At 39.3% G+C, this 144,179-nt stretch overlaps 6 protein-coding genes, 1 long non-coding RNA gene and 1 pseudogene across 19 annotated transcripts; 5 read left to right on the top strand and 3 right to left on the bottom strand.

Moving 5' to 3' along the window:
- The first annotated feature begins 10,938 nt into the window (after positions 1 to 10,938).
- Positions 10,939 to 24,654, top strand: POLD3 (DNA-directed DNA polymerase). 3 transcript variants are annotated; one of them, XM_010243818.2, is made up of 8 exons: positions 10,939 to 11,118; positions 14,702 to 14,757; positions 14,847 to 14,971; positions 21,375 to 21,534; positions 22,171 to 22,592; positions 22,834 to 23,346; positions 23,693 to 23,771; positions 24,188 to 24,654. In XM_010243818.2, exons 1-8 carry the CDS (start codon positions 11,050 to 11,052, stop codon positions 24,420 to 24,422), a joined length of 1,659 nt encoding a protein of 552 aa, XP_010242120.1. In that variant the 5' UTR covers positions 10,939 to 11,049; the 3' UTR covers positions 24,423 to 24,654. The 3 variants fall into 3 exon arrangements, with proteins under 3 accessions (XP_010242120.1, XP_088755683.1, XP_088755684.1); XM_088899557.1 differs by lacking the exons at positions 10,939 to 11,118; positions 14,702 to 14,757 and adding an exon at positions 17,606 to 17,688 and having other exon boundaries at positions 14,862 to 14,971; XM_088899558.1 differs by lacking the exons at positions 10,939 to 11,118; positions 14,702 to 14,757; positions 14,847 to 14,971 and adding exons at positions 15,742 to 17,169; positions 17,606 to 17,688.
- Positions 24,655 to 26,321: 1,667 nt separating this feature from the next.
- Positions 26,322 to 31,782, bottom strand: LOC148801737 (uncharacterized). Of its 2 annotated transcripts, none has more exons than XR_016083777.1 (3): positions 31,595 to 31,782; positions 26,987 to 27,067; positions 26,322 to 26,904 (listed from the first exon to the last, which is right to left on the bottom strand). It is a non-coding gene; the product is annotated as an uncharacterized LOC148801737 (long non-coding RNA). The 2 variants fall into 2 exon arrangements; XR_016083778.1 differs by lacking the exon at positions 31,595 to 31,782 and adding an exon at positions 31,455 to 31,588.
- A 10,090-nt stretch (positions 31,783 to 41,872) lies between these two features.
- LOC104586551 (Peroxisomal membrane 22 kDa (Mpv17/PMP22) family protein) lies at positions 41,873 to 51,708 on the top strand. Of its 2 annotated transcripts, XM_010243820.2 has the most exons (5): positions 41,873 to 42,374; positions 43,906 to 44,061; positions 44,175 to 44,307; positions 44,402 to 44,441; positions 51,377 to 51,708. In XM_010243820.2, the coding sequence occupies exons 1-5, from the start codon at positions 42,141 to 42,143 to the stop codon at positions 51,462 to 51,464; spliced, it is 651 nt and encodes a 216-aa protein (XP_010242122.1). In that variant the 5' UTR covers positions 41,873 to 42,140; the 3' UTR covers positions 51,465 to 51,708. The 2 variants fall into 2 exon arrangements, with proteins under 2 accessions (XP_010242122.1, XP_088755803.1); XM_088899677.1 differs by lacking the exon at positions 44,402 to 44,441 and having other exon boundaries at positions 51,377 to 51,514.
- A 5,034-nt stretch (positions 51,709 to 56,742) lies between these two features.
- Positions 56,743 to 60,261, top strand: LOC104586552 (uncharacterized). Of its 4 annotated transcripts, none has more exons than XM_019195872.2 (4): positions 56,743 to 57,144; positions 57,616 to 57,689; positions 57,768 to 58,421; positions 59,089 to 60,261. In XM_019195872.2, exons 1-3 carry the CDS (start codon positions 57,031 to 57,033, stop codon positions 58,366 to 58,368), a joined length of 789 nt encoding a protein of 262 aa, XP_019051417.1. In that variant the 5' UTR covers positions 56,743 to 57,030; the 3' UTR covers positions 58,369 to 58,421; positions 59,089 to 60,261. The 4 variants fall into 4 exon arrangements, with proteins under 4 accessions (XP_019051417.1, XP_010242123.2, XP_088757512.1 ...); XM_010243821.3 differs by having other exon boundaries at positions 57,613 to 57,689; XM_088901385.1 differs by having other exon boundaries at positions 57,006 to 57,144; positions 57,494 to 57,689.
- On the top strand, positions 59,231 to 77,284 carry EMB1895 (ARM repeat superfamily protein). 6 transcript variants are annotated; one of them, XM_010243825.3, is made up of 8 exons: positions 59,231 to 59,541; positions 61,587 to 62,029; positions 62,802 to 62,987; positions 64,467 to 64,574; positions 66,229 to 66,432; positions 66,516 to 68,401; positions 70,048 to 70,100; positions 70,219 to 77,284. In XM_010243825.3, exons 1-8 carry the CDS (start codon positions 59,466 to 59,468, stop codon positions 70,269 to 70,271), a joined length of 3,009 nt encoding a protein of 1,002 aa, XP_010242127.1. In that variant the 5' UTR covers positions 59,231 to 59,465; the 3' UTR covers positions 70,272 to 77,284. The 6 variants fall into 6 exon arrangements, with proteins under 6 accessions (XP_010242127.1, XP_088757509.1, XP_019051419.1 ...); XM_088901383.1 differs by adding an exon at positions 60,548 to 60,627 and having other exon boundaries at positions 59,240 to 59,541; positions 70,048 to 77,284; XM_019195874.2 differs by having other exon boundaries at positions 59,240 to 59,541; positions 60,548 to 62,029; positions 70,048 to 77,284.
- Positions 74,520 to 76,824, bottom strand: LOC104586555 (U-box domain-containing protein 17). The gene has a single exon (XM_010243827.3). It carries the CDS (start codon positions 76,822 to 76,824, stop codon positions 74,671 to 74,673), a length of 2,154 nt encoding a protein of 717 aa, XP_010242129.1. The 3' UTR covers positions 74,520 to 74,670.
- A 715-nt stretch (positions 77,285 to 77,999) lies between the features above and the next one.
- On the top strand, positions 78,000 to 79,577 carry LOC148801736 (protein translation factor SUI1 homolog 1 pseudogene; annotated as a pseudogene).
- Positions 79,578 to 97,052: 17,475 nt separating this feature from the next.
- LOC104586557 (protein STICHEL-like 4) lies at positions 97,053 to 123,984 on the bottom strand. Its single transcript, XM_010243829.3, has 8 exons — positions 123,708 to 123,984; positions 120,805 to 123,569; positions 118,286 to 118,505; positions 106,572 to 107,129; positions 105,360 to 106,017; positions 104,114 to 104,177; positions 101,860 to 101,945; positions 97,053 to 98,608 (listed from the first exon to the last, which is right to left on the bottom strand). Exons 2-8 carry the CDS (start codon positions 122,872 to 122,874, stop codon positions 98,602 to 98,604), a joined length of 3,663 nt encoding a protein of 1,220 aa, XP_010242131.1. The 5' UTR covers positions 122,875 to 123,569; positions 123,708 to 123,984; the 3' UTR covers positions 97,053 to 98,601.
- Positions 123,985 to 144,179: the final 20,195 nt, after the last annotated feature.

The raw sequence follows: 144,179 nt of genomic DNA, 5'->3' as shown, positions 1-144,179 counted from the left end.
GAGGGGGAGAGATCCCTTGAGTTGTTTTCTTCATCTCTTCCTTTGCTAACTCTAGTTGAGTTCTATGTCGAGTCCTCCACAATTACCCCTATTCCTATGGAGGGATCCTCTCCTTTTAAGTTTTCCATACCTTCTCCCCCCCTCTTCCTGCTAGTCCTCTAGTTTTTCCCACTCATCCTATTCTCCAGAGGTGGTACCAGTGGCAAAGGCAAAAGTAAACATAGGTTGGTCCCACACCTCTAGTTGAGTCTCAAGCACTTCTAATTATTGAAAAGATGACATATCCATCACCTCCTCCACCAGCACCCTCATTTCAAAACCTTGACCTATCCATTGCTTTGAGAAAAGGTAAGAGGAAATGCACAGTTCATTGTATTTCCAAACACCTTTCCTATGGCTTTTTGTTCCATCCTACTATGCCTTTCTAGCCTCCATTTCCTCCCAATCCATCCCAAAGTCTGTTTTAGAAGCCTTAACCACACTAGAATGGAGGGATGCTATGAGTACTGAAGTTGAAGCCCTTCATAAAAACAATACTTGGGATAATATTGACTTGTCAGTTGGAAAGGAACTTGTTGGATGCAAGTGGGTTTTCATTATCAAGTATCGTGCAGATGGGTTAATTGAGAGGTATAAGGCTCATGGTATATATAGCAAGGGTAGATTACACTGAGACCTTTTTTTCCAATTGCTAAGATGACTTCAATAAGAGTTCTTTTATCCTTAGTAGGGAGCTATGATTGGCCTTTGTATTAGTTTGATGTTAAGAATGCATTCCTGAATGGTAATCTCACAAAGAGGTATATATGCCCCTTCCTCCTGGTATATATAACAAGGAAATGCAAGGTAAGGTGTGTAGATTGAAAAAATCACTTTATGGCCTGAAACAATCTCCACGTGCTTCGTTTGATATGTTTAGAACTGCTCTTGTTCAATTCGGCTACACTCAAATTCAATCAAATCATACCTTCTTTGTAAAGAGGAAAGACACTTTAGTGGCATTCCTTATTGTTTATGTAGATGATACAGAAGAAGTTAGTGCTCTCAAGAAGTTCCTCGGTTCTAAATTTGAAATTAAAGATTTAAGGGAGTTGTGACTTTCTTTGGCATTGAGGTTGCTAGGTCCAAGGAAGGTATCTTTATTTCTCAGCAGAAGTATGTGCTAGACCTTCTTACTGAAACTAGAAAACTTGGTGCTAAACCCGTCTCTACCCCTATTGATGTGAATCATAAACTCTTAGCTAATGATAGAGAACTTTTAATTGGCAGGAGAGTGTTTTAGAGATTACTAGGGAAACTTCTTTATTTATGTATGACTCATCCTGACATTTCATATGTTGTGAGTGTCATCGGCTAGTTCATGTATGCTCCTAGAGATACACATATGATTGCCACACAAAGGGCGTTATGCTAAGTGTTGATTGGGCAGGAAATCTGGATATTGTGCTATGATAGTCGGAAATATGTTTCCTTGAGAAGCAAAAAGCAATTAGTAGTTGCTATATCTTCAGTTGAGGTAGAGTATAAAACTATGGCCCATGGGATTTCTAAGTTATTATGGCTTAGATCTCTCCTTGATGAGATGGGTGTTTCATGTGATGAGCCACTAATGTTGTATTGTGATAACCAAGCCACTTTTAACATTGCTCACAACTTGCTTCAGTGTGGTAAAACTAAGCACGTTGAGGTAGACAAACACTTTATATGGGAAAGAGTGGCTTCAGGGGAGATGTGCTTGCCTTTCATTGCATCAAAAGAGCATCTAATAGACTTTCTAACTAAGGGAGTCCCAAAGGCAAAGCTTCAACATTATGTAAGAAAACAAGGCATGATTGACATCTATGCTCAATTTGAGGGAGAGTGTAATGAGAATGGGCTGAATGGGCCTTAGTGCTCTTTATTTTATTTTAAGTAGTGTTTATGTTATGTTTGGTATTTATGAGCCCATTTTGCTTCTTTGATTAATTCTTTAGTGTTGGCCGCCCCATTATGGGCATATAAGTAATTGTACTCATTCTTAGAATTAAGATTAACAAAAGTGATGTGAGGGGGCTAGAGAGAGAGGTTCAAATTCTCCTTTTCTCTCTCCCTTCCTCTTCTTCTTCCACAACCTCTTACTGAAACTTCTTTCTTCTTCTTCTTCTTCTTTTCTTCCATTAGTTGAATTATTGCATGTGTAATTTTCAACTGCTTGACACAAACAATCATTTCTTATTAAATTTTACACTTCAGCAAGTCTTTTGACAGATGTCATCATTGATTTAATGAGGGTTTGATCACTTTAGACTCTTAATAGGTTTCAACTTCTCATTCTACCATTATGTTTGTCCATCATGGTTCTCAATTTTCATATTTTTGAATTATATGTTTTCATAAGAATGTAAACCCAATTTAGCTAGTCCTTTATTTGGCTTTGAACTTCTAAAGTTATTAGGTAATCTCCAAAACATGGTTACTTGATGTTGATTTGTGTTCATTATGAAAAAAACTACTAAATGGAAAAACCAGCAGTTACTTAGAGGAGTCATTTGCTTCATTGCATTGCTTGCTATGCAGAAATCTACCAAATGGAAAAAACTAGTATTGCTGGTGACTCAACATGAAATTCATGACCTAAAGATTATCTACCTATTTCTTGACTACTTAAGTCCGTTGGCCACTTTGCCTTTCTTCACTCTGGTACATGGAAGGTATTCAATAACTCTATACGAGAAGTTCTAAACAACAAAAAAATCAAAGCCATATGAAATTATTGAATGAGCATAATTCCCCTATTAATACTATTAATTTGTGTTTGGTGTGAAGAAAATAAGAGATAAATTGAAATTTGTTAAGAAGCTTCCCTCAACTTTCTGATTCATTCTTGTTTTCTATCAAATCAAACATACTATTATTGAGTCAAACATGAAATGTGCCAAATGAAATAGTATTGAAGTCTCAATAGCCAACGTTTGAGTTGAACAGGTACAAATGCCAACAGAATACCCAGTGTAATATCCTCCCAACCCAAAAGAAGATAAAAAGAAGAAACGTCGTGCTTTTAAAGATAAAGAGACAAATGGAGAGAGAGAGAGAGAGAGAGAGCTTGGCTATAGCCAAATTTCACTAAACTAAACACACTTCTTAATTTGGAATACAGTTACTTTTGTTTATAGACTTAACTCAGATCTCATTTTACAAGCTCTAAGGCTGCATTTGGCATTCCTTATTTTAAGGACTTGTCTCCTTTTTGCAGTTCAAATGCCCATATGAACACTTAATTTAATTGCAAAAAAAAGTGATAAGTACTTAAAATAAGGAATGCCAAATGAAGAGAGAGAGAGAGAGAGAGAAAAGAAGAGAAGAGAAGAGAAGAGAGATAGAGAGAACTTGGCTATAGCCAAATTTCACTAAACTAAACACACTTCTTAATTTGGAATAAAGTTACTTTTATTTATAGACTTAACTCAGATCTCATTTTACAATCTCTAAGGCTGCATTTGGCATTCCTTATTTTAAGGACTTGTCTCCCTTTTGCAGTTCAAATGCCCATATGAACACTGAATTTAATTGCAAAAAAGTGGTAAGTCCTTAAAATAAGGAATGCCAAATGAAGCCTAAATTCGACTACAAGTTGACCCAAAACAACCTCTAATTACTATAAAACCAAACCAAACCTATAGAAAACTCACAGAGACACCCAAACTCCTAAATGACTCTAGTAACTCCTCATTAATCCTATTATAACTAAGCAAATAAATGACTCCAAGATAGGCATTAACCAAATTGCAAAGAAATTTCAAGAAACCATTTCTCTTTCTATGTTTTCCCCTTTTTTCTACATTTGCATCAATTTATTATATCTGAAATGGCAGTTATCGGCTCATGGAATCTATCAACTGGAATCTCTGCTTTTGTTCCCTCTTCTTTTTTTGGTAAAACAGAAATTCATTAATTGAAACACAAGGATATAACAGCAGACAGCCTAGTCAAACCAACACATAACAGACTGATAACCAACTCAACACTAAGAGAACAACACAGACAAACTAACAGATATAACTAACAACAGAAAAAAGAAACAAACACAAACTATCTAGATACCACCAGAGGCCCCATTTGACTTCTTGAAAACAGAAATCTCGACACTGAGTGCAACCAAGATCCAATCCAACAAGCATCTTCAAACGGATTTTCTTTTATCTGTTATACTTTTTCCTGAACGTGCACTACACCGCAACATTGACACTTCCAAGAATCCAATTTTGAAGACAAACGATTTCTCTGCACAAATGATAGGGAAGCCATGCCCATCAACCATCAAGGTGCAGCTCTTTGAGTTGAGATCTGTTCTGATACTATCATTGGGAGATATTCCCAATACACGGCCGGTATTTGCTGTGGGACGTTGTGGAGCACAGATCTGAGGCTTCTCCTACTCTTTTCAAGTTGGCTCTGACCCAGGTATATATATATATATATATATATAAAAGTAGAACGAAAGTTCTTTTCTTCCAACTTTTTCTAGTTCATGTTTCGGGGTTAAGTAAGATAGGGGGTTAATAGAGACTCCCCCCCTAAATCTCTTTAATAGATGTCTGGCGGTGAGTTCAAAAACTAATACATTTCATACAATATACACCAATATACAATATTTTGAACTTCGCTTAGAACAAAGCGACTTGCGCAAAATATTAGAAAATATATCATTCAATGTACTGACTAGATGGGCTACATAATCAAATTGCCAATTGCAGGACTTTGATTCAGCCTTTTCAGGCCAAATCTATAGCCCTTGCAAAGTTAGCATTCTCTTTAACTCACCCTACAATATGGTCTAATGATTTACCAGGCTGTATCATGTGTATGAGGACCAGTTGATGGGCTTATAATTTATCTATGAGAAATGAAATTTTGGCTTATGCCTCGGAAAAAAAATGTAGTGACTCGATATTGGTTTGAGGTTTAATCAAATCCATGTTGCTTTATGAAAGAAAGAGAGTTTTTTTTTTTCTTTTTTCTTTTCTTTTGGTATTTGAAAGATTGTTTGATTTAAAGCATGAAGTTTTGAGCCTGGACCTCCTACAAGGTACATGTCAGATTTTGTGGGAAAGATGCTCCCAATGTGCGGCTGCTGGTGCACAGTTTTTACTTGCATGGAATACTGTCATCAAATTTTTAAGGTGATGTTTGGTTCATGGTTTATGGTTTAAAAACAACTTATCTTGAGTTACTTGTTAGGCTATGAACCCGTTTCTTTTAGTGCTTGGATTGTAGTCTTTGAGTCTCTTCCTATCATCACCCTCGTAGCTCATGCAGATATGTAGCTTATGCGCTTCAACTCAAGACATGCTGTCATCTCAGCCATTGTTGTCGAACAAATCCCAAAATGGGACTCGCATTCATGCAGTGAATTTTAAGTATCTCTTTGGTTTGTAGTTGGAATCGGAATCAGAATTGGAATCGAAATTCTCCGGAATCAGAACTGAAATAGTCCATTCTCATAATCTATTTGGTTCATATGGGAATGGGAATTAGAATCAGCAGGAATGAGATTTTATTCCAAGGAAAGGGGTAGGGAATGGACATTCCCTCAAATGGGGAAATGTCACTCCAACAAAAATGGAAATGGGATTCTAATTCCATCCAACCAAACAGTTGGAATTGGAATAGCCTGTTGGGTTGTCCTCCTCATGAGGTGGGAGTGAGACCCACAAATAAATAAAGGCAAACAAGAGTGTAAAAAGAAAAAAAAAAGAAGAAAACCAAAGAGAAAAGTGGTTTTTGTATTTGACTTGTCTCACAAGCCAATACGTCTCTTGACTTCCAACGAATATTGGTTCAACCCTCTACCTCTTTCTTTTGCTCTCCAAGGGATTTTTTGGAAGAAGAACAAGGTTTGGTAGAGAAGGGTTTTGAGAAAGGGACAAGAAGAAAATGCAAGGATTGTAGAAGAAATAAGAAATCCTACAATCTCTCTCTCTCTCTTGCTTTTTTATTGGTGAGATCTTTCTCATTTGATTATTCCATCTATTTAGATGATGATTGTTGTTGTTGGTAATTAAGAGTTTCTCTTTTAATGTATTCATCTAGTTGTAACTAGGTAAAACTTGTTGTCCATACTATTTGATTGATAGTGGAAGTTTGTGGATTTCGGTCCCATGGTTTTTACCCTCATATTGAGGGGTTTTTTATGTAAATCTTGGTGTCTTTGTTATTTCTTGTATTGTGTTTGTTAAATTGATTCTGTATATTGTTGCTTGCTATTTGATTGTTAATCTCTTTGATTTGCACAAGGAAATACAAATGGGTTTGTTTCCCGAACATAGCCCCTATTCCCACAAACCAAACAGAGCCTAAATTTGCAAGATGCCTTTGGCAAAAAACTTCTCCTCAATGCAGCTCAATCAAAGTTAAAACCCTCTCAAATGCATTCTTTGTTACTTTGGACCTTAAAAGCATAAATCCTAAAAGTACCAAACACAACATTGTTTAAACTAATTTACTTTTAAGTTTAATTATCAAAGTAGTGATATGGATTGAAAATCAAACATAACTACATAGAAAATAGTTGGTACCAGTAGAAAAGGTTATTTACCTGTATTATAGCAAACACCCCCTAATGAAAGATCGACACAGGACGTCTAGAAAAGCAAAAATCGCAACCCTACACGATATTCAACCACACATCGGGGAGCATTCCGATTAATCAATCACTAGCGGACGGGGCCCTGCGTTGCAAGGGCTCGCTCATAAACTATTAGGTTCAAACTTGATTCAAATTAGAGACTTGAGATCGATCTCGAATTCGAATTGAGTCAAAAGCTCGAAAGTTTGAGTTCGGCTACCTTTGATTATAGGTCTCTTAAGCAGTCGAGGTGTCGAGCCAAGGTCTCCCTCAATTTCCGAGGTAACAAATCGAGGTCTTCCTCAACTGCTAAAGTGTCAAGCTAAGATTTCCCTACTAGGTGAGGTGTCGAGCTAAGGTCTCCCTTAGTTGACAAGGTGTTGAGTTGAGGTTTCCCTCAGTTGTCGAGGTGCTGAGTCAAGATCTCCTTTAGTGACCGAGGTGTTGAGCCGAGGTCTCCCTCAATGGTCGAGGTATCGTCTAACTTGAGCTCGATTCGAATTAGAGACTTGAACTTGAGCTCAAAAGTTCGAGCTTGGCTCGACTCGAACTCAACTATCTTTGGTTGCAGGTCCCCTAATAGCCAAGATGCCGAGATGGGGTCTCCCTCAATTGGAGAGAGAGTGGCATTCTTGTAATTTATAAGGAGAGAGATGGCATTTTTGTAATTTGTAAGAAAGAAAGAGAGAGAGAGAGAGAGTAGTATTTTTGTAATTTAAAAGAAAAAAAAGGCAAAAGAGAGAGAGTTGTTAGAGAGTGGTATTCTTGTAATTTCAATCAAGAAAAAGGCAAAAAATACTGTTAGATTCCATTTTCCTAATCCTCAAGTTTTATTAAGTACACATTTCATCTTAATATATTTATATAGATAGATATAGATATAGAAATAGATATAGATTACATAGTTTCAGATTTGTGAATCATGTTATGTGCACCAATGGGTTCAATGACACATGAACCCACCAATCACAATGGTCGTGTGGGCCAATATTCATTACATTAGCCGGCGTTTGACTGTTAACATGGGATAACCTGTTCAATCGGACACAAAAAGACAAACTAAATAAATTGAAACTCAAATTTGCTTTCTTTGGGCTGATGCTGCAACGATAGTCCACACAGCAATACTACAGCAGGGTCTCTCTCTCCTACTTCAACTCCACCAATCGGTGGTTTGATTAATGGACGGACGACAAGAAAGCTTTGCACTCGCTTGACTCGTCTTCCTTCCTTGGCTTCCGAGCTTGCTCCCGCCGCTGCAGAAACTGGAGAGGCGGAGATTCCGGTTTTTCTTCTCCTCTTTCAGCAACTGTGGAATTTTCTCAGTTTCAAGATTTTTCGTCGTTTCACCTGTTCCTGGGAGCTTCGGGTTTCGTGAGGTGTCTAATTTGTTTTACTTACGTAGAAACTGAGTCAGTTTATTAGAGGTTTCGGAGCTTTGCTTGCCTGACTGACTACTTCAGTAGTTCATTCTTTTGTACTTTTTTAATAATGTGAAATTTCAATTGCGGTTGTTTTACGTGAACATTTTCAGTTAGAATTTTCTGTTCATGTATGTGTTAAGCATATTTTTCTTTTGGATTTTTCTGTTTGTCTGTATCTGAATATCATCTCGGATTTCTCTTGTTTATTTTCGTTCTGAGAATCCTCTCTTACCTTGATGCTTAACTGATTAAAATCACTGGTTGATCTAGTCAAAGTGGGCGGGTTTTGAGGACTTGAGGTTGTTATTGGATTTTTCAAATTTTTTTCACCCGGAACTCGTCCGAGTTTGTTTCATCCATTTCGTTTTTAGTGAAATCCAAAATATAAGGTTTGGATTTCACTTTGTTTTTAGTGAAATCCATTTCGTCCGAGTTTGTTTCATCCATTTTGTTTTTAGTGAAATCCATTTCGTTTTGATGTCAGCAGAAATTAGGGTAAAATTTCTTAAACTATCCTTATCGTTTAGTTAAGGCTCAAGGAGTATAAATGCAAATATGTACATTGTAAATACATACAAAATATAAGGTTTGCACTCTACATATTTGCATTTGTATTCCTTCAAAACTGAGCCTAATTGATTAAGTGTATTCTTACTGTTTAAAAATTGACTAACGCTATTCCTATTGTTTTTGACAATGAACTAATACTTCCCTTGTGGTTAGTGCCCATTAACAGAAAGACAAAAAAGACTTTTACCCTTTATTCTTCTTCAAATTTTAAAATAAAATAGAAAAAATTTTAAGACTGATCACTGATAAGAAAGCTTATCAGGGTATGTGATATAGATTCCACCATAAATAACATAACAAATGCCGAAACAACGAAACATGTATATCTATAGCTTAGGAAAAAAACTTAAAAAGAATTTCAAATATGAAAAAACACAGACCATTGAAGATTTTCTCTGTATTGTTTAGCAATTTCTATTTTTATTTTCATGACGCCATCATCACCAACATGTTCAAACCAGTGAGATTGAAGCTTTCTATGTCGCAAACTTCTCACAACACATCTTTGTTTTTTATTTTTTTGCCGCTGGATCCTTTTGGCTTTTAATCTGGTTCTGTTCTATAATTTCAATTTGATGCCAGTAAAGCCATGCCTATTCCATATAAATGTGTTATCAATGCCAAATGTCAAGCTTAGGAGGACCCCGGGTAATTAGGCTAAGAATCAGGGCCTGTCTCTAGAAATGAGGGAAGAAATTAATGAACAATATAGAGTCATGACGTACAATCGAGAGAATCATGGCTTCAGCCTTCAGAGACTTCAGAGAATACATGTCCGCCTAAGAACCATGCCTTCTGTAAATCCCTCGGAATTACTCTTCCTCAACCACCACTTCAATGTTCGTTCCAGTGAGTTGCGAATGACTTCTTCCACAGCATCCGCTTGGCTCTTTCAGCGATAGTTGTCAAAAAGATATCGTCCGAATTTTTTAACTTCTTTCGAAACTTCTCTTTCCGGACAACAACCTTTCATTTTTTGCTTAGAAGTAATGTTTAGGCTAAACGAAGAAGAAGAGGAACATGTGCATGAGGATGTGAAGAGCACAGTCCTGCTAGGGTGTGATTCGTTGGACGAAGTCATCCAGGTTATGAGAAATGATCAATAAGGAAGTGGAACTTGTATGCCGAGTTCTTGGAACAAGGCTATCCGAAGGGTTTAAACATCGGTTGATGTATCGATTACAGGAGAGAGGCCTCGACGCAGGTGATTAACACACCAAACAACCTTACTTTGTTTTTATTTTTCTTTTCCGGTGTTGAACCGGTGCTGATGTCGCTGTTGCTACACTGCTGTGGCTGTCAAAGAAGAGAAGGTTGAAGAGGGATGAGGGTAATATTGGATTTTAAAAAATATATACATCACATGTGTATGGATTTTGACGGAGGATGCTAACAACAGGGGTAGAGTTAGTCAATTGTTAAAAACAGTATGAATAGTGTTAGTCAATTTTCAGACAATAAAAATATACTTAATCAAATAATTAAACCATAAAAGTAATTTAAGAAATTTACCTTAAAAATTATTAATTTTAGAGAAAGTAAAGGATACAAGAACTTGAAAAATTGAGATGAATTATTCTGTTGAAAAGAGGAAACACAGAAAGCCCCTTTGTAAGAAGAAGAAGAAGAAGAGGCCAGAGAACGTATCACCCAATGTATGAGTAGGGTTCAGTGGAGGAAAAGCAATAAAATGCAAAATGGGAGGGAGGATTCGAACTGGCGTTTCTTATTTAGTTTTGGTCTTTTTGTATTTGATTGAACCGGCTATTCGAAGTTAACTGTCAAAGGCTCGTTAAGAATGTTGACTCCAGACACGTCGTCGATTGTAATTGATGGATTCACGTGTCCGGATGGACTGAACGCGGACTCCAGATTTTGTGACTTTTAATGGAGACGTTTTACTGCAGATAATGCATCATACGAATCCGAATCATTGCGTAGTCTAAGGTGGCTCCCACACAAAATGTTCTAGATTTGTGGCGTAAGATGTATTTCTATTTTCTACCCGATAAAAACAACACACACAATAATCTCAAACAAATCTAACTTTCACTTTATATATTTAAACGGTCGGATTCAAATCATGATTCCCCGAATATCATCGGATTCAGTATTCATAAAACCGTGCTCACACCGTTTTCACAGCCACTTGTAGCTGTGTATTAAGAATATCTCTCCATAAATGAAAACATGCAGATACTCCTAATAAACGATTATAAGTGATGAGTACGGAGTGAACACGCCTTGGGAGGACTGAATCGGATTTCTGTTTTTCTGCACGTGGCACAATCAGCACATGTTTTTGAACCGACCCGTATAAATAGCTGAAACGCAGAGAAAGGCGGGAAAAGAGAACCCTGAAGCGGGGCGAGAACTTCTTTTCCCGGGCGATTGTTTCCTAGGTTTGTCGCTTTCCGGGGAATATCCGGCAACTTCGTAGCCGGAAAAATGGTGGACGTCGTAAATATGGGTGTTCTGGACGAAATCCAATCTCTCGTTTCTGATAAGCTTCAAGTGGTAATCTCATCTACTTCTCCCTTCAATCTTCTTCTGATAAATCAGATTTTCTCATACTTATCCCTAAATTTCTTGTAATTACCATATGCGTATACTATTAAAAACTAGAAATAGTCCCCCCATAAGTGTTCGGTTCCTGATCTTATCGTTTTCATTTGCCCTTTCCCAGTATTGTTGCTTCCCGCTGGTACAAAGGGTTCTGTCTTCTGTTAATATTTCTTCTATCATTTTATTCACTGTTATTCGTTATTCGGTCAAGTCTGTTTGGGTTGATACAGGAATATCTGAACCGGTTTTCCATCCAGAAAACCTATTGCCTACCTAACCGGAATTTCCCATTTTTGTTATCTATTTTTGGTATTCAAGGTAAATTCATGGGAGAAGAAATCGAACGAGAATTAGAGGGTCAGTAGCTACTATTACTTCGGATCATGTTTTTCTTCTGATTTACTGGTGATGTGAACTGCAAATTTGTGATAATGCTGTATAAGACATCTTAAGAAGCCTGGATAGTCTATCGAGTAGACAATGGATGTTGTACATGTTGATGTAGCTAGGTTCAACAGTTTGGAACATCCTCTGCTTTATATCCAATAGCCGATCCTGTTTTCCTGTACTGGAGTTGTTGCTGGTGAATATCCTTTGGGCTAATCTTTATGTAGTTCTTTTTTTTTATTTTTTTAGTAGAAATGAAGATATCAGAGATATTTGTTCGTAAATATGGGTTATTTAGTCTCAGTTAGAGTAAAAATACAAATATGTACTTATGGAGAGTGCAAAACCTCGTATTCTGTATGTATTTGTACTGTACATATTTGTATTTGTACTCTTTCCAAACTGAGCCTCAAGTATTTTTCATATGAATAAATTGATCCGAATGTCATTTCCCTCACTCTCTCTCTCTCTCTCTCTCTCTCTCTCTCCCTTTCTCAACAAGTCTGGGTTATTCAAGTGCTTTTCATATTGATAAATTGATTTAAGGAGTAAGGGGCCATTTCTTTGTTCTTTGTGTGATTGATAGCAGATTATATATGACAAGGATAGTCCAGTATGGATCAGCTCAAGCTTAGATTGAGTTGCTTCACAATAGCAACTAGGGAATAGCAGTTGGAACTTGGTTGCTTTTGTCAATAAGAAATAATGATGGTGGCATAAAAGAAATACCCTTTACCGATAAAGAAAAGCATGGTGGGCTGGTTCAAGTCTTAAAAAAAAATATTTTACTGAAAAGAAGACTGAAAAGAACACTTTTGTCTTATATAGAATGTTTTAAAGGGAAAACACAGGGTGATGGTTCAAAGCTTAAAAAGGAAGCTTGAGATGAGAGCCATTTAAGTGGTTGAATGACCTCCATTTTGGCTATCCGTTTTTTCACCAAAAATTTTAGTTTTCTGTGCCTTGAAATTCATGAAAACTAAAAGGCTGTAATAGGATAGCTCTCTCAAAAGGGTATTCATTTGATCCTTGTCATTTAGCTGGTCCAAACTCCAACCAAACTCTGGTTAACTTTCCTTCACAAGGCTTCAATTTGATCCTTGAAACAAATCAAGAATGAATTTTCTTTCTTTGGTTTCATCAGTTTACCTCTTTCGAGTAAAACATGTCTATTATATTTTGGGACTTAAATGCAGGGATTTGGCTTTTACTCTCAGTCTCCTAGGAGTGGTTCAATATACAATATACCTTTTGGGTTTTGGTCTGTTTCTATTCTTTGGTCCTTCATGCAGGCTTTTATGCACCTTCAGGCATCAACAGAGGTGTATCGGTACTTTAACTGATACACCTTTTAGTTTTTTTTAGCTTTTTTTCTCAAATTTTAGTTTTAAGTATAATTATATATATTATTTTAATACAAAAAGGATTTTGTAAAACACCTGTAAATAGGTGTACCGGGATCCAGAGATACGATATGATACACCTGATGCAGGGTGTATCATGTTGATACTTTGAACCTTGCCTTCAGGTCATCCACTTGGTATCTGTATAATAAGTTGATGCTCTCTTATCTGTACATCTAGTGCTATTGTTTGGCTGTTATGCTGTGACTTCAATTTTCAGCCTTTCCTTGAAGTCAGGGAACTTAGAAGTGGCATCTTAGTCTTTTTTCAGTCATACATATTAACTTGGGATTTTTAAACCTTTTCCATCATATTTTAACATGTCTGCTCTATGAATCTAGTTTTCAGTTTTTTTATATTACTTATTAGTAATGGTAAGCTGGTCCAATGACCACGGTGAGCCCCTTTAGCCCATTACCATACATCTCAGATCTCTCTTGGAATGTTTACCCCTTTGAAAACTGTTTTTCATGGTGAACATCTCGGTCTTGCCATGATCTTTTCACTAGCTTAACATTTCCCATTAGTATTTATCCATATATTGTTTAATTATCTTCCTCTTCACTCCCCTAACATGCAAAAATGCCTAAAGTTGTTGATTTTATATACAACAACTAAAATATCTTTAATTAAGTAGCGTCATTGTAATTTGAACAAAAATGATTCAGGGAAGTTTCATCACTTACAATTAATAAGGTACTCCTACCCAAATAATCAAATAATGTAATCTGACAAATATAAAATATGAAAGAATAATGGGTTTGATTGAAATGCATCAAATCATATGGGAAATAGTGCACAACGCCTTATCAAATTTCTGGAGTGCCCTGTTTATGTGACAATAAAAAAAGAGGGAGAATATTATTGGAAGGCAGCTAGGGCAGCAATAGTTTGGACAATTTGGAAAGAAAGAAATGAAAGAACCTTTAAGGAAAGGTGCAGATCCATGGAAGACATTGTGGAAGGAATAAAGTTAAAGTCTGCTCTTTGGGAAAAAAAAGCTATGGAACTTTCCAAGTGGTTGCAATAGATGATATTTTAAGAGCTTGGAAAGAAGTAGCAAATTCCTACTCGGTGAAAGAAAACATAGTGATGGAATGGAAGCATCCTCCAATTAACAGGGTGAAGCTAAACTTTGATGGAAGCTCCATGGGTAGCCAAGGTTTGTCAGGGACTGGAGGTGTCTTTAGGAATGCAGAGGGGAAGGTGGTGACATTCTTCTTGGGTCCAATTGGAATGAGGGACTCTAAGAGCCAAAGTATTGGCCCTACTTCAAGGTATGTAGATTGCAAAACAGCGGGGATATCAACATTTGGAGGTAGAGGGGGATTCAAAGCTGGTAATAACATGGATGAATGACAATAACCTGCGTATGTGGATCCACAGGCATATTATAGGAGAGATTAAGAGTATAGCGAAGGATTTGGGGGCAACATTCATATGGATAAAGAGAACAACAAATGGGATGAATGACACACTGGATAAACAAGGGGTTTATAGGGAACAACTCTTTTGGGCAGATTTGTAATTGGGGTTCCTATCAAATTGCAAGGGGGCTGAACTCACTTCAAACAGCAATCTATGTATTTATGCCTCTGTTGAAATTAATGAAATGAACTCCTGTATTGATAAAAAAATGCAGTTTGGCTCTTCACTTTTTAAGACTACAACTTATTTACTGATTACTTTGTTGGATGTTGCTACCATTTTTGCTACTCTTGGAGTAAAATGACTTCACTTCTCAGGTGTCTTACAAGTGGCTTAGTCGCAACTTCTCAGTGTCTTCAAATGATGCAAAGAGGTACACATTCCTATATTGAATTTTCTTGTAATTTTAAGTTTTTAACCTTTTTCCCTTCACTATAATTTAGTTGCTTGTCATCATATCAGGTTGCTTCTGGAATTCATTGAAAAGCATGGAAGTGGTTTGGAAATAATATATACATTGTCTGGGTGGTTAAAGAAAAATCCTTCGGTTTACAATATAAGGCTTGTTCCTGGACTAAAACTTGCAGGTTAGATGATCTTATCTTTTAATATTAATTACTTATAAGAAAGAGGTAGTATCTCATGTTTCCGGCTCATAATTTTTCTATTTACAATTTTTAGCTGAAAAAATACAAAGAACATTCAACCAAGAATTGCTCAATCACTTTGCCTTTTTTGGGACTATGTATTATTGGGGTTTAATTTATGTATTTTCCTAATGATTTTACCTTTCAAATAATGTTAATTTATATTAGATTAACATTTCAATGGAGGCAATTGTTCTCACAAGTTTTTTTTTTTTTTTTGAAAGACGAAAATAGCATTGTATTACTGTATATAGGGAAGGGGAGAGCTATGCCCAAAAATGCAAATGGTATTGTATTACTGAGTCGGAAATAGTATTGTTGTCACAAGTCGTCAACTATTTAAGAGCTTATATCTCATTTCTTCTAGTTGTCAAGGTTCGATCCGTATTATATTTTCTTAAGCTGACTTAACTCTTGGCTTGCAATGGCATGGGGTAGGCAAGTCTATCTTCAAAGTGGAACTTGTGGCCTTGGCCCAAACTCATTCCTGGGTTAGTATTGCTGAACTTAAATTGGTTTCAATGGGTTGACAAGGTTAGTTTCCAAGATTGCCAAACCTATCAACGTTAAGCTAGTAAAACATGAATGACATGGACATTGACCTTACCTGTAACGATCTACATTATTCACATACTTGTTTAATGGAATTTGGTTCTTAAATTTTAGTTTACAGAAGTTAAAGAAAGATACTAAAAAATTATATTGTATTTGTAACCCCATAAAGTAAACGAGACATGTGCCTAACCAATTCTTTATTTGACGTCTCTTTAATCATCAACTATCAGTCCTTTGCAAATGTGACTACAAGTTTCATGTTTGACATAATAATTTGTTAGCAAGATATGATTTGTGGCAAATTAAGAAAGATATGATTTGCTACAAATTTAGAAAGATTTGATTTGATTGATTACAGATTTAAAAAAATTTAGGAAAGATTATATTTGAATAAAATTAGGAAAGTCATATCCTAGGATTAAGGGAAAGATTTAATCAATCCCTAATTGAGAAAGATTCTAGGAGTAATTGAGAGAGATCCTAGGAGTTTGTCTCTCCTATCTTTTCCTATTTAAGTTGTATGCTCAACATGTTTTTTCAACACATTATCAATACAGAAGTATTTTTTTCTCTCCCTCTTCATTTCTTCTTTTCTTCCTCTTTATTTTGCCACATGGTATCAGAGCTTTAGGGTCTGATCATGAATTCTAAGGCTGCCATGGTTGGCTTTGGTTCAGCCTCTTTGGATGCTACCAGTGGTGTGACATCTTTGGAGGGAGGTATTCAATCATCGGCCATCTCTCTTTTTGAGAATTCTCTTCAAATTACCATTCACAAATTGAATGGAAAGAATTATCTTGAGTGGTCTCAGTCCGTGCGGTTGGTGATCGACGACAAAGGGAAACTCGACTATTTGAATGGCGAAGTGAAACTGCCAGCCATTGATGATCCAAAATACAAGCAGTGATGTTCTGAAAATTCAATGGTTACTGCCTGGTTGATCAACTCTATGGATCCTGTGATTGGAAAACCATTCATGTTCCTACCAACTGCTCGTGATGTGTGGGAAGCTGTTAGGGAAACCTATTCAGATCTGGACAATCATTCACAACTGTTTGAACTGAATACCCGAATGTGGAAGATGCAACAAGGTAAGCATGAAGTAACTGCTTATTATAATGAGATGATGGCTGTTTGGCAAGAACTGGATCTATTTGAAGAAGAATGGGAAAGTCCGAGTGACAGTGCTCGGTACAAAAAGAAGATATAAAGAGGCTGGGTCTTTGTCTTCTTGGCTGGTTTGAATAAAGAACTCGATGAGGCTCGGGGACGTATCTTAGGGCAAAAGCCTTTGCCTACTATAAGAGAAGTTTTTTCAGAAGTGCGTAGAGAAGCATGGCGGCAAGTGATATTGAAGAATGTTAATGAAACAAAAAACTGAGAATGAAGGGTCTGCTCTTGTGTTCCGAGGAGCAGATGTAGATGGAGATAAACGAGGAGGAAAGCAAAGGCCTTGGTGTGATCATTGTAAAAAGCCATGGCATACTCGAGAAACCTGCTGGAAGCTGCACGGGAAACCAACAGGTTGGAAGAAAAAATCAGACAGTGACAACAAGTCAGGGGGAGATGTCTGCGCGCTTCAAGTAAGTAATTCGGATCCAGGGCAGCAATCATCTTCAGAGTCTCTTCCTTTCACAAAGGAACAAATAGAGCACTTATATAAAATGTTTCAAATCTTCAGAGTCTCTAGCCCAGTCAGGTAATTTTTTCACTACAGCCATTGCTTGTACCAAATCTAATGGTTCTTGGATATTAGATTCAAGTGCCACTGATCATATGACCGACACTTCACAATTCTTCACTTCATATACACCCTGTGCAGGGAATCAAAAGGTTAAAATTGCAGATGATTCCTTTGCTACTGTTGTTGGGAAAGGAACTGTGTCTATTTCTCATTCTTTAAACCTTAAAGATGTTCTACATGTTCCTAACCTATCATACAATCTCTTATCTGTCAGCAAACTAACCCTTGATCATAATTGTTGGGTTAATTTTTTGTCTTCTTGTTGTGAATTTCAGGATTTAACCTCGAGGAAGATGATTGGGGGTGCTAAACTGGATGGTGACCTCTACCTCTTTAATAAAGGATCAACCTTTGAAAGGCAAGACCGATAGACCTGTTTTAGCTCTATCTCTGTTTCTAGTGACAGTGAAGTTTTGTTATGGCATTATCGATTAGGACATCCTAGCTTTCAATATTTAAAGCATCTATTTCCCAAGTTATTCATGAATAAAAATCATTCGTGTTTTAAGTGTGAATCTTGTGAATTAGCAAAACATCATCGTGTCGTTTTTCCGTCCCAACCATATAAAGAATCAAAACCATTTACCATGATTCACAGTGATGTTTGGGGTCCTTCTAGAGTAACAACTCTTTCCGGAAAGCATTGGTTCATTACTTTTATTGATGATCATACTAGGGTCATTTGGGTTTTCCTTTTAAAAGAGAAATCAGATGCTGAAACTGTGTTTAAAACTTTTTATAACATGGTTCAAACACAATTTCAGACTCAAATTAAAATTTTTCGAAGTGATAATGGAAAGGAATTTTTTAACAATGTGTTAGGGAATTTTTTTGTTGAGAAAGGAATTGTATACCAAAGTTTGCGTAATAATACACCTCAACAAAATGGGGTGGTTGAAAGGAAAAACAAACATCTCCTTGAAGTTGCTAGAGCCCTAAATTTTCAAACTAAGGTTCCTAAGTATCTTTAGGGAGAAGCCGTTTTAACAGTCACTTATTTGATTAACAAACTGCCTACACGAATTTTGGATTTTAAAACACTCATACAAGTTTTCATTGACTATTTTCCAAACTCTCGGCTAGTGACAAACATTCCCTTAAAAATTTTTGGAAGTGTGGCTTTTGTTCATAGCCATGATCCTAAACGTTCAAAACTTGATCCAAAAGCACATAAATGTATTTTTGTAGGCTATCCCACTAATCAAAGAGGTTACAAATGCTTTGATCCAGTTTTGAAAAGGATGTTTGTGACTATGGATGTCACATTCTTTGAAGGAACCTCATACTACAGACACTCCCATCTTCAGGGAGAGAGCAACACTAGTGAAGATGGTCTTTTAGATGGTTATGATTTAATGTTTGAATTTGTCCATAATGATGTTCCTCACAACCTGTCACTGAAAGAAAGTGAGGCAGAAAATACAAAATCAGTGAAAACAAATGAATTAAATATTGAAAATGAACAACCTTCGGTGATGCCATCTCAAAATGAAAAAGCTAAAACAACAGAGATGCGTGCGAAACAATATAAAGGCCTTGTATATTGAAGGGAACATCTAGCACTGAAAAGGAGAGGCATTATTCTGCAGCATCAACAAGAATCTGATCTGAGGGTGGATCATGAAATTCATGATAATTCCTCCAGGTAATTCTAATTCTTCCAGTCAGTTTGATCTTCCCATTGGTCTTAGGAAAGGTGATAGGACTTGTACAAAACTTCCTCTGTCAACTTTTGTATCTTACAAAAATATTTCACCTTCATATTGTGCCTTTATTTCAAAAGTGTCTAGTGTATCCATTTCTAACAGTAGCCAGGAGGCTCTAAATGTTCTTGAGTGGAAAGAAGCTATTTTTGAGGAAATGAGAGCTTTGGAAAAGAATGTTACTTGGGAGAAAGTGGATCTGCCGGATGGAAAGACAGTTGTTGGTTGTAAATGGGTGTTCACTCTGAAGTACAACTCAGATGGATCCTTGGAGAGATACAAGGCTCGCCTTGTAGCTAAAGGCTTTACTCAGACATATGGAGTGGACTACTCTGAGACCTTTTCTCCAGTGGCGAAACTAAATACAGTTCGAGTACTCTTATCTGTTGCAGCTAATCTTGACTGGCCACTGAATCAGTTGGATGTGAAGAATGCCTTCTTGAATGGAGACTTGGAAGAAGAAGTATATATGGAGCTTCCACCTGGTTTCACTGAGAAGTTTGGAACTAAGGTATGCAAGCTAAAAAAGTCTCTATATGGACTTAAACAATCTCCCAGAGCCTGGTTTGAAAGATTCACAAGGTTCGTTAAAAGTCAAGGATATAATCAAGGACAATTTGATCATATTCTTTTCACAAAAAGATCCACCAAAGACAAGGTATCGGTTCTGATTGTCTATGTTGATGTCATAATCTTGAGTAGAGATGATATTGAAGAGATGAACAGACTAAAGCAAAGCTTAGCCAAGGAATTCGAGATTAAAGACTTAGGCCAGCTAAGGTACTTTCTTGGAATGGAAGTGGTTAGATCAAAGAAGGGCATTGTGGTTTCACAACGAAAATATATTCTAGACCTCTTGAAAGAAACTGGAATGAGTGGATGCAAACCTTCAGACACTCCGATAGAAGTTAAGGCTAAGCTCGGAGAAGTTAAAGATGGGGTTCTAGTAGATGCAGGTAGATACCAAAGGCGGGTAGGAAGATTGATTTACTTGTCACATACACGTCCTGACATTGCCTTCGCTGTGAGCATGGTGAGTCAATTTATGCACTCCCCGTACGAAGAACATCTTGAAGCCGTGTATCGAATTCTTAAGTATCTAAAAGGCACACCAGGAAAAGGACTCTTCTTCAAGAAAAATGAGAAGAGAGGGGTTAAAGTGTATATAGATGCGGATTGGGTGGGCTTGATCACTGATAGAAGGTCAACTTCGGGGTACTGCACATTTCTTTGGGGCAATTTAGTTACTTGGAGAAACAAGAAGCAAAGTGTAGCTGCTAGAAGTAGTGTTGAGGCTGAATTCAGATCAATGGCTCAAGGAGTGTTTGAGGCTCTTTGGCTAAAGAGGGTGCTAGTAGATCTTAAGATACCAGTGAGTTTTCCTATGAAACTGTATTGTGATAACAAAGCAGCTATCAACATTGCTCGTAATCCGGTCTACATGACAGGACTAAACATGTTGAGATTGACAAACACTTTATAAAGGAGAAGCTTGAAGAAGGAATAATTTGCACTCCGTTTGTACCAACCACGCAGCAAGTTGCAGATGTTTTGACTAAGGGCTTGTTGAGACAGCCATTTGAACTTCAAGTTAGCAAGTTGGGCATGATAGATATCTTTGCACCAACTTGAGGGGGAGTGTCGGCAAGATATGATTTGTGGCAGATTAAGAAGGATATGATTTGCTGCAAATTTAGAAAGATTTGATTTGATTGATTACAGATTTGAATAAATTTAGGAAAGATTAGATTTGAATAAAATTAGGAAAGTCATATCCTAGGATTAAGGGAAAGATTTAATCAATCCCTAATTGAGAGAGATTCTAGGAGTAATTGAGAGAGATCCCAGGAGTTTGTCTCTCCTATCTTTTCCTATTTAAGTTGTATGCTCAACATGTTTTTTCAACACATTATCAATATAGAAGTATTTCTTCTTCTCTTCATCTTTATTTTGCCACATAATTTAAGAATAGGTACTAAAAAGGATCAAAATTTTGCAACGTATCAACCAGTGATCAATACATTGTTTTTAAGGATTTTTTTTAAGAAATGTTTGTTTTGAATGTTAAACATTATTATTCTTACCCCTCTCCAGAATTTTGAAAAAAAAAAAAACTAAAAAAAAGGTTAGTGTTAGGTTCAAAGTACCAATACACCCCATCTGTTGTATCAGGTGTATCAATATTTTAATTTTGGGTACTAAGGCAGTAATGCTATAAGTAAATTAATGGTTGCCTAAAATATTTTTTCTTTTCCCTCCAATTATTTATCTTTGGATGTCAGCAGTCAGTTGTTTCAAGTGAAAAATGCCAACTCCAATTTTTCTCTTGGTTCCTGTGCAGAAATCAAACAAGAATTTGAGGAAAACTGCTCAGTTCAGGTCTACAGTGTCCAAGCTTGCATCCCAAAGGACCCAGCAGTGCTTTGGAATGCTGAATTTGTACAAGCAGAAGAGCTCTTTAATCAGCCTTCAGCTGTGAATAATTGCTTGAGGGACAACAGGTGTGATTCCTTGTTTTCCTTTTTTTTTATCTTAAGAAATTGCAAGAGTCAAGACATTTTTAAACTCTATTTTCTTTTGGGAAACTGTATTCATGGAACACTATTTATTCTTACTTTTGTCAGTGTATTTCATGGATATATTAAGTTGAAAGGATCATGGTATCAGTTGAGTTTATGAAGTAACTAAAATCCTTTAATTTCTCCTAGAATACTGTACAAACTGGTTTTACAATGAATTTATTTATTTTTTAAATTTTCTAGCAAGAATATCCTGCCAAATGTCATGATATCTGGATTCCAGAGAATCTGGAACTTGTAATTAAGTTTTCTTGTTTTTTTCTTACAGTCTATTTGCATGTGATAATCACAAGTGTTGAAGGATAAAAAGATTTAGGCAAAGAATATCTTTGTTTTCAATTGTGCAGGAACTCAAAGCAAAATTTTTGTTGCTTTTTCTGTTCTTTTTTCTTTCTTTCTTTTCAGTGTGCATTATTCATGTATTTCTGTTTATTTGTTTGCATTCAGATTTTAGATGCTGATGATGCTGTTGCCTAGTTATATACATAATATGTAAAGCATGTATTACATCTATTTCCTTCTCTCTGACATTTACAGCTTTCCCTTTTCCTTTTCCAGGTTCTGTGGGGTTTCAAATTCCTTTGTCAAGCGCAATGCCCATGAAACACCTGCCATTGTTGTGCCTCCACAACCTAGAAATGTGGGAGTCACAGGGCTATCAAAGAGCAATTCTACAAATCAAACTCTTCCTGCTCCATTTGTACAAGGAAAAGTACAGCATGAGAGCCCAAAAATTGGAGTGCAGTCTTCTACTGCAGCTACAAAGGATGTCAAGAGTGAAAGTAGTTCCAAGCCTGTTCAGGCCAGTGAACCTAATATAGATAAAGAAAAAATTACTACATTTCCTGCTAACAAAAGGAAAGGCCAAAATGACAAGCGGACTGGAGGATCACTGGCCACATTTTGGGGGCGTGCATCTGCAAAGTTAAAACCAAACTGCCCACCAGCTGAAACTAATAGTGCTGCTCCAAACCCCGTTGGTAGGTGGTGGTAAAATGAAGTTTCCCTATTACATATTTTCTTTTGTTATTAATTATTAATCAATGCTTGGCATTTCCTCCATTAAGCTGGCACAAAACAGGGAAATGCTAGTCATACCGACTCTAAATACACTGGCATGATTAATTAAAATATTAATGCATTTTATGGCTCATGAGCATCATTCTTGAGTGGCTTTTGTAGCTGACTTTTTTATTTAAAAAAAAATTACATTCTATGTAGTTACCGCAGAAGCTCAAATATGTGCTCGTGAAGCAGTAGATAATTTTAGCAGTGACGAGGATGAGCAAGATGTCAAGCCTAGGAGAATCTCGAATGGTGAAGGCAGTAGAAAGAGGAGGGTTGTTTTTGATTTCTCAGATGAAGAGGATGATTATGAAAATGCAGTCAGTCTAGCCTCACCTGATCCTCCTCCACAAAGGCAATCAAGCATAGATGATAAACACAATAACAAAACCTTGGTTCTTGAGAAAAACAATATGAATTTTGAAGAGAAAGAAGAAAAATCAAAGATTAAGCAGGAGAAAGCAACCAAAAAAGATTTTATCCTACCACAGAAAGAAGATACAGGAGTTCCTAACAATGGAAAGAAAGGTGGAATTTTGTTGTCAGAGAAGATCCACAATGGTTTCCCTGAGAGTGATGGAGATAAGAAAGATACAACTAATGCTGCTCCTATGTCACCCAAAAGGAGGAAAGTGCTCAAGACACGGATTGATGAGCGTGGGAGAGAAGGTATGTCCACATTTGGTTTATTGTTTTGATCCAATCTCAACCTAGAGTCCTGCTTATCATTAGCTTGGCTTTTCTCAGCAATATCCTTTTCTATTCAGATTTTGGTACCTATCCCCATTGAAACTAACTTGATTATTGTATTAGTTGGGTTTCTCTTCTTAGTTGTGCTATGTTTCAGCCAAATCATTTTGCCTTCACTCTTTGATATTTCCTTACATCTGTATGTTTATTCCCGTGTTTCCCATGACTATTTATTTCCTAGAAGCAGCATATGTAAGGGGATTGACACGTAATGCACAAACTAGCAAATCTATGTTAGCCTTAACTTTGCTTATACTTGTTCCAGTTACAGAGGTTGTTTGGGAGGGTGAAGAGACAGAGACCAAGAATGCTGACAAGGATGCAACCAAGAATTCTGTGAACAGGTCAAATTTATAATTGTCACTTCTTATTTACAATTTTTTTCTTTTACCGAAATTAAAATGTAGATTCTTGGAAAACTGGAAAATGCTTATACTTGGCACATACACAATGTTGATAATCATCATTGGAATAGGGCCAAGAGGACCCATCACTGGAAGGTCAAACATAGGTTAGATGGTTGCCATAATCCATTCAGATTGACTTTGAGTATCTGGTTTGGCTGGTTGAACTTTAACACCCCTATATTGCAGTGGTATCCTTGCATTTTGCTTGTAGCCAGTGGGTTTTCCACAAATCAACAGGCCTATTTAGGCATTTGCCAACATGTTTTCTTCCATTATTTATATTATTTTCTCAAACAAATGGAACTGCAAATTATTCTTGTTCATTTTGCTAAATGTTGGGTTCACTACCACAGGGCTCCTGCAGTGAAGTCTCCAGCATTGGGTGGCACTGCTCCATCTAAACCAGTGGACAAGACTTCAGCATCAGGTGCCATTGCTCCATCTAATTCAGTGGCTAAGTCAGCATCAGGTGGCAGTGTCACTGCTCCATCTAATCCAGCTAGCAAAGCTGGAAACAAGAAAACAGGAAAAGCTGGTGTTAAGGATGCTAAGCAAGGCAACATTCTGTCATTCTTCAAGAGGGTTTAAACTTTGAAGAGTTCCAGAGAATGAGAGCTAGGGCACACGAGGGAGAGCAATATTGTGATTGATTGAACTGGTTCAGTGTTTATAACTTGATCAAAAGAGGAAACTGTTCATCTAATCGAATCACAGTACATATATTCCTGTTCAACTAGAAGCATTAGTGAGTGGACAAAATTGCAAGAATGTATTTTATCTATTTATTCTTCATATTAAGTATGCTTTTGGATATATTTAATCCTTGCTTTGAAAAGACATACCATGCCAATTGCCAAGTCACTTATTGGGTATGAGTCCGGATCTTCAACCATCTACCAACAGTATCAGGTGGAGACACGTGTCCAAAACACATTTACAAGCTTCTCATGTGTGAGCCAATGGGACGGATTCGTTAGTCGTTAGTCTCAAACATAATATCTTGGCTCTCATTTTAATATTTCCACTGAACAGACTAACCATTGCCCAAAGGCCCCAAACCCTATCGTCTGGATCTCTCCTCTCATCTTTGCTCCACCGGCGATCATTCTCACCGATGACGGCCACTCTAGCAACCTGTGCCGATTCTCTCTTCTTCACCTCCTTTATTTCTTTCATAAAGCAATCAGGGGCAATCAAACTTTATTCAAACACTAACCAACAGCGGTGATCATTATCTCCGGCAACGATCTCTCTAGCAACCGGCAGTGATCATTCTCACCAGCAACAATCACTGTAGCAACCGGTGGCAATCAAACTTTATTTATCATTGTTTCCAGCGATCAATTGATCACTTGCTTAAAATGTCTTCATCAGAGCTTGATTTCATTCATAACAGTGGGTCGGTCTGATCACCTGATTTCTTTTCATTAAGGTCCCTAACCGGAGAAGAAAAGAAATAGACGAGAACGTAAAATAAAATAGAAAAGAAAACCAAAAAATGTTCCAACTTATTGCAACCTGTCCTCATATTTCTTTCCCATTCGTTTCTTTTGAAAACAGCCTGTAGCTGGTGAGCTGTTACATCTCCAATGAATGACTCCCAACGGTAAGTCGGTAACTCCCTTTCATTCCTTGTTCTGTTTATTTTAGTCCCAACGATCCAATTCAGTTGAACTGAATTCAAGTCATCTGTAGTAATCCATTAAGTTATGTCCAACCGAAGAGCAAGAAACCATCGAAACAAACAGACCCATCTTTGATTTCTTCTCTATTACCTTGCATTTTCATCGCCGGTGAAATGATTGCCGCCGTGGAGCAAAAGTGAGAGAGGCCAAGCGCAAGGGGTTTTGGCAATAATTATTGTTCAGGCGAGAAGATTAAGTGTGGTTGAGACACCACACAATAGCAGAATGGGCGTTCTGTACTGTGGCCACAATTTGGTGGCATCAACCACACCACACGTTTTGCCTATATAGGTGTGGTGTGGTTCAGGCTACGGTCTGTATTTTGATTCCATGTATCTCATATATACAATGTGAGGTGATCTACCCCATTGATTAAGATTAATATTTTTTTGTGTTTTTATGCAAAATGCAAATCAATAATATGAATTAATTTAACATGTGATAAAAAACTAATGGTAATAATGTAATATAAATTAAAAATTTAAAAATTTAAAAGTTAAAAAATTAATATTGATCAAAAAATTAAAAAACACTAATAATAATAAACAAATAAAATAATAATTAAAAATTAATAATACTAATAATAAATTTAAAAAACTAATATTAATAAAAAATAAATGTAATATAAAAATATAAAATAGATACATAAGAGAACTAAAAATAATAACTAATAATAAAATAAAAATGATTAACTATAATTTAAAATATTAAAAATAACTACCTTCAAACATGATCTGCCATCCCTATATCAATGTAATAGTATAACACTAAATATTGACTTAAATCATGCATAAAATAAGGAATAATAGTGCATAATATTATAATACCACAATAATGTCTAATGTATAAACAACCATGGTGTCCAATTTAAAAACAAACATCAAAGGCATAGAAGTGTCTAAATAAAAGTTAACCGTGCTACAACATTAATTCAAACATCAAACTCAAAAGACTGGTACTGCTCCCGCATCTGATCTGTACATTATCCCTAATATTGGTTGTTGATGTGTCCATATGCCCATCCTCATCATCATCGGTACTATTATCACTCATCATATCTCCCTTGACCATCTCTCAATGTATTGATCATGAATAGCTTCTCTCTTAATAAAGTTATAGGTGATAAAACATGCCATTACGATGTAACAATACATACGCATCTCAAATGATGGCATGTTCACCAAGATGGGAAATTTCCTTTTAAATATACCAAAACACCTCTCTATGATATTTCTTAATTAATGACGAGTGTTTGTAATTGAACAGCTCCTTTGATCGAAACTTACGATGTTCTCTAAAGTCATTCAAGTGGTATCGTTCACCAACATAAAGGGTTATGTATGTAGGCCCATTTGGGAATCCACTATCCACAACAAAATATTTTCCTACACAACATGTAAGACAATCATCACCCATAAATTCATTTAAAATTGATTTTAACTAAATAAACAAACTACATAATATTACCTAAAGGATTGGGGAATTCTAGGTGGGGATGGGACATAGCTTCTACAAACACCCTAAAGTCGTGTGTAGATCCTTCCCACCCTACGTAAACAGAAGTGAACCACATATCAAATGAGTACACTACTAATACGTTTGTGGTGCATCATGACTTTCTTCCCCCTATATAATATTTGCTCTTCAAGTGGAACTCTTGCACTTATATAGGTGTCATCTATTGCACCAATATAATCCTATTCAAATGTACATAATGTCAACGCATGATATATTATACATTGAAACAACAAAACATGTAAGAAGAAACTAGTTACATATTGAATATGTCATTGGGAAAATTGCTGCCAACATGGTCTTGTGTCACAGGGATGTGGTCAATCTCATCATCCAAAGGGATCTCAACATTACCCACACCTATTGATGTAAAACCGATAGCACTAGTCCCTGAATATATGAGCTCCAACTCCTCTAGATATGGACAACCCTTCTTCCTTACTTGCTTTGCACATTTATATCCACATGAAGTGTACTTATAGTTAGTATCTTAGTAAATTAAAAAATCATCTCAATAATTGTATTACCGAAATAATATAACCCTACACATTTTCATTGGCACTCAATTTCTTTGTAACTGGATCTATGGTGACCCTTGTGTGATTCATAATTTTCTGATAATCATTAATTTTTTTCTTGAAAAAATGGAACATGTTCTTAAATTGGTCGTGTGTGTATGACTTGTTGTGCCTCTTGTTGAAATTCTCCATGATGTTCCTCTATCCTTCAGTATTAAAAGTTGAGGTTGGTTTTTTATGTGCCTTCATCTACTCAACCATCAACTCTATAAATGTCCTCTCTTCGGCCTCGCTCCAAGTGGCCAATTCATTTAATACATCCTCTTGTAAAGGGCTTGCCTAAGTGTCCATGTGTGTCTGTATGATAGGAGCGAGTGGAGCAAGCCACTTTTAGAAAAAATCACACATTCAAAACAAAAAAGAACTAAAGCAAAACAAAATAAGAAAGTTTTTTATATGTTATTTACAAAACATATTTCACTATGATATTCCTCTCCATTGCTCTCTCTGTCCCTCCACTGTTCTATTTTTCTCTCTGCATCTCTCTCTCTCTCTACCTATCTATACTTTATCTCTTTCTATCTATTTATATCTATTATTTGCAAAACAAATCATTATGATATTCATCTATATGATAGGTTAACATAATAGTGAGTACAATGTAGATATAATACATATTTTTCCTCATACAAAAATTGCATTGTAATTTGTCACTGAAAGCAAATGCCTTATTTCCTATGTGGATAGTTAGTCATGTGAAGATGTTTATTACTGGTTCCTATTTGAACCCAATCCTAGTTTTGTGAACAGGATGCGCCTAACAGTTTGTTGAAGCACATCACCCTTGAAAACAATGAGAACAAACCCATCACTAATAGGACTAGCATCTATCTCTTATACTATTAGACTATATGACACATATATTCCTAGTTTCTGTTGACTTGCAAAAATTGTTTGTGCAACATGGCTTGTAGTTCCAAAATAAGAACAAATGAACCATTTTTATCCTAGTCTATTTGATGCATCACCATTGTATATGCTTTGTATATGAAATTTGGGAGCATAAAGTAATGCCTATGTGACACCTTGTTTCTGAAATTTCTGAAATTTGGTCATGTCACAACAGTTTCCAATATATCATATTTTGTAAAATATAGACATGCATGGTGTTACAAAGCATGTGTTGTATGAGACACATTTTCACATATGTGCTACATAGCTAAAAGGCAAAGACTTTTCAAAGCAAATTTGTTCTTGAACTCTACCCAAAAGATTCCTGAAATGCTTGCAACAACTGGGTAATTGAAACATTTTGGGAGGGAAGACAACACTCTTGGTTATGAATTTTCTTAACTTGAGACCATAGTAACGGTTTAGTATAATCTTTGTAAAAGGGAATACGAAAAAATGAAATCCATTGACCTAGGATGAATATAATTTTTTTTCCATTTTAACACTATAGAAAACTATAACCTGAAATTTAAGTGATCCATATTTCATACTAGAAGAATTTGAATTGCTTTTGGAACTTCTAAAAAGTAATGTTTTGTTGTATAGCAGTAAATTGGATTGTTGATTTTCTATGGACCATGGTAGCATCACAATGGTACAAAAGAATTAGAGTTAGTTTATAATATAAAATAGTTTAGAAGCTAGTAGAGATAAGTTTGGCTTGATTTTGTTTTCAAGCTTACATCTCAAGCTTAAGGCCTAAAGTTTTTCTCTAGGATCTAGTGGGTGGAGCATAGACCTGTTCATGGGCCGGGTGGCCCGATGGGCCGGCCGGCCGGCCGGCCCCCGGACGGGCTTGAACAGGTATATAGGCCCGCGGGCTTAACCTCGGTCCAAAAAGCCTGGCCTGCAATAAATTCGAGCCGGGCTCGGGATTTGCCAAAATAGCCCAGCTCGAGCCCGGCCCGACCCGACCTATAACTAAACCTAAAAACCCTAGTTGAATACCCCTCTTTTTTTCACCTCTTTCCCTTCTTTTTCCAACCGAATTCTTCTTCTCCACATCCTCTTTCCCTTTTTTATATTATTTTTTTAATATAAATAAATTTTGAATTTATACTTTTTTTAATGTAAATAAATTCATATTTATATTGATTATTGAATAGGGAAAATTTCTAATTTTTTTTATTAGGTCGGGCTTCGGGCTCGGGCTCAAGCTTCGGGCTTTCTATTAGGGCCGGGCTCGGGCTCGAGCCTAACATATTTTTGTTAATGAAGAGTAAAAGCCCGGCCCGAGCCCGGCCCGGCCCAGCCCATGAACAGGTCTAGTGGAGCACATTTGATTATTGTGGTAGTTGAAGATGATTCTTTCCCTAAACAACCTTCCCTATAAGTTCTTTAATTATACTATTAATTTTCCCTCTATTACTTACTATGTGCACCTTAGAAAGTTTAGGTTTATTCAAATATTGTACCTTGTATTTTTCTCCTTGCAATTTTGCTCTATGGGTAATGAGTTTTCTATGACTCCAGATTTCACATATGGTCTCCTTAATTGTAGGTATGGGTTGGGAAGCCTAATATTGCTGCTACTGACAACAAGGCTAAAGATGGTGGAAATGGAAAACCAAGAGAAATCCATAGACGTTACTTCATCTCTGTTCAAGGAGTCTCCTACCATTCAGGCTAATGGTGAATGGAAAAGGTCATATGTGAATGGGAATGTTGGAGGAATTGGCGATGCCCCAGAAGGTGCTAAACCAATTTTAGGCACAGAAATAGAGAGGGATAGTATGATACTAACCTTGCACATAAAAGATATGATTATATTTCTACCTTTGTCAATGCATCCTTGTAGTAAGCTATAAAGAAAATTATAGATAAGAGAAATGGGTAGCATAAATACTCTCCTTTCTACTACTAAAACAAGAAAATTATTTACAGTAAATTCAATTAAAGAAGTGTAAGACCAATCATATTGACCTTAAACTTTGAAACAACGTGATCTTATATTCTCACATATGCATAGATTTTATTCCTTCCAAATGGCCATCACAAGGCAAAAGGAATGATGTTTAAAAATTTGCTACATTACACACCCAATGCAAACAGCAATTGAGTGGGATATGTTAGGGAAATCCAACTAAAACCAAATACATCCACCAAATAAAGCTAAACCTTTCAAGGAAATTGATAAAGCCTGACAACGGTGTAACTTTATCAATTAAAATAAAGTAAATCATGTAATAGGTTGCTATATGCTCATGACGATACATCATCAACATTTGAGTAAGATATGTAACACTTTAACTTTTTTTATCAATAGTAAATCATGTAACAGGTTGCTATATGTTCATGCCAATACATCAACAACCATGTATTTGACTTCCTAACTTGAATAAGTTTTACACACTTTCTGAACTGTAGGGATATAATGCTGTTAAAGATTACTTTCCAACCATGCAAATGAAACCAAACCCTTAGTGTTCAAATGCAGTTTGTTCAGAACAACAGGTAATGTGCCTATGTTGTCTACAAAAATGGTGAGATTTAGCTTTATTTCCTACTCTGCTTGTCATTTGTCTCTTGTCTGATGAGAGATAAAAATTTATTGGACGTAAGGAATACATTCTTGCAAAGCTAGCTAGGGAAGTTGCTGCTAAAGCAATGTAAATAAAGCTAAACCTCACCTTGTCTGCAAACAACTTGAGCCAGTCGGTCATTGAATAGAACTGATCCATTCGGTCATTGGATAGAACTGGTTGCTAGAACTAACAGTATTTTAGGACTAAACAAAATTTCTTTGCTTTTCTACTATGTGTAATTGAAAGGTATAGTTCTATAAACAATGTTTTAAAATTAGCATTCTTGCCATTTCATTTAGGGAACTCATGCTATTTCATTGGATTAATACAGGTGAGAATGATAAATGAACTGAAATGAGACCTCACCTTCCTATTTTCAATTGACCTAAGGACGGCAATGAATCACAAGCAGCATAAACCGGCAATAGTTTAAAAGCAAAGTAAGGGTTTTACAGAAAAAAAAAAAAAAGAGATAGCAACGAGTAGGGGTTTCAAAAAACACAAACCTGTTAAGCACCATAACAAAAGATGGGGCTATAATACCCATGGTGTGGTTGAGACCACGAAAAAACCTTCTATCGATATTTTGGGTGTGGCAGGGAACACACCACGATATAGTGGAATTCGAACCACGCCACACCACAACCGAACGGTTGAATGAGGTGTGGAGTGGTTTGAAACCCAATAGATCGTGGCTTCACCATGCTTCCGAACACTACCTAAGAGAGCCAAGATATTTATATTTGAGGGCAAATGGAGGACTAAACTCGTCCCTTCCATTGGCTCACAAATGAAAAGCTTGTAATTGTGTCTTGGACATGTGTCTCCACCTGATACTATTGGTAGAGGGTTGGTAGAAGATCCGGACTCATTAGGTATCGTCTCAGAAATTCGTTTCTTTTATCAGAAAAAAAAAAAAAAAAAAACAATTCCCACTTCCAATCCTTGATTTTGCGGATCGGTCCCCAAAATCACAAATATGCAACTTATAAAACTGGATTTTTATTGTAATTTATGAACACCAATCTAATTCTCACTATTGACTTTGGCCCTTTATTTTAGGAATTTATCTACTTCTCACCTAGAGCGCCTCACACTGACCTGACAGCCACATCCCACTCGGGAATATGTCCTCATAAATAATAAATACAAGTATGAAAGATGTTCTCGATATGTGGCCAAAATAGAATGTAAAGTCAGTGTGAGGTGCTCTCTCAGGAGCAGATCTAGACTCTAATTTTAGAGATAGAAAACATAATTAAAACCACTATTAAGTACATTCCTCCCTATTGTTAATTCATATATTTAAGTTGTTAAATTCATTCTTTGACAGTGTAATGCTTATGATTGAAGCTTTGGCATTAAGACTGCATTTGGCATTCCTTGTTTTAAGGATTTACTCCTTTTTACAATTAAAATGCTCTTGTTAACACTTGATGTGGGTTAGCTTGGCCCATCCCACATAGGGCTAGAAGGCCCATCCCACTAATGCCTACTAATGTCAGCCACAGTAGGCGAGAGCCCTGTTGCCTTTGTACGGAGCTAATCATATAACTATTTGGTGTACCACCAGGGCCTAAAGTCTAACCTTGTACTCTCTCTAGGAGCACTTTTGCACTCTCCCCTACTTCACACCACTTACTAACTTGAGCATCGGAGCCTCCGCCTCGGGTATCCACCCCGAGGTCTCTGACGCCTCCTATCTTGCAACATCTCTCATCACCGGGGACCCTGCCTCGACTAGCAATCCTCGGCTACCATAGTCCTTGGACGGAGTACACCACTTCGGCTTGCCGCTCTTGGCTTCGGTCAACCTCCTCCGAGGCCTCGAGATCCTCGACTAACGCTCGGAACTTGAAGGGTGAATTTACCTTGTTTCCCTCGGCCAACTTGCACGGCAACAATTGGCGTTATTTGTGGGAATTGGTTGCTAACACTCTAGATCCAAAACCCCTTTAAGCTCGGAAGCCATGGTGAGGAGAGCCAGGAACAGTTTTAGGCCGTCCTCGATCGCTTGGACCGCCTCACCCAACAAATGGAAGAAGTTTTCCCTCGAGCAGGAGGTCCCTCTCAAGGTGACCACCCCGCAGGGGTATCCGAGGATTAGGGTCGACGCGAGAACATCGAGGTACCAGCCCTTGGCCACGGTAATCCGTTGGTTGAACTGTCAGAATTGGGCAATAATCGCCTCCCCGACTCACCTCGAAGGAATGCTTGTCCTCCTAGCCGAAGGGAGAGTGTGCCCGCTCAATCCGAAGATAGTCATCAATCTTCGGATCAGCACCACCGCCGGCATAGGGAGGTCCCCCAGGACGATGGTGGGCAGTTCGGCCGCCCTGGAGTTCTTTCCCGAGGCGAGAGCCAATGCCATCCCAATCCACCTCCTGTCTAAGACCTCAGGGACGTTCTGAATGACCATCGCACCCGCAGAAGAGTGTGCGACCCTGTCTCGGAGTATTCAGGAGTTTGAGCCGACATCCATCAGGTCCACCAAGACAAGAGCAGGGCCCATGCCTGTGCTGACCCAGGGATTGCTGAGTTGCGAGCCGAGATTGGAGCCGTCAAGGACGAGCTCCACCAAGTCAAGGAGAGCCGACGCCTTAACCAATCACGGCAACTCCGCCAGTCGCATGGACTTGTTCACCCCAGAAATCATCTTGGAGCCTCTCCCCCCACACTTCAAGGCTCCCACACTGGAGACATACGACGGAAGCACTGACCCCGATGACCACCTGGAGGGCTTCAGAGTGCTCATGATACTATACGACTATTCCAACGCCTTGACGTGCCGGACCTTCTAGGCTACCTTCAAGGGGGCCGCTCGCTGCTGGTTCTCCATCCTTCCTCCTCGATCAATCAGCTCGTGGAAGCAATTTACAACTCTGTTCCTCGCCCGCTTCATCAGCAGCAAACGATGCTAGAAGAGCATAGTCTCTCTGATGTCGATCAAATAGGAGTCGGGTGAAAGCCTGCGGTCTTACATCGACCGCTTCAAGAAAGAAGAGCTTGAAGTGTGAGACCTCGACCCTATGGTCTCCATGCACGTGGTCATCAATGGACTCTACCCTGGCTCGTCTCTCAAGTGCTCGATTGCCAAGACCCCACCGAAGACTAAACTCGAATTCCTTAAAAAGGCCCAAAAATACATTGCGGCCAAAGAGGCTTCGGTCAGGGACGACCAAGAAAGGGCAACCGAGCGCCATGACGGGCTCCCGGAGAAGAAGAGGAAAGGTGGAGACCAACGCCACCCTGGAAACAATGGCGGCAAAAACAACAAGAAGCCTGCCACCCTGGCCTACAAGGGCTACACGCCACTCAATTCCACCCGCACCCAAATACTGATGCAGATAGGGGAAGAGAAATTCGTGAAGTGGCCAACAAATCTGAAGTGGAACCCCAGGAGGGGGAACCCTACGAAGTATTACAAGTACCACCGCAGCACCGTGCACGACATCGAGGACTATTACGACCTAAAGAATGAAATAGAGTCCCTTATTCGCCGAGGACACCTCAAGCAGTTTGTCGGAGGAGAAGCCGGCTCCTCGTCATCCCAACAGCAGCACCAACAAGTGGCAAGCATCATCAACGTCATCACTGGGGGCATGGCCTCGGGTGGAGCCTCGGCCTCGGCTCGAAAAGCCTACGCTAGGCAGCTCAACATCCAGGAGCCTGCCCCGAAGAAGCAGAAATATCTGGACACTCCGTAGAGGCCGAGATGTCCACATGCCCTCGTCTTCACCCACAAGGACTTAGAGGGGGTTACTGTCCCCCACGATGATGCCCTTGTGATCGCAGCCATCATTTCCAATTTTATGGTGAAAAAGATCTTGGTGGATAGTGGCTCGTCAACCGATATCATTTTCTACGACACCTATGAGAGAATGAAGCTCACGCCAAAGAAACTCCAGCCAGTTGATGCTCCCCTCGTCAGCTTCTTTGGCAGCGTCATCAGGCCAGAAGGAAATATTACCCTGCCCATCACGGTAGGGATAGCGCCACACCAGGTGACTTGGATGCATGAATTCCTAATGGTGAGGGTTGCCTCTCCCTACAACGCGATAATGGGAAGACCAACCCTTCATGCACTAGGGGCAGCCATGTCCTCTTATCACCTGGCCCTTAAGTTTACCACCGAGCATGGTGTCAGAGTCATTTGTAGGAACCAACAGATCGCCTATCAATGCTACATGGCGACGCTAAAAGGAAAGAATAAGGAAGCCTTATCACTAGAAGGCCTCGACCCCTAGGAAGAACTAGCGAACCGAGGCCAACCAGCCAGGGACCTCGTCTCGGTTCTCTTGTATGAGTCAGCCCTAAAAAGGACAATTCGCGTCCGGTTCAACCTCCCCCCTGAACGCCTATCTGAACTGGTAAGTTTCCTCAGAACTAATGTCGGCGTCTTTGCTTGGTCCACCGCTGACATGCCTAGAATTGAACTTTCGGTCATTACTCACAAGCTGAGCGTGGACCCGAGCTTTAAGCCAGTTTGGCAAAAGAAGAGCAACTTTTCACTGGAACGATGGAAGGCTATAGGAGAGGAAGTTGATAAGCTACTCGATGTCGGCTTCCTCTGTGAGGTACATTACCCCAACTCTAATGTGGTTTTGGTAAGGAAAGCTAATGGGAAATGGCGGATCTATATTGACTTCACAGACCTCAACCGAACCTGCCTGAAGGACAGTTTTCCTTTGCCAAGGATAGACCACCTCGTCGATGCCACTATAGGGTATGAACTACTTAGCTTCATGGATGCCTTCTCCGGGTACAACCAGATTCAGATGCACCCCGACGACGAGGAGAAGACATCTTTCATCACCGAGCATGACACATATTGCTACAAGGTAATGACGTTCGGCCTTAAGAATGTAGGGACCACTTACCAACGCCTCATCAACAAGATTTTTCAGAATCAGATGGGGAGGAACGTCGAAGCCTACGTGGAAAACATGGTGGTGAAGAGCTTGAAGGCCGAAGCGCACACCTCAAACTTGGCCAAGACCTTTGATACTCTACGTAAATTCAACATGAAGCTCAATCCGAGCAAGTGTGCCTTCGGGGTTACCTCGGGGGAATTCTTAGGCTTTGTCGTCACTCAAAGGGGCATTGAAGCCAACCCAAGCAAAGCACAGGCCATACTAGACATGGCACCCCCTCGGTCAGTGAAGGAGACTCAGAGGCTCAACCGCTTCATGTCGAATTTGGCAAACTGTTGCCTTCCCTTCTTCCCTGCCATCAAGAAGCTGAAAGATTTCCAATTGATGGAGGAGTGTCAGCGTGCCTTCGACGAGTTTAAGTTGTACCTCATCTCACTCCTGCTCCTCGCTTAGCCGGTGTTAGGGGAAACCCTATATTTGTACCTATCAGTCGGAGACAAGGCCGTCAGCTCGGTCCTGGTGAAATATGACAGAGTTCAGAGACCTGTATACTATGTCAACAAGGTCCTCAGCGACGCTGAGACCCAGTACCCCGAAGTGGAAAAGCTATCTTATGCCATCATCACCTCGGCCAGAAAGCTCAGGCCGTATTTCCAAGCCCACTCCATAGTGGTCTTGACAAATCAGCCCCTTAGGGCCGTCCTCGCCAAGCCAAAGACTTCAAGACGCTTGATTAAGTGGGCAATAAAACTGTTAGAGTTTGACATACAATACCAGCTGAGGCCCACAATCAAAGCACAAGCCTTGGCTAACTTTGTAGCAGAAAGCACTTTCAGTAGGCCCCTCGACCGACCTCACAAAGATGAGACAGAAGAAGCACAACCGGCCGAGGAGGTCCCCCACCCCATGTGGAGACTTTTCGTCGATGGTTCATCCAACGCCAAAGGGAGTGGAGCGGGCCTCATTCTCCTCACCCCCGACAATTCCGTCAAAGAGTATGCGCTGAGATTCCAATTCTCTGCATCCAACAACGAAGCCCTCTTGACGGGGTTGCAGCTCGCTCAAGACCTCGGCTCCAAGCATGTTGAAGTCCTCAGCGACTCGCAACTGGTGGTGAAACAAGTCAACGGTAAGTACGAGGCTAGAGAGTAAAGCATAGCTAAGTACCTTGCTAAAATTCAAGAGTTAGCCTGTCACTTCCAACACTTCTCTCTGTAGCAAGTCCCATGAGCTGAGAACTCCCAAGTTGACACTCTCTCCAAATTGGCGAGCACCTCGGATGCTGCCCTTGGCCACACTGTGCGCGTGGAAAGACTAGCCCGGACATCCATAGAGGACATCCAAATCCTACCCGTGGAGGCCGAACCATCTTGGATGGATCCTATCATCGACTTCCTACTGACAGAGCGGCTACCCGATGATAGGAACGAAGCCCGAAAACTCCGACGACAGGTAGCGCACTACACTTTGCTAAAAGGAAAGTTGTATTAGAGGTCATTCACCTTGCCTTACCTCTGATGCTTCCGCAGGGAGGAGGGCGAGTATGTGCTCCGGGAAATTCATGAATGCATCTGCGGCAATCACCTTGGTGGCCAGACCCTAGCCCAGAAAACATTAAGGCAGGGGTACTTCTAGCCGACACTTCACAAGGATGCGGTCGAGCTGGTGCGGAAATGTAATCAGTGTCAGAGACATGCCAACCTCTGCCATCAACCAGCCACCACCCTCTTGGCCCTCAGCAGCCCCTGGTCCTTTGCCAAGTGGTGGATGGACCTCCTCGGCCCCTTCCCTCAGGCAACGGGAGGCAGGAAGTACATCGTCGTTGTTGTGGATTACTTCACTAAATGGGTGAAAGCTAAACCCTTAGCCACTATCACTGCGTGGGCAATTTAGAACTTCTTTTGGAAGAACATCATTTGCCACTTCAGCCTCCCCCACATGCTGGTCATGGACAATGGAAAGCAGTTCAATGATGCAAAATTCTGAGAATGGTGCACCTCCCTCGGCATCAGGTAATAGTACATCTCAGTGGGGTACCCCCAAACGAACGGCCTGGCCGAGGTCACGAACAGAACCATCCTACACGGACTGAAGACTAGGTTGGATAGAGCTAAAGGCCTATGGGCCGATGAACTACACAATGTCCTCTAGGCATACTGAACCACACCTCGGACAACGATAGGAGAAACCCCCTTCGGCCTAACCTACGGCATGGAACCAGTGATCCCAGCTGAGATTGGCCAACCAACGCTTTGGATCCAAGGGTATACCGAGGACATGAATAACGAGGCACTCAGAGCAAACCTAGACCTACTGAAAGAAACCCGAGAACAAGCACAAATTAGGATGACTGCCTATTAGCAGCAAGTGGCCCACTATTACAACTCCAAAGTGAAAGAAAAGCACTACAAAGAGGGAGACCTCATCCTCAGGAAGGTCATGGTTCTCGAACCTAGAGTAGGGAAACTGAGCCCCAACTGGGAAGGCCCCGACCGGATTAAGAAAGCTCTCGGCCCCAACACATTTCAGCTAGAAAACTTAGATGGAAGACCCGTCCCTCGGACATGGAACTCGGAGAACCTCCAGATGTACTACAGATGAATGTAATTTTTTGATGAAAGTAATGAATGAATGAAGCAAATTTCCTCTTCACTTCACCTCGTCACCTTGTCACCTCGGAGTGTGGTGACCCCCTCGGCTATCTGCACTTAGCACAAAGAAAATAATGAGACAGAGCCCTCTGCTTTGCCGATGGGACGCCTCGGCCTCCCCGGAGAAAACAATTGGTAAGAACGAGTCAGGGGAGTTGCACCCCGATGGTGCTGCTCTATTGTGGCTCTTCATCCACCCAAGTACCTCGACGGTATACTTCGGCCCTAGACCTCGGCCAGGGTGCTAGGTCTCTTTGGCCTCGCCTAAGATAGCATTGGACTTGGAAGCCAGGTGAGCCTTGCCTCGAGCGTATGACTCCACCTCGGCTCCCAATATCCCGACAAGCCGAGATGAGCGTGCAAATAAATGAATGCTACGGCTGAATCATGTGTGCCTTGTGTATCATGGTTTCAACCTTCCGGAGGGGCAAGGACCTCTCACATAAAAAAAGAGAAAAAGAGAAAACAAAGGAGAGGAAAATAGACAACATACACAAAACACATTGTACACAAAAAATGGCTTCATTCACTTCATTCACTATTCAATTTTGATCTTGTATAGCCTTTACAAAATTTTGTATTGTGTTCGAAAAAAAAAAACAACAAAACAGATGGCAACTATTACAGCAACAGAACAAAATAAGAAGGGGAGGAAGTCTACTCCTGTGCCTCATCATGGGGCCAGAGGGGGAATGGCGTCTTCAACTGGGGGAGCCTCGGCAGAAGCGTCGGGGATCACTTGCAGTCCCTCGATATCAAAATCTGACGGCACCAGTAGGAGTGCCTTCTTAGTATCTTCTATGCCGTCGAGGTAAGATGACGAAGCGTACTCCGCCAATGCATTTAGGTAGTTGGAAGACTTTTTGTACGTCTCCACTGCCTCGGCCGTTGCCTTCTTTGACTCCTCTGCCGAAGCAACTCTCTTCTCGGTCTCAACATCTCGTCTCTCCGCTTTTGTGACGATACTCTCTAGCCGCACCCGCTCCACTTGCTCTTTGGAGAGCCCTTGTTGCGCCTCCTACAGCTGAACTTCGAGGCGGTCCCGAAGCGATTGTTCGTCCAAAAGCATCTTGTAGAACTTCTGGTGCTTATCCTCGACACCGGCAGTTACCTTTTAGAGCTTCTCCTCCACAGCCTTCTTCTCCTTCTCAGCCTTGTCGGCGCAACCCATGGCCAGCCTTGTTTGGTTCCCCAAGCCAACGAAGTGTAGACAAGCCTGCCACAAAACCGATTAGTGAAAACAAAAAATAAAAAGAAACATAGACATGGTGAAATACTGAAGAATGTCTTACCTCGGCCAAGTGGTACAGGCCCTCGTCGTAAATAGACTTGGGGTCGCTTTGCAGAAGGCGGTAGCGATCCCTCGACAGGATGGATCCTTTAACCCCCTCGTCGCGGATTGAGTCCACCTCTCGAAGCTGCCATTGGGGGTGGAAAGTCTTGACATCCCCTTCAGTCCTCTCCAAGGCGCCTAATACTGATGGCACTCGGGACCAGAGTCTAAAAACGACATGATTAAGATTACCTAAAAGAGGGTAGAATGTCCCAAAGAAGGAAGGAAGTAAAAAAGTTCTGGAGACTTGGGAGTTGGGGAGTGTTCACTCGAGAGCAAGGGCATCTAAGTTCAAATGGAGAAGAAAAGCACTGCCAGGGTCCTTATTTAAAGGAAAATGAACGACTAGTATTTCTCTAAGTCCAATAGCTGAAACCAATCCACTCCCACCATCCTACTGCGATGTACCACCTAGAGCAAGCCCTGGAAAGACGAAACAATGCCCAAAGCAACGGTTCAGATCGGCGCAGATCCAGCGGACGCGGGAGCCCCCTAGAGCAAGCCCTCGGAAGACGAAACGATGCTCAAAGCAACGGTTCAGATTGGCGTAGATCCAACGGACACGGAAGCCCCCCGTTCCTACGAACTAGTTTCACTGCACCTTCTAGCGCATGCCCTCGGGAGGCGAAATGACGTCGGGTGAACTGCAAAGACTGCCCACGGCAACCCGCCGAGCGAGCCGGAAGGCCCGCTCACCACGAACCACAGGACAAACCGTGCAACCCGGCAAACACAGGACTCCTGGGACGGCCGTCCCCTGCATGGTAGCCCTGTTAACATGACCTGCCCATGTGGGATATGAGACACCCCTGCCGGGTTGAGGCATCCACATCGCTCATGCTTCTGAACCGAAGAGTGACGGCACGAACAACGAAGACAACGCCACTGCAGGGCATCCCTCGGCTGACGATTCCAAAGGCATAACGACCACTACTCCCAATGACCGAAGCCGAAGCCTCACTTCGATTACCACCCTCATTACGAGCAAAAGCCGAGGCCTCACCTCAGTCTTGGGAGTGGGGGGCAAGTGATGTGGGTTAGCTTGGCCTAGCCCACATAGGGCTAGAAGGCCCATCCCACTAACGCCTGCTAACGTCAGCTGCAGTAGGCGAGAGCCCTGCTGCCTTCATACGGAGCTAATCACATAACTATCTGGCGTACCGCTAGGGCTTGCAGTCTGACCTCATACAGCTCTCATCTTAGGCGTTCATCTTCACTTACCACTTGCACACTCAAGTATAAATAAGAAGTAACTACCCCTTAAAAGGGGCTGGAACGGAGTAACTCCAACATCACTCACTCATTTACTTCCTGCACCTACACTATCTACCTAGCATAATTCAAGGAGATCTGGTGCATCCGAGAAGAGCACTTTTGCACTCTCCCTTACTTCACACCTCTTAGTAGCTTCGCTTAAGCTTGCTGCCCTCAGCTTCGGTCAACCTCTTCTAAGGCCTCGAGATCCTCGGTTAACGCTCGGAACTTGAATGACGAATTTTCCTTGTTGCCCTCGACCAACCCGCGCGGCAACCACACTAAATTTTTCAGCCCGAAAAAAAGACAAGTCCTTAAAATAACGAATGTCAAATGCGGCCTAAGAGAAGGTGAGAAGGTTCTAATGTGCTATTTTCGATATGAACTTTTTTCGATTCTTCAAAGCAGCTGAGAGTCCTCCAAACGGGCCCTTCCTGCCAACCGGGAATACTTGTTCTACTACTGACTTCCTCACCATGATTCAATCCGAACCGTCTATAGGGGTGACTATTACTCTATTAGGGTCGTCCACCTTCACATCAAAAGTCCCTTGGGCCTTGATCGAATTATCTATCTTTAATTCTTATCGAAAGGTCAAAAGGGAGAGCAGTGTGACTAGTGGATTAGTTCCACTTGGTTAAGAAAAGAGCCAAGTCACTACAACCAGTCTCCAACCACAACCAGCTCAGTGCTCACTCCAATTTAAAACTTCCTAAATCGCCGCGAATTCTTCTGTAACTGTAGTCCGTAGGGTATCCTGATAGTATGATAATCTAGTTTTCCTACCTGGGTTTTGGCCATTTGAGATTGGGAAATCTTCTCTCAGTGTTTCAGCGTTCCAATTCGAAGACTCCTCGAGAAGAAAAGATGGGCTGCGGGGCCTTTTGCTAAAACTTGGGGAAGACGGAGAAGGATCTCAGAATCAAAGCTTGCAGCTCGAATGGATGCTTTAGGAGGTTTTTGGTGGAACAGCCCTCTTAAAGGTCGCAAATTTCGTTCTAAGAGGGAATCTAAGAAACCATCCGAGTCGGTAGACGGAGGAGGAGGAAAAGGTTTTGATTTCCCGGTGAAGCAGGCGATGACGGCAGCTTCTCTCGCTCTGACTGGTGATACTATTGCCCAAGCCAGTGCCCGATGGAGGGCACTTGATCGAACGGCCAAATCGACCAAAAAGGTCGGTATAGTGTTATGTTACCTACATCAAAAGAGCTATAGATAAATTCCTATATATGACGATGACTGTAACGCTCCTCTTATCATTACATTGTGTTTTACTCAGGTGCTTAACCACATGTTGCAGTAATGCTCTTTAATCAGACTTATTAGAAACTGTTTACTTTGTTATTAAGCTAAACTATTCACATTCTGATTGTACTGAATGTGATGGCAACCAACTTCTTATCACTTTGTTCTTACAGTCAAGGATTTAAATTTTGCTGAAATTTATGCATTCAAGGGTCATTGATGCAAAATGATTTTGGAACATAAAATTCCTATTATTCTACATGGAATCGTGAATAAATAGGATTGAAGGAAATGAGTAATGATAAGATTTAAATGGCTGTTCATTTCGTTTTTTCTTCCCTTTTCTTTTCAGTCACAAATGTTCATTTTGTTTCCTTGCACTTTTGACCAATCACAAAATTCCACAGAAATCTTGGTAAAATATTTCATTTCAGACCATATGGAATTTGTTCCCACTGATCATTTGGATAATCTGTGGAGAGATAAATGCTTGTATTTTTGTCAACAAAGTCTGTCCCATGGATGAGCTACAAAGGAAACTCTGGGGTACCCTCCATTCATGGTTGGAAATCTACAACAGGGTCAGGGGAATTCACCACAGCTCTACTTCAATTCTGAAAGTCATTTTGCAGTTACATAATAAAAAATGCCATTACCCAATGTTAGTCCTAGTTATATGGGGTCTTGGGAGGGATAAAATGGGTGCAGTCCTAAGTCCTAACCTTTGATCCTAACTTTTGGCTATTTCTGTGACACAAAGTGATCACCTCAGACTGGAAACCATGCTCTCACTCTCTATAAAGTTGTCCAATTGATCCCCTTCTGAGGTTATAGAGGGTGAATAAGTTCCAACTAGAAATTTGCTTCTAGACCTTTTCTAGTTCATTACCTCTAACCATGCAGCCACCAAGTTAAGGAATACTTCACTTTTCCACTTAGTATCTTTTTTCCCCTTGTCTCTGTGTGGGTATAAAGCTACCTATGGCAAAGTCACTATATTTTATGTGCTCTAAGGAGAAATGATTCATCCATTCCCCTCTTTATCTTGACATATGTACAATGTGCATGAAAGAAGAACAATCCTCCATTGCACAATAAGTAGGTGTGTGTAATTTTTTTGGACACACACACAATTGCTCAATCCAGGCCCAACCAAATTGCTCACCTACTTCTGAAGACCTCATAAGGAACATTTTGGAAATTCTCTATTAGGTTGGCTTGCAGTTGGTTATTTCATGATCAATACTCAATAGCTCTGCTTTTTGGTGGGTAAGCTGGCATGAAGACAAGGATCTTTGTCCCTATATGTTAACTAATTTAGCTACTATCTCAGGCCATTTTTGCAACCATTGACATACATCCATGGCATTCCATGATGCTTATGCTGCTAAATTATCAACTTGACTTGTTATTTATTTAATGGAAAAATTCTTTATCTTTGCTTGAATACTTTGATTTAGGATGTCATTTCGTCCATCTTTTCAAGTCATGATTGGCTCCGGGCTCTTCGCATGGCTTCATATGGCTTTCTTCTATATGGTCCTGGCTCTTATGCATGGTATCAGTTTCTTGATCATTCATTGCCTAAGCAAACAGTGGAGAACTTATTATTGAAGGTATACTTATTTGAGCCTTCAACTAAACTTCTCAAACTACAAGTGTGTTGAGAATGGGGATTAGATTCTTTGAACAATTTCAAATATTTATATTTTAGCCTTTTTTTTTGCAGGTCTTGTTGAACCAAATTGTACTTGGTCCATGTGTGATTGCTGTTGTTTTTGCATGGAATAACTTGTGGCAAAATAAACTTTCAGAGCTTCCTAGAAAATACCAGAAGGATGCCCTTCCTACTTTGTTCTATGGTGAATGCCTCTAACATCAAAACCTTTATTGGACAGAGAAATTTTGCCTATGTCTCATTACCATTTGGATTGTTCCCTTTTGCTTCTTATGCAGGATTTAGGTTTTGGATTCCTGCTAGCATACTAAATTTTTGGTACATGCTTTTTCCCTTTCCTTTTTGAAGTTATGATGTTCAGTATTTCGATTGAAAATTATTATTGTAGCTTGATAAGTCTTAAAGTAATAATCTATCATTTGTTCGTCACATAAAGCCCTATTACTGCTAGAGTCACACCTGGGGTGAGAAAGGGAGGGTTCTCAAGTACCAACTGTCATATATAATATTTTAAAAAGCCTTCTAAATCCAGAATATTGCCTGGATTTTTGAAAGGCATGCAATTTGTTCTTCAAAATTAATAGCCAGTATAGTGGAATTGATAAATCTAGGCTGCAAGAGATGAGGAAAAACAGAAACTGGATTTCTTTTTTTTTTCCCCTTATTTTTGGTAGAGAAGAGACCAATTTGAAGAATTAAATGTAGATTGCCTTGTGGTTGTGACCACAGGACATGTAGATAGATGTAGTCTACCATAGCTTACTATGTAATTTCTAAAGAATTGGCACCAACAATTCAATGAGTCTTCTGCCTATTGAGAGAACTGGTTCAATTAAAGTTTGTTAGACGTGAACTTACCATAGTTGGAAACACTTTCTGCATTAGGGATAATGGCAATTACCTGTATTAATGTTATGCATATTACAAAGATCTCTTTGTGGGTCAATTAGTGAACAATTCTAAATGATCGAAAATCTTCCGCAAATTAGGCCCCATAACTTTCTGTTGCTTTCCTCTATCTACAGGTAAATTTTGAGGTTAATTAAAACCCGTTTTGCAACGTGGGAAAATTTAGTGTTTCCTTGTCTTGTCCTTTGAGAACCATTTAACTCGGATTGTCAATCCTTTAGAGTCATTTAATCACCTGAATTCACCTCAAACCATTGACCATCTTCTCAAGTTATAAGGTAAAGGAATATATATCTACCAAAAGAAAGTTATGAGGGATATACAATATAGTTTTAGGGATGAGTCTCAAAGTTGAGCCACAGGATATTGATTTGAGGTGAAGAAAGATGAGCCTCAAGGATTAAGCCTTATAAGCTTCTTCTTTTTTTTCATAAGTAATGAAGAAATTTAATTAAATTCTATCAAAAGCAACTGATACAATAAGTTTCCCATACAGAGGCGCTAGTTGCAGCCATTACAGTTTAGCCCAGAAAAAGGTGATTCCCATGCACCCCTTGCTTAGCTAGGCAGTCAGCTAACCCATTTGTTGATCTTCTTTCCCATTGAATCCTTACTGTCATGTTAGAAGTCAGCCAATTAAACCTCTTTACAGCTTCCCTATAGGCCCATACAACAGATTCCGAATTCCGTAGCCAACTAAATACCAACTTCAAGTCTCCATCAATGGGTAATCTACCAACATTCATCTCCTTAGCCAATTGTACCCCCTACTAAACAACTTGATTCTCAGCTCTGCTTGAGTCTCCCACACCTAGCAGACCCGAAAATATACCAATTATACTGCCACTTGCATCTCGGAAAACACCTATTCCTAAAGGCCCTGGGTTCCCCAAACTGCTACCATCAAAGTTGAGTTTAATGAAGCCATCTTCACAAGGAGCCCAATCTATCAATGGCTTAACCTTTATATATCGGGCTCATTGCTACTACTCCCTAATTCCTCCATAGATCATCAAAGGAGACCAGAGAGAAGATGTCTAGTGTTCTAGCCTATAGAATGGCCCTACAAACAATGCATTCCCAAATAGCCTCCTCATTCATTTCCTTATCATTAAAGATTCTAGCATTCCTTATCATCAAACAACCTTTCCCACAAGTTTGCAACAATAGGGCACGAGACTAAAAGGTGGTAACAACTCTTATTATTGACTTTACACAAGAAATACCAGCTCAGGGAAAGATAAAGGTATGGTTTTTTCTTTGTGAGTTGTCCAGGGTGTTTAATTTTCCATGAAAGGCTTCCTAGTAGAGAGCTCCAACCTTAGTAGGGATAGGCTTAACCCACACTTCTTTTGTAGGGAAAATTGGGCCAGAAGAGTCCACACACAAAGAGGAGAAAAAGGAAGCACAAGAGAAGAGGCCTTTAGGGCTTGGGGACCACACCCGATTATCAAAGGAGGAAGGAAGCAAAACATTGTATAGGTTCATGTTTAAGGACAAAGGGGGAAAATACAAAGAGGGAAAAAGGTCCTGAAGAGTAGAATTGTCAACCCATTCTTCCCAGAACAAGAGCTTGTCCCTAGTACACGCATCATACCTTATAAGTCTTAAAAATTTGTGGGAGAATACCATGTATGGCTTTCCTAGGGGAAGCCAAAGTTGCCTGTTGATAAACACCTGCATCTCAACCATTGCCTACATGGCTATGAATACTTTCAATCACCTCATGCTAGAGTCTCTCCCCCTCTCCAAAGGCCACTTCAACAACCATTTACCTAGTAGAGCTAAATTCTTCTTCCCTAGGTTCCCTAGTCCTAACCCCTTGTAGTTACCGTGGACACTTGGCGGTAGGTCGAGTCTCCGAAGGTCCCAAGAGGATGGCCGTAAAGAGAGAAGAAGGGAGAGAAGGATGGTTGCTGAGGATGGTGGGAGAAGAGCTTAGGAGAGAGACAGAGTAAGAGAGCCCCTCTAAGAAGCCCTAGGTCAAGGTTATATGATATTGTCTGACGTGGGAGAGAGTTATTCCCCTTTTTATAGAGAGGACCCCAAGGCTATAAGGAGAAGGATCTAAAAGGAGACCTTTCTTATTAGGAAAGGGGATCTTTATCTCATCTACTAAGGGAGCACCATTGGGATTTCACCACGTGTCTAGTGAGATCCTTTAAAGACAAAGTTTCCTTTCTCTTAAGGATTCTCATGTGGCATGTGTAGGCTACGTCCCCTTACATGTTTCCTAGTGGCCACGTGTTAAAGGACAAGATCTGACTGGCAATGTTATCGCAAGTCTTAGGCGACACCCATTGTTCACCATGGGTCCCAAGAGGTGTTTTATGCTCATTTCAAGTCTTGGATGACCTTCTGTGCTTATCGTTGATCCTGGGTAGCTTTTAAGCTCATCGCAATTTCTGCGATGGATATTAAGCTCATTGCAAGTCTGCGATGGTTATTATTAAGCCCATCGCAGGTTCTGGGAGATTCCATGTGTTGTTAGATTTGCGCTCGTGACCTTATTTTGATATCTACAATGTAATTGAGGTGATAAAGAACTACATGTACTTACAATTCGCCCCCTGCTTATTGATAAGAGTGTTCTTGCCGATAAGCATAAGTTATCTTTTCTTCTTAGTGAGCTTTGAGCTGCAATGGATGAATCTAGTGATTCTACAATTTTTTACTCTTAGTGCTTAATGAATCGGTTTTTCTACGATTTCTTGCTCTTGGTGCTTAGTGGAGATGGATCTAGTGGTCTTGAAATTTCTACTCTTAGTTCTTAGTCCCCTTACTTCTTGATAGAAGTCATTCTGTCAAGAAGCAAGAAAGAAATTAGATCGAGTTGCCAGCCCCACTGTTTCTTGATGGAAGGCATTCTGTCAAGAAACATTCGAGAGAGGAAAAGATCGGGCCAAGTCTGAGATCCTTGCAGATTTGGAAGGGGTTCAAAGAGCAAGGGAACTAAATATCAATTGGCTGATTTTGGAAGGTGATTCAAAGGTGGTGATTAGCTGGTTGAAGAAAGAGGACAGTGGCTTGTGGAGTTACAATAATGAAAAGAAAAAATTTTTATGGCTATGTAAGGGCATTGAGATACAATATAGCTGGGTGAAAAGGACTGCTAATTCTTTTGCAGATGGGTTGACCAAGCAAGGGGTGAATAGGGAGGCTATTTTTTGGGCTAATGTTTAATCTTCTTTCATTGTAATTTACTGATGGGGAGATAAGGCTCTTTATCTCCCCCTTATTGTACCTAAAGCTTCATAAATCTTAATAAAGTTTCTGTAATTGATAAAAAAAAAAGATCGGGCCAAGTCTGCAACCCCCCATTTGAATTCTTTTGGGGTTAGGTTAAGCATGTTTTGTCGAGAAGTGTATATAGGACCTTAGGCATATAGATATGTGTTAAATATTGTTGGAACGTCCAAATGATCGCACAACGCTGTAACAAAACATATGTTGTGATCAATGTGTTGTTGATAGAGTTGCTGGTGGGTTTCTGAAAAAATAGGAAAGGTTCAAAGACAGTTTTAAAGTACATTTTGGTAAGTGAAGTATCAGGTACGGGGAAAAATATGGCTCAAAGCCTCAAAGGTGATAGGAAGCCTCCATTTAGTGTGCAAGATTTTGGAACATGCTTGTGGTCTCTTAGACAGGCTCTAAGAGAGATTATAAGCTTAGCAAGAGAGATTGGGGTGCACTTTAATTGGGTAAGGTCAGCAAATGGAATGGCTGACACTTTAGCTAAGCAAGGAGTTACTAAGGCGGCTTTGTTTTGGGCCTGTTTGTAAGTTTTTGATTTTCTTTTTCCATCCATTTTGTGGGTGGTAAGCCTGTAATCTTTTCAATTATCTAATGAAAGTTACTGTTTCCTATAAAAAAAAAGATTTTGGAACATGCTAACGCTCTTGCGATGTGATTTGAGCATTTGTTGCGATTGCTTTGTTGCAACATACTCATTTGACCAAGTGATCCTTCCTACCCTCCCCAGGCTCCCACAAGAAGTCCCTTATGATTTTTCTATCTTCAAAACCTCCCTTTGTGGCATCCTAAAGGTTGACATATAGTATACTGGTAGGTTGGCTAAAGTAGACTTAATTAATTTAACTCTTCCCCCTAAAGAGATATAGTTTCTCTTCCATACAACCAGCCTCTTAGCACAACTCTCTATAACTGGGATGCAAAACCTACTTTCCCTTGGATTGTCTCCTAGAGGCAAACCTAAGTACTCCAAAGGCCAATCTAGAATTGGGCACCCTAGAGAATCTCCTCACTTAAATTAATTCCAGCCACTTCACTCTTCTCAAAACTGATTTTCAATTTGCAAAGAGACTCAAACAACTTCACCACCCACTTCAAGTTTCTTGCCAAATGGGGATCCCAACTCTCACAAAAAATGATGATATCATGTAGATGAGTAACCACTAATCCTGAACTTCCTATCCTCCACCCTTAAAAAAATCCATCGTATCAATCCTTGTTAGAAGCCTACTAAACACATCCACAACCAAGGTAAGCAAAAAAAGGTGAGAGTGGGTCCCCTTGTCTTAGTCCTCTACTGCCTGAGCAAAAATCCTTGACTACTCCGTTAATCACTTGGCAAGTCTTCAAGCAACCTTCAATTCATCTACACCATCTTTCCCCAAACTCATAACACCTCAAAATCTCAAGAAGGAAAGACTACTCCACCAGGTCATAAGCTTTTTCAAGATCCAGCTTACATACAAAACCTTTCTTCCTCCTTTTTAAGTCTTCCACACACTCATTGGCGATTAAAATTTGGTCGATGATTTGTTTGCCTTGAATAAGAGCCCCTTGGAACTGGCTAACCAATTAAGCCTTATAAGCTTTTTAAGACACTTCTATAGGGATGATATAGGCTGGGTGAGTGAAAAGCTGGCTAATCCAGAGGGTACCCTATCCAAAGTAGGCTTTGGATCAAGTACAAGATTCCTTCATGTGGCAAAAACATGTAGGTTGTCTAGAAAGACACCCTATTAGGAATCCCTTTTCCTATTAAAAATATTAGAATTAAAATTTTATATTATTTAATTATGTTGGTTGATAAAATATCATCATCATCAATGCCTTATACCAACTATATGGGGTTGGCTACACGAATCCTGTTTTGCCATTCCATTCTGTTTAATGCCATATCCAATGGTAAATTATTGGTGCTTAAATCATTCCTTACTACTACTCGTGTCCTTTTTGGTCTACCTCTAGACCATCTATCTCCTTCAACTTGCAACAAATCACTTCTTCTTATGGGTTCTGTTGATGGCCTTCTATGCATGTGACAAAACAATCATAGCCTTCTCTCATTTTATCACATGTTGAAGTTGCTTGTAGGTTCCTATGATTGACTTCATTTCTGATCCTATCCTTTCTAGATTTTCCACCCATCCATTTCAGCATACACATTTATGCCACCTCAGTTTTTGGAGTGTTCATTCTTGACTACCCAACACTTTGCTCCATACAGCATAGCTGGCCTTACAACTATTTAAAGAATTTTCCTTTTAATCTAAGTGGTATTCGCCTATCACATAAAACTCTTGATGCAGCCCTCCATTTTGCCCATGTTGCTATAAATCTATGGGTGACATCCTCCTCATCTCTCCCTTGTTATGAATTATCGAACCAAGGTACTGGAAAAGGTCACATTGAGTTTTCTCTTGGTCTCCTTTCCTAAGCGTACCTTGATTTGCACTATTATTGTTATTATTATTATTATTATTATTATTATTATTAAACTTACAAGTCATATATTCTGTTTTAGTCCTACTTATTTGGTTGATAAAATATCTATTTCAAAAATTTGTTCTCATAGGCAAGGGTCTCTAGCAGTTCAAGGCTTTCTTCTTTTATCTTTTGGGATGGATGAGGGTGGAAAATATGTAGAACAATTAAGCAGATCTTCATTTTCCTAAACATTTAAGTATAATACTTGTTTCTTGTGTGGGCAATGATGTACTAGCTATGTTTTATTTCCCACTGAACTTCAATAGATATATTATAGTTCTAGTTGCCTATGCACCAGACTTGCCACAACGACTGCCAGCGATGCAGATTATAAAACCCACTAAATACAGAACTGCAATGCACCTGGGAACTGCAAAGCTTCACTTGTGCTGCAACTTTTCAATAAATATTTTTTATTAGTATTCTTATCCTGGATAATGACATGGTATTTGCTGGAAATATTTGCTTATGTTGCTTCTTTTTATATTTACCTGAGCAATAGTGATATTTCACATATGTCTAACTTAGTGTCGGATGTTAATTAATCATCAGTCATTAGACCAACATTTTGAAAACATAGTTAACACTTAGATGTGGAATATCTGCAGGGTGATCCCACTTCAGGCTCGTGTTGCCTTCATGTCCACTTGCTCCATATTCTGGAACTTCTACTTGTCTTCGACCATGAGCAAGTAATGCAACGAGTTCTGTGGCAATAATATGAGACTGTTGTATGGACTTTCATTTGAATCATGGGTTTGAATGCAAGTTTTGTGTCAAGTCAATATCAAAATGGAGGAAGCAGAGGCAGTTGTATGGATTTTTCATAACAGCATTGTTTGCAAAGCATTCTTTCGCTATAATCACTGAGAGAGCTTTCATGAAACTAATGTTAACTTATAATTAGAAGCTAAATCATTTTTGCAAATTCATTGAAAAATAACTGGTATTATTTTGTCCATTTGGATCTTGAGAATGGGCTTTTACATTATGCTGAACCTACCTTCTTTTGATGCCAAAAAAATACGGAAAAGTACGAACAGGCCCAATGCAGGTTTCTGAATTCCACTGCAGATCTATAAACGTTCAAAATGTCAAAAGCCCCCATTCTATACATCAATGCCCGCCCGTGAATTGACATCAATTCCGAGCCGGCACCTACCCCAACTGTACCAGTCATTCTCCCAAAAAAATAAAATAAAATATGACATTTGTCTAATTCACGAGATGAGCTTCACGGCAAAGATTTGCCATTATATATTAAGGCAACTTAAACTTTCATTTTTCTTGTTTCCTGTTTATCCAGTTATACTCTTTCTTTTGCATGTTTCATTAATTTTATTTCATTTTATTTATTTTTAAAACTATTTAGTTGGTGCATTCTTTCGCTTATATTTTTTATTACCTTAGGGATGTTCATAACATTTGGCATATATGTACGTGTCAGTGCATATTAGGTCTAACAAGAGGATCAAAGAGGTCAAAATCCTACTTAAATGATATAAGTAGAGGCATTTATCAGGATTTTGCTTGATCATGCACGAAGTATTGTTTTCTGCCATCCAAAATAGAACTAAATAGTAATCCATAACTATTTATCTATCTATTTATATCTGTACCTATATTACTATAAAAGGTGTGAATAGCTCCTATGGTTTTTAAAATTTACTTGGACTAAAATACCCTTCATTTTGAATTCTCTATTGTAAGGACAGAAATTATAATTTGGATATTACTTTTTAGTTCATTTCATTTTCTTGTTAAGGCGCATATTAAGGCATTAACTCTCATTTTCTCTCGTTGAATCCTATATGTAAGGTATTTTTATCTATATCGTTAAATTTCACTAATTAAACCCATGAATTCTGATATTAATAATATAAAATCTATATTTTTAAAATCAAGTAAAACCTAAATCGGTTTTTCTAAGTGGAAGTAGGGGTGCCAATTGGACTGGATTTGGTCCAATATGATCCAGTCCAATGTGAGTCCATTATAAATGGACTAGGTCCAATCCAATCCAATGAATGTTTTGGACCAATTTGGATTGGTCCAATTCAATGTCTGGACCATCCGATCTGTTCAAATTCATTTTGATTTAGATTGGTTTCAACCCAAACCCGGTCCATTGACACATATATTCTTATCTTATATCAATGGACCAAATATTGGCTTAATCCAGCCCAATCCAATATAAATTTGTTACAGATGGACCAAGTCCAATCCAATCTAATAAATATTTTGGACCGGATTGATCCAATCCAATATACCTTGGGTTGTTGGTTCATCCAATCTGTCCAAATTAATTTTGGATTGGATAGGGTCCAATCCAAAACCAGTCCATTGACACCCTTAAGTGGAAGTAAGTAGGTCTATGGTTTGGGTTACATAATTGAATCAATGATGCCATAATTAAATACTAAAAATTTATAAATAGAAAAAAATACATAAATAGACAAATTTGAAAATTTTAGGCACATTTGTAATATTATATATATATATATGTCATGTTAAACAAAAAATAGGTATGATAAATAAAAAATATTTTTATTAATGATGAAAATGGGATACAAAATTTAAAACCAATCCATAAATGAAACCATTTCTCTCCATGAGTGGTATGCAAATGGTTCAACTATTTAGATCACTTGATTAACCCATGATGTCATAGTTAAATAATATTTTTTTAAATAGAAAAATATAAAAGATATAAAAATTACATTCGAATACATCTTTGAATTTTTTTTATACACATCTTTAATATTGTATATTATTTCATAATTCATATTAAAAATTATGTGTGATAAACATGAATTATTTTTATCAATGATGTAATGAAATACAAATTTTAAAACCAAATGGGTCAAACCATGTTGTTATAATTGAATAATAAAAATACAAAATACAAAAAATACAAAAAAAGTTGAAAATTTAGTAGGAAATTTGGCACATCTCTATATTATATAGTCATCATATTAAAGAAAATAAGTATATTGAATAAGAATTAATTTTATTGATGGTGGGAATGGAATAAAAATTTAAAATTGTTTTAAAAAGGAAAAATGTTTTTCATTCAAGGAATGGTTCAATAATTCAATAATCTAGGTTAACTCATAATGTCACGAAATAATAACAATGAAAAATAGATAGAAATACTAAAATCTATAAAAAAACATACAAAGTTTAAAAAATTAAGAGACATTCATGCACATTTACTAGTATACATTGTGCAATGCACATGCACATGCACATTTTACTAGATATATAAGGGGCAAACATGGCAAATGAATAGTGCTTCAACCAATTTGAAAGGAAGCTCATTAGCCCTCTTTGTTCTATTTTTAAGAGAACATTTGTTACTGCTCTAAAAACACCATTTTCATCATTTGGGGGTATTTGTAGGGACAAAGAGGAAGAGAGAAAGAAGAAGAATTTGGTCTTAGAGAGTGAGAGAGAGAGAATTTGGACTTGAGTTTTATCTGTTAGATTTCAAGTTTGAAAGCTCAACAAGGTATATGTAAGTAATTTTTGGAACTACAAGCATATATAAATGATTTCCTCAAACCTCGGGGTACAAGAAATTATCCCAAAATAATTATAATAAACCTCTAGGGAGGTTTAAGTAATTTGCGCAAAAAAGAAACCTTCAAAGACAGGCAATGAATAAATATGCTAACTCCCTCATAAGGACATTTGATGGATAAAAGAGGGAGTTATGGCTCAAAGACCACTAGCACTCTAAAAGTAGTTGGATCCACCAATGGCATAGCCCATGCCCCAAATCTTTAACCCTAGCTAATGTAGGTGCGATTCAATTCCAAATTCTCTGCTACAACCAGCAAGAGACCTTACTAATTAGTTAACTGGTACCATGTTGACATGTTGAAAAACACATGCAATGTATAACATATCTCTACTGTTATCAAATGTACCCTCAACTGATCTATTTACTCTTGATTTACTTTTCTGTTGTGAACATCTTCTTTGTCTCTGGTTCACTAAAGTTTGATTATTATTATTATTATTTTGTGGAATGATGTGGTTGCTTAATACAGTATTAGAGCATCTTCCATGGACTCAATCAAAAAATCAACATGAAAGCATCTCCAATTGTTGAATTGCATGTGGTTGATCGGAGTGGACCATTCAAAAAGATTAGATTGATCCTTGTTTTTAAAGAGAATTTCACCCCCTACCCTATTTGTCATGTATTTTATAATAAAATTTAGGGAAAAAATATTTAAACCTCCCTGAGATTACTGACAAATACTAAAATAAAACTTTAATAAAAGACATGATATTCCAAAAGCTTATGACCAATCTATCTAGTAATGCCAACCACAAGGTGTTTTCTTTAAACTTTTTTATGAGTTTATGTCTTCATTATTTATTAGTTGAGGGGATACAAGTTGTTTGGCTTTTGAATTAGGAGTGAATACTGATGAATGGTACACCAGGTACAAAAAACAGAAAGCAAAAAAGATTCCATATATGTGATGTATAATGTACTTTCTACCCGGTACAAAAAACAGAAAGCAAAAAGAAAAATTGTACTCCAAGCATTCCTAGCTCTTTCTTTTTTTCTTGTTAATGGAAGAAAAGGTGATGTAATTTTTGACTTTTGAGGGGATGGAATCATGGAACATAAACAATGACATTCTTCTGTAATCTCTGTTTGGCGCTTTCTTTTCTAATCTATTTACTAATCTATTTACTAATCTTTTAGTCATTAGAAATAAATAAACAAACTGGCTAAAGAAAAATGAAAGAAAATGCCCTAAAGAAAAAGAAAAAGAAAAAAAAATGAAGGATATTGACAAGAAAATATAATGCCCCTAATTTATACATCCAAACGATGAGAAATATTTAAATTTTAAAATTAATGCTACAATTTCTGTGAAGATGGAACACAGGTTTTATAATTAAGGCCTCATTCATTTTCTCTGCCTTTCTCAAACAAGCCCATGCACAAATTTTGGAGAACAAATAATTAATATCCCATGAACACCACCCTAGACTATGTCGTTTCTCTTCTAAGTTCCACCAAAACCTCCATCGACACTTGTCAAATATGCTTCATATAAATATATGCTCAAAATGAACATGTTAGACAACACTAAAAGAAAGACTATAGTCACTTAATTAAGGACATAGCTGATTGCCCAGTTGTTGAACTTGTCAAGCTTTAAAGATAAATAAGAATTGAAAATAATAAAATATGTAAATAACCACATTATTAATTAACAAAATATATATATATATATATACTAACAAGACTTATATAATTTTGAAGACCAGAATGGGAACTATATTTGATAAAAAGTACAATAGTTAAATGGAAAAGTAACTCTATGTTGTTGACAAGAGAATCAATTATTCGGCAAGGTTATGTTATAAATCACAAACATCTTGGACATGGATTTGATGAAGGGGAGCGCTCAAACCTTCCTTTCTTAATGTGCATATTTCCACTTTAAAAGTTCTTTTTCTTAATGATATTCTCTAATTAGAAGATACAGCCTACCCACATGCTGGGCTGTGGGCTGTGAGCTGTTTCTGGGAGCCTGATGTAAAATAGTATTTACACCCAATACTTTTTTTGATTGAAAAGACAAATGAGGACCCAAATTAGCTATTATGGTGTCATGCCGAGAGGTTCCCAAAACAGCTTGGGCTGTTTTTTTTTCCAACTAGGGCTGGGTATTGGCAATATTTGACAGCTTCTTTCAATGATGATGAGGTGGTCAAAGGTCATATTCAAGTGGGGATGAATTGATACCAAATCACGGTAAAATTCAGAATTGTGCAGTGAGATGCATAGTGTTTTTTTCTTAAACCAGCTATCTCACACTAACACTAGTAATTGAAGAGAGGGCCGTGTGTTTCCGCCGTAAAGGTCATATTCAAGGAAGGTCATACTGTAGCTCATCATGGAAAGCCTGCTTCATTCGCTTGACAACTAGTATTAAAAAGGAACACTAGATCTCTTTCTTGCAAGTACACCCCTCCCTTTTATTCCATTCATGTTTTCTTTCATTATCATGGCAAACAAGAATACATTCCCTTTAGATACTTACTGGAAACAGAGAAAAAGAAGTTGGTATTGAGCCACGTCCATCAATATCACCCAAATGCAGAACAAAGTTTGGCTATAATTAACAGACCAGAGCCCCACCCATCTCCATCCCTCAAAACTTCTCGAGGTGTTAAGGAATATTGAAATTCGATCTTCAATCATCTGATCGGAGGAGGAGGAGACATCATGAACAGCAGGCATCTGGGAAGTGATTATGGCAACTATTCTCCTTTTGATCATCACTGGTTCTGGACAAGCTCAATTCGCCGAACCATTGAATTCAACGTCGCTAGCGCTGCAGTAAGTATTATTTTGCCGGCTCCCATTCATGCCGCATGACCTACTTGAAGGTTTAATTAGCATTATTATTCTTGTTGTCAACTTTTTCATCAATCTGTGACACCATTGTGTTGACATACAATTAATTAACCACTTGTGCTTAGTTTCATCCAGTTACGTCATTAATGCCCTACCTTGATGAAAGATTTAAACATTTACAATGCTAGCTTGGGGTTAGGGATGAACCAATAAGCGATCTTTGAATTAATTACAAGATACACATTGAATTATATTGTATGGTAATGGTAGGAAATATATATCAAACATCTGGTATCCATCAAGGCAGCTGGTTAAATATAATATAATGCAGATTAAAAGGAACAATATTGTATACAACAAAGAATGAATAATCAGAAACCCAGCGATGAGGGCGTCTGGAAAGGAAGGATTCTTACTTATTTTGAGGTGTACATCTTATTATCTGGCCAGCAGGAAGAAAGTAGAGGAGAACTGGGTCAGTGGCCGTCTGATCAGGAGAGGTTGAGAATCAGACATCGTTTTATAGGGTAATAACTTTGCTTCATCATCTCATCCATTATTTGGTTTAACCATTTGATGATCGATCTTTGGCTTTTGCATGTCAGATATCATCCGAGGCAATCCCTTTCCCCGATACCAATTGATCTTCTTCTCAGTAATGAGATGGCGCAAGGGGTGAACGCTCAGCTCGTTCCACAGTCCCAGCGGATGAGGATCATGGACGAGCGGAGCCTGCAAACCCCTCCACAAGAGTACTCCAGACTGACCCAAGAAGAGAAAAAGAAGGTTGTAGAGAAGCTGAGAAAGGAGGTTTACAATCCACCCAGGAAAACAAAACCACAGCTTTACTACAGAAACAAGAGTAGCATCAGCACCGAGCTCGAGGAAGAAGACGGCGAAGCCAAGGGTTGTTCAATTTGCTTAGAAGACTTTGTTCTCCATGAGCAAGTCCTGATCACTCCATGCAATCACATGTTCCATGGAGACTGCATCCTTCCATGGGTGAAGAGCCAAGGTCAGTGTCCTGTGTGTAGATTCATGCTCTATGAACCAAGGAGGAGTACTGCATTGCCCATTATAAACAGCAGAAATATTGAAATTCCGGCGCCGGCCACCAATGATCCCATTGGAGCTAATCAATTGTTTGCACTGATAAGGACCATGGAAGAGGCCTTGGACTGGCCACTGGGTGGGCACCCTCACTGATATAAACATGCAGATCACTGAAGGAGACGATGATATTCCCTGAACATATTCAGGTAACGTAGACTGCACTGCACCAGGCGGTCCAGGCCTGGGCTACTTCTTTTGGTTCATGCGGTAAACCTGGATTTACCGTGGCCCATCTCAATCCCAGCCTATGTGTAAGGGTTTCAATGGACCGGTTTTGGATTGGACCCCGTCTAGTCCAAAATCAATTTGGATGGATTAATTGGATGGACCAATAAGACATAATGGATTGGACCAATCCGGTCCAAAATATTTATTAGATTGGTTTGGACCTGGTCCGTCCGTAATAAATTTATATTGAATAGGGTGGAATTAAGCCAAGATCTGATCCATTGATATAAGATAAGAATATATGTGTCAATGGATCAGATTTGGGTCGAAACCAATCTAAATCAAAATAAATTTGAACAGATTGGACAGTTCAAACATTAAATTGGACTGGTCCAAATTGGTTCAAAACATTCATTGGATTGGATTGAACCTGGTCCATTTATAATGGACTCACATTGGACTGGATCGGATTGAACCAAATCCAGTCCATTTATAATGGCCCAGTTTGTTTGCAATTTGCAAAGCACATTCATTTGCATTGATGCAAAAAAATAGGAGTACAAATGGGTGGTATGCAAATTCTAATTTATTTTTTTGCAGTATAAATGAAGTAAAATAAAGGGTTCTTTTTTTCACTTTTTGCAGTATAAAAGTTCTGAGGGGAGCAAGCCATAAATTTCCCTAAAATAAAAACCCAACCAAGTTTAAGTAAATCGGAATTTACATTCTTAATTTGTACTGATGCAAATGAAATTGCATTGCAAACAAATTGTTTGTCCTTTAAAAACATGTTCGTTCGGGTCATTTGGAGGGAGTTCCCACTCGAGTTTCCATGAGTTGAGTGAGTTGGAGACTGATTTACAAGTTCCATAACTAGAAACTGTATCAGGTACCTTCTGGCTCTGCCATCTGCCTCTCCAACCAGTTGGCTGTTGGGGGGAGGAGTCTCATAACAGAGAAAAACCAGAACTAGGGTTCAGAAAGCACAACCAAGAGATAAGGACTTGCTCCCTGGGGGAGTAATGGAAAAGGTCTCTGCGGCTTGCGCCATGGAATGGAGTATTGAGCTCGAGAAAGGGCTCCGGTCGAATAAACCCGGTCAGCAATCTCATAATCTCTCGTTCTTCATGCTTTGTTGCGATTGTTGCTTTTATTTCAATAAATCACTGTCAATATCAATTTCAAAATTTAGTTTCGATTTATTTGTAACTTTGCGCATATTACTTATACATTTCTGCTTGGAATGATCCTCTGAGAAGTGCTTCGGTAGGATTAAATTGGTTTGCTTATGGGGTTGATTGTCTTGGCTCTTCTGGTTTTGTATGTGGTTTGGACCTTAATTCATGAACGGCGTTTGGCCTCCCATTTTTCCAAGGTTGTTAACTAGTGACTTTTTTGCTTATTATTAAGAGACTAAAATTTCCCCTGGTCGAATCTCAGTGAAAATTCTCACAATGCACATTCGCAGTCTTACATCATAAAAAACTATGATATTGGCTGGACCCAGATGTTAAAATGGAAGTTAATGTGGGAATTTCAAATAGACTACCTCCCTTAAGGATTTCAAAAAGGCAATTCCTTTCTCTAAGGGTATCAAATCCACTAAAATATGTGGAATTCATCCCTCTATAATCTACACATTTCTGGATTCTGCACCTCATTAACAAGCATAGAAATGGAAATGAATTTTATCAGAGTTAAATGGATCAAAATATCAATACACCCGAATACCCAACATATCATATCACCGATACTCGATATTTTTATCTTTTTACTTTTTTTTTATTTTATAAGCATTAAAGGGATATCAATCATCATCCCAAAGTTTTAAAACTTGTAATGCTTATTTATATTAGTATATCCATGCGTATCTGGGTGTATCGTATCGATATTTTGATCCTTGGGTTTAATTTCGTTTCAACCCTCAAATTCTTTCTGATCCAAATGCAGAATATGAATTTAGAACAGCATAAATTTTGTGAGTTGTTAGTAAGTGAGGTGAATTTCAGGGCCCGCACCTCACCTAGGCCTAGGCACTGCCCCTTTAAAAAGGTGTGTGCCTGGTGCACCTGAATTAAGTTTTGTGCTTTTTGTGTTTTTTCAGGCATGGTGGATGGGCTGAGGCTCTGCCCTCAGACCCCCGACCAAGTCCCTTGAGGCAAGCCCAAACAAATCCATGTTAAGGTCTTAAATTCTTAACCCATACACAAAAATGCTTTTATAATTTTAATTATAGTTACTTATCTCTTAAAAATTGATTTATATTAAGAAGAATAAGGCAACAATATTAGCAAAAGGGGGGTTCTACTTGTTTCTAGCTTGCCTTATGGGGCTCAGTACAAAGTGCTCATGGAATTGGAGGAATGCAATTAGGAAAAATAAATAAATAAAGATATTGAAAGTTTTGCATGCTTAGCTGCTTACATTGTTGAGTTCTTGAATATGTTTTATGTGTTATGTTTAATTTTTTACATTTTCACTTTGAATATGTTTTACATGTTATGTTTATGTATTTTAAGGAAATAGGCAGTTTAAAAGGTTTAGCTTTAAATTTAAGTGTGCATTTTTAACTATTTTTTCAATTTTCTGATTTTTATTTTATTTTATTTTATTTTTTGAAAATTTTGAAAAAAAATTGTGCCTCGAGTACAAAAAGGCCCTTACGCTTTTAATACACTGTATTGTGCCTTCTGGGATCTTCAAAATGATCAAACTGCACCTAGGATATTCCTCCTCTGAACTCACATTCTATTAGAACTTAGAAGGGCCTGAACATCTGATATGTGGACCTTTCTCTAGAATATGTATTGAAGTCTTTTCCTTTGTCAACTAAATAATAAGTTGATCTTATTGATAACTCTATGTTTCATCTCTTTCATGGGAAACATTTTAATGAAGCTTCTTGTTTCTGTGTATGTTCATGAGCCAAATTTTAATCAGCATTTTTCTCTGCTGGTGTCATGGTTATCCATTGATACAAATTCCAGCTTCATTTTCTTCTCTTCGTTAGAGTTTCCTCTGATTATTTATGCCAAGTATCTACAGTTTGTTTTTCTAACATTATGCTTTATGTTTGGTAAATGTGAACTTTGACCATTTGATCTTGCCAATTGTTTTTTCCCTCTTTCTTCATGGCATTCCAGGTCAGCCTATTGAATTTATATTACAGATTGGGCCTAGACTTTCAAGATGGAGTAGGGAGCCTGAACCATCTGGGGTGGTACTAAACATGCTTGGTTTAGTTCCAGGGGAGGATAGGCTATTCTTGAACACTATTCTCCTTCGCCTTGCAGAGACATTTAGGTCTGGAGACAAGCATACTAGGCTCTCTGTTCTAAAGGTCTTTCTCTTAGAGATGAGGCACCGTAAAAAGAAAGGTAGACAATATAACGGGATTCTGGCAAGGCACAGAGTACATAACCACACAGAACTGCTTAAAAGAGTAAAGATAGTTTTTGATACTGGTGATGTTGAATCAAGAGCATTGGCATTATATCTCCTTGGTTGTTGGGCCGACCTTGGGAAGGATAGTGCTGAAATACGCTATATGATACTGTCAAGCATGGGGTCATGCCATGATTTGGAGGTGAAATTTCTTTCTACCATTAATTATGTGCTCTTACATATATTCTGAGGATATGTAAATTGTGAAGTAATCATTGAGTATATATACCAACAAATCACCCAAAGTGGTTGATTGTGTTAAATGATCAGAAGGAATGGTGTGGAATTCAACAGAAGCAAATGTTTTACATTTTATCAGGTTAAGCAAGACAATTGGAATTCTTTCTTTTGTACTCTTATCCTCTTTTGACTTATTAAAATTTCTCAGGTAAGTTACCAATCAAAAATGAATGGGTAATCCACAAGATTGTTTTTATTGCATGGAGGGTTAGCATTGACCTTAATTGTCAAAGTTAAACAGAATTCCAATTGTCTTGCTTAACCCCCCCCCCCCCACAAAATAAAAATAAAAATAAAAAAAGGAAAGATAAAAAGAAAAGCAACACCCAACACTTTCTTGTGTTGTTATGCTTTTGGTAGCCTACCTTATATATATCATCTAACAAATAGTTTATCCTGTTGCATGTATGTCATGAATCTACAGCTATGGTTTTGTTTAGATCACCATGCCTTACTGGTTACCCAATGAATTAATTTATATTTTTTCATCTATATCATGAATTTTGCAATTTGAAAATTACACTCTCCTATAATCAACTTACCTTTTCTTTTTTTTTTTTTTTCTTTTTTATCTCCGTGTTTCTTTTCCTCCTTTCTCCTCATCATCAAAGTGGATGTTATGTAGACTAAGATGACTTAGAGCTGCACTAGAATCTTTTGTCGGAATTTTGCAGGTAAAAGCATCATTATTTGCTGCAGGTTGCTTCTCTGAGTTATCAGAAGACTTTGCAACTGTTGTTTTGGAGATACTGATTAATATGGTGTCCTTATCGAAAACATCCTCTGATCTAAGGCTTAGAGGGGCACGTGCCTTTGCTAAAATGGGATACTCTTCTTTACTTGCCTGTAGAGCTTATAAGGTACTGCATTCCTTCTGCTTCCATGTCATATCTAATTAATATATGACCACTTATGTATCTATTATGTGTGCTATTTCACCAAGTTGTTATGACAAGATAAAGGAAAGTGCATATGTGAAAGACAATAGAGCAATGCTTGCGTCATGTGCCTCGTCCTTCATTGAGACCTCAAATCATAATAGAACAAGTTGTAAACGAGGGTTTGTGAAATACAGGAGTTATTGGGAGGTTATGTCTTGCCCTTTTTTGATTTGAGAGACCCATGACAGACAAGTCCATGAAGTTGGCAACCACCAATACAATATTTTTTGTATTGGAGGTGAAGCAGTGGGATTATGCTAACTAGTGAAAGTTTCAGATCAAGTTGAAAAGCTACCTCCCAAGTGATCCTTCTTTTTTTCTTATCTTTTTGTCCATACAAATGTGTTTTCTACTTCGAAGACTGAATGAAACAGAAATTTAGCAAATTTCCAATAAAAAGGATTGAGCTAGCTAATGGAATTTTCACATTAAGTAGCCAGACCATCTGCCCAGTTTTTTTAATTTTCTTTTCCCCAGAGCTTTGTTTACTTCTGATTTGAGATCAAAGATCAAATTTTTGATGATTTTATGCCCCTCTACCAGTAGACCTTATGACCATAACCAATATTTGTTAAATCCCTGTGTTCTAAATCCAGACAGAGTGAGGCTGCACCTTGTGCCTCATATTGGGATGCTTGTAACGAACTATTTATCATTTGCTTCTAATGAAATCAATTGAATTTTATCTATCAAAAAAAAAAATCCAGACAGATTTGTCCTTGTAGATACATCCTATCACAAACAGCTGTAGCCTCCAGAACTCTGGAATTGAATTTGAGGTCACAGTATAGCAATTTAAATGACAAATTTATATTTAAAATATGTTTTCCAATACCGGTATTCTATTACTTGCATTTGAAGCAGATATGTTGTTGGAGGAAATTAGTTTTAAACAGCTGACCTCCTCCTACTGCCAATACCCACTTTGATCAGAACTTTTTCTTTTTTTATGAACAAGTAGTTGCTGTAATATGATTCTAAGAGCTGCTGCAGAGGGAGGTTTTCCTTCCACGGTGACAAATTTAGACATTGTTCATTCAACCTAAGGTGGCATTCATAACTGCTGAAATAGGCACTGAAAGCAGAATGTCGAAAAGCTTTCAAATTTAAAATTGCCCCATTCAACATTTCATTAACTTGTTACCCACTTACTGTTGAATGATGAAGCGTGGACATTGGGGTGATTATTTACCCCTAAAAATATTACCATATTACCAATAATACACTGGATTTAAGCTATTCTTGAGTTTGGAATCTTTCCCACATTCTGCTTTTGGCATCGATTTCAACAGTATTCAAACACCACTTGATTTTGGAAAGAGTTGTCACCCTTCATTATTTTTCCATGCTATATTTGTTTGTGTGTATGTGTGTGTGGTTCATGATATGATGTTGCAGACAGGTCGAAAGATGGTGCTGGACTCTTCAGATGAAGATTTCATAGTTGTGATGCTAATGTCACTCTCAAAGCTTGCTTCTTACTCAGGAGTGTTGATTTCTGAGCAGGTAGTCATTTTGGTTGTTGAGATCAAATTGCTATTTTTGGCTAATGAATAGCATTAAATTTTCATTAATAGAGTAATGGACAAAAAGAAGATTTACAGTGTGTATAAAGATAAAAAAGGGAGGAATTACAAAAAGAAACCAACAAGTAATCTTTACAATCTGGTGAAAAATCAGCTCTGGTGTCTTATTCCTTTGGCATCCATCTAAGAGAAGCTTGAACCTCTCTAACCAAAAACGAAATTCTTATTTCCCTGATTCAGAAGGCCATTTTCCATGTGCTCGAAGCTTCACCATGTTCTGTTTAATGCTGTTGCTCAAGACACCAAAACCATTTGCCTTGGGTTCTAGACTCCAGACAGAAGACCATGGTTCTGTCTCATTGCTGTTCACCTTTTCCATCTGTCCATAGAAACCAAACTCACAGACCCTTTCTGCCAAATCAGCATCCTTATTTATAAACATTATGAAGAAAATGCAAATAGTACAAAAAATATAGGGGAGTAGAAGACGTGTAGTCAAGGCACTGGGTGTTGTCTATGCAATTAAACCCTTTATACCAAATTGGTTCCCAGATGATTAGGTGAGTTAAACATCATAATTTTCAAGGCGTCTAGGCGATACAAATTTTATAACATAAAAAACTAACTTTTGGCTAGTTTCCTACATTTATATACCATTCAGCATGTATATTAATTGAAAAAATAGAAATTCTTTGTTAAGAACATTAAATTTCCTCTAAAAATGTGGCAAATCATCACATCTAAAAGATAAAAATCTTTTACATATATTAATTTCATTATTTTCAAAAATAATACTACTGTAATGAATTTAATAAAGCAATTTCATATCAATTAGCAGCTAAAGAAGGTTATTAACTTTATATGATAAATATTCAAGATGGAAAGTAAAATAGAAAAAAAAACAATGGTGGAGTTTCTGTTGTATTTAAATAGAGAGAGAGAAAGAGTAGAAAAAAAAGAACTTTATTATTCTATTCTTTCTTTCCTCTTTCTTTTCTTTCTTTCTTTTTTTCTTTTTCTCTCCTTAAAACCCTTTGATCTTTTAAATTTCAATAGTAAAACATTAAAACAAAGTATAATCAATATATATATATATATATATATATATATATATATTATATAATAAAATGTATTAACACATACATTAATAAGAAACAGCAATATAAATGATAATATGAAAGGCACCCGCCTTGTCATTTTTGTTGCCTAGGCGGGCGCCTAGTTGCTAAAAGTCAAGGCGTTTGGATCTGTTTCTTAAATCATCGTGGTGCATCCACAATTAATATTCACATTTTTTTTTTTTATTTTGGATCTGTTTTTGAGATTTTAAATATAATTTGTATGATATTTAACTTCTGGTGTCTGGAGTTCCATTTTTAATTCCATCTGATTGTTCTTTTAACTCTGCTGTCTTATTTATTCCTTTTATTTCTGATTTATGACTTTGGGATAACACCTAATTATTACATGCGTTATTTAGTGTTCCACCTCATCTCCTTTTTTTGGAACAAATATATGGTTTCATCTCCTAGGTTGCTTAAATGTGCCCATGACCGCCTTGTCTACACTATTTGTAACAATGCTTGTTCAGACTTTATTCTGATATATTTTTTTCGTGTTGCTTCTGAGTATAGGTGGACTTGCTTGTGTCATTTCTTGCCCAGAAATCTTGTTTGAATGTGCAAGTCATGGCACTGAGATGTCTTTGTTTTCTCTGCATGAGTGGGGTTTGTCGGCTTCCAATCAGTGGAAGTCTACTCGAAGCTTTGTTCCATTTAGTAGATAAGCCTGACATTCCCCTTGATCTGCAATGTAAAGTCCTACGGATATTACATAAGGTCATTTTTGTGCAACCAATTACTCTAATCTCTGATTAGTTTTAATTAAACAGCTATTCACTGAATTATTGGGGAACCTGCAGATCTTCTGTTCCCTGCCGAATCTGTCTTTTGTGGGCATGGTGGAACTTGGGAAGCTTCTACAGATTGTTGAGAATGCAGCTAAATCTCCAGCCAAATCAAAGATATTCTTGTCCCTCTATCTTCTTGTTGATATATCATCCAAACTTAGGGGGAGAATTGAAATAGCATCTGATGATGATTATTCCACATATTTTCCATCCCAGGTTATCTCATTAGTTATTGATCAGATTACCTTACTTCTGAAGAAGCATTGTTGGGCTGAAAATGAATTGTGGAAAGAATGCCAACACCTACTCTATTTAACTCTTTCTCTTGTTAAAGAGTATTCAACATTGGGAGCTTTTGTTCTGGACAAGATAAGAGTCTCAGTGGAGTCTCTGTTGAACATGCAAGAAGGGTGCATACACCCAAGGAGACCAAATTCTTCTGCCAATGAGTCTTTTGAGTTTGAAGGCAAAAAACGTATGTCCAATGTATCAAAGCTTGTCATATGCCTCTACAGGTTTGCAGAGGGTTGTGTTGAAACACTTAATCAAACCAGTGCTGTCACTACCCAGGTACTTCACAATGTGAAGCTTCTGGTTATATGCATACAACAAAGCAGTTTATTTGATCCCAATACATTCTCAGTTCATTCACTTTGTTTGCATTATCAAATCATGCAAAGTTGCTTGACAAATGAGGCCAGTGGGACCTCCAACTTTTACAAAGACTTGTATACATGTCAAGATGATTATTGGGTTGAACATGAAAAGCTGACTCTTGAGTTTGCAAAGAAGATGATGGAAATGAATTATACCTGGTCTGCCTACAAACTTGGACAATATGCAGCATGTCAAGGAGTATGGTTTGCTGCTACATTTATATTTAATAAACTAACAAATAAGGTTCAAACAGATTCCAATTTTTACTGGTTGAAATCTTTGGTTTTATTTTCCAGTGCTGAAAGCAACATACTTTTGTTTCTTTTTCCAAAACAAGGTCAAGAATTAGTAAATGGATTTGAGATACATGAATTTGGGGTTGGTGAAGTTGGTGAAGGTATTACCAGCAGCTTGCAGGACTATGGTGATAACCTATCTAAGGCTTGTAGTAATATTTGCTTTTCAGAGGAACTTTTGTCTGGTAATGTCATACTGGGTCGAGCCTTCTATTTTCAAAGATGGTTTTTGTCTCTAAGAGCTAAGGTTCTTCAAACCATTGTAGATTTGTTCAGACTCTTGAGTGCTAATGCTAGCCAGGGACACATTGGCAGTAATCAGCAGGCTGAGGGAAGTACTGAGATTATTTCCCCAGGACACGCAGAGCATATCCACTCATTCATGTACTTTGTCACTAGTATTTCTTTCCGTTTGAAGAAGTTAGCACAAGAATTTGATCTTCTTGCCATATCATTCATGGACTTGGATGCTGATAGTTTTAGAACTATTTCTGTGCTTGCACTTAACTGTTCGCTATTGGCCTTTTGTACTGGCTTTATTCCAGCTTTGCCTGGTTATCAGAATTCTACTACTTATGTCTCAAACTCAGAGAAGTTTTCACATTCTTTTCTAATACAAGATTTAGCTGAGCGATTGTGGCATATTGACAATGAGACCATTTCAAACCTGAAGCTGCTTCTGAAAATTACAGGAGAGCCTGAAAAATGTTCCCACTTGCAGTCTAGAACCCAGTTATTGAGGGTTGGCCATCATGAAAGAAATACTCTAAGGGTTTGTAGGTCTGCTGTTTCAGCTGCTCTCCAGCTTGAAGAAAGAACTAAGAGAATGGATAATGAAGGTGGTCTTTTCCAACTTTCGAGAGGCTATTTGAAATTTCTGTCTAACATACTCAAGGAATGGATATGCATTCCTTTTTGGATTCCCAGATTCTTTTTTCAAGTAAGGTACGATGTTGCCGATGTGCATAAAATTAAGCTTCTTGCATTACAATTATTCTTGTAGTTTCACAATTAGACGTTATTGATCTGGAAGTGTTAAACAGAATTAGGTTATTAGATGCCTGGTAAGGTTTATCGGTGCAGTTAAAATGTAAAAGGGCTAAGAACTCATACAGTATAATGTTTATTATAATGGTTTTTGAGGGGATTTATAAATTCCTCTTTGAGGTGATTTGCTGGATTTTGTTGTGACAAATTCACATCTTTTTTTTTTTTTTTTTTATCTTTTCTCCTTCAGAGGGAGGGTGGGGATGGGGGATGTTGGGGAGAAGAAACTAACCAGATTCTTGATCAAACCTTGGTGGGATTAGTCAACGCAAACCACAGAAAGCTAAACAGGCTTGGTTTGTTCTTTCTCTAAGCCTGTCGATGGGTTGGTCAAGTCTGGGCTGGATTAGTGTAGACCTGGTCCTGAACCGTAATAAAAGAGACTACTCCTGATCCTGACACCGTGGGGTCTGTAAGTAACAGACCCAGAAATTATTATTAATGAAGATTATCAGGTCTGACCTAATAAGACCTTATTATAACTGACTGACATCTTGCCTGGTAATCTGACAATATATCTGTTATTCTTTTGTTCTCTCTTCTCAAAATTCTATAAAATTACAATTTTAGACATCTTATATGAAGCTTTTAAAGGTAAACCATATAATATGCTTTGGGTCTTAGGGTATGTTTGGTACCATGGTGTGTTTAGTGTCAAGTTTTGTACTTGAAATATTCCATTGGAAATTGGGAAAGTAAAATATTTTGGCACACTATACAATGTATAATAATTTATTGTGATTTTAGACATACAGGTGCCACTAGACACCATGTAAAACACTAAAGTAGAAACACCCCCTGTTGGAGGAAACACCCCAGGCACATAACCCTATGCAACAAATGGTATAAATGTTGGAACTTAAATATACCCAACAAAATACAAATTTTGTACCATAAAGGCAAAATACCTATATGATAGAAACTGGTAGAAACTGTTGAGACTCAACACACTACAGCACCATAAACAACTTTAATCAGGTAGAAACTGGTAAAGTGTAACCTAATCTATTAATAATCAGGACTGAAAATGCAGACTCAGATTCTGTGTAGTAGGGTATGATCAATTTGGGTCTTGCAGGTCAACCCATACCATTTGACAGACTTATTTTGGTGGTATTATGCATAGATTTTAAATAAGGTTGGAGCTAGCCAACTGCAAACCAGAAGAAAACTACTGTATTTGGGACAAGGGTCAGTGGCTTGGTGTTACTAGTCTAACTCGTTAACCATGTTTAGTAACTTGTAATTTCAGGGCATGCCCCTTATTTTGACATATTTATAGAACATCTTACTCAACTATTTGGGGTTGGCTACATGAATCCTGCCATACCATTGTCTTCTAACAAGAGCCATGGTAGGTAACCCTTTTTAAAGATGGTGGAATTAGACTGAAAAATGACTGTTGTGTACTTGTATTTTCCTCCCACTCAAGATCAGGCATGATTGTTCTATTATTCTCAAGGTTCTAAGCATTCTTATTTCCATTGTAGTGTAACAGAATTTCATGAAAAGCATTCTGATGTTTTGAAATCTATGCTCTTCAGGCCTTGCATTGGAGCAGAGCTCTTTGCTTCCCGTGCCAATAACAGAAACCCAGGTGGATTATCCATCTTTCAGGGTTTCCATCTCTCACTAAACCTCTGTCTCCAGTTGAAAGATGCACACCATGTCCCTTCTTTCCAGCTTTCTAAGTTGTACTGCATTCTTTCCTGTAGGATATCTGATTTCGTACCTATACAAGGTGAAGTCAAGGGACAAACTCAGTTGAGTTTTCGAGCTTGGGAAACAGAAGAAATGGTGAGTTTGAATGAACAGCTCCTGCAATATGTCAGGGAAGATATGAATAGGACAGGCAGAAGGCATGAGAGGGAAAGCAAAAATTGTGATGGGTCTGTTAGTGCTTGTGTTTGTTTAGAATTCAATGAGAGAGGGCAAGGGTTCTCAACCTGCATGCTTAATGTTTCTGCTTTTCCAGTGGGTTCTTACAAGATCAAGTGGCATGGGTGCTGTATTGACAGTCATGGTTCGTACTGGAGTTTACTCCCTTTGAATACTGGTCCTATGTTTACCGTGAATAAGCCTTCTCTTACTGGTTGATCATTTGCTGAAACTATATGGAGTGTTTAATTACATGGACAGGTGGAGATTAATTAGAAACTTTTACTCTTGAACAATAACAGTAATGTGGCCTTGCAAGTCATATTCAAGAAACCTAATTTTTGAAGTAAAGCATTCCATTGTGTGAAAAGAAGGAAATTTGCACTTGTTGGGATTGTTAAGATTAGAACGGGCAGTTTCAAGTTGTGGATATGTTTTTCAATGGAAGTCGCTTAGGCTTATATTGACAGGGTTGCTGTTTTCAGAAGTTCACATCCATGCTGTCATCTAGGAAGTGCGGGAGGAAAGAAACAGATGTAATTTTTTATGGAGAAAAGCTGGCTACTTTGAAGCCTTGATAGGCAGGTTCTCCTTGTAAAATCGTAGCCTAAAAAACTGTTGCATTCCAAGAAGCTTCAATCCTATCTTGGTTGACTTCCTATTGAAAGTCTTCCTCATTCACTGAGAGGATGAAGTTATAATTTAATTGAAATTCTATTCTGGTCCATCCGGTATTGGTGAAGCTTCAATTGGGGTGTAGGCATCTTCTGGGCTTTTAGTGAACCAGTCAGGCATTCAAATTCTACCAAGGCAGAGGTGGTGGCTTTGCTTACACTTTCAAGATTATTAGCCTTGAGATTTTGGCCCTGCCTCTTCAGCAATTGAAATATGTTTAGAAAATGCCATTTGATGGACTGGAAGGATCTATTAGGATCTTAGAGGCTACCAAGCTGTTGTAATGAATTTAGGTAATCTTTCTATCTTTCATTGTTCATATTTTCTGGATGAAAACACAAAACGGTATTCTCATGTACCAGTGAGGTTAGGGTGCTGGTTGGGTATGGGAGCACTTTGCCTGCCGGTGTTCTTAATTGGGGTAGTGCTGCATTGTGAGTTTTGCATAGGATTCACATGACTCATTACTCTTTATAATCTATTTTTTTAGCATTCTCCAAAAAAAAAGAATATAGTTGAGATGTAATTAATAAAATTAATCTTAATTAAATCAGCTTAATCTCCCAGTTTGGGCAACTCTTCTGCTTCTCCTCCATTAAATACGTCAGGCATTTTAAAAAACCTTGGTTTATGTTTCTTGTATTGTTTTACTTTTGATGCTTTTATTGATATGTTGGATATTTACAAGTTTTTATCATAATTTCAATTTAGAGCTGTAAATTAGGAAATGTTGTTTTTCTTATTTTTCTATTGGTAACTAATTTGTTCAAATGCGGGCAAGGAGAACAATTACAAAACCCTCTCAGAGATGAAATGGGCAAGGTGAAGGGAGTATACAGTAACACAAAAAAAAAAGAGTACATAACAGAGAAAAGTTATCAAATATAATTCAATTTATCTTACTGCATAGAGTAATATGCCTAGTCTCTGTCTCCCTGGGAAAAGTTCCCCTCCTATTCACTGTCTCTCTCACTCCCCATCCCGGGATCTTCTCGGCTCAGAACCTCAGACAATTTGCAGCAACCCTCTGGCCAAATCATGGACCAACATGGTGGTTATGAGACATAGATGCCTCCTACGGTTCAATGTCCAAGTCCAGCTGGCATTTTTTTGGGGGGAGGTTGGTGGGGTTGTTCCTCAAGCCTGATGATGATGTCTTTGGGCCTTCAGTAGTTCCATTAGAGAAAGACAAGGACTCATTGGAACCCGAGGTCAGAACCCCCTCATTGTTAGACAGACCCAAATCTCTTAGCTGGTGAAAGGACTCAGCTAACGTCATAAAATGAAGCCAGAATGGGGGTAATAGATACCCTGGCAGCAAAGCGATATGGTTAATTGTCTTGCTAAATCTGGGACAGATGGGACCTTTTTTTTACAGAGGCAGCTCTTTGCTTGGATGGATTTTTCCTAGAGGAGAGCTGCTCTTAATGGGCTCTAGTGCATTAATGTATATATTTTCATGTACAAGAGGAATGCTAGCAAACGACGACTGCCCTACTCCCTACTGAGAAGATAGGACCACTGATGAAAAGACATGTCCAACTTTGGCTTGTAGTGTATATTTTTATGGCGTTGTGGATTCGATTGGCCCATGAAGTCCATTAAACTCATTGTTTAATAGCATTCTTCACGGTATAAAGAAAACTTCTCTCTAAAACTTTCTATGGGCCAATGGAATCCGCAATCCCCTCTGCAGGAATTGCCCTGAGATTGATATAAGAAAGCCATGGATAAGTAGAATGAGCAAACTTACAGGCTACAGCCTACCCAATAGACACCAGTTCTGAAATCAGAGCAGAAACGATTAGGGAAAAACTGAGAAGTTACTTTAGCAAGATGTACAGTATAGATTTTGTACCAAGTGAAGCATATAAAAATCCATCCTATAATAATAAATGGTGGTAAGATTATATTTATTTTGGCCATCTACAGGCCTTTAATCAACCCTTAGTTGAGGACCCTTAGTGTGTTGGCGTTACCAACCATGTTGGACCACCATCAAAATCATTTATATTATCACGAGACTCAAACTCTTGATGAGGAAAAGAAACAGAAGTTCAACAGCTATATGACTTTAACAGCTAACAACCGACACTATAGTAGGGCGGGCTTCACCTCTGTCTCTTAGCAGCTTGCAAAGGTACTGTGTTGGTTTCTTCCATCCCTTATAAATCATGATGTTCCATGGCAGAAAGTTGTTAGTAGTTACCCTGTCAATGCTCAAATAATTTCTAGAGCTTCAACCAGATCTTACCAACAAAAGTAAAGACTTCTCTATACCTCCTTGGACAAATTTCAACTAGGGTTGTAAACCAACCTACCTAACCCTACAAAACCATCAGAACAAAGTAACAAACTAATGAAACTAGCAAAACTGGTTGCATTTTTTTAATCTTTTTTCTGTGGAAAAAAAGAAGGGCCAGAGACTGATAGGTTTTCCAACATTTCAATGGAGTGATGCATGATGTGACCCAGAAGTCCAAAACTGCTCCAGAAACCGTTTGCATTTCGGATTATCAAAGATGGTTATCGCAATTCACAAGACTTTCCAAAACTCTCTTGTTAGCCCACATGTTTGCTGCATCAACCTCCCCTCCCATCTAACCACCCAAACCCAAATCCAGCTAAATAAAAGTAAGCTCCGGTCAGGGGTATTGTTGTCAATAACCAAGGAAATGAAAATATAACAATAGGGGAATTTGGTCAATAATTCGATTCCTGAATCCTGACAGCATTTCCATTATTAATGGAGCAAAGTGGAATTGATTTGATCAGAACTTTTATTTTTCTTTTTCTACGTGAGACTAAAGACCTCCCATCACGCTTGTATTATTCATCCAAAAACATTCCCTTCTGGGAGCGTGTCTCATGCACTGCTCGGTGGTCTCAACGTAACATCCTGCTCCTGCCTGTAGTTTCGGTGCAATTCACACGGTTTCCAACTAAGCAAATTGTTATTGTTTGTCAATCCTCGTTGTGGGTCAGAACTTGGGCTGCTACCAGATTTTAAGCCTTCATTTCTGCGTTTGTGTATTTGTAAATTCCGGAGGCATCTATTTCTTCAAAAGAGAGTCTAAAATTTCAACCGACTCTACTTGAAGAGAATCAATCCCTTTTGTAGATGGCTTTGAATTATTTGGTCAAAGAAACGTGTACCATATGTCTGAAAGAGTGATTCCAAACGCAAAGAATAAACCATACAGAATCTGGGACATTGCTCTTCTTCTTCCAAACCCCTTTCAAGACCAGGCTGAATCAAGTGTAAACTGAATGAAAAGAATCCATCAGAAAGTGTAAACTGTAAAGAGATTACTCTATACAATAAAGAAAAGAATAGAAAAAAAAATGCAGAAGAAGAAAGAAAGAAAGAAAGAAAGAAAGAAAGAAAGAAAGAAAGAAAAAGAAAGGATGTAATCATATGGTGGTAAATAGTCAATAGTCAACCCATAACACAGTATTGCTATTTGCTAGATATATCATGTATTGTTGTATCCTTTATAATTTTTCCTCTCCCACCTGACCATATCAATGAAAGAATTATGTAAATATTACCAACACAATGAAGAATAGAAGATAAAAAAATAGTTGGGCATCACAGTGGAGTGTGTATGCCGTTACAAAACAGGCACAGATATTGAAACTGGAACAGACACATCCCCAGCAAAACTTGAACTCCGATCTGAAGCTGAGTTGCCGGCGAATGGGTATCCAACTCCAACTCCCCATCCTCCCATGGGCATTGCCGCAGTAGCCTCACACCTCTGGCAAACTCTGGCAAGGGATGCTGCTTTCCGTCTTGCCCTCTTTGTGCCCGTAAACAGCAGTGTCTGAAGAAGGCTTGCCAATGCGGGTGCCCTGGCCACCCTCTGGGTTGTGGCTATGCCACCGCTCCGGCACAACTCGAGCAGTGCCGCCACTGCATTCTCTTTTCCCTTTGGAGTTCCCCTCCGCATCATCCCAATCAATCCTGTCACAGCCAGCTCCTCATTTCCAACTGCTGCAGCCCCAATTGGCTGCCTAACGATCAAGGCCAATGCTCCTGCTGCCTCCTCCGCCACTCCTTCAGTTCCCAAAGCCCCCACCAGGGCTGTTACTGCCCCTGATTCTATCATTCTCTCACAATTCTCTGAGTGGGTGGACAGGTTAAACAGTGCTGTTACTGCATCCTTCTTTCCTCTCAGACTTCCCTCCCTGAGAAGTCCTGCCAGGGCCTCAACTGCTCCTTCCTCGCTTGTGATTCTCTTCTTGTAGTCATGAACTGCGGAGAGGCTGAAGAGTGTTGCTGCAGCATTTTCCCTTGCCTCTGTAGTGTGCCCAAATCTTAGAACCTCGACTATAGATGTCAAGCATCCTTCTTCCTCCATAATTCGGCTCTTGTTCTTGTCGTAAATGGATAGATTCAGAATTGCGGTTACTGAATTCTCTTGTGCAACTGGGTCTGGTGAAGAGAGTAGCCGACGAAGAAGGGGGATTGCTCCTGCTTCTGCAATGCAGGCACGGTTCTCCTTTCCAGTTTTTGCAAGCAACCTCAGCTCACGGGCAGCAACTGTTTTTGCCCCCTGTGACCCATTTGATAGCTGTTGGATGAGAAGCTCGGCTGTTGCTCTGTTAGCTGCAATTGCAGCCTTGGTAGATGGTGGCGTTGAAACAGCTTCTGCAGGCGTATCAATGTTTTCAGGTGGATCAAAGCGGATTCCATGAGCTGTGCACCATTGGGAAATAAGGTTTCGGAGAGCTCTATTCGGAACAAGACGCGTATGAGAAAGCATCTGCCCTGTCTTTGGGCAGGTACAGTGGCCTTCTTCCATCCACCGAGAAATCGACGATCGATCATATGTCTGCCCAGTGGAAATTATCACTGGATCTCTCATCAAATCCAATGAGATTGGGCAGCAGAAATCCTTCGGAATTGTAACGAAGGTCTCCCCAATTTCCTGATAAATAAGACCCTTCCGTGCCTTCTTTTGATTCCCAGAACCCATTTCTTCTTCTTCCTCAAATCCGAAAAGCAAGAATCTGCAATATCTAGTGAGCGCGAGAAAGCCATTGAGTACTGATACAGTTGGCTCAACGTCCCCTTCGTTATTGTAAATGTGCTCCTCTAGAAACTCAATCTCGGCTCTACAAATTTTTGCCTCTCGAATCCCCAATTTTTCGATAAAGAATGTCCGAAGCTCCGCAGCATCAGGTATTCGTCCCCGCTCGAATTCATCAAGGAAGGAGTAGAGGCGGAGTCTGAGATTTTCATCATGTTGATCGACGAATAACTTGGCTCTTCGTGCTTGCTTCCGCATAAGCTCTAAATGCTCTCTAACGTCGGGAGTTAGACCAAGCTCTTTCAACGGCAAAACATCAAGAAGCGTGGAGATTTCCTGGTTGAGGTCATGGAAGTGGCCAGAAATCGAGGAATTCAGTAGGAGAAGCCACAATCGGCTCGACTGGGAGCAGTAATCTAGAAGAATCTTTGAACGATAAATGAGCAGATAAAGCTCCTTCAGACAAAGAACAGCAGTAGACGGAAGAGTAGAGCCAGAATCCCTGAGAAAATCAAAGAGGACGACAAAGACCTCTATCTTCTGAATCAGCGACCTAGAATTCTTCCGCTGGAAGGGGAGCGCTCGATGCGAAAAGGACGAGATCAACTCATTAGCAACGACAGAGAGCGTCTGAACCAGCGCGACGTCGCTGAGCTGGACCGGAGCCAAGAAAGCCTCCGAGGACGGTGTTCTTCTTCTTCGCAAAGAGGAGAAAATAGCAGCCGATGCCATAGAACTTAAGTTAAGGATTCAAAACCCTCTTCCTCTTTCTCTCCTCCTTCTGACGAAATGAGAAATCAACCTCAACCAAACCTTTTCCCAACCTTCACCTTTACAGACCTCTGATCCCTCGATCAGATTTCCCACACGAAAGAACAAAAAGAATAATTTTTTTATTCACGACCCGGAAATTTGAAGAAGAAAGCAATCTACTCTCCTCCAAAATCAAGATCTAAATCACCTCCAATATATTAGAATTCCTAAAGAAAGAACAAATATATATAAAAAAAAAAGAAGAAAGAAGTAAAATCCTTCCTTTCTATTCTGCTCTGCTGATCTGCGAAGCGAAGCAAAGAGAACCCAAAAGAAACGAAACCCTTTTAAAGTAAGTACCGATGATGAAGATCTCTAATCTCTAACACTTACGGTAAGGCTTCTTTGTTGCAAGTTGTTTGAATCTTCAAACCGTTGCGGCTGAGTTCGAAATGGAATCCCTTTTAAAGTAACGATTCGATGCTTTCGACCATTTCCGCGTTTTAGAAATACGATCGATCGTTTTTCTTCCTCTGTTGTTCTTCTCTCCCTGGAAGTTTCATGGCTGCTGCCTTGCTGAAAACGACTACTTCCATTGTCCACACGAACCGCTCTCTCCGCTACAAATAATACTCTCTCTCTCTCTCTCTCTCTCTCTCTCTCTCTCTCTCTTCGGAGCAGGTTAGATTACATGATTTAATGGCGATAATGACCGAATCGTTTTTCGGAATTACCAAAACTGTCCCGACTTTATCAAGACGTGACGTCACCGTAGAATCTTTATAGCTTCCGGAAACGCTTTGTTTTGCCTTCCAATAAAGCAAGGGAATGAGATAATGTTGAGTCTGACTTCAATCAGAATGCACACTTCCCATTAATCAGAATGGCCGTTTAAGCCGTTATTAACGGCGTTATAACTGTAATAAACCCTTAACGGTAGCAATGTTTTTTACCTGTCATTGAGCTAGATGGTCGAACCTGATCACTCGGCCTTTATTTTAGGTCTGATTTTTATATAACTTATGTTTTCACAAAAAAAAAAAACCATTAACTTGGTTAAAACTTATTTAATGAATTTAAATTGATGCCCCATAGACACATCTCAACGTACATTGAAAATATTTCCTGTACTTGTTATTAGGAGATGTTTCCGGTGCACACTTGAGATGAATTTAAATTGATTTTACAAAAAAAAAACTATTAACTTGGTTAAAACCTATTTAATGAATTTAAATTGATGCCTCATAGACACATCTCAACGTACATTAAAAACATTTCCGGTACTTGTTATTGAGAGATGTTCCCGATTGAGATCTATTGTAGGCCTGTGGGGTATGCTCTGTGGAGTGCTGATGCAAATTTTTATTTGATCGGGTCATCAAATTTAATCAAAATACAAACTTTCATAGTCCATTTGGAGTGATATTTATATCCATTTTGGACATTTTTCAGATTTAAATGTAACGCTTTGATGCTTTGTCTCAATATTTTTGTAAAAAATCTTTTTTGACAGCAAATCTAAAGTTTTAATATTTTTATAATTAAAAATAAAATAATATATAATATAATTATATATAATTTTATTAACGGTCTGATTTGTAAATTGAATGCAAACTCCGAATCCGTTTTCAAACATCATAGATACTAGTGTTTATGCTACACTTAATTCTTAGATTTTATTGTAACGAACGTGATAACGGTTTTAACGGCGAATAACCGTCAAAGGGTGCTTCTCTTTCTACTGTATGCTTGAATCCGAGAAAAGGAAAGAAAAAAAGGTAAAATACAAAAACTTTCCCTTCAATTTTTGACAATCATAAAAACCTCTACTATAATTTCACATTAGCAAAAATCACCCCTTGATTTTTAAAGAATTCGACAAAAAGCTCTCTTCTGTTAATAACCAGGACGAAAAACATTAAATTGATTAATCATTTTTATAAATACCAATTTTACCTTTGCCAGCATGTTATCCCCTTTTCCTCAACTGTCAACCTCTTTCTTCTTCAACTGGCCATACCTTTGAAACTCCACTTTCAACATCCAAGGTTCATGTTTGAACTAGACATCCAGATTCCTACAGCCTTCCATACCTTTACAAAGGCAAATGCTAAGGACTTGGGTACTGGGGCAAGAGTATGTGCATGTGCGTATACAATAGAGAAATGGTTGGAAAATCCTAACAGTGTAGGGTTTGAAGAAGGAATTCAATTGCTTTAAAATACTCAAGGGTCTAAAGAAGGAATTTTGCTACAATGGTACTATTGTCTAGGACCCAAAACTAGGCCAAGTTATTCAACTTCAAGGTGATGATCCAGTAGAAGAATGTGTCGACATTCCTTGTTCAGGCTGGAATTGTGAAGAAGGAAAGTATCAAGGTTCATGGTTTTTGAGCAGCAATAGACCAGTCCCTACATTATCATACTTTACATATGTCAGCAGAGAACTCCACTATCCCAAGAAGAGGGACACAACATTGATTTCACCAATCCAAACCCATTATTTATCTCTCTCTTTTCTTCTCCTCCCTCATTAGTGTCCCTATACAACATCGAATCGCCCCCACACAACCCGAATCTCCACCGCAAATACAGCACCACCATCGGAACCACGGTGGTTGTCATTCCCAACCAAGCGTCATCTAAAGAAGAAGACAGGTCGTCAAGTTTGCACTCAGATCAATGGTGATGACCGTTGGTCATATTCAAACGCCAAACAGAGAGAGAGAAAGAGAGAGGTCATGTTATGTTATGAGTTATTATCATTCTTCAATCTTCATTGCAGTTTGCAAGATAACTGACAGTTAACCTACAACCTCCACTTTTCCAATATAATAGTGTATGGTCCCTCAAATCTCAATTAAAGATTCATCAGATTCCATGTTCTATTCAGTTGGAATACGGCTGGATTGATTTCATGTTCTTATGGTTAAAAGACAGAGCTAGATTAATTTGATGCGTTGGAATACAACACCGAACCGCACCCACAGGGAGGTGGTTCCAATGGTAGTTGGGTGTATTGTAGAGAGACGGTGAGGAGGGAGGAGAAGAAAAGAGAGCTGAATAATGGGTTTGAATTGGTGAAATCAATGTTGTGTTCCTATTCTTCAGACGGTGGAGTTTAGGGGTAAAGAGGTCGACGAGAAGGGAAAGAGTATAACATGTCAGCAAGGATATTATTTTAGTAAAAATAGATGCAAATTAATTTACAAAAGGATAAAATAGGTATTAAAAAAAATGTTTTTTTGGTTTAGTGCTTTCCGTCTTAGACATTGATAGAAGGGAAGTTTTTGTTGATTTTTTTTTTTAAAATCTAGGAGAGGATTTTGTTAAAGTAAAACTATAAGGGAGGTTTTTATGATTGCCAAAAACTTTTGGAGAGGTTTTTGTATTTTACCTAAAAAAGGAAATCTCTCGTAGCTTTTAATTAAGGAGATGAGAGAGATGATGCCTCGAGATGCTTGTCAACGCTAATGTGTTTTTTTTACTGAAATTAGATAAAGTTCATGTGTTTTCTCACCCGTTAGGCTTAGCCTAGGCTAAAGCCGCTAACCAAGGAAATTAGTCAATGCCCCAAATTAATGAGCATGTGCAGTTGGTGCATCTACAACCAATGCTTTATATGGATTTATATGGGATAATGACGGTTCAGCCTAGGGTCAGAATTTTTGGGCCCAAGTGGGTGCCAACTCGGAATTGATGCTAATTTATAAGCGGGCATTGATGTATAGAGTGTGGGGTTTTTGATCCGTTAGATTTAAGGTTAAAATTCCCACGTCCTTGTCTCCAACTTGGTCAAACCAGGATTCAACCCATTTAGGCATTTCATCCTCAAGTAGGGATGGCAAATTTTCCCATTTTTCTTATTCTCTTGGGATCCATTCCAAATAGATAAGGATGAGGATAATTTTTTGAGCACAGAGAGAATTTTTTATCCTGTTGGTGGGGATGGGGAGAGTAATCCCTACCTTATTGGGTTGGGATTTTTGTAGAGCGGGAATGGGAGTGGCTCCCCGTCTCTTCCCCGCCGTATTGCCATTCCTAGTCATAAGTAGGGCCATTAATAGATTGGATTCAACAAAATCCTAACCTAATTCACTTTAATTTTTTAAATAAAAAATAAAAAGTTAATTATTTTTCAACTTTTATATATAATAAATTAATGTAAATATAACATAGTGAATTTATTACATATAAATTCATATATAATATAATATATAAAAAACATATTATTTGTAATTCCAAATATAACAAATAAAATTTATATATTAAAATCAATAAATATTATAATATAATCAAATTCAAATTTTAATTGGATTTGGATGGAGTAAAATTCTAATCCGATCTAATTATTAATTAGATGTAGATTGCAAAATCCGAATCCAATCCAATTACATAAATACATCATCTAAATCTAAGATAATTGGAACGAATGAAAATTTTGCAAGGATCAGCCATTTCATGGTCACAAGGATCAATTGGAACAAACGAATCCGATCTAATTGATGGCTTTAATTCAGTCATTTCATGGTCACAAGGATCAAAATTTTGCAATGTATCACTCAATAGTATCATATATATAACTTTTTTGGGATGACCTATTTCTAGGGTAAGAAGGCCTTTAGACCGACCCGTTTGATCAATTTTTGAAAAGAAAAAGGAAGGCGGTATTAAAAGTAGGAATTTTACTTTTTTATGCTTTTACTAATTTTAATATTTCTAGATTATTTTTTTATTAATTATTTATCATTAACATTAGTTTTCTTATGTATGTGTTTTATATTTTTATATTATTTTTAATTTTTTGAATCCATCCACTAATTTTTTATTAATTCATATTAATTATGGTTAAATTGATGATCACATGTTAAATAAATTTATATTATTAATTTTTAATTTTCTTTAAAAAGCAAAAAAAAAATATTATTCTAAATCGATATCGTAAATTGTCTCACATTGTGTATCTGAGATACATGGAATCAAAACACAGGATGTGGAATAGTGTCCTGTAATTGAGAATACACTACCAATCTCTCATTTATATTACAGAACATCCCTAAATAAAACTAAGAGATGTAATAGAAGCACCTAAAATGCCACATCTGGGTATCAGGATGTATCAATGCCTTGAAGCCTTGATGATTTTTTTTTTTTTCCTTCAATTTCTTTCTTACATCGGAAGCCATATGAGTCTTGTACGTAATAATCTTCTGAAAAATATCATTAAAACATAATCTTATATGTGATGTGCTTACATGTATCTCTCGCCAATTTGTGTTGACCAACCCACAACGTTTTAGGTATAAACATCAATGCTACTTGTTGCCAAATACAAACACAAGCGAAGTATGATATATTAAAGGGACTAATGCCCCTTTAACAAGGAAGATAGGATTGAAGTCGTCTTCATCATCAGTTTTGGATAATGGAGTTGGTCCTGGTCTTGCCTACCCCACCTAATTTAATCCCATCAGCTAACATCCCCACTTAAGAATATATACAATGAGTTAATAAGAATTTTTATATAAAATGAGTGAATAATTTACTAGGTTTTGGTTAAGGTTCAAAGTATTGATGCGTATCGGGTCATATCAGCTGATACGTATTGTACTAGGAGCTTTCTGATATGTCCCTATAAGGGGTGTTTTAGGGTTCTGACCAGTTCAGAGGATGGATGGATCTTAAACCAATTCCTCTGAATCAGATTCGAAAAAACTAAAAGAATAATAAAAAAAAAGCTACAGATATTGTCCGATACACCACTACCAATGTATAAGACGTATTGATATTTTGAACCTTGGTTTTAATTTCTTAGATTTTAAAATATTGCTTCCGATCTATCTTTCTATTTTCCTTCAAATTAAATAGTTTTATACTGATGATGCACAATCCGGCCGATCTTAGCTGTCAACGATCTTGCCTCTGAACTGAGTGGCAGGGACCTGAAACGGAGGGAGAAGAGAAGCTCCGGGGAGAACCCGGCGTAAGGGCTCCGAAGCTCAAGTTAGAGTCTTTCAAAGGCAAGATAGACCAGATAGCGCAAAAGTTAGCATACCTCGTTCCTGGGGGCTAGGAGCCTTTTATAACCACCTCGCGCACTCACTTCCAGGCTTCCGTCAGATCGGGCATGATTACTTCTGAACTCCTGCCAGTTCGGATGTCATTTCCTTTGGCCAGACAGAACCGCCACTGTTCCTTTTGTCGGAGCCGTCTCTGCGGCTAGTGACGACGGTTGCAGGTGGCGGTAGCAGGAAGCCATTTGAAGTGCGACTGTCAGGCGTCAGATCCCAAATCAGTCAGGTGCGTCGCCCTTGGATACGGACGTCCTTGGTGTCGAGAACGTTTGGTCAACCTGGTGCTTCGGAAGCGAAGTGTTGGAGTGGCGAGCGAGGTGTCTTGAGTTCGGTTTGGAGTGTTTCCGAGCTGCCATGGGCCAGCTCGGGTCAGCTTTGTGAGGCTTGGGGCCCAGTATAGTTCGTGCTCCTTGCAGGGAGCTCGGGTTCTCAGTAGGGAGCTCGCTCTTAATAGGGAGCTCGGACTCCCAGTAGGGAGCTTGCTCTTAATAGGGAGCTCGGACTCAGTAGGGAGCTTGGGCTCCCAGTAGGGAGCTCGGGTTCTTATTCAGGGAGCTCGAACCCTTAACAGGGAGCTCGCTCTTAACAGGGAGCTCGGACTCTTGGTAGGGAGCTCGGACTCAGTAAAGCGGTCTGGAGTTCGGGCTCGGTAGTGAGCTTGGACTTGCTTTCGATGTTCGCTTCGGGCGCTCTACTGTCCCGAGTTGCTTGCCTTTGCCACGTGTCGGGCGATTGCGAGGTCGGGCCAAATTTCCCTTCATCAATTGCCCCCCACACCCTGCGACAAGGGTCCTGTCTTGGCGCGGGGAGTTCGTAAGGTAACAGGAGGGTTTTGGTCCGTGCTGAGGGCGCTCGATTTAATTTTGACTTTCAAAAAAGGGCGGGCGTTTGGGAGACGTGACGGCAGTTGTTCGAGAGTTGGGCTGCAGACGCTTTTATTGCGAGGAGACGTGCACCGACGCCCCGTCAGTTTCGAGAAGGTGTGCGCTGACACCCGTCTTCTGACAGGACGTGCGCGACGCTCCGTCAGTTTCGGAAAGACGTGCGCTGATTGGTCTCGGAAGACGTGCGGTTTAGCGCGGCTGTGGGCCGTTGGATTGGCTTCGATCTGGGCCGTCGCTTTCCGGCCGCTGTGGATATAAATAGCGTGCGGGGGGGGCGTCCTTGCTACTGTTGTACATCTTGAGCTCACGCCTAAGATTCAATTCGCGTCCAGGCTTTTCAGCTCGCGTCCCAGGTTCCTTGCTTGTTCGAGCTTTCGTGGTCTGCTTCAGTCTTCTTCCCGGGTGAGTGCTTTTGGAATCCAGTTCCGTTTCCCATGTCTAGTTCGGAGGGTTCAGACTGTTCAAGCGGGTCTGATGTAGGTTCTACGAACCAGTTTGCGTCCCCCAGTAGTTCAAGTGAGCCCGATGTAGGTCCTGAGGAAGGGGTCGGGCCTACAGCCCGAGGTGCTTCGAGTAGGTCGACGTCCACCTCCCGTCGTGGCCGGGTTGTAGATCAGTTCGGCCCTTCGACTATGACGCCTAAGGGACTTCAATCCCTCATAGACTACTACGACTTGCCCGGGGAGCACGGTTACTTCATCCCTACGGGCAGCTTCCCTTGGGAACACGGTCCTAATGAGATCGTGATTTTCCGGGAACAGCTTGCTGCGGGGCTGCGACTGCCCTTTCATCCTCTTCTCGTCGAGGTTCTAAACCACTTCGGTGTGACGGTCGGCCAGCTTCACCCGAACTCTATTAGAAATTTAGTGGGGACGATCTCCTTATTTTGTGACGAGAACTTTCCTTTGGATCTGGAGATTTTCTCCTCTATTTTAATGCTGAAAAAACAAGCGGGTCCCCTTCCTGGGCGTAGGCGGGCATACTACCTGTCTCCTCGCCCGGGCTTCAAGCTCTTACACGGACTCCCTAATAAGGTCCCGGCGTGGAAGCGGGACTATTTCGGGGTGCGAAGTGCGCTGGGGTGGCCGTTTCAGACCGGCTGGGGGATGGTTGCTCCCGATTCCGGCGTCACACTTGATAAGGAGACGGCGAAGGGCCTTCGGCAATGGGCGCGGCTTGGGCTGGATTGTCAACGGTATCTGACGGAGGCCAAGCTTATTGCTGCGGGCCTGAGTTCGGGTAGGTTCTTTCCCTAGTGATCCTGTCTTGCTCTCCCTTTACGTCTTACTGATGCCGAACTCCTTTTTGCAGGTACGATGAACTCTCGAGGGACCCGAGGTGGGCACTTGTTCCAAGGCATGAAGAGGAGAAAACGGGTGGCTAAGCGAGCTCGCGCCGAGCCATCCCAGGGTGCGGAGCCCGAGGTGCTGGATTATCTGGCAGAGGAGCCCGAGATGGTTCCTCCTATGCAGGAGCCGGCGGGGCTCCATATGCCGAAACCACACACACGGGGGCTCCCACTTACTTCGAGTCTGCCCATACGCGAGCTGGGCCGTCGGGCTCGGAGGCCCCGGGGGACTTCAAGAGTGTGTTGTCGTCTGTTCATGCTCTTCAACGGAGTAAGGAGGCGATGTTTCCCGAGGAAGTTGCGGCGTGGACCGAGCTCCCTCTGCACCAAGTGGCATGCTGTGCTATTACTCATGCCATGGTGGTAAGTGCTCCCTTCTTTAGAGTTTGGCTTTTATTCTTCTATTCGTTCCTTTGATCCCGTTTTCCTTTGATAGGTGAACTCTTCCATTCACGCCTTGGCGAACCAGGTGGAGAGATGCTCGAGGCAGGCGCGAGCTGCCGAGGAGGCTGCTCGAACTGCCGAGGAGAATGTTCGTGCTGCTGAGGCTGTTGCTCGCCGCGCGCAGTCTAGGCAGGTGAGGTCTCAGAGAGATGCCGAGGCCATGGGAGTGGTGGTGAAGCATATGGCGGAATTAAAGCTGGACCTGGAGCACCAGGTCGAGTATCTTCAGGAGGATATCAGGGAGAGGACTCAGATCTTCTCTCAAGGCATCGAGGACGCGAAGAAGAAAGCTGTCAGTGATTTCATTGCTTCGCCGGATTTCGATGATCTGATGGTGGACTCCTACAGGAGGGGTTTCAAGATAAGCCGGTGGATGATCTGGAATACGTACCCCGACCTCGATACCAGTGCCATATCCACTTCGCACATTACTCAAGAGATGGCTAATGCTGCGGATGCCGAACCGGACTCCGAGGGGGAGGCAAGTCCTTCGGGTGTTGTCGAAGTGGCTTCTAATAATGATGAAGTGGCCCCTGGCTTGTAATGGCTTTTGTTCACATCTATCTGAAATGAAATGGCTTTTGTTCAAGTGCTGGTTGTCTTCGAGCTGCGTTTTTTGCCGAACTGACCATTTCGGTCCTTCAGTTCGTTTTCTGACAGATGAAATGGTTGTTTTTCTGGTCGTCGTCGAGCTGCATTTTTTGCCGAACTGACCATTTCGGTCCTTCAGTCCGTTTTCTACCTAGGCTTCGGGGTGCTTGCCTTGGTGGTTTATAGGTAGTATCTTCTTAAGTTGACGACGTTCCATGCTCGGGGTACTTGTTTTCCTTCTAGGGTTCCGAGCTCGTATGCTCCTCCACCGAGTGCTTTCATTACTCTGTAGGGTCCTTCCCAGTTTGGTCCAAGTTTCCCTACGCCGGGTTCGGGCGCCATGACCTTACAGAGAACCAAGTCGCCGACGCGGAAGTTCCTCTTCTTTACTCGCGCGTTGTAGTACCGAGCTACCTTTTGTTGGTAGGCCGCAGTTTGGATGTGCGCGAGGTCTCTCACTTCGTCCAGTAGGTCGAGGTTGGTACGTAACTCGCCCTCGTTTGTCTGTTCGTCGTACGCTTCTAGTCGCAACGTATGCACTTCGATTTCCGTCGAGATCACCGCCTCAGTGCCGTAGGTGAGGTTAAAGGGGGTCTCTCCTGTGGCGGTTTTTTCCGTGGTTCGGTGAGCCCATAGAACACTTGGTAGTTCGTCTGCTCACAAACCTTTGGCTCGGTCTAATCGTGCTTTCAGTCCGCGGAGGATGGCTCTGTTCATTACTTTTGTTTGGCCATTTGCCTGCGGGTGTGCGACCGACGTGAAGTTCTGACTAATTCCCATACTTTGGCACCATTCTTGGAACTTGATATCTTCGAACTGTTTGCTGTTGTCAAAGATCAGTACCCGAGGTAGCCTGAAGCGACATACAATGTTCTTCCAAAAGAAGTTCTGTATGTTTCGGGCTGTAACTATTGCCAGGGGTTCAGCTTCTATCCACTTTGTAAAGTAATCCACTGCCACCACTAGGAATTTTCTCCCGCCTGTCGCTGGTGGGAATGGCCCCAGGAGGTCGATGCCCCATTGGGCGAAGGGCCATGGGCTGGTGAGGTATTTGAGGTCGGCAGCGGGCTGATGGTGGATGCTGGCATGCTTCTGACACTTGTCGCATTTTCTGACGAGCTCGATTGCCTCTGTCTTCATTGTCGGCCAGTAGTATCCTTGTCGAAGTGCCTTTTGGGCGAGGGCTCTGCCCCCTAGGTGTCCGCCGCACAAGCCTTCATGGATGTCGCGGAGTACCAGCTCAGCTTCGGCTGGGCGCAAGCATCGCAGATAGGGGAGCGTGTAGGATCGTCGGTACAACCGTTCGTCTATCATGACGTATTTGGCTGCCTGGCGCTGCACCCTCTTGGCTGTGTTGCGGTTCGCGGGGAGGGTTCCGTCTAACAGGAAGCTCGCGAGTGGGTCGATCCAGCTCGGCTCTGCTTCGGTGACGGGAGCGACCTCTTCTGCCCCACCGAGAATGCTGGGCCGAGGTAAGTCCTCTACGTACACGGTTCTCCTGGCGTTGTGACTCGTGCTAGCCAGTCGGGATAGGGCGTCGGCCTCAGCGTTCTTTGACCTCGGGATTTGCTTGATGAAGTGTGACTGGAAGTTGAGCAGAGCCTCTTTTACTTTTGCCAAATATGCAATCATTGTGAGCTCACGCGCTTCGTATTCGCCTGTAACTTGGTTGACCACGAGCTGGGAATCACTACAGATAACCATGTGCTTTGCTCCGACCTTGTGCGCTAGGTTTAGCCCGGCTATCAGTGCCTCGTACTCCGCCTCGTTGTTGGATTCCGTGAACTCAAAGCGTAGTGCGTATTCCAGTTTTGTTCCGCTCGGGCCGCGTAGCACTATTCCAGCCCCGCTGCCTTGTTGGTTCGAGGAGCCATCAACGTGAAGGATCCAGGGCTCCTCATCCCAGTACGTGCTTGGTCTAACCAGGAGGGATGCCACACTGGCTGCTACTTCACGGGGTTCGGACTCGTTTGGCTTGGGAGCTCCGAGTTCGCTCGAATTGGGGATCTCGGGCTCGACCAGCTCAGGGGCTTCGAGGCTAAACATGCATTATGCGATAAAATCTGCCAAGGCTTGGGCCTTAATGGCAGTTCTTGGCTTGTACTGGAGATCGTACTCGCTGAGTTCGATGGCCCACTTCGTTAGCCGGCCGGAAACCTCGGGTTTGAGTAAAACTTGTCTCAGAGGTTTGTCGGTCAGGATGATGACGGTGTGAGCCTGGAAGTATGAGCGGAGTTTCCGTGCTGCTACCACCAATGCATACGCTAGCTTTTCTATCTGCGGGTACCTTGTCTCTGTTCCCTGCAAGATTTTACTAACATAATATATGGGTCGTTGGACCCGGTCCGCTTCCTTTACTAGTACCGAACTGACCACCTCGTCGCTAGCCGAGAGGTACAGTTCTAAGACTTCGCCTTCCTCGGGCCTAGCTAAGGTTGGCACACTGGCGAGGTAGCCTTTTAGCTCGTCAAACGCGAGCTGACAGTCTTGGGTCCATTCGAACCCTTTGCCTTTGATTGCTTTGAAGAAGGGTAGGCAGCGATCTGCCGACTTGGACATGAAGCGGCTTAGAGCGGCTATGCGGCCGTTTAGCCTCTGGACTTCTTTTATTTTCCGAGGTGGTCTCATATCTAGGATGGCTTTTATTTTGTCCGGGTTGGCCTCGATACCGCGCCGATTGACAACGTAGCCCAAGAATTTGCCCGAGGTGACGCCAAAGACACATTTGTTGGGGTTCAATTTCATGTTATACTGACGCAGGATTTGGAAGACAGAATCTAAGTCTTGTATTAATTCTTGTGAAACTGTGTTTTGACGACCATGTCGTCTACATAGCACTCTATCTTTTTGCCGATCAGGGGCTGAAACAGCCTATTTACAAGTCTTTGAAAGGTCGCCCCGGCGTTTTTTAACCCGAAGGGCATGACCTTGTAACAGTATAGACCGAACTCGGTTATGAAGCTGGTTTTTTCCTCGTCGGATTGGCCCATCCGGATTTGGTTGTAGCCTGAGTAGGCATCCAGGAAGCTTAGCAATTCATGTCCCGAGGTCGCGCCCACTAGGCGGTCGATCCTAGGAAGGGGGAAGTAGTCTTTCGGGCAAGCTCGGTTCAGGTCGGTGTAGTCGACGCACATGCGCCACTTGCCGTTCGCCTTTTTCACCAGCACAGGGTTGGCCACCCAGCTCGGGTAATGGACTTCCCTTATGAAGTCTGCCGCGAGGAGCTTCTCGACTTCCTCGTCGACCGCTTTCCAGCGCTTTGGGGCTAAGTTCCGTTTCTTCTGTCTAACGGGTCTGACTAAAGGGTCAGTGTTAAGTTTGTGAGTTATAAGACCAGGGTCAATACCGAGCATATCGGCCGCGGAGCATGCAAAAATATCTAAATTTTGGAGTAAAAAACTTACCAGTTCGGCCCGTATGGGTTCTTTGACAGAAGCACCAATCTGGAGTGCGCGAGCTGGGTCCGTAGGTGAGGTTGGGACCGCGACTGTTTCTTCTGTGGGCGAGGCTCGTTCTTCGCCTTGCTCCGCGGGCCGCTCCAGATCGAGGTCGCCGGCCGCCTTGGTCTTTCCCTTCAGGGCGGCAACGTAGCACTTGCGGGACTCGAGCTGGTTGCCCCGTACCCCCACACCGAAGTCTGTAGGGAACTTCATGGCCAAATAGTAGGTGGAGACCACCGCCCGCAGGATATACGTGATTGGCCGCCCTATTATGGCATTGTATGGGGAGGGGGTCGCGACCACCAGGAAGTCGTGGTTGAGTCTGACCGCACAAGGCCACGTGCCGACTTCCACGGGTACCATTATTTTTCCAAGGGGCCTGACTTCCTCTCCGCTGAAGCCCACCAGGGGAGTGCTTGCGGGCTTTAGTTCGCTCCTTGGCAGCTGTAGCCGATCAAATGCCGATTTGAAGAGGATGTCTGCCGAGCTGCCCGAATCTACGAGCACGTGCCTAACCTCGAAGTCGTTGATCCTTAGTTTAATGACAAGCGCGTCATCATGAGGGTAGCGAACTCCTCGCACGTCGTCTTCTGTGAAGAGGATTGGCTCTTCGGTCTTTGGCCTTTTCGGAGGGTTCCGCTCCTCGAGGACTGCTTCGCGAACTGAAGTCCGGGCTGCCGCCAATGTGCACCCCGCTACCACCGAACCTCCCACAATTACATGGATGGTTCCCCGAATTGGCCTCTCTGTCGGAGGCTATCGCTGCATCGGTTCGGCAGGCCTGCTGCTAGTCTCGGGGGCATCCTTTTCGTGCTCGCCTGGCCGATCCGCTTTATTGCTATTATTGTTGTGCTATACAAAGTTCCTCAAGTATCCGCGACGGATGAGCCCCTCTATTTCGTCTCGGAGGTTGTTGCACTGCTCGGTACTGTGACCATGGTCCCTATGGAAACTACAATACAAATTCTTGTTTCTTTCGTTCGGGTTTCCCTTTAGGCGAGGTGGCCATTTCACGTACGGGGCGTCCTTAATCGTCATTAAGATCTTGGTACGCCTCGTGTTCAGTGGCGTGTAATTCGTCCGAACTGGCAGGGGAGCTCGGAACGACTGGTTCGGTTTTGGGTCCCGGGCCGGGTTTTTTCGGTCGGCTGAGTTAGAGGACTCGCATCCCTCTTTCTTTTCTCATTCCCGCCCTCGGTTTGCTGGTTGATTTCCTCCTCCATCCTCATGAACTTGTCCGCGAGCTTGAGGAACTCGGCCACGGTCGCGGGCTGGTTGGCTACCATGTGCCATTTGAACTCCTTGTGCGTCACCCCTCTTTTTACTGCGGCGAGCTGCACCGCGGGGTCTAACCGCGGTATCTGTAAGCATGCTTCATTGAATCGTTTGATGTAGCCCCGTATGGGTTCTCCTTCCCTTTGGACTACCCCGAAGATGCTTTCCTCTGCTCTCGGGCACCGTTTGCTGGTGACAAAGTGTGCAGTGAAGACCTGCACGAACTGAGCCCAACACTTTATCGACCCGGGGGCCAGGTTCCTGTACCAAGTGCGGGCTACCCCCTTGAGGGTGGTGGTGAAAGCCACGCACATGCATGATTCACTGGCTCTGGCGAGGTGCATTTGGGACTGGAAAGCGTCAACGTGGTCGTTGGGGTCGAAGGACCCGTCATACTTGTCTAGAGGCGGGAGCTTGAAATCTCTGGGCAGGGGGACTGCTAGGAGTTTTGACGCGAGGGGGGAAGGAACTGAGAGAATCGGGGCAACTCCTACCTCGTCCGAGCTCGTCTCGCCTTTGCTTCTAAGCTCTGACAGGACGCGGGTGGTGGTTCGTCGACCTCGACGGCGCCTTCGCTACTGAGTGGGCCGTGTACTGGCACTGCTGGCCTCCGTGTTGCCGAGCTCGATGGGCCCGGAGTGCCGGTAGTCCGCTGCTGCCAGTGCACCGAATCGGTTTTCCGCGAGTGGGAACTCCGGTTTGGAGCCCTGAGGTGCCGATCTCGCGAGCGAGGTTCCTGACCCGCCTGCGAGCTGCGAGGCGGGGATGACTTTTCTCTCTCTCCGGCCTGGGGACGAGGCCTAGCTGTTTGGGGGGATCTGGGGCCTGGAGGCCTTTCCTTGGTGGATGCGTCCATCCTACGGAGAGGCCTTGACCGGCTTCGGGGCAGGGTGGCGAGGTGGAAGTAATGGTTGGTTCGGTGGCAGTTGGGGGAACTGCTGTTGATAGTGATATTGGGAGAGGTTGTGCAACACTTGGTGCTGGTGAAGCTGGTGTTGCTGGAATTGTTGCATCTGGGCTTGCATTGCCCGCATGCACTGCATTAGGTCGTCCAACCAATTTTGGCTAGCTGCCAGGGGGATGGCGGTTGGTTCAGTGAGGGTAGTTTCGATGGGGAGAGGAAATGGGATGTTTGTGGCAGGTAGGTTTGCAGGCGCCACTGCTTGTGGCGTATTCAGATTGGGAATTCCGTCCACCGAGAGGGGGATGGTGAGCTGTCCAACACACACCACGGGAACTTGAGGCTGTTCCCCGGTGGTGTTTGTCTCTGTGCCGCGTCCGACGTTGCTGGAGGAGACCATGAGTATTGAGTTTTTCAAAGGAGAAGAAAGGGGTATGAAAGTTTTGGAGGGAGGCCTTTTGAAGCGTTCCCACAGACGGTGCCAATTGATGATGCACAATCCGGCCGATCTTAGCTGTCAACGATCTTGCCTCTGAACTGAGTGGCAGGGACCTGAAACGGAGGGAGAAGAGAAGCTCCGGGGAGAACCCGGCGTAAGGGCTCCGAAGCTCAAGTTAGAGTCTTTCAAAGGCAAGATAGACCAGATAGCGCAAAAGTTAGCATACCTCGTTCCTGGGGGGTAGGAGCCTTTTATAACCACCTCGCGCACTCACTTCCAGGCTTCCGTCAGATCGGGCATGATTACTTCTGAACTCCTGCCAGTTCGGATGTCATTTCCTCTGGCCGGACAGAACCGCCACTGTTCCTTTTGTCGGAGCCGTCTCTGCGGCTAGTGACGACGGTTGCAGGTGGCGGTAGCAGGAAGCCGTTTGAAGTGTGGCTGTCAGGCGTTAGATCCCAAGTCAGTCAGGTGCGTCGCCCTTGGATACGGACGTCCTTGGTGTCGGGTACGTTTGGTCAGCCTGGTGCTTCGGAAGCGAAGTGTTGGAGTGGCGAGCGAGGTGTCTTGAGTTCGGTTTGGAGTGTTTCCGAGCTGCCATGGGCCAGCTCGGGTCAGCTTTGTGAGGCTTGGGGCCCAGTATAGTTCGTGCTCCTTGCAGGGAGCTCGGGTTCTCAGTAGGGAGCTCACTCTTAATAGGGAGCTCGGACTCCCAGTAGGGAGCTTGCTCTTAATAGGGAGCTCGGGCTCCCAGTAGGGAGCTCGGGCTCCCAGTAGGGAGCTCGGGCTCCCAGTAGGGAGCTCGGGCTCCCAGTAGGGAGCTCGGGTTCTTATTCAGGGAGCTCGGACCCTTAACAGGGAGCTCACTCTTAACAGGGAGCTCGGGCTCCTAGTAGGGAGCTCGGACTCTTGGTAGGGAGCTCAGACTCAGTAAAGCGGTCTAGAGTTCGGGCTCGATAGTGAGCTTGGACTTGCTTCCGATGTTCGCTTCGGGCGCTCTACTGTCCCGAGTTGCTTGCCTTTGCCACGTGTCGGGCGATTGCGAGGTTGGGCCAAATTTCCCTTCATCATATACAGATTTAGAGTTTCACTACCAAGTTCAATTCTTGCTGAAGTTCAAACGGTTAATTTAAGACCGAAAGGAAAGCTTTAGACAAAACCAAACAGAAGATTTCAAAACCACGCTGTCAATTTACCTTTGTCAAAACCAACTGATCCATCAAAACGTAAATGTTTTAGTTGAACCAATCCAATTAAAATAGGCGTCAGACCACTTCAACCAAATGTTATATACCAATGTCAAATTATTATCATCACCATCACCATCATCATCTAAGTCTTATCCCAATTATATATAATCGATTACATTGAATTATTATCATCACCATCATCGTCTAAGTCTTATCTTATCCAAATTATATGAAATCAATTACATGAATCCTATTGTACTATTTCATTTGTTTAATACATATCCATCCTTGTTTAAATCAATTTTTACCATTTCAAATCACTTCTTTTAACATGCTCCTAACCCTTAACCCTTCAATGAATGCCAATTTGATATTTTCAGATGGAATTCATTTATGATACATTCATTAATATTAGTTATTTATCAATTGTATTTACTATCACATTCAATTAATTATATTTTTTTATAACAAATACAAGTAAAATTTTACTTTTCAAACATTATTTTGTTAAATTATCACATAAAATAACTTGGGAGTATAATTGAATCAAAAGGAAAAGTGAAAATGGACCAATCGCCAACCCAAAATCTGTGATGGTAGAAAATGAAGGATGGACATTTTCGGAAAAGTGAAAATTTTACCTTTCAAATATTATTTTGTTGGCATGTTGTTGAGTTCAGCTACGCCCCTCCTCCTGCCCACACCTGTAGTTGTATGCATCGTAGGTTTTTCTACTCGCGCGGGTGACGTTAAGGGGGACATTTGGCTCCCAGCGGTTCGTGCCTTTGCAAACACGTTGCGGCACACACGCAAATGACAAAATGCCTGACAATTGGAACCGTAGATCACGCCACGTAGAATCAAGTCAAAGGATGACGTCTCCGACAAGGCAAAAGGAGCTCCCCCGTGATGTGTTGTTGATCTCAAGTCTCAACTACTACTGTCGACTACCTAGTAGCCCCCTTCTACGTCTTTCTTATCATTATTTTCTCTCTTTATCTGGTTCAAGCCTACGTGTACTTGACACGTGTCAAGACATTAGACCAAGCAAGAAAACCATGGGAGCTCCTCGGACCTCGGCTACTGGTTCTGACTTCTGACGCTACTTTGCTGCCACGTCTTCATCGTTACCATCACAGGATAGAAGCTCAGAATTACGAACGAGAACGACTTTGAGTTTGAGTAAATGGGCAGCCCAAGTGACAGGTGGCACATGCAAATTAAGGGAAAGAATCACACGTGACGACTTTGAACCCTGAGGGAACTACGTGTTTATCTCCCAGGGGAGTGGTTCCAAAAGTGTTGGACGGTTTGGATTGCTTGTCTGTTCATTACGCCACGTAGCAGAAACAGGTGAATCAGCTAGGACCTACCCGTTGCGTCCTGGCCCTGATGTAAGCAACCCCTCTAAAATCAAGTGGATCGGAACAAAAGTGGACCCCTCAAATACAACGGTTACCACATGGGTGTGTAACCATCATCTACAAGCTTGATCAGCAATATGATATGGGATCATGAAAATCATTGATTTAACTTAAAATTTTTCTTTAATCAAGGGAGGAATAACTAGCCAACTAGGGATGGTGATGGAAACATATATCCCACCCAAAAATCAAAATCATGTCAAAATAGGTCATCTGAGATCGACAAATTGGTGGATGGGTTCCACACTCTACATACAGCACACCGACCACGATGGTATATCATCCAATTTTGTTTTCTTTTTCTGCCCTTTTTTCATTTCTAATGAGAACCGGGGCCACCTAGGACCTATGGATTACGAAAACGGAACACGGTTTCTGGGTTTCAGATTGGGATGACGAGAGAATTGGGGGGGGGGGGGGGGCTTGGACTTGGGAAAAGGAAGAAAGATGTTTGCTAGTTTGTTATGTACGCGCATACGTCTACCACACTAATCAAAATTGTGTTCGTCGTCGTCACGCAGCAATAATAATAACAAATGATCTGGCACCCACCAGGCCACCACCCCATTGGTTGGAACTTGGGACCACAGACAGTCCAGCCCTTTGTTTGTGACTAATCGTCGTCGAACTGGCGTTCACACTCATACAACCCAGATGGTGATAACCATCATGGGCACGGACGTGGCTCTCATCAGCTTTCTCGTCTATGGTCCATCTTCTCCACCCCCTTCACTCACTGCACACCCACTTGCGTTATGGCCGTTTCATTAGTCCACATCACCCAAAGTAACAACGTCACTATCCTGGATCAAAATTCAAATCTTCAACACAGGTCGGGGTGTATGTATCGATATGATACCCCCCCCCCCCCCGGAAACCCTAAATAACGTGTGTTTTAGATTTTGACCAGTTTCAGGTGTGTAGACCTTAAACTAAGCCAGAAGCAATTCTGGAAAAAAAATAAAAAAAAAAAAGTTATCAGTTATCGAAAACACCCTGTTTATGCATATCAAATGCATCAATAGTTTGAACGTTGCCCTGGATTTCCATGCGAGAGATAACAGAACAATGAATGGAACTAAGGCTTCATTTGGTCAATCAGGTAATTGACCATAACCCCTGCATTCATATACCATTATAATGGATTCCACGATAAGCGAAACTTTCAAAGAATACCATTTATCTGATTAACTGATACCTTTCTGGAGAGTGGATGAGTTATTTATCCGCACAGTTTATGCTCTCCCCTTCCTCTCTATTTATCAGAGTAAGTTACATCGCACAGAAATCGAACTTAATTAGACAATTTTTACCTAAAAACACTTGTCTGGATAAATTCACTTACATGATAAATTAAAACCAACAGAGCCTAAGGCCTTTTTCTTCTTTTCTTTTCTTTTTTTTTTTCTTCACATCTTGTGAACCATCCCAAGTGTGAATAAGATAGTGAAAGGTCATTGGGTGAGTTGATTAAATAAAGTAATCAATTCACCCAATTGTATTGTTCTTTGATTAAATAAAGTACCTTACCTTTTACAAAAAATAAAATAAAATAAAAAGAAAGGTCATTGGGTGAATGGGTGGGCCATGTCTACTATAATAGGGTGTATTCAGAAATATACTGCTGCTTGTCTCCGAACGTCCATGCTGTTGCCTTCATACAGTTAATTTCTATTCTTCGCTTTTCTTTCTAATTTCCAAAAAGAAATTTGGAATATCAGGCGCGTTTAGGAATCAACTTAACTGGTTTCGAACTTCATCAAGTTCAGGTCATGACCACATCCACGACTATACGACGATTTCCATGCTCCAGCAATCCCTGATGTATGTTCTAACCATCTCTATTAAACTTCTACACTCCTTACTGGTAAAGATGAAGCTTTGTGCTAAGCAATTTTAACCATCCAATTGGTCGGTCACCTATAGAGTAGGGCATAAGCCACATCCACAAAATTTACCGACCCTACGACCAACCACTATAAACCCTTGTATTACAACCATCCAAAGATCAATCTCTTTGCTGGATATGTGGATGGTTGAACTCACGACTGACCAACATGAACCTACCCATCTTCATTATCACTATCACTAATTCACTATACAGATGAAAGAGAAGGAATAACGAATATATGAACATTACGGACGGAAAGGTCACTGTATCCTGATATATTTCAGCTTTGATCTCGCCATTCAAAACCAAAAGGTTCTACTTTCTTCTCCTAATGTTCAAGTATTGGTTCTGATTGTCAAGAATTTTGTCTTGATTAAGTTAATTTTATGTCGTTACTTTCCAAACTGAAACCGGCCTTGAGAAAATGTTATTGACTGATCTAGAGTCTTCTTCTCTGACTATTACAAACACGCCTTAGTCAAGGTATTGATAACTACTTTCCCGCCTGGAAACCAAATAATCCCCTCCTTGGGATCTGTGGCCTCCAAAATTCACACCATATACTTGGACAATTCGGGTTTACAATAAATGTCTGGACTAATTTCAGAATGGAGTATGGTCTACAGTAGGTTATGATCTAGAAATAAGAACTCAAATCTGGATGCACATGCACTCTACATAGCTAAGAAACAAGAAATCCGCTAATTTCCAATATCAAATCTTCCCTAAGAAAGATTTTCAATAGATGTTGTAGAAAATTACAACAAATTAAATGGTTGACCATCATTCTATCGTATGCCATTATTTTGTCAATCTGATCATGTTTGTTTTTCAGGTATTAGAAATGTCTTCAGAAGGCCAAATTCAGAGGTGGCTCTATGCATGTAAAACTAGTCTAGATTTATACCGAGGTGCCTATGCTTTTTTTATCAGTTCCGAGGATCCTGCGCCTTCTGCATGGAAACCAGAGTCAAAGACAGTCTCCCTTTAGGTTTTCATGCCACCAATAATACAAGGAGTTGTTGTCATAAAGGCTCAGTTTGCACTGGTGTAATTGTGTAAATGCAACCTCCAGATCTGCTACCCACAAATTGATCCCATAGAACACCACCAGTGTATTAGGAACATCTCCCCATGAATGACAAGGGAGTTCCAATGCATTACTGTAATTACTCTTGGGTAGGGATGTGGGAACAACTTGCGGATAGCAGATCCGAGCCCATAAATGCATGGGGCTGAGTGTAAATTCAGGCTTACTTTTGCTTTAGATTTGACTGTTTATTTGGTTGACTTGTGAGAAGCAAAATTGGAAGCAGTCCTATATGAAAGAAAATGGAAATGAGTGGAGTGAGATAGGAAGCAAGATGATGTATGTCCCTACTTTATATAAGAGAGAACTGAGGTAGGAGGAAGGTGGTGCAAATTTTGCATTAGTTTTTAGAATGCAAATTTTGCATTACCAGTGAGTGCGAATGAGAAAAAAAATACAGCTAAACAGCAGATGCAAAATTGAAGGGAGTTCAAAATTTGTATCTAATTCAGATTTGCACTCCAAACAATCAAAGGCCAAAGGAGTGTTGCTTGTTTCATTTTGGGTTTGAGGTGCGGTAATTTCCTTTTATCAATGGAGTTCGACTATTGCAAATTCAGTAGATGGGAATAGCTTTTTAGATGCCTATGATGGTATTCTGAATTGAACTGTTTCTTGTTTTCACCCCCGTTTTCTTGATTCTTTTCCTTACCCGTTGTTTATGCTCACCGATAAAAGAATGACTAATGCAGATGGATGCTAATGTTGAAGCCCAAAAAGATGAAGAAAATTGCCCTGGTGATTTCAGTGCCATGCTTGTTGCATTTTAACTCCTGAAGATCAAGAAAAAAATAAAAAAGATAACATCTTTCTAGAAGGGCAGTTTTATATTACATTTGTGTGTATCTTATAAACTAAAGGGGTGTTGAACATGGTTGGTCAAAAACAACTACCACATCAGCAAAAACAATATAATTTTGCCGATGTGGCAGTTGCTTTTGTATTCAAAAACAAAACCCATCATGTTATTGAACACCCCCTCCCTATGACACTTTTCCGCATAAAATAAGCTTCTAATTATTATCACTAGAAATCATAGTTCATAAAGAAGTGACCAATTACATTAATTACAAAACATATGTCTCAAGAAAAAGATATCAGAGTTATAACACCTGTGGGAAAGGTATCAGAGTTTCTAATTATTATGAGACTTCACCAAGGCTTAGTACGTGGCCCTTATTTATTTGCACTAATCATGGATAAATTGACTAAACATATTCAGAAGGAGGTCTAGTGGTATTCGTTGTACAGAATACCTTAAAAACAAAATGTTTCAAAATAAGTAGAGGACTGAACAGAATATATGCAATGTCAAATAAATTAACAATAATAATGAGTGGAAATCAGGGTACACTTGGGATTGTAGACCAAGAGATATTTTAGTGTAACCTCTTCTGTTACCTTGGTTGAGTAATCCATAACAAGAGATTTAGGAGGATGTCACTGTTAGAATTAGAGCAGAATGGGCAAAATTGAAGGTGCATCTCAACTCTTGTGTGATAGGAGAATACTACCTAGGGTAAAAGGAACATTTTATAAAATAGTTATAAGGCCAGTAGTATTGCATGGAGTAGAGTGCTGGACAGTCAAGAAACAACATGAACAGAAAATGGGTGTGGCAGAAATGTGAATGTTGAGATCAATGAGTAGGAAAACTAGAAAACATAGGATAAGAAATGAGCCTATTTGAAGGAACCTAGGAGTATCTAACCTAACAAAAAGAGGTATCTAGGCATAGCTCCAATACAATAAGTGATTTGGGTACATGCAGAGAAGACCATCTAAAGCAACAGTAAAAACTAAAAAGTAATCTATTACAAGTTTAAGGGGCTATAAGATCTAAAGGGTAGAGAAGACCATCTAAAGCAACAGTAAAAACTAAAAAGTAATCTGTTACAAGTTTAAGGGGCTATAAGATCTAAAGGGTAGACCAAAATGGACATTTGTTGAAATATAGTGAGAAATGATTTAAGGGCTCATAATTTAATGACAGATATGGCATTGAACAGCATAGAGTGGTAAAACAAGATTCATGTAGCCAACCCCATATAGTTAGGACAAGATTTAGATGATGATGTAATTACAACTCAATAGTCCAAAGTTCCCTTTGCCGTAGCCTGGCTTTTGTGAGAGGAACAAATTTTAAGCACTTTAGAACATTTATTGTAAAAAAATAAAAAAAAAAAGGTAGGGGATAGATTCAGAACCACACTATACTATTGGAAATCCATGTGACAGCTTTTAAGAATGTTGGATTTTGGATTTTGTCACTCTGTTTGGGGATGGAATCAATATATATAACCTTGGCCTTTCTGGGTTCTATTATTATACAAGGAAATATACTTGAGAGGTGCCTCTTTGAATGTAATCCATATGAGGTTTTCCCCTTCCTACTACAATACATATTAATACAATACAATATCTTACAACACTAATCCAAAAGACTAGGAAAAGGTCGAGATTTCGTCCACAGTTTTAATGTGTAACTACAGTTTGCACAAAATTGTGAATGCTTAACACTATGAGCACCGGGATAATTATCAGCTAGATTATTTGGTTTCCATGCATATAAAATGCATAATTGATTTTGGTTTTCATAGTGAAAGGAAAGAATTTGGTGTTTATTCTTTTACTGAAACCTGAACGTTCTTGGAAGCTCAGCTCCTATTCAAATTTAATTTAATAAGTGTTCATAAAATATTAAGATATTAAAAAAAAAAACTTAAGAAGTCACCCTGAAACTTCTGTGTTTGGGAGATGGTGGCTCAATTATGCTTTTGTTCCTTCTTAAATCTATCCCTATTTTCGCTAAAAAAAAATCTATCCCTATTTTCTCTACTCTGTTCTTTTTTGAAACTTCTGTGCTTTGCTATTTCTCAAAGTCCATTTTTAGGGGAGGTTAGGCACCTTATCCATAAAAAAAGAAAATATCTCACTATTATTGGATGAACCACTTATAATTCTAAGATATCCAAACCAAAACCCTTCAGAAGAGAAGTTTAGGGTGAGAATAGCATGAACTTTTAACACTAGAAAAACAATGTAAAAGAAAACCATTTCTGAAAGCATGATTCAACCATGAACCTCCAGCGTTAGAAAAGGAATGCTACAAATTATGTGTTAATGGAAATAAAGCAAAATATGCACAACGACAAAGATTTGTAAGATTGCTGCATTGAACCATATAGATTAGCTCTTGAAAAGTTTGACTAAGGGATACTTTTTTTTATTGGAAACGGTTTGGCTAAGGGATACATCGGTAGACATCTTTCTGCAGCATATGTTTATTGGGTGTTTCTCCCCACCCCCCTCCCTCCCACTTAAGGAAATAGGATTTTGTATCTTTGAAACAGAAAACTAATTTAATAAGAAACAAGTTGGAAGTTATTTTGAATGACAGGAGGCCTAGAAATATCCAAAAATTACACTCGACCAAGGATACCCTTTCATATTCATATGATATACCAAAATCATATCATGCAATTAAAGTGCATCTCTCTAAATATTGAACATTAAGATGATGCCTTATGGAGTATAGAGCATCTCATCATTTTTCTTGCTCACATAAAAAATCCTCTTTATTTTCCTGTCTTAAGTCTCAAATGGGTATTAATTACATATAACAATAAAAAAACTAGGTATAAGTACATGTAGAAAATGTGGTTTTTTGTGACAGTAGAAAATCTATTGTAGGGTTATTGTTATCATTTTAACTGTTTTAGTTAAATGGTCAAAATATTTAGAGAAATGTTGTAATTACAAACCGAAAAAAGGAAGAGAAAGAAAACAGAAAAGAGAAACACTTATGAAAAATAATCTGAGAACTTATTAGAAAATACTACACAATTTCATCTCCCATGCCTACATTTCTGGTCATGTAACAAATAACTTTATTAAAAGGACCAGACGGCTACATTTGACTTTATAAAGCATGAGCATGAATTAATACATCTACTGCACTGCATTAATGCAGAGAAGCCTTTACAGCAATCACACAACTTTCTTGTAAAATTGAATAAATTACCTCGATTTGGTAGAGAGGCATCTAGAGCATGGGAAGAGCTTAAGTAATGAACGTGACCTCCTTGTCCTCACCTTCAAACGTGAAAGCTGCAAAGTATTGACATCGCTTGAGAACAAAATAAATATATATATCACATGAAACTGCTCATCAGTTAAATATATATCGTGCTGAACATTTCATCTATTTTCTATCATGTTTCATGTCTAAAACTACATCACTATATCTTAGCAAAGCAAGCCATAATAGTGAATTATGGTAACTTAAAATACTGTCCAGTTGTCCAGCTAGTGGTTATCTTAAGCCATAATAGTGAACTATGGTACTACTGGTATGGCAGTACCAATCATAATAGTAAAGAGAGTAACATATAAGCTGTTCAGACAGAACTAGTGAAACGTTTACTCCTTAAAGTTAAAAGACAAGGAACCTTAAAGCAGGAGCATCCACAGAAAAGGACAGCTGCTTAGGAGTCTGTACTCACCTTTTTCTGGATGGACTTGGGAATGCAAGTGGATCAGATCGGATTCGAATAACGGTATATCCAAATACGATCCAACAGTACAAACAGCAGATCCGATTGGATATCACAAACACAGATTCGAATTTGAATCTGTTAATAACGTCAGATATCCAAATATGATCCAATCCGATTTAATTTCTAAAAATTTTTTAAAATGTAACAGTTTATATAAAGAAAAAATAAAAAATATATATAAGTATTTTCTTCAACTATTTTTAAGAGTCTGTACTCACCTTTTCTGGATGGACTTGGGAATGCAAGTGGATCAGATCGGATTCGAATAACGGTATATCCAAATCCAATCCAACAGTACAAACAGCAGATCCGATTGGATATCACAAACACAGATTCGAATTTGAATCTGTTAATAATGTCAGATATCCGAATATGATCCAACCCGATTTAATTTATAAAAATTTTTAAAAATGTAACAGTTTATATAAAGAAAAAAAAATATATATATAAGTATTTTCTTCAACTATTTTCATCATATGTATACATTTGTTTTTATAAAAATAAATAAATAATATAAAAATACAAAAATGCAATATAAACATATTTATAAATAAATAACATATATATCGGATCAGATCTTTTCGGATCAGATAGGGGGGGCTGATTCGAATTCAATCGAATCCATTATCCAATCCAAAAATCTGATAAGGGTATATCCAAATCCGGCAAAATAGGATCGGATTTCGGATCATGATCCAATCCATTTGCACCCCTAGATGGACTGTTTTATTTTCTGCATGGGTCCCTGGTGAAATAGGGGACTAATTAGCATTTTTTAGTAAAGGCAGCGCAGTGCACGACAGCACAAGGCTCCCACCAATGCATGGTCTGGGGAGGGACAGATGTAGGCAGCCTTGCCACTGCACACACAGGCTGTTTCCAAGATATGAACCCTGGTCACCCAGGTTGCAATGGATGAATTGAGCAACCCAACTGTTGCACCAAGGTCCACCCCCTTAATTAGCATTTCTTAGTCCAGGACATTATTTTTATTGTACAATAGAAGCTTCTATTATTCTTCAAAAAGAAAAACATTTTTCCCTTAAGGAAATTGTATGCAATGAGAATTTTATTCAAAAAGAAGGAAAGAAAGATCTCTAGCAAATTTTGAGCATTACCTGTCAAAAATTACGGAAATCCCCTTCTAAGTTGATATTCGTTTTGAACAAAACAAACTGAAGATTCAGATTCAACAAAGGTTGTACAGCCCAAATAGTTGAAACTAGGCAGTGATGCCTATATATATATATATATATATATAGGCATAACAATTTGATTCTGGATCACCAAGCAAAAAAAAAAAAAAGGGTCGTCTCCTGCCAATTCTGTAAACTCCCTCAGCTCAATTAAGCTTGATTTAGCTACAAAAATCCTCTCCAGCCTTCCAATCTGTCTTGTCTCATATCCTCTATTTCATGATAATGCAATATATCATATCCAGTGAATTCCATAAAATCAGCTTGGACTGAGGCAGTATACATTTTAAAAAATCGCTTCAGAAAAGGTTATATGCATGTTCCTAACCAGATGAAGCCTCCTTTACGCCGAGAATACAAGCAAAACTTGAAGACAAGTGAATTTCATTCATGGAAAAACAGAAATATACAAGCAAGAAGGATCCCAAGACAAGAAACAGTTGCTCAAAATCTTAGAGCATCCAATGGTTCAGGACAATTTCACACCTAACAGATATATACAATTATACCATAGAAGCATTACCTTCCCTCGAGTTGCTCTACATGCTTTCCAGCAAAGCAAGCTTCTTGACCTAGGTTCCAATCTCCTGTAAAGTTAGGAAAATCAGATGCAAGTTTAGATTTAATGGAGATTATGTTGAATACTAAAACACAAAGAATTCAAATGCAATTCTAAAGAATACACAGTTTTTTTTTTTTTTCTGAGAGCATGACCCCTTAAATGATGATCATCAATTCTGCTATCTCATGAATTTAGATTCATCCCATCATACCATATGAGAATGCTCCTTGTCATGGCATGAAAACAGTTCAAAAACCAAATAATTTTTCAGACACAATTATGTAATTCAAATATGTTCTGTAAAATACCACCTTCCATAAAATTAAAAGAATGAGTACCAACAAAAATACACGGAAAAAAACAACATAGAAACACACAAGGTGAGCTCAACATTTTAGAGTTGCTTCCTACAAAACTCACAGCCATGATGTCCTTCGCTAGTGTATGGGTTGTAAAGTAAAAAAAAGGGGAGAGAGAGAGAGAAAGAGAAGGAAGAAGGGAAAACTAAAACTGAAACTCCAGACAGCTAGTCAGCTACAGTTATAGCTTACTCAAAAATACCATTTCTCATATCTTTTGTTATTAACAATTGTTATTTCTGTCCATTAAAAAATAAAATAAGACACATGGAAGTATTCTGGATGATACATGGACAGTATATATTTAGCGGATTGATAATGTAACAGTAGCTAATTTATCTAGCCAACAACAAGGTTCATTTAAAACAAAAAATTATCTCAAAGAATATGGTATTCACCATTATTTTTCAGAAATTACTTTTGCAGGTTAAAATTCTTGAGAAATAACAAATTTTCCAAATAACAAGGTAGGTGCAACCAAAGTTACAACAGTGCCCCCATGGATAGGGTCATATTTCTCAAAGCACAATGTGACTCCACTCCTCGTTGACAAGAGAAAGGATCTGATTCAAATCATGCTCTCTAAATCTCTAATATCCATAATCCTATACCAGAGGGAATGACATACAAAATGGTTTATCAGAGATGGCATAACAGCCTTAATTTCATTGTATAGTTTTGTCTACAAAATATTGGAGCTAAAGCCTTTGGCCTGCAAATATTATTTATTTATCTTTTGACAAGTAATGGCCTGCAAATATTATTGTCATATTTTAGCTCAGACAACAAGCATAAAAATATAGCAAACAAAATAATCCTGGAAATAACAATGGCATAGCACTACGTACAAATTCTCTTGTTCAAGCTTTTCAGCAATAGACATTGCCTTGCGTCTAGACCATCCACTTCGTTGAGTACATCCTTCTGCCTGTTGAATTACATGTGCAAGGGACACCTTGCTTCTAACTAAGCTCTGACTCTGAGATTGTTCTCCAAATTTCCTTCTTTGTGAACCCAAAGTAGATTTCTGATGTGCATATTCTGTTTGTCCTACCAAAGTACTTCCAAAATTTCTTTCACCATACTGTCCATTATTATCTGTATGCTCAATTTTCTTGGTTTCCCTAGGAGAAGCAACTAGTTCAACAATTTCACTCGTTGCCATATCAAGGGAAGGGAGTAGTAGTTTGTTTTGACTAGAACCAACTCCTTTGACAACTCTGTCCTTTAAAATCTTTCTACCGTTGTTGTCATTTCCGGTTTTTGGCATCCTGTCATTGGATACAGAATCTGGCTTTGTCATCATCTGAGAGGAACCATCCTTGGATGCTGGTAAGATAAGAGGAACTTGAAGCCCCGCTCTTGCATCTTTCCTTGATTCACATCTGATTTCCAGTATCAGTGGGGATCCAAGAGTAGCTTCAAATGCTTGTAAGATATACCCTCTGAACTTTTCTGCCTTGGATTTAGTCAGAGGTGAGCTGAATATCAGCTGCACAGTTGGAGCTGTAAGAAAAATTAATCATTCAATCAATCAGAAGCCCTTAACATAACTAAAACAGTAGTAGTACATGTTAATAAATATGAAAGTTACATTTAGTTGAATCAGGGAATAAAAGTAAGAGGAAAGACACTAGGTCTCATATCAGTTACTAAAACCATTGACTGGTTCAGTCATAATGGATCACATTGAAGGAATGAAGTAGAGTGCTTAAAGCAAGCAGTTTCATGCAAATAATTCGTACCAAAAGAATCACAAAGCCAAAATTCTCCCAATTGCCAAATGACTTGATGTACAAGTTAAGCAACTGGTTTACCAGATCCCAATCCCAAGCCCAATTTTTACATATATTGGGTTATGCCATACATTGAGCCTAATCGATGGATTAAATATTTCTTTTTGAAGGACTAAATAATCCAACATATGCAAGAACAATGTAAGTATTGATGCTCTTTTTTCTTGATAAGCAGCACAAAGTTCATTAAATTAAAACCTCATAGAATTAATGTTGAAAGGAGCCAATGATAATAATGAATCTGAATATAAACAAGAGAATTACCTGCACCAAAACTGACTGAAACCAGCTTAGCTTCTTGGCACATGAATTGTTTCAGAGCATTATTTTGAATTTTCTCAAGCACTGCTAACCATATTTCATCAATTGTCTTGCGGCCTTTCCCTGAAGCATGCTCTTCACTTACCCTACCAAAGTCCATAGACAATGCAGATATGCACTGTGGACTTCTCCCAGCATATCTCTTTCCACCTGTACCATAACCTTTAGTCTTGGCACTGTTGCAAATAGCATCATCAGCACTTCCACCATGGTTGTCTAACCTAATATTTGAAGACAAACCTCTATCATTGTTAGGAATCTCAGCATTCTCAATATTACCATTCCTTGCCAAATCTCTCCCAGCAGTATTGTTTAGGGCCAAGGGACTATGGTTAAAACTAGTTTCAGCAGAACTAGGTAACATATACTGTTGGTCAGGAGCAAGTTGAAGCAATGCAGCTGTTAACCATGTTAATTTGTCATTTGACATTCTCAGTTGTTTTTCAGCCTCAGATAATGTTTTCAGAGCTTGACGCAGCTTTTCCATGTCTTCTTTTGATACTGAAATTGACACATCATATTCCATCAGTGAGTCGGAAGGAGAAGAGACAAGAAACAGTGATTGTGTTGGACTTTAAAAACCAAGAAGACCCATAAATCAAGCGACCTAAGAGTTGTTATTGCAACAGAAAGAGAGAAAAGAAAGACACTTGAAAACCATTTTTAGATCTCTTAGTTCATCATCAACATCCAAGCTCATGGTCCACAATATTGACGAGATTTGGCAAATTTCTCCAAAATTTCCCCCATTTTACTATGTGGTGATACATAATTTTCCAAGAATCTTCCTTCCCTAACATCTCTGTTATTTTGACGATATTTCGGCAATATTTCAGATTTCATTGATAGATTATATATTTAAGGTTTCAAATTTTAGAATATTATTATAAATTTTCAATTTTTTCATTAAAATCATCATAATTTTTTAAAAATCTTTTTTCTAAAAGAACAATTAGGGATTCAATGATTAGATGATTGGCTTGCTATTTTAATAATGATTAATAAGTCACTATAATTCAAAGGGAAAAGATAAAAGGCACACAAGTACAAAAGAGGATTATCGATCTAATCAAAACATATAGTAACAAAAAGACAAACCTCAAAATGGCAAGTAAATGGAACTATGGTGCCTAAGTTGGTAAGTTCTCTAGCTAATTATTGCAAAGACTAGGGATCAAATTTTTTCTCAAAAAAAAAAAAAAAAAAGACTAGGGATCAAATTCCATTGCCTCCAAGGTTGGGGAGGTTATGGGTATGGGGGGGACCGGCTACCCCACCCTCCTGTTGTGTAGCACGAAGCCAAAAAAAAGTACAGTTGGTTGCAAAATATCGAAACAAGAAGGCAAGTAAAAGGCATGCATAGGGAACAGAAGATAGCTAAAAGGAGAAAGAAAGATAACTTTTTCATAAAGGTGAATGAAATTTCAGGGTACAAGTAACCTTCTTTAACGATGGAGGAGGAGAAGAACTTCGTGGAGGCAAATCGATGGAGAAAGTACCTCAAGGTGGAGGTGAAGAACTTTCTGTTAGAAGAACTAAGAATCAGAGGACAGATTAGCTTGAAAATCAGGGAAGATAAGCAGGCCACGGTGATGTTGGTAGGACTGAAAGTGGTGGAGTGGCTCACAGATTTTGTAGCCGCAGCGAGTACAGAAGGAAAGGATAGGTGCTGGAAAGAATTCCTAACAGAGATGGGAAGGAGGTATGTGGTGGAATGCAGGAAAAACAGAATGGTGAGAACTATATTCCATGGGCCAAGTCGGTAGAAGTTTTTCTTAAGGCAAAGAGAAAAGTGAAGCATGTGAAAGAAGATAAACCACCGGCTGACTCTCCAGGGTTTGATGATTGGGAACAGGAGGATGCTCAAATCATGACATGGCTATGGAACAATATGGAACCCAAAATAAGTGCCAACTTCAGCTAAGGACATATGGGAACATGCCAAGAAGCTGTATATCAGCTCTATCAGGAGTACTTTGGTCTGCAACAAGGAAATAAAACTCAATGTCTATCATTCTCTCACTCCAGATGTTAAGGTTCAGCAACAACAGAGGGAACAACTAGATGTCACAAGGTTCTTAGTGGGGTTGAAATTAGAGTATGAACCAGTTAGGGCCCAAATATTGGGGGGCTCTACCCTTCCTACACTTGAGGAAGTGTTTGCTCGGCTTCGCAGGATTTCTTTGGAACAGACAGAGAATCCCACACAGTCTGATAGATCAACTTTTGTGACAGCCAGAGGAGGTGGACGTGGTACGAAAGGGGGAGGACATGCCTCTCGAGGAGGTCGTGGTGGTTCCATATTTGGCCGTGGTGGTGGTCGTGACTCAGGGGGAGGCCGTGGCAAAGAAAAAGGCAGCTCTACAAGGAAGTGTACCTACTATGGCAGGGAAGGACATTCGGTAAATTTCTGTTATGATCTCTATGGCCGCCCTCCCTCTAAATGGGCCAATCATGCTGTTGCTGGTGGGGTTGATGTCAGTGATAATCAACAGGCAGACCTAACTCCTTCCACATCTACATCTATTTCTGGAAGGGAGATGGTGAGTATACCGCGTAATGAGTATGAGCGGTTCTTTCAGTCCACTTCACAGCACACTACTACTACTCTTGCCCACTCAGGTATAGCTTGCCTGTCATCTAAAACCTCTCCTTGGATTATTGACTCTGGAGCCTCTGATCACATGACCGGGACTCCAGGTGTGTTCTCTTCTCTCTCTGAAACTTCCACATCTCAAACTGTTACCCTTGCCAATGGTTCCTCCTCTCCCATCTGTGGTGTTGGCAATGTTGATATGGCTTCTCTTTCTTTATCATCTGTTCTATATGTCCCTAAGTTTCCATTCAATCTTATGTCTGTTAGTAAATTAACCAAGACTCTTAACTGTTTTGTTACTTTTTTCCCTTCCTCTTGTGTTTTTTAGGATCTCAGGACGGGGAAGAAGATTGGTGGGGGGCATGAAGCTGGTGGATTGTATTATCTTGACGGTGGTGGATCGTCAATTGCACTTCAGACTTCACTCACTCCTCTACAGTAGCATTGTCGACTGGAACATCCTTCTCTCAAGGCACTCAAGATACTAGTTCTGTCTTTGAGTCATTTGTCAGTGTTACAGTGTGAGTCGTGTCAGTTTGGGAAATATCGTCGTGTTTCCTTCAGTCCTAGAATTGAAAGTCATATGTTGAGTCCTTTTGCTTTGGTTCATTCAGATGTTTGGGGCCCGATCAAAAGAGTCTTATAATGGTTACAAGTATTTTGTCACTTTTATTGATGATTGTTCAAGAATGACATGGATTTATTTAATGAAAGAAATGAGTGAATTATTTTCCATTCTTCAAAAATTCCATGTTGAAATACGTACACAATTTGGTGTTCCAATCAAAGTTCTTCGTTCAGATAATGGTCGTGAATATTTTCTTACTTCCTTTCAACAGTATTTAGAACAGCATGGCATCATTCATCAAACATCATGTGCATCCACTCCTCAACAAAATGGGGTGGCTGAACGGAAGAACCGTCATCTCCTTGAAACGGCTCGGTCTATTCTTCATCATATGAGTGTTCCTAAACGGTTTTGGAGTGATGATGTACTTACTGCGTGTTTCCTCATTAATCGGATGCCTTCCTTTATTCTTCATGGTCGGTCTCCCTTCTCTATCTTGTTCCCAACCTTGTCTCTCTTTCCATTAACACCTCGTATCTTTGGCTGTGTGTGCTTTGTTCACAATCTGAGTCCTGGAATAGACAAGTTGGATGCACGCTCCATTAAGTGTGTCTTTCTTGGCTACTCTCGGACTCAAAAAGGGTACAAGTGTTACAATCCCATTACTCGGAAGTGCTATGTCTGTCCTGATGTCACCTTTTTTGAGTCTGTTCCCTTCTTCTCAGGAACTGAAGCATCTTCGTCTCCACCTTTACTTCCTCTTCCTCTTCCGGTCAGTGATCCCGTTCCGGGTGTTCCTATTGGAGTTGACTCGTCACCTCATCCAGTGCAGATCCCTACTGAACGACCACCAATTCGGCAAGTGTATACACGTCGAACGACACCAACCCCTCCTCCAGCTTCTACCTTGTCCGCGGATCCTATCGCTGCTCCTGTTGCTGAACCCTCAGGACTTGATCTACCCATTGCCTTACGGAAAGGTAAACATAGTTCTACTCTCCATTCCATTTCCAATTTTGTTTCAGTATCTCGCCTTTCCGCCTCACATCGCTAGTTTGTTTCACTATTGTCATCTATTTCCATACCTAACAATGTCCAAGAGGCTCTTAGTTCACCTGGGTGGAGGCAGGCAATGGAGGAGGAACTCTTTGCTCTTCAGCATACTCACACATGGGAGCTCACTACTCTTCCTCCCAGTAAGCATGTTGTGGGTTGTAAATGGGTGTATACTGTTAAATACTTGCCAGATGGTAGTGTGGAGCGTCTGAAAGCCAGACTTGTTGCTAAAGGTTATTCACAGTTGTATGGAGTGGACTATATGGAGACCTTCTCTGCAGTGGCTAAGATTAGCTCTGTCCATGTGTTAATTTCCCTGGCAGTTATGTATGATTGGCCCCTATTCCAACTTGACATAAAAAATGCCTTCCTTCATGGTGACCTTATAGAGGAGGTATATATGGAGCAACCACCTGGGTTTGTTGCTCAGGGGGAGGCTGGTAAGGTATTGGCCCCTATTTCAACTTGACATAAAAAATGCCTTCCTTCATGGTGACCTTATAGAGGAGGTATATATGGAGCAACCACCTGGGTTTGTTGCTCAGGGGGAGGCTGGTAAGGTGTGCAGACTGAAAAAGGAAATTTATGGGTTGAAACAATCGCCTCATGCTTGGTTCGGGAAGTTTAGTGAAGTGGTGAAGAATTTTGGAATGAAACAATGCCAGGTTGATCACTCAGTGTTCAGCTATGACTCAGAAGCTGGAAAGATTTTATTAGTGGTCTATGTGGATGATATTGTCATAACTGGCAGTGACAAATTGGGGATCGACAAACTAAAGGTCTTTCTGCAAAATCATTTTCAAACAAAAGACCTTGGGACATTGAAGTATTTCTTGGGTATAGAAGTTGCTAGATCAAGACAAGGTGTAAACCTGTGCCAAAGAAAATATGTTCTCGATCTATTGGATGAAACAGGACTGTTAGGTGCAAAACCGACTGAGACTCCTTTGAAACCAAATGTTAAGTTGAGCAGTGATACAGGGGAAATATTTGATGATCCTAGAAGGTAAGACGACTAGTGGGGAAGCTGAACTATTTGACTATCACGAGACCAGACATCTCCTTTGCAGTCAGTGTGGTGAGCCAATTTATGCAGAACCCTCATATATCTCACTGGGATGCAGTTCTAAGAATTGTAAGATATCTTAAGGGAGCTCCGGGCCGTGGGTTATTGTATAAACCAGGAGAAAAACTTGAAGTAGTTGGGTACACGGATGCAAATTGGGCGGGCTCTGTGTTTGATAGAAGATCTACTACAGGTTACTACACATTTCTTGGAGGAAATCTTGTGACGTGGAAGAGTAAAAAGCAGACGGTTGTGGCTAGAAGCAGTGCTGAAGCCGAGTACAGAGCCATGGCACACACTACATGTGAATTAGTGTGGTTGAGGAATCTCCTACAAGAAATCGGGTTCCACATGGATAAACCTATGAAGTTGTACTGTGACAATCAAGTTGCGCTCCATATCTCATCCAACCCTGTTTTTCATGAGAGAACAAAGCACATAGAGATTGATTGCCACTTTGTGAAGGAGAAGGTTCTTACTGGAGAGATAAGCACAGAACATGTAGGCTCAGGTGATCAGTGGGCAGATTTGTTTACAAAAGCCTTAAGCTCAGGGAGAGTGAACTATATATGTAACAAGCTGGGATTATATGACATATATTCTCCAGCTTGAGGGGGAGTGTTAGAGTTAGCCGAATAAGGGTAGATTAATCAACTTACCTGGTTAAGTTATGAGCTTATGTGGCAGTCTTATTAGAGGTTCTCTGTCCCATACTTAAGTAGGGGCAGTTTAGTCCTTGTACATTTAATTAGAGCCTAATCACTATTAAGAGGTCGATTGATAGGGTTTAGCTATCAGGTTCGACAGTTCTTTCATCTTCTTCTTCTTCTCCTCTTCTTCTCCTTACTGGTTCGGACTACTGTAGCAACAGTAGAAACACGAGGTTTATGGGAGAGCCCTTGGTGTCTCGGGGGGATTTCAATGTAATTAGGTTTTGTAATGAATCAAATAATCCCCAAAGAACAGTCACAACCAGTATGAAAAAGTTTAATGAATTCATTAATATTTGTGGGTTAAAGGAGTTGCCCCTCTCACAAGCCAATTTTACTTGGTCTAATTTCCAAGAAAACTCTCTTTGCTCGAAATTAGATAGATTCCTCTTTAATGAAGAGTGAGAGAACCATTGGAGGAACCTGATGGCTAGAGCCTTACCCATAGTCACTTCTGATCACTGCCCTATCCAATTAAGTCCTGAAACACTAGCCCTTGGTCCACGACCATTTAGATTTGAGAATATGTGGTTGACTCACCCGGATTTTGTGCACTTGATTAGGGAGTGGTGGAGAGAAGAGGTAAGAGGAGTAAAGTGGAAGGGAGTGAGATTCCACAAAAATCTGAAAGGGTTGAGATCCAAAATCAAGGAATGGAACAGGGAACACTCTAGGAGGATAGAGGAGCAAAAAAGTAATTTGGTGTCTAGGATTGAGGAATTAGATTCCAAAGAAGCCCAAAGGATAATGAGTGAACAAGAAAGGACCTTGAGAAGAAATTTAAAGAAGGATTTGGAAGAGATTCTTCTGAGAGAGGAAATTTCCTGGAGGCAAAAGTCAAGACATAGATGGATTAAGGAAGGGGATGGAAATACAAATATCTTCCATGCAGTGGCTAATGGGAAGAGAAGGAAAATTTTCGTGGCCAAGTTAGAGGTAAATGGGGAGGAAATCACAAATCAAGATGAGATAGCAAGAATGTTTGTGGATCACTTCAAATCAATCTATAGAAGACCATTGAATAGTAGGCCAATATTGGATGATTTGGAGTGGAATAGGTTATCTGAAGAACAAGTAAATTGGTTAGAGAGGGATTTCAGTGAAGAAGAGATCAGACAGGTGATATTCTCAATGGATAGATCCAAAGCACCTGGCCCAGATGGCTTCACAATGTCTTTCTATCAGGACTGTTGGGATGTGGTAAAAGAAGATCTTATTAGGGTGTTTCAGGAGTTTGCAGACAAAAAAAGGGTAAGCCCTGGAGTGAATGCCACTTTCTTAGCCCTAATCCCTAAAAAGATAGATGCGAAGGACCCTAAGGAGTATAGGCCAATTAGTCTAGTTACAAGCATCTATAAAATTCTGGCTAAAGTGTTGTCATTAAGAATTTGAGTAGTACTACCCTCCATCATTAGTCAAGCACAAGGTGCCTTTGTGCAAGGAAGGCAAATAATAGATCAGATCCTAATACCAAATGAGTGTGTGGAGGACATGAGAAAGTCGGGGAATCAAGGTTTTGTAAGTTAGACTTAGAGAAGGCTTATGATCTTGTGGATTGGAGTTTTTACTAGAGGTCCTTGGGTGTTGTGGTTTTGGAGATATGGTGCAATTAGGTAAGGGGTTGTATTAGTTCCTGTCATTATTCAGTCTTAATGAATGGGGTGGTCAAAGATTTTTTCCCTGCTTGTAGAGGCCTCAGACAAGGTGACCCACTCTCCCTGTTTCTTTTCACCTTAGTTGCAGATGTTTTCGGTAGATTAATCTCTAGGGCATATAGGGAAGAGGAAGTGAGTGGCTGGAAGATAGGAAGGAACAATATTAGGGTAACCCACCTACAGTTTGTTGATGATATCATAATATTCTATGAAGGGGGTGATAGACAAAAAGTGAGGAATCTCAGAGCATTAATACAACACTTTAAGGAGGTATCAAATTTGAGAATAAACCTAGAGAAGAGTTGTGTGGTAGGTGTTAACATGAATGAGGGGATTATCCAATCTGTGGCTGATTGTTTAGGTTGTTCCGTCGCTACTTGGCCATTGCAGTACTTAGGTCTCCCTCTAGGAGCTAACCCAAAAGAGAGTAGTTTCTGGACCCCAGTGTTGGAAAAGCTTGAGAAAAGATTAACTTCTTAGAAAAAGAACCATATCTCTATAGGGGGTTGAGTGACTTTATTGAGAGCTACCCTAGCAAACCTACAGGTCTATTTCCTCTTTGTTTTTAGGATTCCTAATAGGGAAGCTAAGAAGTTGGAGAGATTAATGAGAAATTTCCTTTGGGAGCCAAGAGAGGAAAAGAAAGACCACCTAATTAATTGGGAAATAGTTTGTAGAAGTAAAGAGGAAGGTGGTTTGGGACTAGGAAGGTTAACTCTCAAGAATAAAGCTCTCTTAGGAAAGCGGTTGTGGAGATGGCCTAGAGAAAGGGAGAGGTTGTGGCACGAAGTAATAGCTAGCATACATGGTAGACTGGAAAATGGATGGGATGCAGGTGTATCACGTCAAGCTACGTTGGCTTCCCCGTGGAAAGCAATCCAAAGTATCCTCCCTCAGTTTCTCAACTTTGTCAGGTATGATATCAATTCTGGTACCTCTGTTTTATTTTGGGAAGACATTTGGGTGGGTAATGTTTGCCCTTAAGGACCAGTTTCCGTATCTCTATTCTATTTCCCTTTACAAGCAAAAAATTGTCTCTCATTTTCTCCCTTCTCCTGTTTCACCCCCTCTTTAAGTTGGGACCTTGGCTTCCGAAGAGGCTTGAGGGATGATGAACTTAACAGTGTTTCAGATCTGTTGTTCCTTCTTGGCCATGTCTTTTTGAACCCCCTTAGTTTGGATGTAAGATTATGGTCCCCTCACCCAAAACGTTACTTCACCTGTGCTTCCTTTTTTAAATCCCTTTGCTCTTCCCAGGGACAGTGGGGCTTTCCAACCAAGGAGATTTGGCCTAAACTGGTTCCACCTAAAGTTATTATTTTCTGTTGGGAGGTGTTTTATAGAAAGATTAATACCCTGGACTGCTTGCAGAGGAAAAGGCCTTCTTTGTGTTTGTCCCCTAACTGGTGTGTACTTTGCGGGGCTAGTGGTGAGGATTGCTCTCACTTACTTGTATCTTGCTCTTTTTCTAGTGCTATTTGGAGTTGGATTTTCTCTTTGTTTGTGTGCAGGTGGAATCTGACCACAAATTTAAGTCAGTTGTTCAATCCCTCCTTTTTTGTGTGGCCTACAAAAAGAGGAAAAATAATGTGGCGATGTATTAGAGCAGCCACCTTGTGGACAATCTGGGAAGAAAGGAATGCAAGGGTTTTTAAGGAGGAGGAAAGAAGCTCTCAAGCTGTTGAGGAATGTATCTTAACTAGGGCCATCCATTGGTTAAGAACTATGGACTTATTTCATACATTCTCCTTTGATGATTTTTGGAGAAATTGGATAGTGGTGGCTAACAGTCATGCAAGGAAGGACAGGAAATCTGTAGTGTGGATGCCTCCACCTGAAGGATGGGCAAAACTGAATTTTGATGGAAGTAGCCAAGGAAACCCAAGTCCATCGGAGATAGGAGGGGTGCTAAGAGATAATGAAAGCAAAATATTAGCATTGTTTTCAGGCCCCGTGGGAATAGGAGACTCCAATAGAGCTGAGATATTAGCGGTGGTGCAAGGTATTCAAACTGCAGAACAATTAGGAGTTCAGCACTTGGTAGTTGAAGGGGACTCTGAGATTGTTGTGGGATGGCTCAAAGAACCAGCTTCAGCTATGTGGCGACAAAGAGATACATTAAGGAAAGTCAACTGGATCACAAGAAACATGACTGTTACCTTTCTTTGGGTGGGAAGATCAGCAAATTCCTTAGCGGATGGGTTAGCTAAGCAAGGGGCTTCAAGGGAACATTTATTTTGGGCTGCTTTGTAATGCTAGTTCTGGTTCATTCTGGTCAATTCTGTTTTTAAGTTGATGTAATACTTGTTAGAAGAGGTAACAATTCATGCCTCCTCTTGGGTCTACTGTATTGTCTCATATTTCTGATTTAATAAATCATACTCATTTATCAAAAAAAAAAACAGAAGATAGCTAAAATACTAAAAGGGAGACTGGTTAAAGATACCTATTTAAGTCTCTCAATCTTCTCTTATCTGATTTATATAGCTCATTGCAATGGTTTTTAAAGCCTTAAATGTGTGGTTATACTTCTTCCAATGGTTTCTTGAAGGTTATTAGTTAATTCCATATTTACAGAAAATTTCCATAATTTTATAAATTTTCAAGTACCTTAACAAAATTAGAAAAATATCCTTGATATTTCCCCATCTCTGCATGATAAAATGTCCATCGATATCAAATTTGCAAATATGGGGTCAGCATTTTTCAGATTTATTACTTTTTTTAAGCACCTTCAACATATATTCTTTTATTTTGTCTTGTGTTTTTTTCTACTGTTTTCCTACTTTTTCTTCTTGTGCCATCAAACCTATGACCATGTTTCCATGAAGGATATTTTTTTTTTTTCATGGGATCGATCGTATTCAAGCAGAATTCTATAAAGTAATATATGCAAAGTCCTCAGTCACTGTCCATTCAGATCAGATAGATTCCTTGGGAGAAGAATTCTACTCCAAGGCTTAGACAAATTAGTGGTGGATAAGACTTTCTTCTATAGTTACAGACCCTTGCCTTTTTTAGCTGCACGGTTGGTCTTCTATCAATATTTTGTGTATTTTTGTACCTTTTTTGGTAATGGTGTATTATTGTACCTCATGTATTCAATTTTTGTCATGCAGAACAAATATAAGTTATTTATATTTTTTCTTTTTTTTCTTTTCCTTTTCCTTTTTTTTTTTTTTGAGAAAGTAACTTGTGCATTCATCAATAGGGATGAATTCCCAAGTATACAATGACTGTACAAAGGACACAGCAGGCTCCTAATACAAAAAATAAAAGGGAACCAGTTTCATCTCAGCCCAGCATACACTCCTTTGCAAAAAAGAAAACTAAAATGGAAATTCCCAAACAACTTGGTCATGGATACCCAACAAAAAGAAGGCCAGTTTCCTTCCTCACAATCTTATCAAGGTTTGCATGGGAACCTTTTTGGACGAAGGTAAATTATATAGCTACCTTTGTCTAATATGTGAAGAGTTACAACAAATCAAAATAAAATTTAAAATTAATACTAATAGTGGTTAATTGTAGTTAGAGAAATGCCTAGAATCATGAGCTTTGTCCATTATAAATAAGATTTTTTTTGTACAGTGACAGATCATTGCCTTTTTCTCTTTTGGATGTGGGAAGGGTTGTCTGTCCACACTTTGTGTATTTGTGTATGTTTTCTCATCTATTCAATTTTTGTCATAACAAATTATATAAATAATATAGTTACCTTTATCCAAAAAAAAAAAAGTAATGTCTGCAGAGTTGCAGCAATTCAAAACAAAAATTGAAATTAATACTGGTAATGATGAGTTGTAGTAAGACATGCTAACATAATGGGCCTTATCTATCATAGAGCCCCCTTAGGACAAAATGTAAACAGGATTTTTTTTAAACTACAAGGAGCTATATTACTTCTTGTACTTATTGTGAATTATGGGCTGTGTGACAGCTCACCTAATTAAGTCTGTCACCAGTCAAAAAGCACCAGAGTATAGTAAAAACTTCTTGGACTCACATGTTTGTCGCCGGAAAAATTTTCTCCTTAGCCTTTCTTTGGTGAATACATAGCTTCCTGCTAGGATGTCAGTTATTATAGTTGCAAGTTGTGACATTAATGCTAATGGCTCCACACCAGCTTCCATAATCTCTCTTAGATTCTTCACAGTGTTGACAGTGTCTGCAGATAATGCCAAATCAAGTAGGTCTACCAGTTTCTCATCAGATATCAATCCAACCTGGAAAAGTTAGAAGTCATGAAGTTTTAAGCAGTTTCGTATGTGACAATAGAGAAGTTAAGTGTACTTAGTTTTCTCCTATAAAGCAATTATAAATTTGAACTTGATCAAGGAAAAGGTATTTTAAAATTTTATGTCGTTACATAAAATATCTATGTTCACAGCATGATTACCCCCCGGTTTAAAAAATGAAAACAAGGGAAAAAGCAATAGAGCCACCCTAGAAGGCCTGAAAGAGATGAGCAGGGAAGATGCAGATAAATGAATTTAGCCTTTTCTTGCTATTCATGCTGCCCTAGAAGGCCTGAAAGAGATTGGTAGGGAAGATGTAGATAAATAAATTATTTTATTATGCATGTAATTGTCCTTTTCTTTTCTTCTGGTCAATGGTTGAGCTGTGTCTTAATTCCTGCTTACCATTCTCTAGAAGAATTAACAACAAAAGAAAGTCAGGAAAGCATTTATTGAAAGGTCTGGGTTTTTCTTATTAAAACTAAAAGGTCTACATAAGGAGGGATTAACTTCAAATTATTTTAATTGTAAATCTGAGTGATTTTCATAATAGATACTTAACCAAGATTTAAAAAATCACCAGAATAGAAACTCAATGGAATAGAGTCAGCAATGAACAAGAATAACAGGAGAGTCAATAGCATCCAATCACCTTTAGTTACTAGCTTCTCCCATGGAAAAGTCAAATAAAGAAGAGACTACAATAGAGAAATAAGAAACAAAAAAGAAAATGACACAACCACTGACATTAGGGATTCTTTTGCAACATGACTACAAGTTGCAGAAGTAACCCATAGGACAATAGGACATATCCCAATACTAAATTTTGTCCTCCTACAACTGCTAACTTGACTCGTGACATGTAGTGAGGAAGACACAAGATGATGAAAATAGATAACCAATAGAATTTCACAAAACTCATCTGCAAATACCCAAACAACAGTTGACCCATTTACCACCTTACATAAGATGAAAACAACAATAAAATAAATACAAAGACAAGCTAATGACAAGAATTAAATACAGAAGTAAATAATAACTGCTAAAAGGGAAAAGGGCAGTCCCCACTTAAAGCTCATATACCATACTAAGTAATCTAATTTTGGATGCCTACCTCTCCAACTTCAAACTGTTTCTTTATTTGGAAAGAATCTTCATGAGAATACTTGCAATGCCCTTCAGAAAAGGTCCCAAATCTTATCATTCCCCCCATGTTTGCATGCGGAAGAGGGGGAGGGAATCAATCACTCATCTTCTTTTTCATTACTATGAGACCAGGAAACAATGGTACTTTTTCCTGGGCTTTTGGGGCTATTGAATGGCTTTCCTGGGGTGGGAGTGGTGGAAATCCTTTTGCAATGGAAGTTGCTTGTGTTGGACACCAGGTGTCACATTTGTTGGAAATATCATCCATGTCATTATGTCGGAGACTTGGGAAGAAAGGAAAATTGCAGGAGATAAATTCAATGGCTGATGGGTTAGCAAAGACAGATGTACATAGGGTTGGACTGTATAGTGATAGATCTCTGCCGATATAATTTTTTAGGACGGCTCTTTTGCTTATGATTTTTCATTGTACATCATTTTATATACTTTTTTGCCTTTCGATTTAATATATAATCACAGTTACATTTCTCAACAAAAAAAGGCCTCACTTTACCATATGGTTATATCCCTGCTAATTAATTGACCATGGATGGTAAGTGAGGCCTTTTTTGTTGAGAAATATAACTGTGAGTATATATAAAATTCAACTCTGAGAACAACAATATAATGTATATGAACCTTTTTTTTCAATCAATGTAACTTCTATCAAGTCTAGGATGGAAAGGTTACAGATTTCAGTTTTTTATTTCTTTTGATTTCACCAAATAAATAAATTCCTCTATTTTCTTCCCTTTTTTTCTATGTTGTTTTCCTTGGTTGTTATTTTTCTTTCCTTTTTTTTTCGTACATTGGTGTGTAAAGATTGGGGAGTACCAGCAGAAGTGAAAGTCTAAATAAATAAATAAAGCGATCAAATGGAGGACAACACATTTGAAGAATATATACCACATACATTTAGGAATCAAAATATAATACTAGATCCAAAGTTGCAGATTTCTTAAAATTAAATTAGTTCTATGTACAATGAATATTGAAACCTTTGACATGACACAAAATATGACGACTTTAGTGTGATCAGAAACAGGACATCATTAACTATACAATTAGTATTTTCTGTCATATGGAATGTCCAAAAATGATAATGGAAGCTTAGGTGGGTAAAAAGGTCAGGAAAACTTACAAGCTCCTGAACCAAAGGAACTGATATTCTCTGCCCAAGCAAGCTCAATTGCTCAAGAGTCATCTCAGCATCCCTTAGAGATCCATCTGACCGTGATGCAATAAGTTTTAGTGCATCTTTATCAATTTCTAGATCTTCTTTTGTTGCAATACACTGCAAAGCATAGATTATATCTGCATCCTTCAACTTTGGGAAAAAGAATTTCTGGCATCTGGACATGATCATATGAGGCAAATTGTCAAGACTCGTACTAACAAGAATAAAAACCATTCTTCTAGGTGCTCGATCAATGACCTTCGAAATGGCACTCCAAGAATCATGGGGCAAATTATCACAATCATCAAAAATGAACACTCTATACTGAAAAGGTAGTTGGGATATAATCATATTGTCAAGTAAATCCATGACACTCTCAAAGTCAACATTACTGACTGGACCAACTTCCCTGACATTTCGACTTTTTCCCAGATCATGTGCAATGCATGAACTGCAGACACCACAAGGTTTGGGATTTTCTGGAGATTGGCAGTTTAAAGCTCTAGCAAAAATGCGAGCGCATGAGGTTTTTCCAGTGCCATGAGGACCATAAAACACATAAAGCAACCCAACTTTTCTTTTTATAACAGCATTTGAAAGAGCCTGAGCTACCAAGTTCTGTCCCACCAGATCCTTGAAGGTCCTTGGCATGTATTTCTGTGTTAGACTTTGATGTCTAGCATGGAGGTTCCCTCTAGGTTTGAGCTGACCACCGGATCTAGCCTCAGAAGCAAGGTCAGAGTCTACATCACGCTTCAATGCATGATCAGCAAAAATCCCAAGCTCTCCTGAATAGTCACGCACCCAAGCAGCATTTTCAGTACTTTCCTGAGACCCTGATGGCTCAACTAGCAGAGGAAGTGCCTCAGCATCAGATTTAGTAGATGAGCCTGAGTGATCAGATGCCAGAGGCATACCTGAAGAATCTCTTCCTTGGAAAACAGGACCTCCTTTCCTTAACCTTGAGTCAGATAGCCCACAAGATAAACTCCTTCCAGCCATGTCCAAGAATGTTTTACCTCTATGGTGAATTCTTGACCAATTCCAAGGAATTCCACACCCATTTCTTGGAGCTTGTGTAACTTCGAACTGGGGATCCTGTTCCTCTCCTTCCTCCACCTGAAACCTAGGCTGTGTTGAACCTTGGGCTAATGTATTAGATGCCACAGATAATTCATTTTGTGCTCCAATATCTCTCAAGCCAATAGTGGCTCGAGGCCTCCTCACATTTCGAAACTTGCGCTTTTTCACCTTATTCAATCCATTGCGATGATTATAAATACTTGTTTCTGGCTTGTCACTGGCGTTTTCCTGTCTAGTACGTCTTCCACGACGATGGATGTGAGATGATTCCACATCATCACTATCAAGTGGAAATTCATTCAGCTGTTCTGAGAGAGTCTTAAGGTGAACATCTTGACCATATCTTCCCTTCTGTGAACCCTTTCTAGTTTTACCTTCTACATTCCCGGGAACAAAACCACTAACCATATTGTGACTATCTTGTAAAGGCTCCTCAGTGCCAACTGAAATATCACTTCTCCGATTTCTTCTACTAGAGTCCTCTCCCTTAATCCCTCTGGAATCTCTGGCCCTACCCATACTACTGCGATCACTGGAAACTGCTCCCCCATCATTGCCCCTGGCTAGTTCAGCAGCAGCAACTTTTGATGTTGCTACACTGGCGATAGGTGGGGAGCTTCCTGATAGCCTACTACCTTCCCTCCGACGTTCACTGCCGACGGACCTTCTTCCTTCGCGCACACCAGCCTCCTTTTCAAATTTCTTAGACAATGAATCAATGACAGAAGGAGAATGCCATGAAGGAGGACTAGTGGAAGGATCTCTGAGAGATCTTGACCTCTGAAGGACAATAAGATCCCTCATAAGTAACCTTTCAGCCAAGATGGGGCTCTGCCTGTGCATGTGGTTCTTCAAATGAATACAATTCGTCAAATGGACGTGATTGCGAAGGTGATCACTAATAGCACCGTTCTCATCTTTGAGAAATCCACTGCGAACAGCTCTGGTCATGATCAGAACACAAACAGGTCCCGCAGCAGAGAAGTTGGTGGATCAACAGAGTTTGTAAAAGAAAAATCAAGCATTTTTGGTTTGCCAAGCGTCGAAATCCTTCTCAATCACGACAACACATAAACAAGTAATGATGCTCAACACATCCCACTTGTAGTATCTTCACCAATACTATTATGAATTCCAACTTGATACCTACCCTCGAGCAACTAGAGCTCCTGCCAGACGAACTCATGATGGAACTTTAAAAGCAACCATTTAGTGTTCATCAATAACTATTGCATAAACGTACGGATACAAAAATTCGAAGTTGGTAGCTATGAACTCAACTCCTACTTTCCCTAAAAGCATCATCAGTAGCCAAAAAACCGAATTCCTCAAATATAACGTCGGTGACTGGACCAAGCTTCAGAAAACTTGAAAAGAAGAAGAAGAAGAAATATCTAAACTTCAATACAAATGCAAAAATATATATGTATTACTTCCACCACGAAGCCGGAAACCTCCAAACTCAACTAAAAAACAGAGATCTCTGCAACAGACATTCTTCATGCAACTCCTATTAGTAAAGAAAAAGTACAACGAACCAGCTTTTCAGATCTCTGCAACAACCTGAACCTCCAGCTCTCTTTTCCTCAGGCCTCAGTCTCGCTTTCCGTCTTCAACAACCTAAGACAAATAAAACTTCACCGTCTCTGCAGATTCAAAGAGAAGAAACAACAGAAATACTTGAATTCAATCGAACCAAAGATATCGAAATTAATGTAAATAAAGAAAACGGAAGCAGAAAAGACAGAGCCAAAAAAGAAAAGAGAAAAAGACAGCGAACTCACCTGAAACGAAAGCAATGGATCCGTTTATATCCTCGGTTGCGCTTATTCGGCCGGATCTCAATGCATGTTCACATGCAGTTCACGAGAAATTTCTTCCGAAGAAACGATAGAGACCTCGAGAGAGAAAGAGAGTAATGGAGATCTGGTCCTGAATCCTGACAGAAAGAGCTTGGAACAGGCTACTGGTTTCAGCTGGAAGCCTCGCAAAATGAGGGCTTTTCTGAGCAACCGAAAAACTGGGGCCTCCCTTTTATATATATTTTTCGTGTCCGACTGTCCGAGAGGCGAGAACTGGGTCCTCCTCCGGTCCTCCCCTACCCCTATCCGTTCCGTTGGTCGTTCTGTTGGGATTCGGCCTTCGGGAGTGGAATTCAAGAAGTGGGCCCGGCCCATCTTGGGGCCATAACTCCTCCCGGCTCCCATCCTCCGTTCCGTTGGTGGTCGTTCAGTTGGGGTTGGGGAATGGACGTGGGCCCGGCCCACATTGGGGCCACAGGTCCACAAGTGGACGGTCAAGATTGTGAGACTGTGAGAGAGAGTATGAGTGTGCACGTAATAATTGTTGGCTGAAGCAATGGTGTCTCCTACTGTCCCCTTACACCTTACAGTAGCCATCAATGTCGCACTCACGTGCGCATTCAGGCCCATGAATGACATTTGATTGCTTTGATCTGAACTGAAAGCTATGAAGCTATAATGATCCCATGCCTCACGCAGTATTTTATATAAATATGGGTAACACTCACTGAGGTGGGGCCCTTCAAGCGGGCATAGGATCAATTGTGGATTGAGTGGGACCCTGACGAGATGAAGAGGTGCATGCCCAAATGATAAGGATTAGCAAAGGAGCAAGGGGAAACCCTTTTGAGACTGGAGTCCGGACAAGGACAAGATTCCAGTGGGAAGCATTCAAGTGGGTTGTCGGATACTAACTGGATTGTTGTTGATTTGATTGATCCACTTAGGGTCCATTTGGATCACAATCATTCTACATTCTCCACCACAGTTGAGGGGGGTGGGGTGAGCATGGGACAGCCGCAAAGGGCTCCTGCTGCTCCTGACCTCCATCGTCTTTACCCACGTTACAGTCTTCTCTGCTCCTTTTCATTAAGGTCTCACAGCCCAATAAACCACCAAAATGATAAACAAAAGGGACTCTCTTTTCTAGGCATTGTTTGGATAAAAGTTTTGAGGCTCCCATGATTAGTGCAAGTAATTCCCTATTCTCTAGGTATTATTTAATGCTGTTTGGATAAAAGAAATGGAATTGGGTGGCAAAAGTCCACCATACATGAAATGGAGAAGCATGAGCTTGCATTGGAATGAGCATTGAACAGGAGGCTACTCTGTTTGGGTATAGAATTTAGATGAGAGGTCTAAATCAGCTTAACTAACAATCCATGTGATACTGATCAAAGAAAAGTAACAACTAACAAGAGAATATGGTCTATGGATGGGTTTTGTCCACATGGAGTGCTGATTTTGGTGGATCTAAGCATCCATCTGATGTGGATGGGGGGGACCCACTACACCTAGCCATCTACCTAACTTCTTTGTTTGGTGGCCCCCATCCACTTTTCAACTTTTGCCCATGAGAGGTTTATAAGTAGAAATTTTGTAGAAGAGGCTGTTAGTGGGTCATAGAGAAAAACGTGAGAGATGAATTGTCTTAAGGGTTTAGGGTTAGATCGACAGACATGCCTCTGGAGCGTCATTATCATGTGATGAAAACAGTAGTTTAGCTAGTTGGCTATGAACAGAATCCCTGAACATTGGTTAAGGATCTTAGTAGATTTGTAGTGGAGATTTTGTTGATAATAATTTAAGAAGTCCCAACCAGGAGATTTATTAAAGTTGTCCTTATTAACCACCTAAACTGCTAAACATTAATGGCCTTCCATGAGCCTGGTCCCCCAGAAGACTCGGAGATGGATCCTTCGAATATTGTACTAAGGGCCTGTTTGGGAGGGCTTTAGAGAAGTTATCAACAATAGTTTTACCGGAAAGTCGATTTTGGGAAGACTTCTGCGTTAAGGGTGCATTGTGTTAATTGAGCCATAGTAATTGACCATCGGTGTTTGGAAATAGTGACCATCGGTGTTTGGAAAAAGCTACTCGGAGTAGCTTCATATTTGAACAGTGGTTTGGGTATTCCAAAAGTCTATATTGATTTTTCAGGATTTTACCAAACAAAGCTTATGACATTCTTGTGTGGGGCCTAGCTTTTGCTATGCATGACTTAACAGCTTTCCGTATGGAGCTTACCTTGCAATGCGAGAAGGCAGAAGCTATTGTATAAAAACCCTCCCAAACGGACACCAACTTCTACAACAAATCTCACTGTTTTCGGTTGTGAGGTGAAGCAACTTGATTACGATCACATGCTAACAAGTAACAACTATTCGTGATTCGTGTAATACTAACTCTAAAATCGGTAGATGTTGCTTAACTGAAGGGCTCATTTGCTTTGTTTTTTAGTGAATGCCATATCATGTGCTCCTTAATGGATGAATGACCCGATTGATTAATATATCCTGAATCATTTTAGTGTATGATGAAATTTTATCATACACTAAACAGAGTGTATGATAAACAGAGGACACGTGGACATGTGGACATGACCTAGTAAATAGAGGACACGTGGACATGACCCATCAAAGTTGTCACTTCGGGAGGTCAAGCCACCTTGGTTGTTTTGAGTACCTCAGCAATGACCGAGGTTTGAGTAGCTCGGAATTGTCTAACTTACCGAGGTGACACGTATCAGATTTTCTAGAAGCATGTCAGTTGTCTCTTAGCTCTTCGAGATCACGTCACATGACCGCAGGACTTATCCTCATCCCGCCCGGATCAGCCAGACACAATGGGCCTAATCGGCTACCATGTTATCCACCTCTTGGGGCAGAACGAACTCTTAACGACACAGGTTGAGGATCTCTGAGATGTATCATGAGACCCACAGCAACCCATCTATATAATGGCATCAGCCCCTAAGACCCAGGCATGCGCGATTTAGTGCATTCTAACTCTCATATCGACTTACTTTCAACCCGCAACCAACTTAGTACTGACTTAAGCATCAGATTGACTACGTCGGGTTAACCACCCTAGGTTCTTTGAGTACTTCCTTGCAGTTCAACCAACCAACTAGGTGAGCTACTGTCCATATATATATATATATATATATATAGATTTTGAGAGGGGGAAAAGTTGGTTAATTGATTTTGGTTCTCATTACCAAGAATCACATGTCCTTTTTTTTTCATAATTATGTGGGAATTAGGAAAAGTTTATTTTCGTATGTATCACTTACTTGGGTAAGTAATACCCACTTCCTAAGTGGATAAATAACTTTTCCACCTTGGGGGAAAGTTGCCAATACTTGAATTGGACAAAAATACATCTTTTAATAATAGATTTTTATGGCTAAAATGGTCATTGCCTTATTTACTTGGGAAATAAAAGAACATGGGTAAATGCACTTACTTGATAAGTGTTTTCCAAGAAAAACTTACCCAAATAATTGCATTTATCAAGATAAATAACTTACCAAAAAAATGAATGGAGCTTAAGTCATTCATTTCAACAACTTCAGCACATAATTAAATTGCCATAAACGGGAGAAGTCTATGTTTGATGCATGTACTTGGAGAGTGTGAATAGGAAACTGAACTTTGCTGAACATATGTTAGCCGATAGGGGTCTGATGTTTCAAGCATGGGACAAGTGGCAAGTTAAGGGAAAGCCTAGATCCATCTGGTTTTTAATATTCAATTTTTTTTATCTTTTTTCAGTAAAATCTATTACTTCTACGCTATATCCTAAAATGCAATTGTCCACATCAGATTCTTCATATTACTTCTCAATCCTTGTAGAATTTTGTGCTTCTTTTGAATTTTTAAGAATACAAATGGGCTATTTAAGCCCATCCACAACCAATTCAGTTAAGAAATTGCATATAATATTGCTATCATTTTAACATCAGCCCCCATATTGCACAAGTCTCTTCTAGGTTCTGTTCATTTTTCTTTTGGTCATTTACCTGAGTAAAAATAATTAATTCGCAAAAGAAACGTGAGATTGTTGGTTAAAGGGAACCATTTTCCTATTGACCAACTCCCTTGAAGTTTTGTGGCCTTTTATAAAAAATAAAACATCAATTCAATTTCCTTTTTATTAGAAAAACCTACAATCACTCCCATGTATCTTCTAGTAACATTCTAACCTTATGAATCACTGAAATCCTTTTTTTTTTACTTTTCTCCTTTTGCATTTCAAATCATTTTTGTCATTTATAACAGTAATTTTTCATTTCTAATATTTATTTATGATTAACATAATATTTATAACATGCCCCAGTTTTTATGCAAATATTTTGTGTTTTTATCTATTTTCATAGACCAACCCCCTTTAAAGCTTTGCAACTTGCAAGTGGTGGAGTTCCTCTTTATCTGCTACAAAATTGGACCTAAACAGTGGAGTCCAGAATCATGCATTTAGCCCACAAATTTCCAACCCCAACATGGTTCTCTGTTGGTATAGCTCCCCCCCTTTGAATGAAAACCAAGAATCGGACAAACTGTGAGCCCCATTTTAATTTTGAACAAGGAAGTATTGAAATGGTTTGGACCAAAAGGAAAGAAGATTAATATCTAAGTTTGTCATTTACAGAAATGACAAATGGTTCGGAACTAACTCACTAGTGAATGCAGGTGAAAACAAATCAATCAATATCAAAACAGATGACATTTTAGTCTGGTTTCCGTAATAGATCATGTGTCACATGAATGCTATCTCAGTTACTGTACGCTATTTTGGAAAAAGAAACTGCAACAAATGCTTTATTGATTTGATGGAAACACTCAAGTTGACAAACTCATGAGAATGCTACCTTGTCCATTGTTCACTGGTTCAAAAGAGCAGTCAACAAAGAAATTGCAAACTCTTTCTGCTTTTGAGACTGATAAGCCATTCTTTGCAATTAGCTTTGTTAATTGCAGAATGAGCTAGGAGGAATGGTGTACTGACCAGATGGAACCAGGTGTTTGGTTCTATTGCCACTTTCTGAGAAAACAGCACGGCGTTGGAATAACATCAACGATTCAACTTAGTAGGTGTTTGGCATTAATGCCATTTCCTCAGAAAATAATGCTGCTATACCGGAAAAGGTGTAGTCCCGAGAAAATGCCCTTTTTAGTGTTTTTTCATTTTTTTCTACTATTACTAATAACATATGCTGGCATGGAATTGAAAAACACCAATGTGGCAGCAACAGAAATTGTACCAAATAGGAAATATGAGAAAACGTTTTCTGAAAAAACAGTATGCTTATGTAGCACCGTTTTTTTAGAAAATACTTCTCAGGAAACAACATTGATTCCAAACATCGTCTTGAAAAGGGCAAAATATATGCTATTTGTTAGCCATTTTCTTAAAAAATGCATTGCATCAATTCTAAAAAATTGGTGCTACTTCGAGAAACACTATTTTTACATCTTTTCGCACTGGGCAACTATTGCAATGGTCACTGATGTGACTCTGACGTGGTGCCATTTTCTGGAACTAAACACCCTCCAAATATTGTCGTTTCCTAAGAAAACACCAGATTAGCTGCAATGCAATGGTTTCAATCTAGGCCTCGTTCGTGTAGTAGTATCACACTTCCTGGGTAAATTTTACCCAAGAAAGTTTATTTACCCGTGTTCTTTTGTTGAAACTTATCCAAGTAAATTTCATATTCCAATTTATCCATATTCTTTTGTCTCACCAACTTTCCTGGGTAAGAGGTCAATATATTACACTATTGCTAAAATTACTCTTTTGGCAATAATAAATGTTTTTTGTGAGTGAACATAGATTGATAGCAATGCGAATGAACCAACTTCGAAGTAAATCGAGAAAAAGACAGGGATTGATTCAAAGGCAACCCATGACTCACCTTCAAGGGCGGCGGATCTGCGATTCGGGTTCTGAATCGGTAGTGGATACTCTTCCTGAACAGGAGGTTGGGGAAGAAGCTTTGCCTTGAACTTGATAAAAACGTAAGGGCATTTTCGAGTGAGGTAGTATTTTCGGCTTGAAAATTTTCCCAAATAAATAGCTTTAAATTTATCCGAAGAAAATTTTAATTTTTGTAAAGCCCATACGTCATCACAAAAGAACATGGGATAATTGATCAACTTACTGCTAAACGAACGAGGCCCTGATGTAGGGCTAAAGATGCGTGAAATTCTGACAGACTCATTAAAAGGAAATAATTGATCAGCAGGATCCATCTATTGAAAAGTAGTTTATTGATCAAATGGTAGGAGCCTTGAGAAGCTACTTGGTATGAAATCATTTCATTTTGGCTACATTTCTTTCACTGTGGTCTGTTTGTTTCCAAGTGGTAAAAACTGGAAACCCTTTTTTAGGTTTTTACAAAAAGAATTTTGTTTGCATTCCCTTTTTTACATCATACAAGGACGGTCATAAAAGAGTACTGGTGGAAGGTCACGAAAACTTTTCCTCCACCCAAGATAGATCTAGATGGGATCCATATTATTTAGTTCCTTATTTTATTTTTTTAGAGTAAGACCTGATCACATGTTTGAAGGAGAAACATTCTTATCTGGAGACCTTGTTTATATGATTTAAATCACAAATCAAAGCCAATTGGACCAGTTGTTTTGTTTAAAAAATAAATAAAAATATACATGTTGACAAATACTCCCCAATAACAAATTAGAAGTAAATTCTCTCTTGAAATCATAGACTTGATTCCCATTTCCAATTGCCGTCCAATTATAAATAACAAATTTTTTACAGCTGAAATAACCAAAGCAAAATAAAATTGTGTTTTTCACTCTTGAATGGGGTACTTGCCCGTTTTACATACCTTTGTTCGCAGCAGATCTCACCACTCCCATCCCATTCATATAATAACATAGACATTAGCCAAGGAAAGACAAGAGATGCCCCTATTTTTAATGATAAAAAGTCAGTATAAAATGGTATTTTTGTCTTTCTTCACACAAAAAAAAAGAATGACGTAGGAATAGACACGAATCAAGCTACCCTCAAGCAATTCAAATTCGGGTTGTAAAAAGCTTAATTCAGTTTGGTTGAATAGGGGTGCAAATGGTTCGGATCAACCCATCCGATCTTATTTGGTCGTATTCGGATCACCCTTGGTGATTAGATTTTTGGATTTGGATTCGGATCCCCCTATCTGATCTGAGAAGATCATTCAATATATTATATATATATATGCTATTTATTTATTTATAAATATATTATTTGTATTGTATTTTTATAAATTTGTTATATTATTTATTTTTTATAAAAACATGTATATATATAATAAAAATAATTAAAAAGTACTTGTATTTTTTTGTTTTTTCTTTATTTAAATTGGTATATTTTATTTTTCTTTTAATAATTTATGAATTAAAAAAAAAAACAAGTTGGATCAGATCCGAAGATCCAATAGGATTTGAATTCAGATTGAGTCTTATTAGAGCAATCGAATCTTTAGATCGAATCAGATCCAACATAAACAGTGTCAAATTGAATTCAAATATACCCTGATTCGAATTTGATCCTATCCATTTGCATCTCTATGGTTCAAATCAAATTCAAGTCTTTCTTTTACCCAAAAAAATTAAGCTTCAAGTCAACTTAAATTTGAGCTCAATATTATATCGGCTCTATTAAGCTCAAATAGTATAAGTTAACAAGCATAATTTAGCTTATATATAATATTTTAATTATATATATATACAATAATAAATAGTTTTTATGTGTATAATTTTTAATTCTTTTATATGAAGCTTGGGTCACTGTAAGCTTGAACTGAGTCGAGCTTCAATATATGAACTTTTCAGTTGAAACCAATTCGAGTTAGTATTTTTAGCTTGAATCAAGATCGTGCCAAAAATCAAGCCTTATCCTCTTTCACTAAACTGAGCTTGAATAGTCTGACAATCTATTTTGCGCTTGTATCCATCCCTGATAATTGAGGTTGAATGAGGTTGAAAGACATACACGGTTTATAAAAAAAAACGAGATGTGTTTTAACTCAACCCACTACCCTCGATATCATTTATGGAAACAAAGATTATAGGCTGCCCATATGCACTTTAAAAAGCCAGAAGTGATTGTGCTTCAGCTCTTTAAAATGGGCAGTCAATCAAGGTTTCAGTCACAAGGTGCCAATTAGTCAGTTGGGAAAGTCTCCTGTCGGATGTAGTGGAGACGTAGGATAAAATCCCGCTTGCACCAAGGTTGGGGGGTTGGGTTTGGAGTTCGGCTTAGGTCAGGGCAAAACCCGTTAGAATAGCCTTTACAGCCTTGAATTGAGAATATCTCTCTGCTTATGTATTTTATTTTATGGAGAGATATTCCCAGGTTGCAAAAGGCAATTGAAATGGTGTGGGCATGGGCTTGTCAGATGGAAGCTGGTTTGGGGGATGGGCTACCCATCCTTATGTAACCTGAATAATAATAATAATAATAATAATAATAATAATAATAATAAATTAAAGTTTTTGTACTCCCAAACGGGTCCTAAAATTATTTCAATTGCCTAGGCTGCTTCTTCTCTCTCTACCATAAAAGGAGAGAATTATGGGGGGAATAAGGGTGAGAACAACTACATCAATATGTAGAATCCAATATAGTATAAGTAAATGAAAAAAAGAAGAACGGGCCTTACTCCATCAGAGTTTGGCTTGGCCTTCCATAAATCGTCTGTCTCTGAGGCCTCCTACTCTAACTATTAAGTCTATATGGTTATTCCATAAGCCATTGATCGAATTCCACAAAATTGACTCAGAATGACTTAACCCTTCATCCCTTTTCATGCAACTAGATCGATTAAAGAGCCCCCCATTTCTTCTTTCATTTAATCTGCCGTCGGCAGGCGTTTGAACGATGAGCCACAATCCAGGGGGAAAGGGCATTCAGAGGACTAATCTGGTAAGGCTGGATGACAGAGGTGACTGGATGAGGATGGCATGGGGACCAAACAATAAAAACCTTGGTTCTCTTCAAGCTAAATTCAAAGATGTTCACTGTACCGCCTGAGCGGGGGGAAAGCATGTAGGCCGCCCAAAAGCTATCGCTTTTTTACTCAAAAAGAGTAGCACTTTTATTAATAAGGAGAATGGAAACTGGTATTTGCAGCCACCACGATTCCTTTCTTCTTCTCTCTCTGGAATATTGTTTGTATAGTATAGATATAGGTTCGGTGCCACTTTGAACTAAGAATGTCACCGAACACTTACCTTTAATTAATTAATGGTTGTTCGGTTCAAAACACAGAGACGAATGAAATACAAACACGAGTCTTGAAGAGAGTCGAAAGGGGCCGTAAAGAGTCTTATATTGATCTGCCTTCCCTCGTGCTTCACGAGTCGAGGCTCAAAACCTCGCGTCAAGTGTAGTCTACGGAGCTTGACTACAGGCCGTTTACGGAATGAGTTAAGGACTCTACATGAGTCTTAAAGCAGCGCGTCAAAGAATGTAGAATCAAAACATGAAACATCAAAAATGGCATTTAAAGACCCAACCGACCGGCCCAGTCGTTCGAAGTCAGACCGGGTTATCCCACCTCTTTCGGAAAATCGGCTTGGCTTGGCTAGCCCTAATTCAATTCGGCTGGTTAGAAGCCCAAAAACCAGCCTGGATCCGTGGATCAGAGAGAGAGGGGACTGTACGGTTTAGGGTTTTATTCTCGTACACTGTACACACCACACAGACCCGAATCCAGAAGTAACCCGTTATTACCGCCCCTATATGATTTTACCCAAGTCGGTAAATTGGGCACAGTATTCCCGCCGATCAATAGTTTGTAATTTGTAAATGATCGAACAATGCAATGCTTTAATACTGTCGTTGATCCGGGTGGCCAAATCGTTCGAACCAAAACCCGGTCATAGATCCGATTTCTTTTATAGTCCAATACCATTGAATTGCTCAGTAAACCATCGCCCCAGCTGTTGGAACTGTTAAATAATTCTGACCAGACAATGGATTGTGGTCTAATCATAAAAAACATATTTAATAAATTGATGGTATTTTTAAGTATTTTTATCATATTAATATAATGCTTTTGGATCGATTTATTTAACAAGGTGGTTGAACTACGGATCCATGACCCAAAAGAAAAAACTGGTTCCATTTCTAATTTTCTATGTCGTTTATATTAGGGGTGCCGCCGTTCGGTTGTGGTTTTTTTTTTTTTTTTCAAATCGAGTCGGTAATTAAAACTAAATCGAAGTCGATCAGTTCAGTTAACAGTCGGTTTGGTTTATCAATTTTTCATTTCATTTTTTATAATATTATATATAATAAATATAAAATATTATATTATAAATATATATTTATAATTTATAATACATATATATATTTATTTATTTATAATATATAGTTAATATAAAAAATATATAATATACATAAATATATGTATATCGATCGGTTCAATTAACCGCTGGTTTTTTATATTAATTAACCAAAATACCAAATCGATTGGTTCGATTAACTAGAATTTTCGGTTTTCTTGTTCACCCCTAATTTTATAACATAGGACTAAGAATGAGGAGCATGGGAGCTTAAAGTCAATTACAAGGTGTTTGGTAATATCAATATTTTGGCAAATCACAAACTCAAGCCTTCTCTTCTCTTTTAGATAAGTGGCATCAATTCTTTTAATTAAGAGCATGAAAAGGGTGGCTACTTCCACTCTCAAATAGAATTATTTTTTTCTTAAGCGTGTTTATACATTTCAAAAAAAAAGTATGACCAAGGTTCAAAGTAGCAATACATCCTCATAATACGAAAGGAATGTATCGATACTTTGTACCACGTGCTTCCTATTTTTCTATTTCATTTTAAAAATAACGCTAAGGAATAGGTTTGAACAAGGATTAACATATAAAACAAAAGATTTGGGGATTAACCTTAAAAAAGTTGTATCAGTACCTTACTAGTATGATACAATACTTCCCTACAAGGAATTTGGATATGTTCATCATAGAACGCTCCTCACACCAATCTCACATTCAAATCCCACCATGTACTAGGAACATCTCTCATGAATAATAATATACAAATAGGGGAGATGTTCACAATGTGTGGCTGAAACATGTTGTGGGGTCAGTACTAAGAGCGCTCTATTAGGAGCAGATCCGGACTCCAATTCGAGGTGTATCATATCAATACTTTGAACCTAGAATATAACCTTTAAATAGTAGTTAACTCCAGTATCAAAAAAAAAGTTGGTAGTAGTTAACCCCGCTGAAATGGAAAAAAATCATTCAAATGGTGGAAGATCCATTTGTTTAAAAATAAGACATATTCTAATCTTTTAAATTAAATAACAAAACCTATATGACAAAAATATCAAATAAAAAATTAAACTTACAACATAAATAATGGGTGTCAAAAAGAATTTATGAAAATACAGGCACCATAATTAGGCTACATTTGGCATTCCTTATTTTAAGGACTTATCTCCTTTTTGTTGTTAAAATGCCCCTATGAACAATGTGTATTTAACTATAAAAAAAAAGGAGATAAGTCCTTAAAATAAAGAATGCCAAATGCAGCCTTAGTACATGACAGTTCATGGTCATTCTCTAATTATACAATACTAGTGGGGACTCGTGCGACGCACGAGCTTTGTTAAAAGAACTTGAATAGGCCTAATCCAAGCTCAATCCAACTCAACCAAAGATTTTGTATAGGTTGGGTTTGAATTTTCAACTTCAAGTTGGGCTTAGGCCAAAAAATCTCAAGCCTAACCTAAATTTAGGTTGGGCTTTGGGTTAAGGCCTTGGGTAGTCCGATCCTAATTCAACCAATTTGAGTCTGCCTAACATTTTGCGATATATACATATCTACATATTATCAATATATTCTACCTAGAAATTGGGCTACAAAAGCTCAACACATCCAATCCCAAACCCAATTCACAATGTTGGGTTAAAACTCAAGTTAGGCCTAGGTTGGTAAGAGAAAAATTACTAGTAATTTTCAATAATTACTAATATTTATTAACACATGCCCGAGTTTACCAACTTAGGCCCAACCCGAGCTTAACCTAAAATCTTGGGTTGGACTTGGGCTTGGGCATATTGAGCTTTATAGCCCAATTTCTAGGTAGAACATATTGATAAAATTGGGTTAGGTCGAGTTTGAACTACCCGAGGCCTCAACCCAAACCTAAATTGAGTTTAGGTTAGCCTTAAGTTTTTTGGCCTAAACCCAGCTTGAAGTTCAAAAACTCAAGCCCAACTTGTGCAAAAGCTTGGGTTGAACTAGCTCGAGCTCGAGCTAGGCCCACCCAACCCAAGGTACACCCTAGCTCCTTTTGCCTCGAATTCTTTTAACAAAACTCATGCATCGCAAAGTCCCCCCTAGTAATTAATATCACTAATTTTAATTTATAATTACTAATATTAATATTAATTACTAAGAATAGTAATATTTTATGATATTTTTTAATTATTCACATAAATAGTTAATAATTATTCACAGGGTCCCCCTACAGCCCCAACCCTAGTGGGAGTGGGATTTGATCCCAGGTCTCCACTCCAACGAGTTAGAGATCCCACCAATTGAGCTACCACCAATTAGTCTTTATATATGGTATTTGTAAACATTGTATTTGCACTCTTCCCAAACTGAAACTAGGAAGAGTGCAAATACAAATATGTACAATGCAAGTACAAGATTAAAAAATACTGTTCACAAGGTATACTATTCACAAGGTTTGAACCATGGTTTTCGAACTGTCTAGGCAGTAGGCAACCAATTCCACTTCAGCCTTAACCCATATATTGGCAAAAAACCGTTGACTTGGTCAGCAACCCGCTAACCCGGGCAATCGATCTGTTCAGCCCAAACAACAATTTATGGTCTTTTTATTTTAATATTTTTTATTTTTTAATTAAAATGGGCTATCCATTCAAACCAGATAGCTGAACCGCCGACTCAGAAACCAGTGGCCAAAGTGGTTCTGATTTTGGATCGGTTTTTAAAACATTGGTTGAACACATTTGTATTTGCGTTCTTCCCAAACTGAGCCTAAGGCTGTGTTTAGTTATAGTGCAAATTCATTTACATTGATGCAAAATTATGGTAGTGCAAATTATTTGGGTATAAGTTTTGATTTATTTTTGTTTCAAGTTTTACTTTACTTTGTTTGGTTGCAATAAAAATAAAGTAAAATAAGACACAAAGTAGAAGAGAGTAAAATCCAAAACAAAATTAAACCAAAATTTGTATTTTTTTATATTTATATTAATGTAAATAAAATTGCACTGCAATCAAACACAGCCTAAAGTACATTAATAATTGATGGTGTAAGTACGTTTTGGCATAAACCACAATACTGCAGAAAACTTTAGTATGTTGCAAATGCATGGGTACCATTAGAACTGAAATCGGGTCAGATTTGGATCTGATCCAGCCACATTTGAATATTAGACTTGAATCTGATTTACTTTTAAAGAAAATTAAAAAAATTGGTGGCGGAGGGGAGCGGGGAGCCATACCCATCCCCCCTGCTTTAAAAATTTCCATAATCTCCATTTAATTCCCACTTATATTTTATCCCTCTAATCCATGTTTATTAGCTCTTGGCCTCCTTGGCTCCGCCCCTATATATAAATAGTAAGTTTATATAAATATAAAATATATTAATCATAAATATTATGAAATTATATATAATATCTATACATGCACATTATTATATTACATATATAGAGATATAATAAATTTTAATTGGATGAGATGGGGTTGAATCTGCATATTGAATGCAAATCATAGTTTTGAAAGTCAAATCAGACCAGATGGTTGGATTGATTGACGCAGGTACCAGCCATGGCTCAGGTCCAATTATGGGCCCAAAAACCATCTGACAAAAGTTCGAACCGAACGGTCAAAGCATTTGACCTGGGAATCAATGGTAAAATGATTCTGTTTCTGATCCGGCTTTTAAAAACCATGATGAATATTTTAACATCCAAATTTAAAATAATTAGATCGTATGTTGGATTTGGTTTGAGACTTTTAGATCCATTAGTAAATATGTATGTGTATTTTCACGTGGTAGAATCTCTAAGATAAAATTATTTATAATTTACGGGTAGTTTCTGAACAATTATAAGAGAACAGTTTTTAAAATAAGAGTAAAAGATATATAAAAAGCGTCCAATGAAAATTCAAGAAAGAAAGGACATTTACTCTTTTATAAGTAGTATAGATATAGATTAGCCTTATAGTTTAAGGCCATATATGGGCATATGGGAGTATGGGATACCAACGAAATAGAAACACAAACACCCCCACACACGAATGGTCTATGTGGCACACAACACCACAGTCCCAAATACCCACATGGTTTACAAGTTGTAAAACTGGTAATAGGGACCAACCATGGCTGTGTATGTGTTTGGTTAATTTGAAAGAAAAAAGGCAGAAAAAAGGTAGGAAAACATATAAAAAGCCCTTCATTCTTATGCACATTCCCTACCCTACGTCCCTACCTTTTCTTTTTAAACCAAACACAGCCTTGGGGTAAGATGAAAAGAAGGGAAAATTTGCGGAAGAATTTAGAAAGCATTGATGGCCCTCAAATCCATGGACCCAATGAATGCTTGAGAAATAATAAGTTGGCACAAGGCTAGAGAATGAAGGATTATTTGAACACTTCACTTGGTGGTCCACCCACCACTCAAAAAGCAAACAATAGAATGCCAGGCCCTTTTTTATTGTATATAAGAGCTGGAGTTGGGTGAATAGGTACCCAGGTAGGTTCTAATGCATTCTCTCTCATTCTCAGTTGCCAACCTAAAAAGCAGATTCTGGCTGCTGTAGGGGAAATAGAGATGGAATGGAATGGAAAAGGGAATATGCAAGTAACTGTGGTGTGAGGAGGATACCAAAAGGGTAGGATTAGGAATCCCCCCCTGGACCTGGACGAGTTGATTGGCTGTGAATATCCATCCCATCTTCTCAAAATATGGAGAGACCACTGAAGTTGCATCTGCCGAGACTCACTACAGATTACAGAATACGGATACGTCAGCATCAAATGAACAAATAAAAGGAAAAACCATCACCTGGTATTGAAGTAGAGGTGTCATGTCCATTTGTCATTGTGGGTCACAGCAGATGTCAAGTCATTGAGACCCATCAGTCACACTGTCATCAAGCAGAATAATTGGATCAAAATTTGCCAAATCATCACGTTCTTTGGCTATTGTAAAGTGGAAATAAGTTCTACAGGGGATCCTAAAGAGTCTCCCCAACAATCATTCATTACCCACTATTTTTGGTCTGGGTGGAGTACTGGAGTGGCGGGTTTTGTGGTTGGTTACTTGGTTCAGTGAAATTTGATTTAAAAAAAAAAAAACCCGGGACCCAATTCGCCTCTGTTTGGCATCGATGCCAAACATATACTTAGTTTGTCCAGACCACCGGTTCCCTGATTGATTTGAACAGGAGTGGGATTAATCCGATCGGTGGAGCTACTAATTTTATTTGTAAGTAAGCATCTCAAATGGACCAGGTTGACCCAGCAAACCCAATCAAATGGGTCGGTTCCGTGTTCTATTTTTGAGACAAATAATTGAGTTAGTCCTTAGTACGGAGTCTACCCATCCCCATCCAACTTGACCAGAATAAGGGCCAAAATCAAATACGGACCCACGTAATATAGTCGGATCTGACCTATTTTGTTAGGACAACACCATCTGAAAAGCAACTTTGAAAAGATGTTTGTGAACTATATAGATAACTGGGGAAATGGTTTTTTTTCTTCTGGGTTTCTTAAACCCAACCATTGATAATTTCAGCCCTAAAATCACAATATCAGCATCAATTACCACGCTCTAAAGTTAAACTGTAGAAATTTATCATCAAACATCTGTACAACACCTGTAGAGTAAAGAAAAACAGTTCACAGAGAGCTTGTAATTTGTAAATACCTTCGCAATTAATCTGGGTGGGCGAGCTTTGACATCTAATGATAAGAAATTGTACTTTTTTAAGTTAAAAATAATCCTGGGTTTTCCACTTGTATTAGTATTACCTGAAGGTGACCTCTGCGAGCGTGGGGCATCAGTCCACAAAGCCCAGAAAGTAGAAAGCTTCCTATCTAGTTCTTTCTTCACCCTGTTTGTCGAAGGACAATAGCTTCGATGTGCGTGCCCGAGTGTCAGCCTCATGTGGAGTCCCATCCATTCACTCACGCAAAGTCCAAGTAATCAGTACGTCGTATGCAACATTTGCTGCTGCCCCAAATATTCTCTCCTCTTTTGCCCTGTGCACCTGCAGCAAGCAAGAAACAACTGTGCTTAATTTCTTCACAGCTCCAGAGCTCTGCTCTGCAACGTATCTCCCTCTGTATCTGTGTGTCTCTGTCATCATCTCCCCTCTATTACTGTATTCTGTTCTAAAAAGTAAAACTATTTTTTTATATAAATTCAACCATCTCAACTGGGTTTCATCAGGTGACCTGCTTTTTTTAACTTCACTGCATGAATTCCAAGCTTAAAAATTGGGAAGAGTTTCATCTCCAACTCTAATGATGGAGAGAACTATATAATAAAGAAGTCATTAGCTTTTTCTCTTAGTAGTTTTTATAGTTTATACTCAGCATGTATATGGCCTTTTGAAACAAGATCAATTTTCATAAAAAGTTGTGATGTGCAAGGCACGACCGGACTCTGTACAGTCTGCTTTAAAGTCGAAACCCTTCTGGATCCAGCTTTCGTTCCTCATTTTTGCTTTTGCTTCCTTCTATAACATTACACATGGATTGGTGCTCTGCTCTCTACCACCGCTTTCTTCACCGGCAGACTGGCGAGATTGTGAGATGTTGGGATCTCCTCCCAACAAAACACCTTTCCAATACGATGTGACACCGCGCATCTCACCATAAAATTGAGACCCGCAATTAAAATTGGGACCCATTCGAAGGGCGTTGAAACTTGAAACGTGTTGTGTTGGGAGGAGATGGGGAATTGGTGAGATGACCAAGGGCGAAGAGAGAAATGGTAGTAGACCGTTGGACTGAGCAACGGCTCCCTGTCACATGACAGCTGTCTACGTTACGGTTGCCGACCCACGAAGCCGCAGGACGCTGACACCATCGTCTACGCTATTAAAGAATCTCCATCATATGCAAGAAATCCTAACTGTTCTTTTCTTTGAACACGTCAGCTTTCACCAAATATTATCAGAAAAAAAAACTTAATTATCGAATCTCATCCGCAGATTGTATGAATTGGTCTAGGGGGTATTTTGTATTGTGGACAAGAAATTGATGGATGTGGATTGGTCTATACCAACTTTGTGGTAGGAATTAATCCGCACCATATCACAATTCACAATTGTTCTGAACTGTAGATAAACTGTGTGGAATGGACCAATCCACACCTATAGTGGATTCTGTAACATGGTGTGGATCAAGTTCACACCACACTTTTTGATTCTATGTATCTCATATACATTTTATGAATGATATATACAGTTAATTATAAAATATCTAATTTTTACATTTTATATGATAAATATTTTTAAAAAATGCATCAATGAATTAATATAAACCAATAAATCATAGTTTTCAAAACCGGACCAGATTGGATGGTCGGACCCAAAAAACCGGAAACTGGTCATCGGTTCCGTTTTTCTCCAAAACCGGAAATTTGCAAAAAAAAAAAAAAAAAAAAACATTGATTTGGTTAGCAAACTGTTGACCTAGGCAGTTGTACCGTTCAACGGTTTTGACCATTTTTTATTTTTTTGTCAAAATGGGCCGATCATTCAGTTCGAACAGTCAGGCCGTTCGACCCGGGAACCGGACACCTAACCTATTTGCACTCCGAGTTGGTTTTAAAAACCTTGTAATAAATATTAATTTTTTTATAAAACAATAGTAAAATAGTTAAAAATTTAAAAAAATATATTTTAAATATTTAAAAATGTTATTTTATTGATAAAAACATTAAAAAAAATAAGTAAAATAATTAATATTTTAAATCATACAGTCAAAATACAACTGCAGGAATTTTAGAGATAAAACTGAAGGTGTATCTCTATGTCTCTGCAGTCTGTCTTAGATCATACAGCTGAAATGCAACTACAAGAATTTCAAAGATAAAATTGAAGGTGTATCTCTGTGTATTTGCACTCTATCTTAGATCACACAGCCTCTAACCCACGCTCCTTGAAGCATGGGATCAAAAATATCTGTGGACGCATATCAACGAGTTTTTCCCATTAATGATATATTGGGGTGTGGACGGGACCTATCCACACTATATTGGGGTGTGGTGTGGACCGGTCCCGTCCACACCCATCTAAACGGGACCAAATCCCATGGACGAGCACGAGATATATGCGGTGCCGAACACCACCCTAGTCTACACCTATAATGGTTTTCTTAGGTGTGGTATGGATTGGTCTACACCACACTTTTTGATTTCACATATTTCATATATAGTTTATGAACCAATCTAAACAGTCAATCATAAATGCCTAATTTGTATAATTTATATAATAAATAAATTGAAAAAAGGCTTTGACAATTGAATATTAACTAAAAAATATTAATTTCAACAAAAATGGCAATAAAATAATTTAAAAAAATAAAAAATTATTATTTTATTGATAAAAATAATATTTAAATAAATGAAATAACAAATTATTGCAAGATAAGCATAGCACCAAACTATTTATACAAACTAACAAATTTGTTTCTAACAAATCTAATGACATACCGACGGAGTATAGTGGCAAAGATATTTGGTGGTGGACCTTCAATGGTAAAATGATGTATAAGGTTTGGAGGATGCTGTGAAGCAGGGTATCAAAAATGAACCATGGACCAACCTCATCCATGAGAAAATGCTATTGACGATAATTTGGGGTGTGGACAGGGCCGGTCCACGATATAGTGTGGAATGGTCCCATCCACAACCAACCAAACGGGGAGTTCATCCCATAGCGTGGACCAAAATGGTCCATCTACGAGATGAACACATTACCAAATGCCACCTAAGGATTCGTTTGGTTCATAATTAGAATCTGAATCAGAATGGTCTATTCTCTCTACTTGTTTGATTCATATGAAAATCAGAATTGGAAACATAATCATTCTTAATCAATTTTTTATTCTCAAGAGAGGGGGAGGGAATGGACATTTCATCAAATGGGGAAATGCCATTTCACCAAGAATGAGAAAAAAATGGCTTTAGTTAGTGCAAGTCCATGCTCACACCGTTCGAACAGCCTCTTTGCAACCTTGAGAATATCCACATGAATTAAAGAACATACATAAGGAGATATTACCGATGCAAGGCTGTAAAAGTTGTTCGAATGGTCATTGCACTGATCGAAGCCGAACTCGAATGAGAATCTAATTTCAATTCTACCCAACCAAAATGGTTGGGATCTGATTTCAATTCTAGAGGGTGGATTCAGTCCTCACAAAATTGTGCTCACACAGTTCTCACAATCCTTTTCAGTCATGCATTGGGAACATCTCCATACTTGTATATTTTTATTTATGGGGAGGTGTTCTCAATGCACGACTGAAAAAGGGTGTAAAAACAGTATGGGCACAATTTTGTGAGGACCAAATCCAATTTCTCAATTCTAAGCCTATTCCCACAAACCAAATGGATCCTAAATATTTGTAAAGTCCAAAAAATAAAAGATAAAATCCAGATTTCTTCCTCACAAATTTGGTCCTGGCACAACACTTGATAACATCTTCCCATGAATTAAAACATACAAGCATTGGCATGTTCCTAATGCACAAATACAGGTGTTGTAAGGTGAGTGTAAGGGCCAATTTTGTGAAGAGAAGCCAAGTAAGAGGTGGTTCAATTGGTATGTTAGCCTGTTTGCTCCATCAGAGATGGGGGCTCAAATCCCACTACCACCAAATTTGGAGAGGGGTTACAAGGTTCAAAATTCCATCATGTATCAGCTTATACGTATCATATCAATGGGCCAGTGGGCCACCGATACAGTAAATAATGGAGCTTTGGGGGTTTGGCCTATTTCACGGGGTAGACAGGCTTAAAGCATATCTCCTAGCCTATTTTTGAAAAAAAAAATCATAAAAAAATTATATAGGTGCATGGTTCAAAGCACTTATACACCGTTTGCGCCATATTGGGGTGAATCAATACTTTGAACCTTAGTTACAAGTGTGGTGCTGCAACACTCAAATGGCCCTTATGGGGAGTTCGAGCATATCACCAAATACCAAATTGTTGAATTCTCCCCTGAAATTTTTGATCATTGTCGAAACCTTCTCTAAAATTTGATAATTGCAATCACCTTCCTAACACAGTTGCAAATAGACTCCTTGGTTAGAATTCTCTAACAAGAGGCATAAAATTGTCTAAAATACTCATACAGTACTTTTGACCAAAATATTTATTTTCCAAATTTAACCCTTCTAATCTGTTT

This window comes from Nelumbo nucifera, chromosome 3, assembly GCF_055504915.1.
Source record: "Nelumbo nucifera cultivar China Antique chromosome 3, China Antique-T2T, whole genome shotgun sequence".
Classification (NCBI taxonomy): Eukaryota; Viridiplantae; Streptophyta; class Magnoliopsida; order Proteales; family Nelumbonaceae; genus Nelumbo; species Nelumbo nucifera.
The sequence above is the reverse complement of the archived record's forward strand: the minus strand, read 5'-3'. Positions and strand labels throughout refer to the sequence as shown.

Coding starts and splice junctions, on each gene's coding strand:
- POLD3 (XM_010243818.2), top strand. CDS start 11,050: ATGGTGGACGTCGTAAATATGGGTGTTCTGGACGAAATCCAATCTCTC. Junction 11,119..14,701: donor TTTCTGATAAGCTTCAAGTG/GTAATCTCATCT, acceptor TTCACTTCTCAG/GTGTCTTACAAGTGGCTTAG. Junction 23,347..23,692: donor TGATGAGCGTGGGAGAGAAG/GTATGTCCACAT, acceptor TACTTGTTCCAG/TTACAGAGGTTGTTTGGGAG.
- LOC104586555 (XM_010243827.3), bottom strand. CDS start 76,824: ATGGCATCGGCTGCTATTTTCTCCTCTTTGCGAAGAAGAAGAACACCG.
- LOC104586551 (XM_010243820.2), top strand. CDS start 42,141: ATGGATGCTTTAGGAGGTTTTTGGTGGAACAGCCCTCTTAAAGGTCGC. Junction 42,375..43,905: donor CGGCCAAATCGACCAAAAAG/GTCGGTATAGTG, acceptor ACTTTGATTTAG/GATGTCATTTCGTCCATCTT. Junction 44,442..51,376: donor GCTAGCATACTAAATTTTTG/GTACATGCTTTT, acceptor GAATATCTGCAG/GGTGATCCCACTTCAGGCTC.
- LOC104586552 (XM_010243821.3), top strand. CDS start 57,031: ATGAACAGCAGGCATCTGGGAAGTGATTATGGCAACTATTCTCCTTTT. Junction 57,145..57,612: donor TCAACGTCGCTAGCGCTGCA/GTAAGTATTATT, acceptor TTATCTGGCCAG/CAGGAAGAAAGTAGAGGAGA. Junction 57,690..57,767: donor ATCAGACATCGTTTTATAGG/GTAATAACTTTG, acceptor TTTGCATGTCAG/ATATCATCCGAGGCAATCCC.
- LOC104586557 (XM_010243829.3), bottom strand. CDS start 122,874: ATGACCAGAGCTGTTCGCAGTGGATTTCTCAAAGATGAGAACGGTGCT. Junction 107,130..118,285: donor ATTTTTCCGGCGACAAACAT/GTGAGTCCAAGA, acceptor TGTCAATTTCAG/TATCAAAAGAAGACATGGAA. Junction 104,178..105,359: donor AAGCTTGAACAAGAGAATTT/GTACGTAGTGCT, acceptor CTAACTTTACAG/GAGATTGGAACCTAGGTCAA.
- EMB1895 (XM_010243822.3), top strand. CDS start 59,466: ATGGAAAAGGTCTCTGCGGCTTGCGCCATGGAATGGAGTATTGAGCTC. Junction 64,575..66,228: donor GAGTGTTGATTTCTGAGCAG/GTAGTCATTTTG, acceptor TTCTGAGTATAG/GTGGACTTGCTTGTGTCATT. Junction 66,433..66,515: donor TCCTACGGATATTACATAAG/GTCATTTTTGTG, acceptor GGGAACCTGCAG/ATCTTCTGTTCCCTGCCGAA.